This window comes from Boleophthalmus pectinirostris, unplaced genomic scaffold (genome assembly GCF_026225935.1).
Source record: "Boleophthalmus pectinirostris isolate CB_2022bp ecotype Guang Dong unplaced genomic scaffold, ASM2622593v1 HiC_scaffold_3, whole genome shotgun sequence".
NCBI classification, from domain to species: Eukaryota; Metazoa; Chordata; class Actinopteri; order Gobiiformes; family Gobiidae; genus Boleophthalmus; species Boleophthalmus pectinirostris.
In genome coordinates this window covers 39,953,930-40,095,366 of record NW_026571299.1, presented here as the reverse complement: position 1 = coordinate 40,095,366, position 141,437 = coordinate 39,953,930, and the positions used below count along the sequence as shown (strand labels likewise).

General features: G+C 38.5%; 12 protein-coding genes across 17 annotated transcripts in view; 4 read left to right on the top strand and 8 right to left on the bottom strand.

Annotated features, from left to right (window-relative positions):
- cdh27 (cadherin 27) overlaps window positions 1-13,812 on the bottom strand; it is a 15,703-nt gene extending 1,891 nt beyond the window's left edge. Inside the window, exons 1-12 of the mRNA XM_055160357.1 lie at window positions 13,801-13,812; window positions 12,799-12,834; window positions 6,631-6,753; window positions 6,405-6,554; window positions 6,094-6,235; window positions 5,857-6,023; window positions 5,228-5,359; window positions 4,607-4,789; window positions 1,347-1,654; window positions 774-916; window positions 471-695; window positions 59-280 (exon numbers count right to left, since the gene is read on the bottom strand). Of these exons, the coding sequence (XP_055016332.1) occupies window positions 59-280; window positions 471-695; window positions 774-916; window positions 1,347-1,654; window positions 4,607-4,789; window positions 5,228-5,359; window positions 5,857-6,023; window positions 6,094-6,235; window positions 6,405-6,554; window positions 6,631-6,753; window positions 12,799-12,834; window positions 13,801-13,812 (1,843 nt within the window). The remainder of the gene's footprint in view (window positions 1-58; window positions 281-470; window positions 696-773; window positions 917-1,346; window positions 1,655-4,606; window positions 4,790-5,227; window positions 5,360-5,856; window positions 6,024-6,093; window positions 6,236-6,404; window positions 6,555-6,630; window positions 6,754-12,798; window positions 12,835-13,800) is intronic.
- An 8,418-nt stretch (window positions 13,813-22,230) lies between these two features.
- On the top strand, window positions 22,231-26,548 carry LOC110171134 (ataxin-1-like). 2 transcript variants are annotated; one of them, XM_020936824.2, is made up of 4 exons: window positions 22,231-22,321; window positions 23,250-23,853; window positions 24,039-24,383; window positions 26,231-26,548. In XM_020936824.2, exons 2-4 carry the CDS (start codon window positions 23,320-23,322, stop codon window positions 26,543-26,545), a joined length of 1,194 nt encoding a protein of 397 aa, XP_020792483.1. In that variant the 5' UTR covers window positions 22,231-22,321; window positions 23,250-23,319; the 3' UTR covers window positions 26,546-26,548. The 2 variants fall into 2 exon arrangements, with proteins under 2 accessions (XP_020792483.1, XP_055016515.1); XM_055160540.1 differs by lacking the exon at window positions 22,231-22,321 and adding an exon at window positions 22,625-22,669.
- Window positions 26,549-27,365: 817 nt separating this feature from the next.
- Window positions 27,366-33,115, bottom strand: LOC110171163 (bone morphogenetic protein 7-like). The gene is made up of 7 exons (XM_020936850.2): window positions 32,722-33,115; window positions 30,379-30,568; window positions 29,254-29,402; window positions 28,288-28,488; window positions 28,015-28,088; window positions 27,806-27,916; window positions 27,366-27,696 (listed from the first exon to the last, which is right to left on the bottom strand). Exons 1-7 carry the CDS (start codon window positions 33,113-33,115, stop codon window positions 27,547-27,549), a joined length of 1,269 nt encoding a protein of 422 aa, XP_020792509.1. The 3' UTR covers window positions 27,366-27,546.
- Window positions 33,116-34,623: 1,508 nt separating this feature from the next.
- On the top strand, window positions 34,624-40,181 carry rae1 (ribonucleic acid export 1). 2 transcript variants are annotated; one of them, XM_055160395.1, is made up of 13 exons: window positions 34,673-34,757; window positions 35,106-35,222; window positions 35,400-35,504; window positions 35,670-35,762; window positions 35,869-35,955; window positions 36,032-36,118; window positions 36,192-36,263; window positions 37,001-37,108; window positions 37,424-37,530; window positions 37,642-37,717; window positions 37,790-37,984; window positions 39,054-39,139; window positions 39,804-40,181. In XM_055160395.1, coding segments are annotated over exons 2-13 (1,107 nt in total). In that variant the 5' UTR covers window positions 34,673-34,757; window positions 35,106-35,132; the 3' UTR covers window positions 39,805-40,181. The 2 variants fall into 2 exon arrangements, with proteins under 2 accessions (XP_020792530.1, XP_055016370.1); XM_020936871.2 differs by lacking the exon at window positions 39,804-40,181 and having other exon boundaries at window positions 34,624-34,757; window positions 39,054-39,143.
- A 1,026-nt stretch (window positions 40,182-41,207) lies between these two features.
- On the top strand, window positions 41,208-51,174 carry LOC110171168 (RNA-binding protein 38-like). Its single transcript, XM_020936857.2, has 4 exons — window positions 41,208-41,651; window positions 43,884-44,007; window positions 44,671-44,725; window positions 49,824-51,174. Exons 1-4 carry the CDS (start codon window positions 41,439-41,441, stop codon window positions 50,167-50,169), a joined length of 738 nt encoding a protein of 245 aa, XP_020792516.1. The 5' UTR covers window positions 41,208-41,438; the 3' UTR covers window positions 50,170-51,174.
- Window positions 51,175-68,254: 17,080 nt separating this feature from the next.
- tada3l (transcriptional adaptor 3 (NGG1 homolog, yeast)-like) lies at window positions 68,255-71,645 on the bottom strand. The gene is made up of 9 exons (XM_055160433.1): window positions 71,327-71,645; window positions 70,780-71,022; window positions 70,377-70,624; window positions 70,203-70,308; window positions 69,990-70,125; window positions 69,789-69,892; window positions 69,608-69,714; window positions 68,973-69,164; window positions 68,255-68,684 (listed from the first exon to the last, which is right to left on the bottom strand). The coding sequence occupies exons 2-9, from the start codon at window positions 70,987-70,989 to the stop codon at window positions 68,492-68,494; spliced, it is 1,296 nt and encodes a 431-aa protein (XP_055016408.1). The 5' UTR covers window positions 70,990-71,022; window positions 71,327-71,645; the 3' UTR covers window positions 68,255-68,491.
- A 57-nt stretch (window positions 71,646-71,702) lies between these two features.
- LOC110171161 (actin-related protein 2/3 complex subunit 4-like) lies at window positions 71,703-74,472 on the top strand. Its single transcript, XM_020936849.2, has 6 exons — window positions 71,703-71,862; window positions 72,553-72,671; window positions 72,976-73,087; window positions 73,177-73,272; window positions 73,373-73,543; window positions 73,982-74,472. The coding sequence occupies exons 1-6, from the start codon at window positions 71,860-71,862 to the stop codon at window positions 73,985-73,987; spliced, it is 507 nt and encodes a 168-aa protein (XP_020792508.1). The 5' UTR covers window positions 71,703-71,859; the 3' UTR covers window positions 73,988-74,472.
- Window positions 74,473-74,936: 464 nt separating this feature from the next.
- Window positions 74,937-84,315, bottom strand: LOC110171117 (6-phosphofructo-2-kinase/fructose-2,6-bisphosphatase 4-like). Of its 3 annotated transcripts, none has more exons than XM_055160430.1 (13): window positions 81,175-81,869; window positions 80,383-80,499; window positions 80,202-80,298; window positions 80,073-80,136; window positions 79,804-79,935; window positions 79,598-79,719; window positions 79,242-79,449; window positions 79,026-79,172; window positions 78,430-78,534; window positions 77,925-78,054; window positions 77,204-77,266; window positions 77,049-77,113; window positions 74,937-75,518 (listed from the first exon to the last, which is right to left on the bottom strand). In XM_055160430.1, exons 1-13 carry the CDS (start codon window positions 81,365-81,367, stop codon window positions 75,459-75,461), a joined length of 1,503 nt encoding a protein of 500 aa, XP_055016405.1. In that variant the 5' UTR covers window positions 81,368-81,869; the 3' UTR covers window positions 74,937-75,458. The 3 variants fall into 3 exon arrangements, with proteins under 3 accessions (XP_055016405.1, XP_055016407.1, XP_055016404.1); XM_055160432.1 differs by lacking the exons at window positions 74,937-75,518; window positions 81,175-81,869 and adding exons at window positions 75,527-76,399; window positions 84,156-84,315; XM_055160429.1 differs by lacking the exon at window positions 74,937-75,518 and adding an exon at window positions 75,527-76,399 and having other exon boundaries at window positions 81,175-81,646.
- A 6,100-nt stretch (window positions 84,316-90,415) lies between these two features.
- mapkapk3 (MAPK activated protein kinase 3) lies at window positions 90,416-100,555 on the bottom strand. Its single transcript, XM_020936878.2, has 10 exons — window positions 99,934-100,555; window positions 95,758-95,897; window positions 93,780-93,844; window positions 93,604-93,683; window positions 93,407-93,533; window positions 92,849-92,924; window positions 92,647-92,771; window positions 92,326-92,411; window positions 92,159-92,239; window positions 90,416-90,889 (listed from the first exon to the last, which is right to left on the bottom strand). The coding sequence occupies exons 1-10, from the start codon at window positions 100,222-100,224 to the stop codon at window positions 90,734-90,736; spliced, it is 1,227 nt and encodes a 408-aa protein (XP_020792537.2). The 5' UTR covers window positions 100,225-100,555; the 3' UTR covers window positions 90,416-90,733.
- Window positions 100,556-100,866: 311 nt separating this feature from the next.
- On the bottom strand, window positions 100,867-127,324 carry LOC110171135 (dynein axonemal heavy chain 1-like). Its single transcript, XM_055160068.1, is given in 80 exon segments — window positions 100,867-101,119; window positions 101,467-101,701; window positions 101,817-102,023; window positions 105,740-105,884; window positions 106,073-106,203; window positions 106,305-106,475; window positions 106,650-106,826; window positions 106,951-107,071; window positions 107,073-107,128; window positions 107,202-107,372; window positions 107,496-107,627; window positions 108,013-108,171; window positions 108,252-108,396; window positions 108,475-108,671; window positions 108,756-108,907; window positions 108,988-109,183; window positions 109,263-109,488; window positions 109,577-109,737; window positions 109,865-110,014; window positions 110,164-110,283; window positions 110,477-110,602; window positions 110,676-110,807; window positions 111,259-111,327; window positions 111,330-111,452; window positions 111,550-111,717; window positions 111,825-112,016; window positions 112,100-112,285; window positions 112,387-112,497; window positions 112,579-112,770; window positions 112,848-113,028; window positions 113,141-113,349; window positions 113,423-113,558; window positions 113,650-113,846; window positions 113,953-114,186; window positions 114,259-114,431; window positions 114,861-115,034; window positions 115,127-115,284; window positions 115,357-115,517; window positions 115,597-115,737; window positions 115,808-115,912; window positions 115,986-116,144; window positions 116,246-116,365; window positions 116,474-116,668; window positions 116,744-116,921; window positions 116,994-117,148; window positions 117,220-117,311; window positions 117,388-117,574; window positions 117,644-117,730; window positions 117,842-117,991; window positions 118,069-118,182; window positions 118,270-118,375; window positions 118,471-118,659; window positions 118,728-118,841; window positions 118,972-119,135; window positions 119,205-119,345; window positions 119,424-119,603; window positions 119,684-119,789; window positions 119,902-120,023; window positions 120,130-120,294; window positions 120,387-120,599; window positions 121,603-121,856; window positions 121,929-122,127; window positions 122,298-122,453; window positions 122,575-122,716; window positions 122,802-122,884; window positions 122,961-123,080; window positions 123,152-123,377; window positions 123,449-123,642; window positions 123,755-123,905; window positions 124,035-124,333; window positions 124,440-124,651; window positions 124,730-124,890; window positions 124,989-125,241; window positions 125,348-125,503; window positions 125,574-125,706; window positions 125,785-125,917; window positions 126,389-126,533; window positions 126,619-126,649; window positions 126,717-126,821; window positions 127,004-127,324. Coding segments are annotated over 79 exon segments (12,432 nt in total). The 5' UTR covers window positions 127,004-127,324; the 3' UTR covers window positions 100,867-100,997.
- Window positions 127,325-128,818: 1,494 nt separating this feature from the next.
- On the bottom strand, window positions 128,819-130,657 carry LOC110171193 (mitochondrial intermembrane space import and assembly protein 40-like). Of its 2 annotated transcripts, none has more exons than XM_055160977.1 (3): window positions 130,307-130,657; window positions 129,862-130,102; window positions 128,819-129,785 (listed from the first exon to the last, which is right to left on the bottom strand). In XM_055160977.1, exons 2-3 carry the CDS (start codon window positions 129,983-129,985, stop codon window positions 129,454-129,456), a joined length of 456 nt encoding a protein of 151 aa, XP_055016952.1. In that variant the 5' UTR covers window positions 129,986-130,102; window positions 130,307-130,657; the 3' UTR covers window positions 128,819-129,453. The 2 variants fall into 2 exon arrangements, with proteins under 2 accessions (XP_055016952.1, XP_020792545.1); XM_020936886.2 differs by having other exon boundaries at window positions 129,862-129,960; window positions 130,307-130,517.
- A 242-nt stretch (window positions 130,658-130,899) lies between these two features.
- On the bottom strand, window positions 130,900-135,654 carry LOC110171115 (protein transport protein Sec61 subunit alpha-like 1). Its single transcript, XM_020936803.2, has 12 exons — window positions 135,517-135,654; window positions 134,527-134,594; window positions 134,355-134,420; window positions 134,203-134,281; window positions 133,779-133,910; window positions 133,358-133,467; window positions 133,120-133,273; window positions 132,866-133,026; window positions 132,270-132,467; window positions 131,967-132,158; window positions 131,801-131,877; window positions 130,900-131,714 (listed from the first exon to the last, which is right to left on the bottom strand). The coding sequence occupies exons 1-12, from the start codon at window positions 135,521-135,523 to the stop codon at window positions 131,528-131,530; spliced, it is 1,431 nt and encodes a 476-aa protein (XP_020792462.1). The 5' UTR covers window positions 135,524-135,654; the 3' UTR covers window positions 130,900-131,527.
- Between the last annotated feature and the right edge of the window lie 5,783 nt (window positions 135,655-141,437).

Here is a 141,437-nt window from a genome sequence, read left to right as displayed (position 1 = left end):
CTCAAACTGATGACGGAGCAGACACCCATGACAAAAGATGAAATTGTGTGTCTCTTACCAAAGAGTAGCAGAATTGCAAAAAACACAAGGCCAACTGCCCCAGAAGATGTGGCGATGGTGCTTTCTCTACGTAATCGGCAGTTTGGTGCAAGAGAGCAGTCACAAACAATCACATTAAGGCTGTAGACACCGAACTCTCCTTGCATGTCCAAGACCTTCACATTGACTGTGTGTGAACCCACAAACACTCCAGACTCCTTCACCAGGCCAGCGGTGTAACCTGCACAAAAATAGAGGAACCTTCCTTAAATAAGGCCATTTACTGTTGTAGACATGTGTGCACATTGTTAATTAATTATTTAATGCTATTATATATTATCAACAATAACCTCATTAACAGCAATTTCCATTTCATTGATTCTGATTTCCACAATGAAAGGGGAGCTAATAAATTGGACTGCAGCTCTAACCATAAGAGGGGTTGAGTCTCCATTTGTCTTGTACATCTCCTAGCAGCTCAAATGTAAAAGGGCCTCCAAAGGGGTTCTCATCCAAGTCAAAAGCAGTAATGTTGGTTGTGGTGATGTCATCTGACACACATATGTCCACAAAGTCCACCGCCAACTGTGGTACATTGTCATTCTGGTCTGCTATATATATGTTCACCGTAGCAGTACCTGTCATCTGTGGCTCTCCTTACCAAACAAATACAATATGCATCATGTTATTTAATTATTTAGTAAATGAGTAAAATATGAAGGTATAAGTAGTACCATTGTCTACTGCATAAATAAACACTGTGTAGATGCCATTGACAACATGAGATGATTCACGATCAGCGACTTTAACAGTTATGATGTCACCTGTTTTGGGGTCTACCTTCACCCACCCAGCTGGATCATCACCAACTTTGTACCTGCACAAAGAAAAAAAACTGCCAAATTAAAAGTTTAGGGTAACATATTTTGTACATACAGTGTTAATCAAGAGCTGAATAACACCATAGCCATGGATAATAATTTACAAAATGTGGCCAGCTACTAACTCCAGCCACAAGGGGGCAGTACCAATTACACGTAAAAATATAATTTCATCATCCCACAGCTACTAAACAAACAGTTTTCGTCAGTGCGCTCCAGGGTTCCTGCCGCACCACCAGACCATCACTGCCTTGTTTTAGGATGTTTGGGAAAGCATTCTATGCAAACCCACCAATACACAGAAAAATCATGCAAACTTAACATGTGTTATGATGATGAGAGGATGAGGTAAAGCCCTGTTTGTGAACTGCTAAATGGTTTTATTACTGTTATAGGATTATGATCTGTATTATATATATGACTCACACAAAATCCCTTGGATGCATGGAGTCAGGGTCGTGTGCTGTCACATTTCCCACCCAGGTACCAACAGGTGAGTTCTCCTCCAAAATGACCTCTTTCACTGTCACTAGGAATGCAGGTGGATCATTCACATCTTCCACTTCAATGGTGACTTTTACAGTCTGAAAAGAATCTGCTTCTTCACCTCTGACCCGATCTACTGCCCATAAGCCAGAGACCACTTTCTCCTTTACTGTGCAGTGGAAAAATGGTGCTTCATTCTCCACCATGATGGTAAGGTCTTTTTTAGCCATCTCTTCATAGTCCAGTGGCTGAAATGAAAAGCATCATGTATCATGTATGTATTACTGACAAAAACCATAAAAGTATAATAAAATTAGAGCTGTCATGCGATAAAAAAAATTGAGAGATTAATTAATTATGATCTGTAATTAATTAATCTAATTAATCTCATTTTAATCTCACCTAAAAATTGCATTACATTATTGTGGCAGATCAAAAGACTAATATAGATTTAAAAAAAGTGACTTTATAAAGTCATTTATTGTTTAACAAATCTCTCCAATTTGGCTGTTGAGCCCAAGTCTCCATAAATAAGAAACTGTTGGTTGTAAAGTAGCAAAGACGAGGAAATCTGAACATAATAACTTTTGTCTACTTAAAGACAATAAAAAGTCCAGTCTTTCCTTAACCATATTAAAAATATTATTGATAAAGAAATATATATGAGATCACTGGTTTTAGTCCTGGTTTAGACCTGGTTTAGACCTACTTTAGTCCTAGTTTAGTCCTGGAATGGATTAATCCTGGTTTTAGTCCTGGTGTTAGTTCTGGTTTAGTCCTGGTTTAGACCTGGTTTAGTCCTGGTGTTAGTCCTGGTTTTAGTTCTGGTGTTAGTTCTGGTTTTAGTTCTGGTTTAGTCCTGGTTTAGACCTGGTTTTAGTTCTGGTTTTAGTTCTGGTTTAGACCTGGTTTAGTCCTGGTTTTAGTTCTGGTTTTAGTTCTGGTTTAGTCCTGGTTTAGTCCTGGTTTAGACCTGGTTTAGACCTGGTTTTAGTTCTGGTTTTAGTTCTGGTTTAGTCCTGGTTTAGTTCTGGTTTAGACCTGGTTTAGACCTGGTTTTAGTTCTGGTTTTAGTTCTGGTTTTAGTTCTGGTTTAGTCCTGGTTTAGACCTGGTTTAGACCTGGTTTTAGTTCTGGTTTTAGTTCTGGTTTAGTCCTGGTTTAGTCCTGGACTGGATTAGTCCTGGTTTTAGTCTTGGTGTTAGTTCTGGTTTAGAGGCTCACAGGAGGAAGCGCGGTTTACGCCGCGTACGCGAGAAAACACGATCCACACGCGGCTCACGGGAGCTCGTCGGTGTCTGCGCAGTAACTACGGAAGGAAACGTGGTCCGCGCGTTCTCAGGTTAATGACGATGATGAAGGTGTGTGTGTGTGTTTGTGTTTGTTGGTGTTTGTGTGTGTTTATGTGTGTTTATGTGTGTTTGTGTGTGTGTGTGTGTTTGTGTGCGTGTCCCCTCATGTGGCAGGTCACTATAGGACAGTAGTGCAGACATCATGAGTCTATGCAGGTTGTTTTCACCAGTGACATTTAAGTTGTAGGCGATATTATATTTGTTATTTTCTTTTATATTTCACGTCGGGAGAATAATTTCCAAGACACGAATGTGTTTTTCCCTGTGCACTGCTGACTCTGTTCTACTGGCTCTTCGACCTCGTCCATTGTGCGACTGACGGTCCAAACGTGAACATGCCGTTTACATCGCTGTTACTGCGCGCGTTTTGTGTGGCTTTCCGGCAATGAGTGGAATTACAGAAATAAAAAAATGTATAAATGTGTTTTGTGTGTGTGTGTTGTTGTCCCAACAACACATAAAAACAGGTTTTATAATAAAGAAACTCACATACAGAAACACTAAAGTTAGAGATTAAAAATGAGATTAACGCGATTAAAAAACATAACGTGCTAAATATGACTGTAATTAATTAATCGCAATTAACGCGATAATTTGACACCCCTAAATAAAATATCTAGCTTTAGTCTCAAAATACAAAAATAAAAGGAAAAATAATAAACAAAAACAGGACAAACAAGTAAAAAGGACCAACTTACGAAAGAAACAGACACAGTCAGCACACGGAGCAGTCAGTGATAGACTGGACTCATGCAAATACACAGGACACAACATAACAAGACAAACTGGACAGGACAAGACGAGCACCTTGAAACCCTCATACTAACCACAGGTTTAAAAGTTCAAAGCTGTTGGTTGCAAACTTTTTGACAGAATAAACATGTGTTTAAATATAACCATGAGTTATTAATGTCCTAGAATTTATAATTACAGTTTCAGTCCCATTTTAATGGTTTTGGGACGTAAAAGTAACTTTTTATTGTTTTTCACTTATTTTTTTAAGTGTACCAAACATAGATTAACCCTTTTAATGAGTTTGAAAATGACAATTTTTCAATTAAAATAATGGTCTTTACTAATTTTGATGAGAGATCATTTAGTATATTAGCAATTATATTTATGGAACTAATATCTTGCTTGTGCTATAGTCTATACACCTAAATACTACACACTCTTACTAAAGTCCATAGACCAAAGACACAAAGGACAAAACTGAACACACAGAAACAACAGTAAGAATAGATTTTATAGACAGCCACAGAAGCACTAGAAACCACAGTGTAAAAGACTTCTTTAGTGAAAACCTTCTGTAATGCTACAAAGCACAGATTTGAAAATGTAGTTTTTGGTTTTTTGTTTGTTTGTTTTTTTACCTAAATGATTGTGTAATATTTTACTGGTCCTACAGGACTGACTCCCTCACACTACATATCTAAAAGTATCATAGCATTCTTCAGCCAGTGTCTGGATGATGGTTAGATAAGTTTATAAATCTGATGAGTATTTTACGTTGTTTTCACAAAGTTTACTTTTTCAAACACTGTGAATTGAAAAAAACACACCATTGTAGATAGATGTCTGTATAATCCCTCAGGGTCATGGTATAGGGCCCATAGTAAAAGAAAGATATATTCTGTCAACTGGACAAAAGTTTTTGAGAGGAATTATTCTCAGTTCTTTGGTTCTTTTAAATACACTTTTCACAGAATACTTAATGTTAGTAATCTGCCAAGAATCTTTAAAGATACAGGTAATGATATAGTATGCAACAAAATTAGTGGGAGGAGCTGTAATGTCAGGCATGCACACACACATACACACACATACACACACATACACAGGACTTACAGTCAGCACTGTGAGAATGCCGTCATTAGTCTCTGGGTCTGTCTCCATTTTAAAGTGCTTGGCATCCTCTCCTCTGATTGTGTATTTGACTCTCCATGCAGGGCTGTTTGGGGTGTCCTTGTCTGTCACATGTATCCTGAGAGGGGATGTCCCAGTCTCACCTTCCTTTACTTTGCCACTTCCCTATAATGTTAACAGTTGGCAGTGAACTTATAAGAAAAAAAAATCATTGCAGAACACACCCTACGCTGCATTTCCATTCTGACAGACATATAGACAGGCAACATATAATTATAGTAAAGTGTTAAGGAGGTAAGAATTCAAAACCATACTCACTGCTTATATATTTAATCTAAAGAATCTGAGTTCTCACTGAGTCACAAAACCCTTACAAATTACACTTAAGACTGATCTGACTGGAGAAACAAATGTTGTATTTTAGAAACTTGGATTACTGAACAACTGAAGTAATAGTAAATAATTGAAATTCAGAGAGGCTTAAATAAATGGAATCTGAAAATGAAAATGAAAACTGTCTTGTGACTGAGAGGTTGTAATCCAACATGTGCACTGTTGAAAGCCCATAGACACAGGACTGGAGTAATCTCGGCTAACTGTTACCGTTTGGCCACTGATGATTGGCAGGTGGTTGTTTTCATCTTGGATGTTGATGACCACTGTGGCTGAACTGGACAGACTTATGACATCACCGTGGTCCTTGGCCTCTACTAACAGTGTAAACTTATCAGCCACCTTGGGTTATGTGCATGGACAAATATAGTTTTTATCAGTATGTGAACAAATTTAAACTCAAGGAATTATTCAATAAAAGGTGCACTTTGTAACTTTTCCCTGGTATGTTCCATTGCAGTATTGGATCTTATCGTTCTGGGGAGTAGCAGGTGATGCCACCACACCAAGTTTCAGGTCAGATCTGTGTAGAGGTAACTCAAGTGAAAGCAAAAATGCCTCCTTGTCTTGGAAGTTTTTGCGCAATGAATTGAATAAACTGAAAATATGTCCCACTGTGGATAATTTTAGGCAAAGCAACAATATCTTCATGGAGACAAGTCCAGGAAATTTACATAATGCACCTTTAAATTCATATGTAATTAGTCTGATATTCTTGAGACATATTGCACCAGTCAGTTTCTACATTTTCTTCATATATGCAACTATAGCTACAGGCAAGGCATGCCATATCTTGTTACCAGATAATATGCTTCTGGAAGGCATGAGAAAGTACTCGCCTCATAGTCCAAACATCCCTTGAATGAGATTTTGCCAATCTCCCTGTCAATAAAGAACTGTACGTTTTCAGTTTGTGGAGACATAGACTTGAGTTCGTAGTGAAATGCTGAATTGGGTGAGCCCCTCTGATCTCGGTCGTGGGCTAACACAGCCAGTAAGAAGGACCCTGGAAAATAACTGGTCATCATAAAACCACTCTGCACATGTAGCTTGTGGTGTGTGATTGTTTACATTACCTTGAGCTGTATCTTCTTGTATGGTTATTTCATATAAACTTTTTTGGAAAACAGGTGGATTGTCATTGATGTCAATTATTGTGATCTGAACACCTAATTTTGTATCTACAGAGAAGTCAGATTTTTTGGCCTCAAATTTCAGCTGTAGAAATAAGAATAAAATAATAGTCATAGATGTAACAAATAATATAATAATTATTTAGATGGATGCATATTTTTGGAGCAGAATTTATGTCCATGACATCAGTGTTTAAAGCATTAAAGCAATAGAATATTTATTTCAACTTTGACGTTAGTACTTTGTTCCCTACCGTCAGCAACTCCTTCTCCTCGAAGTCCACGGGTTTGTGCACATAGATCATGCCATTTTCCTTGTCAATGGAGAGGACCCCTTTGGGTTCCTCGTCCACTCCTTCTCCATAGAGATCAAAGTGAACCCGATAGGCTCTTTCAATGTCAATCTGTAATAAATCCAGCACACATCATTTATTTTCATTATAAAGAGTCATTAAACATGCTTGTATTAGTAGTGCTCACTTTTCCCAGCTCGTAGGGGAACGGCCCAGGGTGGCCCTCTTTTATAGAGAAGGAATCTATGATCCAAGTTCTTTTGTGACGACTCTGTAGCTGCAAACAAGCTGCCCCAGATAGAAAATAAACCTGAAAATGAAAATGACATTTTGTCTTAACAATGTCATCTGCGTCTAAGTATGCAAAGCAGTAGTTTCTGCCTTGACTCATCCCCTTGTCTGTGTATCTGACAGAAGTAGTTAAAAGTTATAGACTTGGCTATTAGTTTCAACATGTTTGTGCTCAGCCGACCAGTTACTAAAGACTTGAAGCACACGGGTGATATGTGTATGTTTTGGTACTATGCCACAACTCATAAATTAGTCCATGTATTTTACTCTAATCTCAGAGTTTATTGCTCAAAGCTCAACATCTGCTAAACAATCTGTATCTTTAACACTCTCAACTCATCAAAGTTCAGCATAGTACTTTCACTGTCTTATTGAAATTTATTCAAGGCCACCAATGAGGACTTGATGATAAATTATATATTATATGTTGTATTTTCTACCTAATTAAAATTAACAAAATTATTAATTGAATGACAGAGAGCATTATTTGAAATTGCATTTGTTCAGAGAAATATCTGTTGCATTGGTACTTACGGTAAAGATAAAGCGGAGCATGGTCGGATCTATTCAGTAATATGTGTGGTTGTCAAAAGTGTTTCTCGTATAACATAGGCTCAACCGTAGGCTCCACCTCCACCCACACACCCCCTTCCACTATTCACACTAATAACAGGGTGAACAGTGTGTCACAACTGAACCTATTACAGTAGTCTTCATATATATATACTGAGTAATATCAAGTTAAAACATTAAAACAGTGAAAGATGTTGAATTTCCATCTGAACTGAGATGGTAGTGAAATGTTGTACTTTTTCCACTATTAAGTTGTTGTTGTGTAATATGTATATGGTAGTGCTTGTTACATATCATACTTGTACAGTTCATGCGAAAAACACACCCTTTCATGTTAGATTGTTTGAAATGTTGACATTGTACTTGATTTCTTTAAAGCAGCATGTCATGCCTTTGTTGAAAGAGCATAGATCAAAATTACACATAAAAATGCAATGTTTACTCTAACAGAAGAAACTGGATGTGGACGTATCTAGTTTTACAGCCCAGGGAAGGTTCAAAGCCAAATTAAAGACTACGTGCACTGTGAGAGAATTTGCTCTTAGCTACATTATGATGCATAAGAATGCATTTTAATGGTAGTCACATGCACCAAACAGACTGGACCTTAACCACCAACTACTGTTTAACCTTTTTTTTTTATTAATATTTACATTCTTTACTCATTATTCTTACACAATCAAACCTTGTGCCAAGTCCAAAGTGATCCACTTCTGTTTAGAAACAAAATTTTGTCTTCTTGTTGTATAGAAACTTAGTGTTTTCTTCTAAAAAGACAACTTTGTTAAAAGCTAAATTGCTTATTTACCTAACATGCACTTCCATCTTCGTCAGAGGTGTCAGCTGACTGCTGTGACGTGTCTCTTATGAGCTGTTGTTTCTAGATGTGGTCAGTTTGATCACTGACTGATCACGCCTGCCATAGTGTGGTGGTCTCTCGAGCAATGAATCCCATGTGTGAGCCAAGATAAATTTTCCCTCATCTGTGTTGATGGTCTACACGCTTCCTGACTTCAGAGGCTATTGAAATCAGAAAGTGGGTCTGCTGACACTGACGAAGGAAGCGCTACCGTCAAAACATATCAGGTAAATAAGCTATTTAGCGTTTTACAAAGTTGTCTTATTAGAAGAAAACAAAGTTGTTTATCCACTTCTGAACAATAAAAATATTTCAAGTAGTGTGCAAAAAATACAACACAAATATTAAACATTTGTTTAATTATTATTTTGTGAACATTTTCTCAATTCAAATCAAATATAATACAGGTATGTACGTGTAGTAATGTTATAGTATGCAAAAAAAATCAGTTGTTGAAATAATAATTATTATTTAAATAATAATTAAACGTCTGACTTGCTCTAAGTCCTCTCTATCCATCTGAGTTTTTTATTGATACTGTACAGTTTTCTAAAATAATGTCCTAAAAACATGCTGCTGCTACAATTAAACTGTCAAGCTAAATATTTTATTTACATAGAATCAGCCCACACATTTTTACACAATGTGACCTATCAATTAGTGAAATGCATACAAAAATAAAGACACAACAGTTCAGGTGAGGGCAGACTTTTTTGGGTCCATTAGAGCTTGCTACTCTCTCCAGTGACTCACAGTGCTCTCTTTTCTGTGGGCTTGGTTCTCCTCTTTAGTGTCCCACTCTTCTCCTGCTCTTCATCATCAGAACCTTCTGTGGGCGAGTACGTCCTGTTGGCGTTCATGTTCTGGCTGTCCCCCGAGGACACAGAAGATGTGGAGGACATTCGGGACTTGGAATCGAGGTCCTCAAGCACATGCTGGAATAGCCCATTGCTGAAGACCTCTTCGTTGTTATTGTTGCCTTGTACTGATTAGAATTATATAATGATTAACAAATATATAACTGACTTTATATAATATGTGTGTCTAGTAGTTGACATACCTGGCATAGGCGCAGTAAGAACAGCTTCTTCACTTGAGCTAAAGAATACATCTAAGGCGTCTTGGTCAGAAATGTCGATCAGCTCCATCTGGTCAAGCAAGTCCACGTTAACTTCCATAGATGAGATGCTGCCAATCGGTGCTGCAAAATAATGGGAAACTGTTTGGCATTTCCCTGAATGTTTCCAAGTAACTAAAACTAATAAGACAACATCTTGATTCTAGGTATATGTTATGTTTATATTTTATTGATCACATTATGCAAAACAGAACACAAGCTGTTCTTGTGAGATAATTTCTTACCAACAAAACATTTTGCCCAAAAAGTTCATATATTAAAAGCAGGACAAAATACAACCACTACAATTTCACAGAGTTACCAAAATATAGTTGCAGACGCAGAGTATGGTATTGGGTGCTATTAGCCTGTAGAGGTCAGTCTCTACCAAAAGAGAGAGGGGCTCAGTGATCAGAGTGTTCACTCACCTACAGCAAACTGTTCCTATTGGTTTGAAAGCAATATGCTGCAAATATTTGTAAAATATTGTTGAAAGAATTATTTATATAACATTGTCTTAAAGATAAAAAAAGAGTTTAGCACGTTTGATATGAGAGTTAAGGCAATCTGTGTTGTCTGCAGATCTCCAAACTCACGTCTTTTGTAGTCTTTAATGCTCAGATGGGCTGATGACAGGTAAACATCCACATCATGTTGGAAGACCTCTTCAAAAAAACGCTGTCTCTCTCTAAGTTTGAGCTGTTGAGCTGCATCCATGTCTGACACCATCCTCTGACTGCGCTCTGTGTCTGCTGGAAGAGAACAGGCCAATTTAGACATACCTATATTATTATTTTGATATTATTATGCAGAAAGTACAATGAGTTTTATGCATGCATTGTTTTTGTTGGATAAGAAATTTGATGAGACAGCACTATTATTCAAGTGGTGTGTATGTGTGGTTGAGTAACAAGAGTTATATATTGCAATTAGTATATAACTACATTATACTTTGAATTAAGCCTAAATTATCATGATTGATGATGATCACATAACATTACAACATTTAACTCAAACATAGACACAGGGTTAACAAGGCGAGGAGAAAATTCAGTTTGTCACCTGGACAAAAGTTAGTTGAATTAATGAATTGTTATGCTAATTAGACCTCACTCCCTGTACAGGTCAATAGACCTAACTAACTAACAGAAACTGTAAACAAGTGGGTGTTAGTTTCAGTTAGTTAGCTCCTCCCTACAGACAGATATAAAGAAGTGTCCACCAGCGTCTGACCAGAACTGAAGAAGCAACTTGGATGAGCTGCAAAACGTCTTCAACCAAACTAACTTTTGTCCAGTTGACAAACAGAATTTTCTCCTTGCCATGGATTCTACCTGGACGACTGAGGGATTCTTCACACATGGTTAACAAGTTAAAATCTTTTCTTTCTATTGGACTCATGTGGATGATTAAGGAACTGCATAAGCATTAATAATACTATCACAATTAATATTATGACTCAAACTTAACTATAGATTTAATTGAATTCATGCTCTTCGCTCACGCTTTAATCACTGCTGATGCTATGGCCACTTTGACAACGTGCAGTCAGTTTACTATTTGCTAATCTCGTATAAGACATCACTCAATCCAATTTTCCCACTCATCAGCATGAATGAGATAATGGCTATGAATTACTGGAACAAAACACCACTTAGAATAAGGACTTAAAGAAGTTAGATAATACTGTTAAATGCAAATACATTGGAACACATGAACATTACACAGTTTACCCACACACATATAGGCTATATATTTGAAAATCTTTATCCTACAGCAATGCTTTTACCAGCAGAACTGAGCTAATTGGATAATGTCACCGAGCTGGGTCTACACTGGGAATAGCGTAGATTAAGAGAAGGAACAGAAGTCAGCGTGTCTAAAAATACACCTGCCTGTTGAAGAGCACAGACTCAGATGTTTACATTAGGTACATTCCTGGGATTCTCCGCTGCTAACTGATAAAATACATTTCTTCATCATAACCACTGTGTCCCATCACCACTAGATCAAATTTTAGTGTTGAAAAAAGCTGATTAAGGTTGTGCCTGCTCAGCAAAGAGCCTGGTGCTGTGTGTTTGACAGCCTTCCTCCTGGGCATAGGACGTTGTCAGAGAGGATTCAAAGGAGGAGAAGGGACAGGGAGTCAAGATGGGTTATCCTTTATTTTTCCTCATTATCCTTTTTTTTTAGCAGAGCTTATAGGCCATCACATGAGCTGGATTTATATACAAAAAATATATATAAAAAATTTGGTTGATCAATTCTTTATAGCTACCGTTTGTGTGATATGTAGTTAAATGAAATACTAAACTAGCTGAGGCTGATATCTGATATTTGGCTTGCTGCTGTGACCAATATTTAACTTTTAAAATCCATTGCAAGGCATGCAAATTTATCTTTTAACTTTTGTAAAGAATAATATCAACATTTATTTATTTGGGATATAAAATAATGTGTTAAAATGTTTACATTAATATTGTATTCTATTTCCATTTTACTCATTTGTCTTTAAAAAGACAATTCTGATGCAATGAGGGGAATGACGCAAGCACAGACTCATACCGATATTTGGAACATATATAATGCCCATACTAAACCTCTATTCACCTCATTCACCCACTGAATAAGGGATATAGTAGTTAATAAAAACAAGTAAAATATGCGTGGTGTGTGCATCTACTGTATGTGTGATGCAGCCTTGTTCTGTCACTATTATACAATCACAATATTGTCCACAGTCAGGAGGAGTGAAGGGTGCAGTGCTGACAGAGCAGCATGTCATCAAGTGTTAGAAGTCAGTGTCTTGGTGTGTTTTTAAGTAATAGGAGGCTGCTTTTGATTGTGATCATTTGCAAACACCAAAATAAGGCAAATATATAAAGGTCCAGATAGAGCGTCAAATAAAATAGTTGAAACAAAGTGCTTAACTGATTTTTTTATGCACTGTTAATGATGATTGATTGTAGTATTGATTGTTACCACTTAAAGCTTGGGGTCTGCAGAGCCAAAGGTTATCCAGTCATTGATTTGTCTTCCCTATCCAGTTCTGTTTCCATTAAAGAGTCTTCATCAATGCGGGTTTCCCTGCCCTCACAACCTCTGTTTAGTAACAACATCATCAAAGCCCCTGGTCACCAAACAGGACCAGACAGCTTGGGCAGGTGCAGTCATTTCATTATTTCATTTAACACACTAAACATAAAATCAAAACAGCTGAGAAAATATCTGCTTTTGCATTACTTGGTCTATTTGTGACATGACTCTTCCTATGAGAGGTCTGCCTAAATGGTGCAGACTACACGCATATTGTCACACCATCCTTGAATTAGGGCAATTAGGGTTGTACAGCAAAAAGGAAAAAAAAATACAATCCAATAAAAAAAAAAAAAGATTATATACACATACTGTAGACTGTAGTTAAAAAGCATCAGCCCTACCATGGATGAGATTAAATAATGAGATCTCAATCAAATGTAACTACTAAAAAATACCAATCCCTAAATGCAACATACAAGCAAATAAAAACATCCAATAAGAACAAAAGATGTCTATGTTGTACAGTGTAGAATTGACCTATAGCACCGATTTGAGCCAGTTCAGCCTTGAGAATGTAATGGTCATTGTTCAGATGAGAAAAGCAGATGGCCTTATAATGAGTAAAACAGACTGATAGAGACCGGACATGTCTGTGTGCCATTCTGCCCCCTCCCCACAGACTGTCAGACCCAGCCTCCTCTGTCCCGGGGCAAGCACAGAGAGAGTCCATTCACAGAGGCACAAAGACAAGATGTAAAAGATTGGGACTAATGCCAGTTTAAGGAAAGACTATGAATGAGACAGAGCCAGAATGCATCTAAATTTACCCTGAGATTAACAGGAAACAGGAATCTTGAACACATCAAAATCGGGGGAATTCCAGCACTTTTCATTATCAAATTTTGCCTGCTTATATGTAGGGATGGGTATTAGTGGCAAAAATTAGTAAAAACGAAGAATAACATCAACAACATTTCCTATCATGTGCAAAAAGATAACTCAGTTGGTAGAAGGTTTGAGTGTACAGACATAGAGAAAGTCTTAAAAGGAGGTACAGTGAAAATTTTCTTTTGTTTTAACTATAAGCAAAAAAAACAGCAAAGCCATTTTAGTATTAGTATTATTAACTTGATTTATATAGCACTTTTTAACAGAGTTACAAAGTGCTTTACGTACAGATAATTAAGCAGGCATAAGGCAAAGATTAAACAGTATAATACAGAATAAAAATAGCTGTGATAAATGCTTTTCCATATAAGTAAGTTTTTTGTGCCTACAGAGTACTTAAGTATCAACCATATACAGTAGATACCAGAACTTAACCAACTACATTTTTGCATAACTTCACTAGCCTACCGATGATATTTGAGAAGACATATTATGTAATACCATATTTTGAAGGTCTGCTCCCAGAAATGATCAGTATAGTAAGACAGCGGCACATTGATCTGTTGTGTAAATGCTACAGACAGTGTTACCCACAGCTCCATTAGCTCAACGGTCCCCTGGTGAAATCGTGAGCTCGAGGGGTCTGCTCTGTGACTGCGAAGGTCACCATTTTTAACTACTTTTCCAGAGAATCTCCTTTTAACAAATGTAAAATTCCAGAGTTCATAGTCTTTGGTAAATACAGTAAAGCAGGATTCTCATGAGAACCAGCGCAGTGATTAATATGGAGCTGAATGTTGGACTAATTTAGGGTATGCCAAGGCCTTTCCTGAGAATCGCTGTCCTTGTGTAAATGGATGAGATCACTCTTTTGAAAACAGCCCTGGTGGTGGTATTGAGGGAGGCGTCCAATCAGGTTTGAAATAAGAGACTCCCCCAAAGGCAGCATGAAGAACCATAGTAATGAGACAAGTGGAGACAAGTGCTCTGCTTTGTAAACTGTTTAAGAATGAAGTGAAATCATTTAGAAAAAATCATTTCACCTTGAAATGAAATCTCATCATTTTTTAATACTCAAAGGTTTTATCTTTAGTTTAACTACATTACAACAACAGCAAATGCAGGCCTATATTTGATTATGATCATGTCTAAATATTGATATTCAGTCTTCTTGCCTACCAAAAAATAAATAAAAATGAACAAAAATTGCTCCAGTTTTCCATTAATTCTGGTGTCTTTGTCTCTAATTAGGAAAGTTCTTAATTTGAAGTCGGACCCACAATGACAAACTTTTGCAAATTACAAAATATATTGTTGAGCTCATTCTCAAAACAGTCTCCTACAGCTCTAGTGAAACTGTGATGCAAAGATACGGAATGTAGTCACATTCATGCCATACTCCACCTTTACATACCACTCTACAACAACTCACCCTTATAACCCTATGTCAAGTCAAAGAGTCTTTCATCTTTGCACTGTTTTCTCCTTAGGACCTCTTGTATAGTTTAGCTGAAAGATATATTTGTATTACTATGTTTTTTTTTATTTTTACTTGTACATTTATATAGGCTAATTGTGTCTTATTTGACACCAGCCTATAATATTTGTGACTTATTATTTTTGCTTTTATTATATTTATATTTTTGCTCTTTTTTTGTATTTTAGTATGAGTTACTGTGTCCAATTTCCTTGTGGATCAATAAAGTTTGTCTAAATCTAAGTAAGTCTAATGTAAGGAGAGTCTATGACGGACTGTATGCTTTAAACCCATTCAAGTTGTGTATCAAATGGCCAAAGCTGCTGGCACCAAGCAACAGCGAGTGGCATGAGAGCTTTTACACTTGTTTGAGCTGAGGCGTGGAGAATAGACTGGCTGGCTCTTTTCAGCCTCTGTGCTACGGTTTGTCAGAGTTGAGATTTTATTTCACATGGACATGCTGCCAGCCGTAACATGAGAGAGGAGAGAGACTGGCGAGGCTTACGTTGTACTATAAATTGTATTTTAGTGGGCCAACAGAAATTTTTTTTTTAGAATTAAAGTAGAAATGAAAGTAAAGATGCAATTAGCTTTTTTCACTACTAAAATATGTATAGATATTCTAATAGCATGATCTACTGTTCCTAGTCATGGTGTTATTTTATTATTCTGAACCCAATTTTATTTTGTAATTTCTGTGTCCATGTATGTGTTTTGAGTTTTGCGTTTTGTCACATTGATTCTTCCTCTGTGTGTGCATATACACCCTGCGTTTTCTTCTGCCGTTTGCTGGTCCATTATCAGTGTCATGTCATTTAAGTTTCTATTTTGGATGTTTGTGTTTGTTTACTTCTGGTCTTAGTTAAAGTTTCCATTAAACAATTTTTCAAGTGTGGTCTTGCATTTTGGCTCTGTATGTCTCTTTAAAGCGTGACAGCAAACTAGGTCAATTTAAAACGCCCAAATTTCCAGTAGTCGCGGACATCACAAGAGACTGGCCTGATTAAAGGGGCGGAGTTTGAAGTGTGGATACTTGTTAAACCAATCATCCTGTTCTTGTACCTCCAGAATCCCGGGCGTCCTCCTCTCTCACTCTCTTCTTTTGGTCACAGGCATGGCAGTTCAGTTTCGTAGCTCTTTTTGAAACGTTTGAAATGCTAATCTATATAATATTACAGGGCAGGAAGAATATAAAAAAATATCTTCAGGTTACTCCAAATCTAACTCAAGTCTCAACGAAAGCTCACCAGTTTTCAGCACAAATTTCCCTACTGGAACAAAAGTGTATCTTAATAGCTTCAATTAATCAATCAATTAATTAGTTTCAATGAATATGAATAAAACCCTCTTTATAGGCTTGATACTGGCACAATCAAACAAACTCAGGTTCAGCCTTTTTAAAATTAAAATACATTTTATTTTGGAACTTCCACAATAAAATTCAGCTTGCAGGTAATGTGTTGTAGTAAGTTATATATCCAACACACTTTGATCTAGGTCGCAATATTGTCATGAATGATGTTATGAATAAGATTAAATTACTCCTGAGGCTCTTAACGAATGGAACATTTTCTGTATGGACAATGATTGTAGTGTATAAACTATGTCGTACAGAGACATTTAGCTTTCATATGAACATTAAAACAACCTCTCAGACATTTCAGACCCTACATAAGAGTATAATGGAGCGATTGAATCTCCCACACCGTGTGAACACAGCACAGGGGAGGGTCTCATTAGGTAGAAAGCCTATCTTGTTATTTTATCTTTGCTCCCAGCTCAAGATCGACCCCAGCCTTCTTCCAGCAGGCTGTTAACAGTTTTCAGCTCTTGTGGTAATTAATACTGTGTCTATGGCCTTGAGGAATGGCACTGTAATTGGGCAGATAATGAAGCTGCTAGTTAAAGCACACTGAAGATGTTTAAGCCTTCACTCTTAAAAGCGGCCCTCCATGTCTTTTTTTTTCAAAGGCCTCTAAATAGAAAATAGTCCGGGTTAAGTGAACAGACAGGTGGTGTGTCACTTTTATTTTAGGATTTCTCACAACTATAATGTTCACATCCAAAACATTGTGTCTGTAAAGTCAGTAAATTTGTGTACAAAATATTGAAAAAAAAAAAAAAAAAAAAAAAAAAACAGTAGTGATGAAACAAGATGAGATTTTAACATAATTCTTAATATATAAATTTCATGATTCAGTTTCCTCACTATATATTTTTTTTATATCATATTTTTGTATCCATTCTAGTACTGCTTTTTGGAGCTGAGAGATGTAACTCACCAACATGTAACTCTTTTTTGTCCAATCCAAATGTAAATACTTCATCATCTTAAAGTGTATTCAGTCAATAAAGAAAAAAAAAACATTTCCACCCACCCCTATTTTCTGAACAATCAATTGTCATACCACAATCCACAACTACTTAAATTGGAGAACTAAGACATTTATCCAATTAGAATTGTTGAAATTTGACACGTGTGATCAGCTTTACATGTCTTTACGGTATGGCAGCACAGAGCCTTCATCAGGTATCAGCCCCTCTTGCAGTTAGACTGCAACATCTGGCCCATCCACATCCAGTGGTCTATCCAGACGACCACTCTTTGGGTCATTTTCACAACAAGCAGTACCAGCGCTAGGCTCAGCAACAGATGGGGGTCGGTTGGGTTGAGGGCTAACAGCTGATCTGTATGAAATCATAAAGGGACTGACTCAATCCCCCTCCTGATTCTGAATATGGGTTTGTGTGTCTGTGGGACACCAGGGAGCAGCGTTTGATTGGATCGAGAAGCACAATCTCATTAGAGGCAGCAGATTTTTGTCTGGAGTTGTGCAGTGGCCCTAATCCAACAGAACGGGCTAAGAGCACTCGATATTAGGGGAGCATTAGTCAGCGCGATGATTCAACATTCCTGGGTTGGATTTGGGCTGGAACAGCACTTTTACATCCAGGAAGCATCCACACAACAACAGCTATTTAACCCACAACTAGACCGTCACTCTACAGTCATCACGGTTAGAGGCTCACATGGAAAAAATAAACAATGACACCGTTCTTGTGACAGTAATCTGAGTATAATGAGCATAGAATTTTGGTATGCAGGGATAATCCACTTGTGCTACTATGGGCCTGTGGGGAAGGTAAGAGGGTACATACTGGACAATAGGAAATTTGGCTATTAAATAAGCAAAATAATAGTGAAGCATTAACTCATATAACAAACTGTGTATAATGTGTTAATTCCATATTGAATAGCTACATCAACATATCAATACTTATAAAAGTAAATATATATATATTATAATGTGTAATTCATATCTATGGAGCAGATGTTTGTCAATAAAAAGGAGAGGTAGACATGGATTGTCTAAACTGATCAAAACCAATACATATAACTATTTGTGGCTTCCTTTAAAACACAAAAACATTTAACTAAGATGGTCAAAACATATAAAGACTTTATCAGTTGAAGCTATTTGAAAATAGGTTTCAGGGCCATCCAGCACATGAGTCAGGACTTAGTGGGTCAGTGTGAATGTGGAATTAAAGCTGGAAGCCATGCTAATGACCTACAAGTGTCACCTTGTAGTTTCAAAATACATCACAGAGAGAGCATGACCTAATACAAGAAATATTTGTTAACAGTACTTCAGCAAGTTTACAGTAGCCTATATTAAGTAAGATATACAAATCAGCATACTGTAGCTTTATAATAAAAGAACATTTCAATTAATGTTAAAATTAAAATGACAGCTATTAAAAGGCATAATTATTGTTTGTCTCTAGAGTATGTATAACTATTGTTCTATGTATATCTATTACTTAACACTTCTAGAGTCTAGAAGGATGTCAGCATTATAACATGGGCCAAGGATCAAGAATGCAAGAAATTCCATATAGTGAATCCATACATTCATATTCACACACAAACTTACACTTCTAGTTTGTTCAGTCAACATTTAAATTGCCTTGACAAAATATGTTAAAACTGTTAAAGGATCTATTGCTTGTAAATAGGGGCTTTACGATCTCAGTTCATACTCACTTGGCAGGCGTGTATTGGAGCTCATGTTGTCAGAAGGTCACAGGAAAATCAGATAATCAGTGAGTCAGACTGCGATGGTCATCTCTCCAGCTCTTCAGCACAGCCTCTCCAAACTGCTCCTCCAAGTGGCTCACTCAGCGGCTAACAAGGAGAGGAGAAGTTAGTGTCCAAGAGGAGCAGACTGTCTGACCAATGAGAAGGGGGACAGGGGAGGGGCTTATATAACTGTGCAGCACAAAACCTAGGAGAAGCAAACACATGGCTTTGTTATTTTTGTGGCATTACAAACTATGAGCGTGCCTTGAGTCAAATTTAGTTATGCAATTATTAAAAGCTTCCAAGATACTAAACTAATCTTAGTGCTTGAAATAACAGCTAAGGCATCTCAAAACAAATTCTGCATTCTTTTTAAGACATGTTAGAGACCTAAATAAGTAGCTCATACTGGGTGGGTACCAGTCATTACGCAAAAGATACTGTGCCACTGTTACTAAACTTAACCTGTTGTAACCCATATCTGAATTTTAAATGATGTTGTTGATTAAAAAAATGATTTAAGTCATGGGTACCTAATTTTTGTCCCCACGAGGAAGGCAGGTATCTGATACACCATACAGATCTTTGTCTCCACATTGTGATACACATTGTGCCTGTGTGTCATTAGGCAAGGTACTTCAATCACTTTACCCTGAATGGTGATGCATGTGAGAAGAGGTGGGTGGTTCCTTGATGCCAAGCCTTTTACATACCGTAGACACAATGTATAAACTAGAGGTGGATTTCTTTTGTGATTTCTTTTCGGCTAATGAACTCTCAAAACTTAAGTAGGCTAATTTATTTTCGGTTTTTGTAGGCTAAATAATAATAGTATGAAATAAATAATAGCCTTATTTATAACAGCATCGCTTCCAATCAGGAGAAAAACAACTCAAAGTTCAATTTGATTTTATCAGTTCTTGGTTCATCTTAATCAACTTTACTTTTTGAGTTCTGTGCTTTTTCCTCCCTCCATGGGGACATGGTTGTGTGGGAAAACAGTACAAAAATTAAAAGCTCGACACGACACAGGTCTATTCCTCTGATGCAAAAAAGAATCTCAATTACCGGACATTTGTATCGATTTATATTTTATAAAATATGGTAATATAATAGGCTAGTTGCTGAGTACGACAGCGTGTGCTCCTGATGGGTTTACTCATTATTTGCAAAGCAACTGAAACGCTCAGGGCGCCCTCTGGTGGTGGTAATACACAACTACCGCTACGTCGGTTTAACAGGAAGAGGCCAGTTGGGGTTTTAAGTTTTGGTAAAAATGTAGCAGCCTTTTTTAATTAAAGGATAGTTTTATTTTGTTGCATTTACACACACACCCTGCATATTTAGATTTTCTTCTCTCAAATAGAAAACACTCACCTAGTGATGTCATGTGGTAATAAAGGTCCACTGTGTTTTTAAGCTACATACACCTTCACCAGAGTCATTTGGATCATTTCAGCTCCGGAATTGCCAATCTACTAAACAAAAGGTAACCTTGAAAACTGTTGCTTCATGACATCTCTAGGTGGAACAGAGCATTTTGAGTTTTGGAGATGTATACAGACTAATAATGTAACGTTACTCAAACGTGTGAATGAAACAAAACACAATTCCACGAATGTTTTTGAGGAGGTAACAACATTATAACTTAGCATAAAGCTCACTGTAGTCAATTTTGTGTAATATAGGACCATTAAGTTAAGATTGTGTTTGTTTGTTTGTTTTCATGAAAAAATACTTTGGTGAGGAATTTATTATTGTTCCATCTAGCTACTTTACTGAGAGAGTGTCCGGCCTGCATGTTTCTATATGCACTGTATGGAATTAAACTTATCTTATCTAAAGCAGGAATTTTACCAGGAATAGTTGAGTTACAAAAACATCTATAAGAGAATTTAACATTCCAAAAGCAAAAGTAACATCTCCATGGAAACAAGCAAGTGGCAGAACCTCCACCTGAAAGGTCATTTATTTTATGTATTTATTTTATTTTGGTGGGCAGTGCATACTAATTAACATTTATGTTTTTAAGGCAACCTTTTTCCAAAATATATTCTTTCTTTCTAGTTCCTTGTAGTTTATTTTATTGTTTGTTTTATTGTTTTGTTTTGTGCAGTTGTGCAAAAGTGCAATTGTGGCCAACTGTGCAGTGCAAACTTAACCTGCTGTGAATGTGAATCCTGTGTGTTTTGTGTAGTACATAAGAGTCACCCACTGAGAGTGCGAGTGGGCAGAGGAAACACGAGATGACTCAAAGTGAGAAATCCTCTTCATAGACTCAGATGGGCTTCTCGGGGGTTTACCTGCTGAGGGCATAAAAAAAATCAAGTGACTACACAACAATAAGATGATAAGAAGTTCATGAGTTCAAATGTAAAAATACAAGAGACAACAGTTGAGACAGTTGAGAAAACAATATGCCCCAGGTCTCATAAGATATCTAAATTATCTGCATGAGGTTAATGTTGAACTGACCACTCTGAGCTACAGAAAGTTCTTACATGCAAATAGTTGAAACAAAACAAAAAAAATCTGATAGAGTTCCCCATAGTTAGCCATTTAAGTTACTGCTAATGAAATTACGTTTTAATGATATGAAGCAGCTTACTTTGCCTGGGAATCCTATGTTGGGATTCCCAATCAGAGATCATATGTTTTCTTTTTTATATTGTCAGATTAATAATGTGAGATACATTTCTATACAGTAGACAGATAAGGCCGTAGCTACAGTCACGCATATTTAATTCACACATCATCTGGGACAGTGGATGCTCGGTGGCCATGGTACTTATGGTCATTTCTGTATAACTTTTTACCCATACACAGGACACAAGGATAGTATACAATACTGGTTTGCTGTTAATCTTTAAAATGGTGGATTGAATTTGATTAGTTCTAAACCTAGTGGCATAGTTACCTTATATGTATATATCAGTAAGTAGAATTCTTCGGTTGAGTTTGCCTGCGTATTTAATAATGATGCATGTTTTTGTTTGTGTCCAGGCTGATCTTAAGTGTTTGCCACCCTCACTACACAAGGCAAAGCACCAGAGCCATCAGGCAGTTGTACTGTACGCCTACCATCATCTGAGGAGTGGCACGGCAGTCTCATTTCTAATTATACTCCCAACTGTGGTGAGCTATAGAGAGGAGGGATATGAGTGGAGGAAGGTGATTTGAAATGAAGGAGAGGCTGAGAGCCCAGCAGCCATCATATGAGGTGAACAAGTTCAGATGTGAGCGACTGGCAGATAGAAACAGAGAGGAAGAAAACAGAGCTGTGAGCTGTGTCTCAGAAAGGTTAACAGGACTGGCTGAGGAGAGTGGGAGTGCAAAATGTAAAAAGCGAGTAGGAGGAAAGAGAGAGAGAGAGAGGAGTGTCTACTGAGCCTGTCTGGATGTTCATTCTGCTTATTTCACCTGCAAACAGGGAACACAGGAACCAGACAGGTGTGCGGAGGAGCAGCTGTCTACAGGAACATGTCTGAAGATGTCTGAGTAGAAGAGACAAGAATGAATGGAGCAACCTGAATGTCTGCCAAAGTACTAGGTGAGAAATTACAAATGCTCTTGTTTTTCCAAGTAATTTAGTTTGCTCATGTAATAACACCACCATAGATAACACTAGACAAACTAGACGAGAATCATATGCAAAAGTCCTTCACATGCAGTATACATTTAGTTTGCATAACATGAGCATGTAGTTAACAGATGACCTCATAAGGTGACAAGCCAGACATATCTGATCATACTGACTAATGACAGAGACGGGTAACATTTGAATGAATTTCCATGGGTGTTATTATTAATAGAAAAGATGAAGTATTACCTTGAGAGTAAGCTCAGGAAGCTAGGCTCAGAATGGTGAGGTATATGGCAGCAAGAATCATCTCTCCAGGTAAGATGTGTATTTTAAGTAACTACTTTAGTCATTACATCACTTTATTATGTCTGCTGCATCTGATGAGTGTAAAATCTGGTAGCTATAAGAGTCGCTTATATTTAGCCCACTTTAGCATGATGAGTCTTGTGTAAGTCTCATGAGGAGGTCAGCAGAAAGGTGTCGCATCACTTATGTCCATCACTTATGTTCATCACTTATGTTCCAGAGGCCAGAATAACGGAATACATATGTAACCTATATAACTCTACACCCACACTTGTCATTTAGTTTTCCATATTCTTGCTTTGCTTCTCACATCATCAGTTGTACTGAGCTGTACTTTGTTACCATAGCAACACTTTATCTTAGCCCCATCAACATCATTGAAGGCCTTAATTTGTTGCATGTAGTGGAGCAAATGGTTCTACTGGCTACAACAGCCACATTATATGACTCTAACTGTGCACTCATGGCATGAGTGCACAGCTGGCTTGTGTAGGTGTATGGTCTCAGATGAAAGCAGTGCAACAATGTTGTGTTGCTTTTTGGGTTAGTGACCTGTAACATTCCGTAAAGCCTATCTTCTCATTTTCAGGGGAATTCAAACTTCAGCATTGCTGAAATCCTAAATGAGAGCAAACTGAGTCCAGTTGAGCGTCAGCGATATGAGCTTCTCTTTATACCCTCCTCTGTTGTCTGATAGAGACAGCCTTCCTCTGAAGAAGAGAGACCAGAGACCAGACTCACCTCCCCACAGTCCACAATGTGACAGTGCCATCTTTAAAGCCCCCTATCCATATAAAAGACACAGCAGCCCCTTCCAACCTGTCCCAAGACGGGTGCGGCCATTGCGCCATTCATGGACACACCACTCCGGCAGGATCAAACCACACGGCCGGTCAGCATTCACAGACTATCAACACTGGACAGAGCTGAACAATGTGCATTCTCTACAGTCATGGAGTCCATTTCACTTTGATAGGCTGCACTCTCACCTGTCTGGACCCTCCAAATATGTACAGCCCACACCTGTGTCTCTGCAGAATGCTCCACACTGGGAAAGGAAACTACAACACACAGACAAGGAGATTAATGGAAGGAATAATGGCCTGAACATGGGCAGAAGAGACATCACATCTAACTTATCTACACTGGAAAACATAAAACAAACATCATGGAGTTCAAGTGCACCTAAATATGTAAGTACAGTAAAAACAGCACTTAAAAAAAGAAACATTAACTTGTGTATTAAAGACTTGTTTTTGAGTGCAAGCAAATACAGCACTAGCCTTCACTTTTCACTTGTATTTTTTTACATACTGTATAAGCTTATCAGATTGTGTGTGTATGTGTGTAAGTTGACTATTTGCTTCTATGTCCTCAGTTTTACAAGCCAACAAAGCCACCTCCATACCCCATTCTCAAAGTTCCCTGTAGTGAAAACTTGACAGTGAGAAGTGTCCCTCCACAGCTCCCCGGTCAGGCCCCGTCCTGTGCTCTCAGCCCTCTGCCTTGGCTGCTGCCACATTTTGAAGCAGGCTCTTTGGTGGAGCTACAGGACGGACGTCTGCAGCGGGTGGAGAGTTTGCAGACAGAGGACTTCCTGCTGGGTGCTATGGCCTGTCCCGACCTACGCCTTAGCTGTTGCACCGTGCAGAGAATTTGCCCCTCAGAGCAGACTCCCTCAGTGTGCCGCCTGCTCCTCCTCCTGCACCAGCCGCTCTCTCAGGTGAGTAAACTGCACATCCTCATCCCTGTAATAATTGTTAAAAAAAAAACTATTTGTCTAAGTCTAAACTAAACTGAAGAGATACTCATAGGCCTGTATTACTATTAGGACATAGCATTCATTAAAGTCCCCTTCCTTGAACCTCCACCTTAACGTGGTGCATGGATTTGTGTGCCCGAATGACGCCGGGAGCTATGTTGTCGGGAGCTTCATGCTCCTGGTAGTGTCACCCAAGGCAAACAGATCCTGTGGGATGGGTCAGACTAAGAGCAGTTCAGAAGCCCCTATGATGAGCACCACACAAAGGCCAGTCATGTCGCCCAGTTAGCAGTACATGGGCTTCGTGGTGCTCTGGGAGTATGGGGTTTAGGACCCTTTGCTAAGAGCTGTCCGGCCCTGGTATGACCGGAGCAGGAGCTGTGTTTGCATTGCCCTCAGTAAGTCAGACCTGTTTTCAGTGCATGTTGGACTCTACCAGGGCTGCCCTTTGTCACCGGTTTTGTTCATTGTATTTATGGACAGAATTTCTGGTGGCTTGCCCTTTCAAGGTGGGCCATGAGTCCCTGCCTCAAGTGTAGGAATTCAAGTATCTCAGGATCTTGTTCACGAGTGAGGGGAAGATGGAGCATGAGATTGACAGGCAGATCTGTGCAGTGGCTGCAGTGATGCGGTTGCTGTATTGGACCGTTGTGGTGAAGAGGGGGCTGAGCCGAAAGGTAAATCTCTCAATTTACTGGTCGATCCATGTTCCTACCCTCACTTATGGTCATGAGCTTTTGGGTAATGACCAAAAGAACAATAGTGCGGATACAAGCGTATCTAGAACGAATCGTTTTAAAAGGAGCTTCGTTCCGGCTGCTATCGTACTTATGAATAAATTGTAATCTATTTATCTAAGATTGTGTGTTTTTAACATATTTAAGATTTATTTATTGTGATTTTAGACAAGCGTGATGGATGATTTTAATTGGTTGTTTATGGAACAAACCATTCTGCACTGGAGCACTGTAACACATTATTGTTACACTTTATTGTGATTTTATGTGTGTTTTGTGGATGAATGAAATGTGAAATGTGGAACCTGTCTCTTAAATCTGCAAAGCAAATTTACCTACGGGTACGAATAAAGCAACCTAACCTAAGGCTCTGGGGAAGACCCAGGACACGCTGGAGGGACTATGTCTCGCGGCTGGCCTGGGAACGCCTTAGGGTCCCCCCAGAGAAGCAGTCCAGGTTGAAGGAAGTCTGGGAGTCCCTGCTTAGACTGCTGCCCCCATGACACGGCTCCGGATAAGCGGAAGAAAATGGATGGATGGACCAGTGGTTTCAGTGAACAACAATAAGCCTAGTTAAAAAGTTAAAATACATTTTTACATTTTTGTGACCATACCAGCTTGTCAAAGCCTCATCCCGTCAGATCTTAGAAGCTAAGAAGGGCCGGGCCTGGTTAGTATTTGGATGGGAGACTACTGGGAAAATCAACCAAAACTGTTGTTGTGTTCTTAGGCAAGACACTTCACCCACATTGGCTTGTATGAAAGTGGTGTGTGCATGAGTGATGGTGGTGGTTGGAGGGCCCGATGTTGTTGATTCTGCCAGTCAGCACCAGCGCAGCTGTGGCTACAATAGTAGCTTACCATCACTGGGTCTGGAGTGAATGAATAATGCTGAATAATGCTCTGTAAAGCATTTTTGTGACAGATGTCGGTGAAAAGTGCTATATAAAATAAAGTAATTTTTTAGATTACATTTCAATAATTTGCTACAATTCAGCAAAGGATCCTATAAAGGATTATTTCAAAGTTCATTTGCACATTAAGTATAAGATCATTTGTACTCCCCTGCAGGAGTTGGTGGATGTACACTTGGAGTACCCTTTCTTTGTGCGGGGCCAGGGCTGGTCTTCATGTAGCCCCCAGAGGACAGCCCGTCTCTGTGGCCTGCAGTGTCGGCAGCTCTGTGTGGGGGATGTCTGCCTGGCCCTCACCCCCCTCTCAACTCCATGCCCCCCAGACTCAGCCTCCCAGGAGCCAGAGACCCCACCCGACTGGACAGACAGGTGTGAAAAAAGATTGCTTCCCCCAGGCCTCCAGGCACCACCCTCTGGGGAGAGCAGAAGACCTGAGGAGGGGCGCAAAAGGCACTCTTCAGCCCCCAACTGATCACCGGGCCCCAAAGACATCTGACAAATGTTTGTCAAATGAAAAACTTGCCATACAGTGTTTCCAAATGTCAGTGTGCAGCACATGCACATGTAGAAATCTTAGCACTTTATATCCATGCAATTGAAAGGTTGAACACAATCCATATAATATTGCTGAAGGAATGAAAATCAAGAAAGGTTGTGCCCCTATCGGCACAATCACTCGTACAATTTCTACACCAAATGGAATATACTGGAACTTAGTTTACCGGCTTATGATTAATAATATTTTTTGTAATCTAAAATCTACCTGTTTTCCTTTTTTTTTGCCAAGCTTGGTTTGTTGACAAACAAATCTACCTCCTCTTTTTTTTCCACGAACGGGGTGTACAAAAGGGGCAAATGTATTTGGAGGTGAAAATTATCCTGCTTGCAATCAGACTTTGATTTTGAAGCACTAACTGATGTCTATTCTAAGAGATACCAGAGTGAATGGCCTTGTAAACATCTATTGATTGAGAGAGCTTTACTTTGTATGCATTAATGCCTGAACCTCTTGTGCTGATCATCCCAGACTTAGAGATAATAAAGCAATCCCCTCAGGTTATGAAGCTTTTTCCATTATTCTCGTGTTCAAGCCCGCCAAACACACTTATCTTCAATCACACAATTTTAAAAAACTTTAATGAAGTGGCAAAACACCCAAAAAATAATGTTTGGAAAAAATATGCAAAATATAATTAGAAAAAGTAGTTTTATTAAACATGTCTATGTTCAGCCCACATGGCTGAACAGACCCCTGTACAGTTACAGTAATATACTGTATATTTGCTCTGTCGCTCTATTCCCACACATTATCATTTAGTGCATGGATTATCATTTTTTTATAGAAGTCTTTAGTCTTTTTAATGTACATATTCATGAGAAAAGAACAGTGTTTCTCTGGCCTCAAACTAAAACCTGCTAGATAAAAACTAGTTCTTCGCTTTGCTCATGTCTTGCAATGAATCTTTACTGGGGTCAGTGGCAGCCACACGCCCGAACCACCATGTTGCGATACTTCTTGAGGATGACATTTGAGCTGTCGTCAAAGTAGAGCACTGAGATGCCGTGCAGTTGGGTGGGTGCACAGCAAGGCTTGGGTACAGTCCCAGGGTTTATGAAGTGTACCTAGGGTTAGACAATTAAAACCTTAAATTAGTATGGCTTAATTGTAGTTCCTGTGTTAAATTGATGAACAGAGGAAAAAGATGATATTCCTATGATTCTGATGACTTACCAAAGTTTGTACAATAGCGTGATTTGTAGCATTCATGTAGGAGTTGAGAGGGAACGCGCATTCCCCATCACAGTAATATGCTGCATAGCCCTCTGGAGCAATGATCCAATCCTGACCCACACAAATAATTTGATAAGAAATTTGATTAGATAATTTGATTAGAAGTAAAGAAATTATCAATTAAAAATTGCGTCCTAAAAATCCCGTACCTGCCATCCCAGATCTCGGAAGCTGACATACAACTCATGTTTCTGACATCCATTTTTAGAGAAGCCAAGTGTTTCTGAAACAAGAACATTTTAACAACACTGTCACAATGCACACGAGGCAAGGTACATGTGAACAATGACTATTCAGTTTAGTTTCATTTAGTCACTCATGTGAGTCAGAAACCTCTGGAAATGAACTCACATTATTGTGACTACTCTTTTATGGATCATTGTTTCTTGAACATTTGAAGGTAAACTATTCTCAAAACTCACCTGTTGCGGCCTCCACTGCCTTCAGAGCGTCCTGGACTGTCCTCTGTGCTTTGTTGCGGTGAGAGTGGCGCCCCCTGTGGGCTGACCTGACATTTCGCAGGCGCACTTCGTTGGCTTTGAAGAATGCAACCATGAAGGGCTGTTTGTCCTGGGACCCACCACCAGTCACCAGCCCTGCCCGCCCCGGGCTTCTTCTGTGGCCTGCATCAGAACAGAGTGTGGCGTGAGACAGGAATCTCCACTGACCACAGGGGCCTTACAACAAACAAGTCTGGAGCATATTTTCATCCTTCCTAATATGACCGCAGTCACCACTATTGAAAATTAGAGCGAGAAAAACCTCTTGACCCATTCAAAGAACATGTGTGTTTTTTATTGTTGCTGCATTCATTTGTTATTTTATGGCCTGGAGACCTTGTAATGAAGGAAAAATATGTAAACTGACATGAATGAAAAAAATCATACCATATGAGTAGACTTTTCTGTACACATAAATGTACTAAAATGTGTGTATCCATTTATCAATAAAGGTATCAATCCTAACAACTAGACTCCACAGGATACGTATAATGAGTTGCTGGGATTCAGAAACACTTTTAATTTTTTTTGCTGTCTGTTAAGACAACTGTACAACAACTCACCCTTATGTAATAGATAATCCTATGTCATGTCAATCACAACCACCTCTTGTATTGTAGCTGAGATATATTTGGTATTACTACAGTTCTATATTTTTATTTTTACTTGCACATATACATTTAAATAATTATGCCTTATTTGATACCAATCTCTTGCTATTTTTGCTACTTAAATTGAATTTATTATTCCCATTTATATCTATACTCTTTGTTATTATAATATACTGTATTATGTGAGCTACTTTGCCCAAATAATTCCCCTTGTGAATCAATAGTTTGTCTATGTCTAAGTCATTTGTATTAGTACTTCACAATTGCCCCTACTGACCGTGGCTGTCCTCCAAGACCAGGTGAAGTCCCAGGTTGTGTTCAGGATTGAGTAGCCACAGGTTACTGGAGGCTGTTAGGTCAAAAACCATCCATCCATCTTCATTGGCCCATATCTCTCTCTGCTCCAGCAGCAATAGCTCTCTCTGGCTGTGGAAAATGAGAATTACAACAATTATCACAACCAACACTCACACTGAACTAGCAAAGTTTTAAATAACTCAGGAGATTCATGTCAGCTACAAGTGGTCACCTGACACCCCACTTTCTGCTCCCCCCTTTGTCAAAACATAAAAAATATTTAACCATTTTGAAGCAATTATTTTCATTCTTGCAAAATGAAAGGTATAAAAACATATGAATGTGTGTGGCATGTTTGGGAAGTGTCATGTGACTTAAAATATAGTTTAATAAACAATCCAAAATAATATGTCCATTATCTGTGTGGTCCCATAATGGCAACACTGTGGTCATGAGGGAAGTTTGTCTTTTATTTAGTTTTAAATTCATGAAATTTTAGTATCTGGGCCATTTAGCAGTGTTTGAATATGTCTTAAAAGTATGAAAGGCTGTTACTGTCCTGTCTATGAATGATAATAGACCATTTTTTACACCCTGCTCTCCATTTAAAATACTGTGAATAGCCATCGGTACTTAGCATTAAACTGGTTGAAGCATTGAACTAGTAATGTGCAATTAATCTTTATGGATTATTGCAGTATGTCATTAAGCATGCCATGATTCATAATCGCAGATGACATTTTCTGTTTTTGAAAGAAATGTTCAAAGATCCACAAATGTTGAGCCTTATTTTTATTTGTTGCAGATTGGCTCCACACAAACTGTAACAAAAGCCCTTAAAGTCATTTCACCTGACAGCTATCACGTTTTAGGGGTTGAATAATGATGCTACTTTTTGAAGCAGTTGTGAAAAAAATATTTCAGCTTATTTTGTTGTTTTGCCAAGGTATTGTGTACCCCACCCCAGGCCAAAAGATTCTGCTTCTCTAGCTGCGATAATATTTAGGCCGATATAAAATTATACCAGCGCAGTGTGTTAAGGATCTATATATGATAGTGTACAACTATGACCTTTCATGTGAAGTGGTGAGAATGTAATATGCACCTGTTTGTTAACTTGGGCAGGACTTGGTAGATGCTAACAATGAAAGTTTCATTTTCATGTTGTTCATGAATAAAATCCTTATAGACTCGGAATTCTGCAGCGGTGATGGCTTCTCCCTCTGGAATTCGGGACAAGTCAAATTTGAACTCTCTCTGAAGCTGCTGCTGGTAGTGACGATCGTTGTGTTCTACTGCAATGAGAAACAAAGTGGACACTTGATTAGATCTCATCATGATGATGGCAAAGACAAATGTTTAGTAATTAGTTATGTTTGTTCACCCCAAAGTTTGCAGTGAGTACAATCAGATGTTGCCTTCATGATCTGTGCCACAACTCGGAAGCAATGTGGCCAAGAAAAGAGAAAACTTTGATTGAACTAAACATTACTTAAGCATATTCGGGCGTACGTTCATGCCAGTGTGGGAGAGAGGAAACCCGCTCCTGGCTCCGTTTGGTTCCCTGTTTAAATTACACACATGTGCTGACCACAAGAAAAGGCCTGTTAAGGCACAGGCCGGAAAACCACAGCAGCCAGTGTACTTTTATAAACAGACTCATAGAACATATAGACGATCTCACAAATGCATGTGTGACTTAACTATAGTGGTGCCACCCACACCTCTGTAATCACTTTGCCAGGATCATTGCTTCAGGGCATTGACAGTAAAGTGAAGCAGCAGTTGCAATACACTCACTACCGAAATTGGCTATCAGAGCTATAAAAGTATCAAGATACTGTGGTCTAAATTTGTATCTTCTTTACATGTTATTGGTCAAATCCTAAAATGTATATGCATAATTGCTTAATAGCATGAGCTAGGCAAAGATAAATGATTTGCTGTGGAGCAAACCTGTCAATATATCCAACCTGCTTTATTTACATGTGGTACACGGGATTATACAAACCTACTTTGGGACTTTCAGGGATCATAATTTGGGATAAAAAATAACGCTGAATGAGAAAAGAGGAAAGACGAAAAGAAATTCTGCCAAAGTGTGCCAATTAAAAAATAGAACCACCTCTGGTCTAACATTTTAAGAGAACTTCCTACGATTTTGAGTTCACCCTTGAATGATTATTTCTCTGCTGGCACCCACAATGACATCACCATGACATCACCTTTCACCCTTTCTGACAGCTTACTATTGTTTTATATACAGTCACTTTCCAGCACCCACTCTGGAGTAAGTCTTCTAAAAACATCTCCAAACCAAAAACACACTATCGTTAGGAGTTCCACATTCTGAACCTTGCCAGTCATTTGTTTGACCGCAATTAAAGCCGGGAATGGAACCAGGAGTGTTTTTATGAACACTATAATTGCTTGTAAGGACTCGGCTTGTTTATGTTAGGGACCATTAGCTGCACTGATCAGACCTCAGATATGCAAACTTCCCTGTGGGAGGCGTTTCAACACTTCACATTGCTCCTGAGACAACCAGGCCACACAACCAGCATCCGCTATGCTGAAGTGGAACAGGAGGGTGGCATCACTCTACTACTCACATGAAAAAGTTTCACTAGAAATTAATTATGCTTTAATTATTAAAATCTTTAAGATACAACATGTTGTAGTCTGTTTTTAACCAGAGAAGATGGAAAATGTATAACATAACAAAAAGCCTGAATACACCAAATTTCAAAATACAGCATAGCTGTAGTTGCTATGCATCTGCACACAAGGAACATTTTGGTTAAGTGTTATCTAAATAAATAGTATCATCAATAGTCAAATATGCCCTTGATTAGAGAAACACGTGGGCAAATTTACTGATGTATTGTCAACAGGCTGATTAAAGGGAAAGTGAGGGAACCACCAGGGATGAGCACTGCAAGCAGTTGATCACAGATAAGATTGCTGATGGGATTACACAAGGACAAAAATTCTATCAACCATCTCTTTATTCTTAGAAAGCAGTACCAATAGAATAGCTTATTTTAAAAAGTTTAATCAAAACTTTACACATAGATTTGCTATTTGCTGTAGGCCTCAGCTATACCTATATGTTTCCCTTATGTATGTTCAAAACAGAAAGTTTTATGGCAATGACTCAAATAATTTGATTAATGTAAACAGTCTGGGAAAAGAAAAATCACACCATTATTCATAACCAAACCAGATCATCATATGGCCTCCAGTTATTATAATTTTGCCTGATAAAGTTTTGTTTTTGAATTGATAAAGTACAAAAATACCTTGATTGATTCATTTTAATCTAAGATTTTTTTTTTTTTTTCTTTTTAGAAATAATGACCTCAAATATGCTTTACAAAACGTTGTTTCACTGTTTTTACGGTTTCTGTCACCAAATGTTTGCACATCACACAGACATTGAACTCACCCGTATTGACAAAACTCATAACTGTGTCTGCCTCATCCAGAAAGTGGCTATCTTGTAGAGAGAGCGCTGGGGGAGCCAGGGTCGCTGCAGGTTTATTGTAATCGAGTCTGGTCGCGTGGAGGTCCGTGGAGATGGTATTATAGAGATCCAACATGAACATGGGCGCTGCGTTTTGTTTGGTGTGGACAAGGGGTCGAGGGCGGTGAGGTAAACCCAGGATGGAAAGGATCTCCCGCTGGATCTCTCGGCGCTCCTGGCTCCGTAGCCTCCTCTGGATGAAGCTGGAGTGCACTTCGTTGTCCAATGAAAAGTTGGAGAAACCTACATAGGAGGAAGACGCACAGTGGAGCCAAGAGAAGACGCAGAGGGCCACGGCATAAGCGTTTGACACCATTTCGGCACCAACTTTACGCACGGACCTAAGTTGTTTAAGTTTTTGCCTTGTAGCGCGTGTTCTATAACAACATTACCTACATAAAATACACTACTCGAAAATGACCCGTGTACGTTTCCTCAGAGCGCGGTACTGGATGCCTGCTGTTATCGTCGCTCCACTGAACGGCTGCATTTTTATTGAGGGTTTTGACAGAGGATGGGGGTGGGAGGGGCGCAAGGACAGGTCCAGGCTGAGTCAATTAAACGGATCAGTGTCCAATCATGAGGAGGGGACTTTGTGTTGATAATGTGAGAACTGGGTGTGGAATAAGTGTTTGTTTTGCATATGTGTCCCGCTCTGGTCGCCGTGCCCACCTAAAGTTGCAGTAAAAAATGTAGACTATAGAAAAGGCTTTCACGTATTAACTCATTTAGAAATACAGTACGTTAGTTTATGTCATGTTTAACTCTTACAATCAATGCCAAATATACTCTAGTTCGCTCTCGCTCCCACCCCATCTTTCTTAGCAGCCAGTTTAAACTGGAATAAAACACAGTGTTAAATGTTCAGCGGCTGGACAACATTACTGAAATGCAATTATAAGGACTGATTCAGAACTCCCTCCAGTATTGAAGATGATGTAGCATTGGACGGACGGCTTAATTCAGAGGGTGTGTTTTTGCATTTTTTGCCATCACCACTAAAATACAAGAGATATGATCACGCTATTCAGTGCACTTATGTGCATTTGACCATGTGCACACTTTACAATCATCTTATACGCTTAGGCAAAAATGATTACAACAGGCCTGAAGAAATATGAAATTTGGAATTTATCACCTGAAATTCAAGAGACACATTTATGACCATTCACGTAGACCTACTATTGATCGCTACACTTAGCAAAACCTGCAAGGAACCCGAGTTGCTTTTACCTGCCCATTGTATGTGCTGACTAAAACCTTATTTATCTATTTGTCTACAGCATTACTAACTGTGCATGCCTATTATGCATGCCCCACAATGATCAACAGAATTTATTGTGGCAGGCCAGGGCATCCCATTCAAACACCATTCAAAACCTGAAGCTTCACCACTATTTTAATTTCAAATTAGACACGGAGATAGGGGAATGCATGACAAAAGACACGAAGTAGCCTATTGTTTGTGTAGCAGACCTGTTACAAGCATTGACTGTATATGCTAAACTGAGTAATTTACCATATACACTTTACTGATAAATCCCTCACTGCCTTGAGCCTGGTTTTCCGATCGATCCACTGACCCAAAAAGAGATTACATCCTCACAAATGAAAGAAAGCTCCAGTTAGAAGTACACCATCACCTGTTCTACATATTTCACCAACTGCTTTCACATGACATTAACCTAAAACACGCATAACATTAAAATCAACATCAACGCGCCCTATTTTCGTGAAAGAGAAGAGTGTTTAATTTGCTTATGAAGCTCTTCAAGAAATAGAAAGAAAAGACGTTCACTCTCTTTCCTGCACTGCCCCCAGTGGCGAGTTTTGAACTCTACTGCCTACGTCATCCATCTGCGACACCTCGAAGAACAAGCGCCACATTTTGCTTCGTCAAAACATTTTCTGGGCATTTTTAAGCATATTTTATATTTCCTCATGGTTTTGATTTAGTGGTATGTATTTGTTGAAGAGGATTATGTTTATTTGTTTATGTACATATTGTTTAGCAATTGTACCGTTTACTGAGAGGCTATCACTGACATATTTAGCATTAGCTGAAATGTTATTTCACACTAAAGCCGCCAAATGAGCACTGGCTATGGTGTACTTGGGGCCTTTGTCATATTTTCGCATATATGTTTTTGTTTTTTAAATAGTTGATTATGAGTAGGAATATTTTAAATTCAGTTAAGATTTAGCTTAAGTTCCTTTCTAAGCTGAATTAGCATCAACGGCTGTAAACTAAAATATTCATGTAAATCGATATGTTCATATTTCGTGATGACTTACTTGCTTTACAGGCACGCGTGAGGAACTGTTGATGCACCATGAGTTTATTTGGGACAAACACCGGCTTTGGAACCGGGGGGACAGGGGTCTTTGGCAGCACAACGACAGACAGTCACAACCCTATGAAGGTAGTACCATCGGTCGGTTTAATTTGTTATAAAACTGCTAATGTATCACTAAAGTTTCTCCTTCAGTTATCAAAATAAAAGCATGGTACAATGGAACGTTATCTTACTACTTTTACTTTTTACTTTTATGTACTTGTAATTGCTTTTCCAAGCATGTATTTTTAAACTTTGTTACAGGATGTAGAAGTGTCTTCTCCTCCTGATGACAGCATCAGTTGCCTGGCCTTTAGTCCTCCTACTTTGCCTGGGAACTTCCTTATTGGAGGATCTTGGGCTAATGATGTGAGTCTTTTAGTCCTCTTATACAATTGTAGAATATTTGTCTTGCTGGATTAAAATACATATGCCAATCAAACTTTTACAAAAGAAATTCTTAATCATATCAAATGCTTGAGAATGAGAAAGCTTAATACTTTTTATCTGATTAAAAAAAATAAAAATTCTCAGGTCCGCTGCTGGGAGGTACAGGACAATGGCCAAACAGTCCCTAAAGCCCAACAGATGCACACAGGACCTGTGCTGGATGCCTGTTGGAGTGATGTGAGTATTGTAGTGTAGTAACTGTGCTGCTTATACCTGTTGATAAATTATACTATTAATAATAATATGCTTTCTTTTTTTTCTGTTTTGTTTTTGTTGAATGAAGGATGGTAGTAAAGTATTTACAGCCTCATGTGATAAGACAGCCAAAATGTGGGATCTTAACAGCAATCAAGCCATGCAGATTGCACAGGTTCAGTAGGAGCATAAGACTGATCATAAGAAATAAAGAATATTTTTGTAACTTGTTACCTTTTGTGTGCTTACAGCATGATGGTCCCATCAAAGCTATTCACTGGATTAAAGCTCCCAACTATAGTTGTGTAATGACTGGCAGTTGGGACAAAACACTGAAGGTACATTTGCAGACTTTCTTCTAACATTGAACATCAATATAAAATTGACCAGCTATTATCTTTTTCTCTTCAGTTCTGGGACACACGTTCCCCCAATCCCATGATGTCATTGCAGATGCCAGAGAGATGTTACTGTGCAGATGTTGTAAGTATTTTATGTATTTGAATTCCACATTTTGGAGTAATGCAATTATTAACATATTATTTGAACTGATAAAGTATCTTCAATTATTGGCTGATATCAAGCAATACCAGAAAAGAAATTTGAACTAGATATTTCCTTAAAATCAGAACAGATTTTGTATTCTTAAAGAACTGTGGCACAGATACAATTTTAAATAAAAGTTCAAACAAAATGAGTTGTAAAAATCAACCAGTAGATCCAGTAAAAATGTGGGAATCATGGTATTATAATTTATGTTAAAGTACATACATACATAATACTGGATAAAGGGCCTTTTACTATAACAGGTCTTTAACATATAAATGTTCTACTTTAGACCAAGCTCAACATTAGCTTCTAAAGAAGACGTGGTCTTCTTGCACCTGCATGTAGACTGGGACAAGAGTTTGACAGATTTTGGGACCAAGACAATTAGAATTTAAGCACTGTCAACAAAGCAAACAGGAATTTGAATCTATAAAAAATATATTTTGGTTATTTTCCTTTTTTTTTTTTTTTCTTACATAATTCGTGATTCATCTTGCATCATATTTAAATTCTCTAGTATTGTATCTACAGTGTAAACATAATTAAATAATCATAATTGTATGATAAGGTATGTCCAAATTCTTGACTGTTAGTGTAACCACAAGTCACATGCAATCATTAAGAAACAACAAAACAAGTTTTGTTTTTAAACTGCTTTTCCTTTGCTTTAGGTGTATCCCATGGCAGTGGTGGCTACAGCTGAAAGAGGCCTCATTGTCTACCATCTGGAGAACCAGCCGTCTGAGTTTCGTCGCATTGATTCTCCTCTTAAACATCAGGTACTACTAACACACATTATTTTCTTTTAAAATTTTGATATAAAAGAATGAGAACTTTGCACATCAGTTACTTGAGATGGGTGCGTTGGAGGACAGAGAGCAGCCCAAATTTTGAACTGATGACATTGAAATTAAAAGAAATTATAATTTATGTTTGTGAACGATGTGTTAATGCAAGACAACTATACACCCACAATGTAACAGGACCTACCAAAGCTATTGCCTTCACACAGCACTGATTTTCCCTGAGTTTTAAAAGAACACTTGCCTGGAAAATGGTTGAAATGAAATACCAGTGGCTGTGTTTCCTTCTAGCATCGCTGTGTGGCCATTTTTAAAGACAAGCAGAACAAGCCAACAGGATTTGCTCTAGGAAGTATTGAAGGAAGAGTGGCCATTCACTACATTAACCCTCCAAACCCGTAAGCTTTAAATTTCTTATTGAATATCAATGTTTTCTGTGTTTACAAAGTTACCAAAAATATTTTATTTGAAATGCGCAGCATAATATTATTTTGTATTTTCTCTTTTAGAGCTAAAGACAACTTTACTTTCAAGTGCCATCGGTCCAATGGGACCAATACAACCACTCCACAAGATATTTACGCTGTATGTTTTCTCAAAATGGATGTGATATGTTTGTATCCACAGCATCTTGTACATATTAATTTGCTTGTGCAGGTTAATGCCATCTCCTTCCACCCTGTGCACGGCACTCTGGCCACTGTGGGTTCAGATGGACGCTTCAGTTTCTGGGACAAAGACGCTCGCACAAAGTTGAAGACATCAGAGCAGCTTGACCAGCCCATCACTGCATGCTGCTTTAACCACAATGGGAACATCTTTGCATATGCCTCCAGTTATGACTGGTCCAAGGTACAGGATTCAAATATATTAATTGCCGTTTAAGATGTGCTTTATATTCGGGAAATTAATAGTTGTTAGCCATACAAGTGCCACAGAGAATGAGAAATTTGTACATAAAAAAACAGGATTAAACACAGCACAGAATCTTATTTCTAAATGCTAGCTAATGCTACATTTAAGGCGACAGTGATTAGAGCAATCATTCACCACCCCAAATGTTGCAGAATCGAGTTCCACTCTTAAGTTCTTCACCAAAGTAGACACGGGTGCACCCCCACGTTTCACATTCGGGTTATTGGTGATGGTAGGAAATGCCGATGGTGCACACTGGCAGCCTGGCGTCCGTCACCGGTACTCTAGCCCGGGCAGCTGTAGATACAGAAATACCTTAGAGTGTAAACAGAATGAATAATGACTACAGTCTAGAGCTTTCTACAGGATTTTAAGAGCCATTGGAGCTAATTCATTACAAGTCTAAGGCATCATTATTATTATTATCTTTAGTAGTAGTAATCGTAGTCGTAGTAACAATAAAATTATTAAACAATAAAACTGTTATAGGTTTTTAAACAAGCTACAATCTATCCTAATGTAAAAAGATAGAGTTGTTTTGTATCAGTCACGTACATTTCAGTCATTTCTGTTCTAAATCATCACATTGTAATCCATAAGGCCCCAGATACCCTTCACCAGTACTAAAATTAGCCTCACTTTAGCAGTTAAGCATTAATACTGCAAGCTGCCATTGTTTATGACTTGATACAAATGGCTTCTATTATCACTGTGCAAGTATACACACATTTCAGGACACCAAAGCCCTGGAGGCCACATTATTCTAAGTTATACTACAGGGAATTTCAAGGCTAACTTGAACAAGTAAGCCTGCCTGTTTAACACGTAATATTGGACCTTTTAAGATCAGATTGGAAAGAATTCATATAAGCAACAAAAACTTCTTTTTTTCATTCTTAGAATAGTACACCTGAGAGAAAAAGAAAGCTTGTGCCTGAATGTGACTTCTTTATTAATAATCTTTTAAACCTCTACACCCTGTTCTAATGGCACCTAATTGTTCTAGGGCCATGAGTACTACAACCCTCAAAAGAAGAACTATATCTTCTTAAGGAATGCTGCTGAGGAGTTGAAACCTCGAAACAAGAAATGGTGAGAGAAGGGCAGCCACACTTCCTAAACCTGGAGACAGAGGTCACTGGAAGAGGCTGCCCTACTTCCTCAAAGTCCTGAGACTCATGCTGAGCCTCATGTGGTGCTCCTGGCACACATGTGGCAAGACAGAATAGTGACTTGAATCAGATTTTAGCGCTGCTATTTAGGTTAGTCGTTTTGCTGTGAATGCTACACTAGGGTGGAATTGATACAATTTAGTTTAGTTTTTGGGTGTGAAACTGCAGAATGTGCCTCTGACTGACTTAAGTACACAATTATGTCAGTAGGCACTTTAATCATTGCAATAGATTTATACAGACGTATAATGATCTTGCCTTAATAAACATTGGTGTGATTTTATTTTTGAAATGTTGTTCATACCTTTTAAAAAGAACATTTTACATTGTTTTATTTATTTATTTATTTCATAATATTTATGGAAATTCTAGATTAAAACTTGTAAAGCAAGCTATAAACAATTACCATCTTACAATATTATTTATTTCTTCTAATGGCAAATAGGCTATAATTTATAATAGTGACAATATACTTGTGCTTAGATTTTTTTTTCCTTTTTTTTTTCTTCTGTGCACATATGATTTGAAATAAATCTAAAATGTAAAAACAATTCTTGTGACTGACTGCTTGCTCCTGTCTTTAGATTCGTCGTGCCAAGTCACATCTCTTGTGAAGAATTGCGGAAGACCTGCTGCTTTATTGTTTGTATACGCCCCAGACACACTCCTTCCATTCAGCAAATGCACGGACCAATGCTGGGGTGCTGGGTACAGTGCATGGACCAATCAAAGGGCGCTACCCTGCTTGGTGTTGATAACAGATGTGTAACAGTTTGTCTCTGGTCATCACAAAAGGGGGAGATACTGTTGCTCATGTCAATGTTTCTGCATTATATTTTGTGGTCATCTTATTTTTTACTGTTATCCAAAGACTTTTCTTATCATAGGCTGTTTATGATTTAGCTCTTAAATGGATCTGGATGTCAAATAAATAAGTGCATTCACTGTAAGCCCAAAAAGTATGTTGAACAAGTTTGATTGAGTTTTTGTTTTGTTTTTTTTACTGGCCAGCAGGTGGAGCTCTACGAATTATGTATAAAGCGTAGGAAACGCCGGGCAATGCCGTTTAAGGGGTCAAATAAGATCAAAGCTGAATTCTCTTCCTGGGTTGGCATATATTGGACAAAAAAGGTGGGAACTGAGAATTCATCAGCAGGATATGAATGAGGTGCAGAGGGCCGCTACAAAGGCTTCATGTGTGAAAAGTGAAGCAGTTCATGAAGAAGACGTGTGAATTAAATGCCTTTTATTGAGGTCATTAGAGTGTCACCTCACCGTTAAACTCGTCCCTGATACTTGGTAATGAGAGACCAGGCATTGGGGGTTAAGATGCAGTAACTAATAACGTTTGTATCACTTCAAGATTCTTATTTTGAAATGGAACATAGGCCTTTATGTGTTCACATGCAAGTCCACTTGCCAGAAAGTACCCATATTTGTGGGGAAATACCTCTGCTTTCCATAGTGCTTAAACTTAGAGCAAACTGTCTTTCAGGCATTTTAAAGGCACTGACTTTTGATACTGGTCCATTCATTTCCAGGGTACCCACAAATGAGTCATAATACTATAGAGCTAATTGAAATCATGCTTGTTGGTTTTAACTAAATTGTTTATTTAAATTGGCTCAACTTATGGTTTGTGTTCACTCAAACAATGGCCTGTCCGGACCATAGACTGTCCTGGACCTATGAATAGTGAAATGTACAGGTCAATAAGCTGTTGCTTATATTAAGGTAATCTAATCTTCAAACCCATACAATGGTCATCATTAATATAGTACAAAGGCCTGTGTGGCAGTGTCGGGCTCTTTACCCTTCATCATAGTCTCCTTTGTGCTTGGACTAAACTAAAGGACAAAAGCAGGTGCAGTTGGACATGGACAGTGTGACTGAGGAGGGCGGGGCCAGAGGCTGTGGCGGTGTCCGGATTGGTCAAGAGTTTTGTGTGGGCGGGGCCACAGCTCCAGCAGATAAAACATCCCCGGCACATTTCAGCGTGACAACAGCGAACAAGCGGCCGGGGGGTTATCGTGTAATCCAAAGACTTCTAAACTCCGTAGTAGACACGGGTGTGAGCTGCACTCCATAATCTTACGGCACAAGGTGAAACAAAGCTGCCGTACAGGTCCTTTCTGATGTTGGGACGTTATTGACGTTATCGCGCACTTGTTTGAGTGTTTGTGCGGCGCGTGTGCTGTGGTGTTGTGAACGGCGGACCAATGCTTCTGCATCAGTACATGAACGGAGCCCTGGAAGTCATGCCTCCCACACCGCTCCACAAAGACACGCGTTTGACCAAAATCTTCGTCGGTGGACTGCCGTACCACACGAACGACGCTTCCCTCAGAAAATACTTCGAAGCATTTGGAGAGATTGACGAGGCGGTCGTTATAACCGACAGACAGACGGGCAAATCGAGAGGATATGGATTTGTAAGTAAAGTTGGCCTCCTTTTTTAGTTTGCTGTGTCATCATGTGTCTAATTCTGTCAGCGCCAAAATGAACAACCCCTAAGCGTGTCTGAAAACCCTCGAGTTTTCTTTTGTGGTCTTCTCCTTGTACATGTACACCTATTGTTCAACAAGATGCCTATGGTTACCCACTGGGGCATGTTAATTCATTGTAGAGCATCCCAGGTCCCCCTTTTTCGCCTGACTGACTGCTTTTTTGTTTAATCTAATGGGGATGAAGGATCTCACGAGTTGATGGGTAACTAAGACGATTATATTTCCACATATGTCCCATGCCCCCCTTTTTAACCCCTCTATCGCCCCTGGCTTATAGCTCGTCCGGATAAGTGCCTGCGTGCTTGCTTTATATGGTTACTTTGTAGGAGTTGGGAGGGTGACCTTGTACACTCTGCTCTCCATTGTCAAGGACTGCAGAAGTTGTTTGTATGAAGTGCAAGATTTACAAGAACTTGGCTGGTTTGAAAGAAATTCCCACCAACAATGAGTCTTTATGAACTTCCTTTGATATCAACGCGGAAAATATTCAACAAATTATGACAGCATTTACTTCTATTGTGGTAGTTTTTGGAAATGTTTGGTTGCCGTTTTTTATTTGTGCAGTGACCCTTGCTTATCCACACTACAGCTGGATTACTACAACCTGTCCCTAACCTCCAGATGCTCGATCATTGCCCGTAATGGGAGATAAAGACCTATTTCATTCACACAAAGAACAGAAGGAACTACAGAAATGCAAATATTTACCAGAAGTTTGGAAAGGCAGTCACAATGTCCTGTCAAACCAAAGAAGGAATGGAAAATGTGCATGTTTTCTCGTAACAGCAAGACTTTAAGGCAATTGCCTGTTGACACATAAACTCTATAACGCTCGGTTAGTGTTACAGGTTTAACAGGCTCGCACTGCTCTGTGGGTGATGCCATGGGGTGAACACAAGCCTCCATGTGGTAACCTGCTGAAGTCAAAGAAACAGCAGAGGTGCTTTTTAAAAATGTACTTCAGAGATGGATTAGCAACCCCCCACCCCCCACAGCAGTGCACCTCTCTGAGTAAACACGAGCTCACAGGCCAGCACTGTCAAGAAGACTGTTTTTGAATGTTCTCTTTGAAGGGACACAATGTAACTTTTCTGGTGAAGGGAGGGAACAGCATCTCCATGGAGTTGTTTTATGTACAATTTTTCACAGTATGGCATTAAACATTTTCTACCAGGAAAAAAAAATGCAAAGTATTTTAAGTAGTCTTGTATCATATTCACAGGTGTAAAGATGTTTTTAATGAAAGTTTAAGTGGGATGATCAATGATGACATTTTCTGGCATCAGTTAATGTGAAAATTGTGGCGTTAACCCTGGGGACAGGGTCAGTTGTTATAATTGGTGTTCAATTGTTTACATTAATCAGGATCAAAAGTGTCATTTGTTAGATAATCACATTCTTTTTTTGAGTTCAACATTCAACATTTCTAGTTTTTCTGAATAAGATGGATATGGCATAAACCTGCTCCTGACTTTACACTCCTTGGTCATTGTCAGTTGCTGCTGTACTGCAGGAGTAACTTACAGAGGTGACTCTGACTCTGAACCCTCTGAGTTGGCAGAACCAGACAAAACAGACTAAACAGTCTAATGCCAGGAGGGAGAGAGGAGGGGTGTTGTGATGGCAATCCCCTTAATATTTACTCCTAATTGGATAAGCTCTTCTCAGATCCATATTTCAGCAACTTTGCCCAGTGGCAGCCTGTCCTTCATTTTGGAAATCTCATTATGTTGTTTGGCTTTTTAATCATTGCATCAACAGAAATAGAGACTGTAATATTTTGTGATTATTCACATGAACGTAGGATCTTAATTTGTGATGCTGATGCTGGAAAAATAGCTGGGTCAGATATTGGTCCAAATATCGAGCCACCAAATATTCTTGTTGGATATATAAATTGATCTAATAAGACTATTTATTAAGTAACAACTACATAAGTATACATATCTCTGAAACAACTACAGAATATATAATACATTTTCTGCATATTTTATTGTAAATGTTTTTAGTCTCTGCACTGGCATCGGTTGGTATCAGGTATCAACAGATACTTTGTGTCTATGGTATCGAAATTGATATTAGAACTGAAAAAGCTGGATCACTGCATCCCTAATCTTAATTATTATTAATTAACCAATTCTTTGTCTGGGTGTGAAGGTGACAATGACAGAAAGTGCAGCAGCGGAAAGAGCCTGTAAAGACCCAAACCCAATCATCGATGGAAGGAAAGCCAATGTGAACCTGGCCTACCTGGGAGCCAAACCTCGCAGCATGCAGCCCGGTAAGAGCTTGGCCCAAATTCTTAAAGTTTTCTAAATGATAAGTAGACCTAACTATGGTGTTTAATCAGTGTTGGCAGCTTACAATTTTATCAAATGTCAATGAATCTTAAATGTGTCACTGTACCAATGAAACTGTTTTTGTTTTATTTTTTAATATGAACTTAAATAGATATATAGATGATATTCTTCAGAAAGACCCTAATCAGACAACTTGTAATAGCTATTCCCTTTTGAATCAATCTGTTAGTTTCTGCAGATTTACAATAGTTGACAATGTTCCATTAACTTGTCATGTATTTATTGTTTTGGTTAATTTAAGTCTACATACATTAAATTAATTATGGAATAATGCCCATAGAATATATTCAGTATGCATAACATTTACAATCAAATCAAAAAATGAAATGAGTCTATGACAGGGTGTAGGCTGAAGCTAAACCTTATTATACCAACCCCTCTTGACATTGTGTAAAAGGATATTGTGGTCCCCATGTCCACAGTTGTACAGTCAGTGTGTGTGTGTTGGTGTGCGTGTTCAGCCTCCTCAAACTGTTGTTGGACTCCACACAGACTTGGCCTGTTTTCTGTTGCCCTTCTGTGCATTGTTCTGTGGTCCGCCTCTGTACATGCAAATGTCTGACAGACTGCCTCCTGTCTTCCAGGCTTATCCATCGGAGTGCAGCCCCTTCACCCCGCTCTCATCCAGAGGCCGTACGGGTAAGTGAGCTCCACCAGTGCTACACCTCCTCCTTTTTCTCCCTCTTTCTTTTCCCTGATGCCATGAGGACAAGCGTTTTCTCTGACAAACAGGGCCTTTGGACAGTACATGTCAGTTTCTGTGCCTGTGTGCAACTCCAGCACTACTCCATTAGCATATTTGAGCCGGTAGGGCCTGGAGATGGTTCACATATCTATGGTAATGGGAAGGATTCCAGGGGTGAAAGTCAGACTCACTTGTTAGCTTCTGTCAGGCACGCTCGCCTCATGCACCTGCCCCAACCGCTCTGTCACTGAGCAGCCTTCGTCCAAACGACTGTGTTGTGGAAACCAATACTGCAGCGTCTTGTAGTCACGGACCACTGACAGTAAAGTGTATTTAAGTGTGCTAAAGACTCCTCTACAGGTCTCACATGCCCCCCTGCTGCTACAATAAACGGCTTTTCACATTTGATACAGTCAGTGCCAGACCCATTTAAGGACAAGTCCAGACAGCAATCGCTTTGGCCCGTAAATTATTACACTACTTCTCCATGTTATAAAGCAGTTACTTGGATCCAAGCAGAAATTATTAGCCAAACATTTAATTTTGTCCTCTGTAGCAGTCACAAAATGTTTACTCTCTGTCGACTTGTCTTTGGGAATAGTCTTTTTGTCAATTATTAATAGAAATGATCACAGGACAATTTTGGGAAATCCCAGAACCGCCCAAACGAGAGCTGTGGTGATAAGAGAGTTACTAAACCTTAAAGCTGGATACACCAGTGTACAGTAAAAGAGTAAGACTCTCTTATGTGCGAGGATGGTTCAATGGGGACATGTCCATTCGTGTTCCAGTCACTGAATAGTCCCCCGGTGTCTGTGCTGGGTCTGTAGTGTCAGTGAGCGGCTGGCAGTAGAGCTCCTTTGAGATGTGGAATACAGTGGTGCTTTGAGCATGTGTCTGACAGGTGTGGGCTCATATTACCGCCTTTTACACCCTCTTAATCTCCCATGACCCACACCCCAGAGACACAGGCCTGCCCACGCACACAGCACCTGTCGGCTGGACTCGAGAGGCGGGTGACAGGCGCAGACCTCCCTGAGACGTACAAGTAGCATTTCTTTGTGCCTCTGACAGAGCCCTTGATAACATATGGCTCGAGTACACGAGAGGACGTGACAGAGCTGCAGCAGGCGGACTGGTCCAAGCACATGTGTCCGCACACTGCACATGTGGGCTCTGATTCATTTGGGAGACTTTTTTGAATAGTATTAATAATGGACATAAATCTATTTTATTGGACATTTTCTATTGACAAATGAGGTGGATCATGAGAGAAAGGGCCATTATTGTTCCAATTATCTTTGTTTATCTTGCATTTTTATTGACACAGCTATTGAGCATGGTCCTCATAAATTATGCCATGTTTCTGCTCTTATTTTATTACTTTTTATAAAGAGTTCTAGTTTTCTTTTTTAATGATGTAATAATTTGTTCTTTAGACATTTTCTTTAGACTTGCTTTACCTGATTTTGTCCTATTGGAGGACTGTCACTATAGGACATGGAGACAGAAAGCTGACACCTTTGAGGAGGAGTGGGGGGTTGAAAGCAGATTTGGGGGGAGGCGGATCTGGGGGGACTAATGCTTAATGAGGCAGGGGTGCTCCCTAGGAAACACACCTACAGGTGTCAAACAAACACCTTTTTTCTTTCTTGCGTTCAAAGATGGCTCCAAACAAAGGGATAAACGGCTCATACAAGTTTTTAGGTGTGACTCTCGTCCTTCTGTTTCACACCAGTGGAGTCACCAGATGAAGGCCATTTTGTCACCACTTTGGAACATGTAACACCTGGGAGTCGTATCTGTGGGCTGGTGTCATTAGTTCTTTTTAGATCCACATAGTGGAGTGTTAAGTGTTTCTAATGCACAGTGGCATCCTGTCATCCTGCACAGACGGTCAGCACAAAAGCAGCTGACCGCTGGCTTCACCCGTCATCCACTTTTCTCTCAGACTGGCATTTTGCATCTCCGGGACTTAGATATGGGGACTCTGGTCCAAATGACAGTTTGACATTGCCCTTTTACTGTAAAGGGCATAAAAAAGACAACTGTGATTTTAAAGGTATTCAAATAATTGTCCAAAGTGACAGAGTATTTAACAAAAATTCACATGTCATATCTTCTTACATAATCCCAGAACTGTACCATCTGATCTGTTAATGCCATCCAGTGTTGTGTATACACTACAGTGACTGAGATGGAGTAGTTTGTTGTTTCCAGAAAACATATCACCTAAATGTAATGGCAACAATTATAATTATTTTTTATTAGATTTATTCATTAATTTATTTATTTTTTTGTATTATTCACTGGCTTCCATTTTCTATTGCACTTACTCTAAACTTGACTATTTGATCTGAATAGTGCACAGTGAACTGCCCAAGGCTAAAGTGTAGAGTAGGCCATCTCATTATACACATTGTGAGTGAAGGCGCATATGCCCAGCAGCATCAATGTATGTCCATCTCTGAAGGCTGGCGTCACACTGAATGCCTCTTTGTATGGGCTCAATGGCACAGTCAGGGCACAGTGTAGATGGGATCCGTGCGTGGGGGGTTGACTTCATTTTGCCTATGTCTCCACTGCCACTGTAACCTCCTGTAGTGTTTAGGCCACTGACTCCTTCCTCTTTCAATCGTCCAGATCCCTGTGTGAAACAGTCCCTTTTTGTATCATTAGTGAAACAGTGATACGAGTTGGAAATTTTTTTTATTTTTATTTTTTCAAATTAATTATCAGTTAGAGAGAAAACAAAACATATATTTTTTTCACCACTGTAACAAAGTATGAAGATGGAATACTGTCCTGGAAACTGAAATCACTATAGATGGTTAAGAACGTAATCATTGTTCTAAACCTTAATTTTTGGCCCTGCTTTACCAATTCCTCCATAATTCCTCATTTCAAATCTACAAACATGTCATTCCGATTTGGCTGCTGCCCCTGTCTGCTTGAGTGACAGTAGGTGTAGTTTTGCTGATGGTAATCCCAGCTCTTATCCTGTGTTTGCAAAGATGACCTCCCAGTGGCTCCAGTGAGGTCCTGAAGACACTCTAGCCTCCTCCTCTTCCTCCTCCTCCTCTTGTCCAGCAGCAGTGTCCAGGTGCAGAGGGCTTGAGAGTGCCGTGAGGTGCAGTGGTGTGCTGTGGCAGACTGGAGTGCCTCTCTATCTCTCCCTTGTTTGTGGTGTGAAGAGGCTGTGCTGATTGCAGTCCTGACTCTTTCTCCCTTTTGTGGCATGGTTTGGGGTTTGCAGTGGTAACCGGTGTGTGTTGGAGAAGGCAGGGGGAGGGAGGGAGGGGGGGTGATGGACCAGGCCGGGCAGGGGGGAGCGAGGCGTGTGGGGTCGGGGGGCATTGGAAAAGGTGGGCTGTGTGTGATGACAAGCCTTTTCCATGCATGCTTTTGCTGTGCTGCTGACTCACGGGTAGGACTGGGTGATATGGCAAAACAATCCACACTAATCAAAAAGCTCTTGCAGTATTCTGGTGTTCAATACTTACAAATGTTAAAAGCCAGCTTCCACTCTTTTCTGTCTGCGGAGGGAGAATGCATCACAGGGACATACACAGATTGCTAACTTTGATTGCTTCTAAACATGGATCCCCTCGAAAATGGGCTATCCAAAATAAACAAATTATCATGATCAATATTATTCACAATCAGTATGACATCGATAAAGCTGAAAATTTGAGTAGAACTTGTTTTTATTATTGCAGTCATTGTATCTGGCTGCTATTGTGTTATTACTAAATGTTGTTGCTTGTCTCTATTAAATAATTAAAATTGTATAATAAATGCAAGATGGATAAGTTTAATGCCATACTGTCAAAAAGTTCTAGGCAAAGCAATAACAAGCAGGTGGTGTACTTCCCACCAGAAAAGTTACATGGTGCACCTTTAAATACCCTTAACAAAAGTGTAAATGATATTCATGATCCCATTGTGTATATATCACCCAATCTTACTCAGCCGCCTCTTTTCACTGATATGATTTTCTTATGAACTTTCAGTTAATTTACATAAAGTCCAGTTTAGAGAAAAGCTGTATCAGTGCTAAGAGCTGCACTATGGTCAGTGACGTGAAGTTTGGATTTAAGTTGTGTATGTGTGTGTGTGTGTGTGTGTGTGTTTTTTTTTTTCCATGTATTTCTTTACAAACTGCTTGCTCAGGCAGTACAACAATGGTGTCAAACGTAGCTGTGTAATTATAAATACAGGAGCAAAAACCTGAACATAAAATTGAATTGTATGAATCTTTTTGTAGAGCGTGACCAGCCTGAACATGTTACAATCAGACAGTCTAAAGCAGACAGCCACACTTCAGTAAAAATAGCCTCCAAAAGCAGAGACAAAGCAGTCCCCAGACTCGGTCGTTCTAATCAGCTCCATGTGACCCGCGAGACCCGCCGCCCAGCCCTGATGAGCTCCCAGGCCACCACTCTGACCTCCTGCGGCTAACAACTGCTCCAGTGATAGTCCGCCGCACAGTTCCTTTTTTAACAGAGCGAACTGTGAGATTGTGTGTGTTTGAGAAAGCCAGTGAAGAGCAGCAGCTGTTAAAATACGGGATGTCTGCGTTTGAAAACCTGCCAGTAACGGCTGACACTATCACCCCCCTCCTCCCCCTCTCTTTCTACCCGCACCCCGTCGTTTATCCCAGGAGGCCCTACCTAACAGGTTGGGTGGGTTTGCCTAACCGACATACGGGCTGAGTCACCTTGGTCATACATTTGCCTTCAGTTCAGTTGTTTTATTTCTCTAGTTAGGTTCTAAAGTATGAATGCTGCAGAAAATGTTTACATTGAAACAAGATATCGGTAGCAAAGCACTGAAGTTGTTAGGGGCACGTTTTATATTGAGTTAAAAGTGAAGAGTCCCATATGTCATTACTAGCAGTGTTAGTGTGTCATGTAGTTTAGAGGAACATGTGCGGACTGTGTACATTCAGAGTGTCTGCACTCTGGGCCTTAGGGAGCTCTATGTAAACAATAGAATACAGAGGCATTGGATGTGCCCCCTTTGTAACCTTCTGTTTGCTCTGTCGCTCAGGTTGGCTCCACCGTACATCTATCCTCAGACCTTTGTGCAGCCCAGCCTGGTGCTGCCCACTCAGATCTCCACCTCCGTCAGCACCAGCCCTTACCTGGACTACAGCGCGGCATACTCCCAGTATGCCCAGGCTGCCTTCGAGCAGCAGTACCCCTACGCTGCCTCTCCTGCTGCTGGTTACCTAGGTTACAGCTATGCCACCAGCCCCACAGCCACAGCCGCTGGTCCAGCGGCTGCCACCACGGCTCCGCCCACCGTCCACCCCAACCTGCCCTCGGCCAGCGGCCCCGCCACAGCCTTCTTATACGCTCCCCAGCAGCACATCCAGCCGGACCGGATGCAGTGATGCTCTGTGGTTGTCACGGATTCAGGGAAAAATACAAACAGTTGGACTTTTGCACTAGATCCAAATGGGCCATGTGCTCATGGCTTCAAGGGCAGAGAGTTACGAGGACTGTTCCAGGTTCAATTTGGGAAGCTTTTTACATAGAGTATGTCACTGCTTCAAAGTGCTTCCAAAGGCTGACTTCACTCTTTTATCATTATTATATTATTAATAATTATTTTTGTCGTTTCTTCTTATTGTATCTGTCATTGTCTAAGTGTATGCTATCCTTGTTTCGCTCAATCAGAGGACATGTTTTGGACATGACCAACCTGGAGTCAGTGCTGCTTCAGGACTGACTGTTGGCTCTCAGTGCCCCCAGCACACAGTGTGACCGGAGCTGTGGCACATGCACTCTGAAAAGTCTGTGTTTTTTTTGACTGAGGTCCAAGAAAAGCTGATTTTCATCAAAGTAAAGAAGCCTTAAGACAACTGTTTTTTAGCCATAGACAACTGTTTTATTAAACACCCCAAGGCGAAGCAAAAATATGGATGATATGTGGATAATCAGTCTATGGCCAACAAAAAGCAGGAATGTGGTGCCCACGATGGAAGAGCTGGCACTATAGTATAGTTCACTTCCTTATACTTTATACTTGTCCTTCAAAGATTGTCTTTCTTTTTTCTTTTTTATTTCAAAGGGACATTCATGTACAGCATTTTCAAATTACTTCATTTATACAGAACATTTACAATATTTATATGTAGGTATTTATAAGAGGTACTAAGTTAAAGTAGTTTTATGGTAACTGTGACTCGTTGTGGCACTGATGTCGACTTTCTGCAGATTCACTGTTGTTGAATTCATTGTTCAGTCAAAATGCCATTAGCTCTGATGTACAGCAACTACACTAGTTGCTTATTTGTGGATGGTTGCATCAGAAATCGTAGATATTTTCAATAAATTGCCTTTTACAGTTTCTACAAAAAGCAATAAAAATTAATAAAATACAAATTTTTACTTAACTGTACTTGTCATTTATTGTTGCAGCATTGTAAATATACAAAAAAAAACTAGTCCTATAAATGGGCAAGTATGAATTAACCTGATTGATTCACCTGAAGTATTTTACCATTCTTTTTTTTAGTATGAACTCAAATGTGTAGTCCATAAACTTCACTCATCAGTATTTTCAAAATATTGATTCTAGGATTAGTAGTAGTAATAGTAGTAGTTTATATTTGGGTTATATTTAGTGAATAAATGCAGCCAAAACATGCATTTGCTGTTTGCGGGCTTGACAGCATGTCACTGAACTAGAAATCTGCTGACAATGTACTGATGCAATATCTCAAAACATGTCATAGATCCACTTTTACAAAACCTTTGGAAATCACATGCTCCAGCTGTGACAAGAACATCGTTATCCAAACACACACCTTACATGTAGGTCAAAACCTCTTTCATTGTTCAAATTCCAACACTAGTTATCAGCGTTGTCAGTAGAGTGAACTGCACCGTCACTGTTTTCAAAACAACATTAAACGACTGTTGTTGGGACTACACTGAAAGGAGAGTGTGTTTCTTATCACACCCTGGAGATCCTGTGTGGTGGGGGTAAGCAGAAGGGGAACAGGAGGCCCAGACTTTATCAAACCACAACACCATTGCCACCTGCCACTGCCACTGCCGCTGCGTGACTACTGCGAACATTATATTCACTCATATTCACTGTTTGTTGGCCTTTTTGAGGTCATTTACTGTGTCATTTACAAGATTTTTCATTATTTCCATTTTTTATTTCCATTTTTCCCTTAACCCAGAACTGAAAAACAACAACTTAATACAGCTTAATAATATAAACCAACATAAAAAAGTACCCAAGTATAAACACTTAATATACAGTATAAGGGAAAAAAAATTAGCAATGTTCAGTCTATTACAGACAGATGTAACAATATGTACCCTACTACAGTTTCCCTTATAATTTGCTTTAGTGCATATGCCATGTGATTTAAACATATTAGTTAAACTTGTATTTCCTCAAACGAGCTCGGTAGCTTCCCCTGCAGTGTCTCTACATGTTTGGGCTTAACTCAGCTCATTTGAAAGATGTGTCACTTGTAAACCTCACTGTGCCCTAAAGAACAAAACATAGCCAAGGTTAGTAGAAACAACAACACATCCATTATGGCTTTTGTACTCTTGTTTGACAAAAGATCCTGTAATTTATCCATCCACAGATGATTTACAATATGGCACCATTTTCAATAGGCTTTCCTGGACCACTTTGTTTCAGGTGAAATCCATTTAGGCTATGTTTACAATGGAATCACTGTGTTTTTTGTTTCCATCTTTTAATAGCTTGAATTCATCTTCTCTAGTAAAAATGGCAAGTATACCAAAGAATGCCAAGGGGGGAAGGGGCTGCCAAATTTCTGCCAGGTACACCAATTATAATTCTAACCACCACAAGTCCATAAGGTTTACTGTCCTTCCATCATTCAATGGGGCAGTCATAGTGCAGCTACCAGGAGGAAAATGCACACAGACACGTCAATGGCAATGCAAACTCCATTCAAAACAGAAGCTGGTCAAGGAATTGAACATGACCTCAAGAACTGGAGCAAACAGCCCAGAGAAATGGGTTAAATGCAGTGGATAACATTTTCATAGTTATTATGCATGGGATGCATGGGATTTTCAGAAAATGTAAACTTTCAACTAGATTTTTTACATGTTTTGTCATGTTTTGTCTGTTGGGGAATGTTGTTCTACTGTAAGGTGTGACTTTAGCAACATCTTGTTTTAAATGATAATCCAATGACGGCACGAAGACAAGCTGTAGACAAGAGACTGGCAGCAGTGATGACAAGTTGCTCTCAAATCGCTGAATCATGACACGAAGTGTGAAACTCTGTAGTGCTGGACAGAACTGATGTCCTTGCTGTTTATTTCAGGCTCTGCTCATCTTTTCTGTCACTTTATCTTTCACTATCACACCCCTCTGCCCCTCCTGTCCCCCTGCCCCCCCCCCCCCCCTGCCCCAGCAGCTCTGTTCCCACTCACACCTTTATTGACTCAAACTTATCAGCTTGTCATTTACTCCCAACGTTAGACAAAGCTTCCTTCACTCCCAAGTTCTATGCTAAAAAAAACAGACACCTTTTCACACCCTCTCCACCTATTGGTCAGCCTCTGAGTGACAGGCAATTTTAACCAATCACAGTGTATTGAGAGCTCTTAAGAAGAAGCACATTGCTAAAGTTGCTTCTTTAAAGTAATATAAAGATACAAATGTGGTCATATCACCCACTCTTTAATTCAACAGCTTTGTATGAAGAGGTAAATATGATAAAGTAATTCATGTATAAATTGCACAAATAACTTTTTTAGCTTGAACAAATTGTGGTGGACCTATATCGTTTCCACTGTGTTATCTTCCTCATTAGAGGTAAATACACAAGGCACTTTCATTTTCATTTGGTTGGTGTATAGACAACAATACAACGGTGGTAAAAAAAACAAACAAACAAACAGAATTCTATTTTTCAGCCAGGGAAATGAAGCCCCTCTGAGAACATAACATGTACAGAAAAGAACATGCAAAGTCCACACTGGTCCTGGCAGAGGAGAGTGTCAGTTTGTTGAACGAGGTCACCCTGCCTGGCCGCCCCTGTGCTCCTGAGTCACCTCCAGGTCGTACTTTCACATGCACATACAAAGTGGATCTCACTCCCCAAACAATTCTCACTGCACTATGCAAACCTGACGTCAAGGGATTCCTCAGAAGAGTCCCACCTTAACCGAGCACAGTACTTATATCACAGCTTATAGAAATACTACACAGATAACAGCATTATTTCAGTAGTTGGCTTCTGTTGTAGGGATTTTATAGACTATTATTTATTGGTTTTATTGCTGTCAAAATCCAACAAAAAGGGAAAAAAAGAATTGATAGTTTTCCCCAATCTGTGGCAGTAGTACATTTTTCATTGTTGTTGTTTACAGACGAGCAAAAACAAGTCAGACTGACAACATTGCACTCATACCGCAGGTCTAGAATGCAGATAAAATTTGATAGGGTATAAATAAACTGTGCACGTAAATAGAAATACGGAAACAATGGATTCAAAACAATTACCGTGAAACAAACTCTGCGTCATTATTTGATTCACCTAATTTTATATCTGCAAAATGTCCACCAACGTGTATAATTACTCATATTTCTTTAATCTAATATCAAGTAATTACTGCCACATCACCAAATGGAAATGTTATATCAAAAAGTATACAGTGTTACAGCAAATGATGAACCTGAAAATCATACTCATCCAATGTTGGTCATGCTCGAAGTTTGAAGTCTTATGACTGAGTAAAGCCACTTCCACTTGACTGTCCCCGCTGCTCTGCTCTCTGTCAGCATCACAGTGTCAGATAACTCTCACTATATTTACCATGGTTCTTAAAGCAAATAGCAAATCTCTGTCCCCCATCCCCCCAGGGCCCTGTAATACACAACTGCCACTCTGATAACATGGATTTGTCTTAGCAAAGTTATACTCACAATGAACAAGACCCAGTCCCACAGAGCATGACATAACACATATAATGGCTCTGACCTTTCAGGTATAACTGACATGGATAAGAAAGTGTCAAGAGTAGCTCAACTGCCAAATTGATTGTACAAGTTGCAGAACCTGAAATATTTCTAAAATTCAGCCGATCTGACCAGTATGTCAAGTCAAATACAAGTCATATTTTTTTGTGTGTAAACCTTTCTTCTCTGTTGACAACATTAGGGACTTCTGTCTGATGTTTTTGTTAAAATTGAGCTATATTCTTGTACCGAATACCTTCTACACTAAAGATTTTGGGGTTGGGTGCATATTTAGGTTTATATGAGCAGAGCACTTTTACACTATACTATACAACTCAAAGGTCAGTGTTATTATTGTTATTATTAAAGTCCCAGAAATTCAAACCCAAATATCTCAACATTATCCAGAACACAGACAAAACATTACCTAATTGTAAACAAAAACATACAAAATTATGGAGTGGAGGAAACTGGAGGGAAAAGTGAAGTGGAACACAATGCAATTTCAATGGCAAAACCGGGATTATCTTCAGAATATCACAAAATATAAAAAATCCTTAGAAATTTGACAAATGAAAACCACTCAGACACATCAGTGATATCAGAACCTGGTTAAAAAAAATTACAATTGTGTTTTGTTGTTTTGTTGATATAATCTTCACAGAAAAGTTAAGACCACTACAGTTCATTTGTGTCTACAGTGTCACTACAGTGTCACTTCATCTACAGATATAGTACACATTTCATCATAAATTTTACTTTTTAATTATTACTTTTTCCATTCTTCTTAACAGAGAAACCAAATAATTAATACGTATACCTTGGAAATTCTAATTATTTATTTTTTTGTTATAGAATTTTTAACGTTTTGATGACATAGGATTTTAAATGACCTACAGGGGATGAAAGTGTCTGAATTTGTGAGACAATATTTGAATGCTAGTTAGGGGTGTAACGATATGAAAGTCTCACGATACGATATCGTCACTGTATGAACCTCACGGTACGATATTTATTACGAAATTATGGGAAAGCTCACGATATGGTGGGGAGGCTCACGATTAGGGATGTAACAATATCCAAATCTCTCTGTACAATATTTTCACGATATACATCTCACGGTACGATATTTATTACAATATTATGTGGAGGCTGCAAACAAAACTGTTAATATGCTACTTTTTTTCTCTTAAAATGCCTTGGCAAGACTTAAAGCAAAGAACTAAGACTTAAAAGTGCTTAGAACTGTTATTTCTTCTTGTAGTCTACATTGAAACGGAGCAAAGGATCAAGCTCAATGTACTCTGTCTTTTTTTAGCTATTGCTGCACCATGATCCACGATATTATTATGAAAACTCTGACGATACAATATCATGATATTTCGGTTATTGTTGCATCCCTAATGCTAATGCAATGCCCACGGATATATAAGGTTTAGTATAATCAGGACTCTGCTCTGTGTCCCATCTGACAGTCTACATGGCTCCCTCACACCTACAGCGTCGCCCACTTCTTCTGCACTGGTGAGAGTGACACAAGCCAGACACGAAACACTAAAATACTTGGAGACACTTAATGCTCTTATCCTTCACATGGGTGGAAATGTCCCACTCAAACTAAATCTTGTGGCTTGCATGACATTCAGGTTAGACAGTCTGGAGCTTATTATTAATGTATTTTAATTTTAATTTGATAAAACTTAAAGCACTACTCTGTTAGAAGTTCTGTTACTCTGTTATTATACTTAATGTGAGCTTTATTTTCAAAGTCTGAGCAGACGGAGCTGACTGGGTTGGAACTACAACAGGTTAGCTGATTTTCTGCACTTAAAAAAAGTACCTCAAACATAAAATTACAATCACAAACTAGCCAGCATTAGCCAAACGTTTTTCACTTTTGCCTTGTTGTTGAGAATCAAACACCTAAACAGGACCATGAACGCTCATATTGATCACAGCTTCTTGAAAATGTGTTGTTTAAATTGATTTTGTATTTTTTCTTGAGCTTTCAGATTATCTAAAAACTTTTTTGGTAGTTTTTATTGCTAATGTGTGCATTGTGTCACCATGGTAACTAACATTCGGCCATAGAAATACTTTGAAATACACCTCCAGCATGATGTCGCTGCAAAGTTAGGATGACCAAATGTGCCTTTTTACTCAGGACAGTCTCAGTTTTGAGCCCCGTGTTCCATGTCTCAGCAGATTTATCCAAAACCATTGATTTGTCCCGGTGTTTCATACAAGAAATGCTCTAGCTGTCCATATTTTTGACCAATCTGACACCTGCCAACAGTAAAGGGGGCAATAATTTATCATTTGTTTCGCTAGAATACAGAACAGAGTGCTTGAAAATGACCATAAGGCAAAAAAATAAAAATAAAAATGCACCGAAAGAAGTTCCTCCGATTCTATATTGACCCACAAGTGAGTTGAGAATGGTCAATGTCACGCAATCTTTTCACAATTTTATTTAGACTAACCATCCCAACCCAGGTGTGTCCCAGTTTAGAATTTAAAAAATCTGGTCACACTATGTAAAGTATCAAAACCTAGATCAGAGCACACACACAATCTTCCCAAATAATAAAGTAACACTGATGGAAACTGGACATGACAAACCTTAAGCCATAATGTTCATAAAGTCATATTATTGGTGGCTCAGTTTCTTTTGTAATTGTGTGAAGGTTTTCAAAAGTCACTGTTAACAGGCAGCGGCTGGGGGTGTGAAGACTGTAATTATTTGGCGAGACGGAGCTAAGGAGACGCACGGCCAGCTGGAGCAGGTAGCCCTGGTGATGCTGAAGTGCCGAACAGAGACTATGAGGACATCTGTTGAAAAACCTGCCTGCTCTCATCTACTGCATAGCTGCGTTTGGGTGTGTTCATCAATGCGCTCGTCATTAGCTGATCAACTTGATTTAATGTGATCCCAGTTAGGTGTGCCGGCTCATATCAAATGCAAAAATAACTTAAGCGAAAACGTGTCAGCCAGTCGACAGCAAGCAGTAGATCAAGTGCCACTTTTTGTCACAGTCTGGGCTGTTCAAATGAAGCATGCCAAGAGTGGGATGGAAACCTACATCAAGTTTTCTGAATAGCAACAAGGCTAAACGGGCTGTAAGCTGCTTCAGTGGTTCTTGTCAAGCTCTATATTTTGGTAAACCCTAAAATGAATGATGTCAGTAGCTCAGCTGGAGGAGCATTTGTCTACTGATTCAAAGGTTGGCGATTCAAATCCCACTTCCACACATGAATACTGCAGTTGTGTCGTTTGGCAAAACACTTAACCCACCTTGCGCCTAGTGTCTGGTGTGTGAATGTGTGACTGATTCCTTGATCTAAATCACTCTGAGTGCCTTGAAGGTGGAAAAGCGCTATATAAAAATGTGACCATTTATCATGATGTTGTTCAGCAATACATACTGAAAAAAATGTCTCAGAGGGGTTGCTCAAATTACAAAAACTAATTTGACAACAATAACATGACTTTTTTACATTTCTCTGACCAGCATGTTGCATCTTACAAAGGTCACTTGATTGTGGCTGATGTGAGACCTGCATGTTTTAATCAGGTTGAGGAAACATGACTTTATTATAATCTGTGGTGAGGCTCGTCCCTCTGGAATTCTCCTCCCCAAAACTTTTGGAGGGAAAATTCTAATGTAACAGGACACAGGACAGATCCAGGAGCAGAGGACACACAGTGTGGAGCAGGAGGATTATTAGAGCTGATCTGGAGGTAAATCTTTTCAAAGATTTTATTTGCTTCTCTGGACTAGAATGTCGTCATTGTTAAAACATGTTTGTGGTGTTTTATTTGAAATTAGAGTTAATGTAAGGACTTTTTCCATGAAAGAAATTATATTTGACTGTCCGTCTACAGGAGTGTGACAGTTGTACTCAGATGTGAATGTGTTTGTTCCAGAGTCGTCTACAAACACAGAGTGACGTCCAGAGCTCTGCTGGAGCTGTGGGGAAGTTCATGAATGTTACAGCTGATGTTTCAGGAAAAAGGAAGATGTTTGAGAACCAACAAAACACAGAGCACAGATGAACAAAGTAACTCACTCAACTAAAATTATTTTAAAAGAATTTTTCAAAATGAACTTCCTATTGAAACAGTTATTGTTTTTCTACAGGGTGATGTGGCACTAGGAGACTTTATACCAGATGCCCTCCCTGTTACTGCGTTTAGAGGAAGAAAAGCAGCACACGGTGAGTTTTGTTTCTGCAGATACACTTCTAATGTTCTTGTGATTCTGTTCTGGTCCATTATAGGCACTTTAAATGTATTTAAACATGTACAACAGAGTAGATCATCAGAATGTAATCGTGTTATTCCTGTGTCCACAGGCAGAGACCAGAGCTTCTTCACTGGAATAAATCTTCACTCTGTCCAGCTCCAAACTGTGTGTCTCTGTACTTGTGTGTCTCTGTGTGTTTGATTCTGTTAAGACAATACAGAACTGTGGAAAACTAAAGACTGTTTTTGTATTATTTTACAAATTTAGATCAATTAAATTAAATTATACAGACTTATACATTTCACGATAAGGTAACATAAGATAAAGATGCATATTCAGCATGATTTGATCAAATTTCATCAACATGAAAAAGTGACATTCATGTTCTGAGAAAAATATGTGTAGAGAGGATCGAAATAAGTTTCAAAGTCTAAACATAATTTTATTGCATGCAACCGCTTTCCAGAACTTTTTTACACAAATCCAGTGACCTTTTTTTTTCAGTGTGGTTTCAGAAAATCTTCAAACTTTATGTAATTCAGGTTTTTGCTATGTAAGTCCCTAAAATTCAACACTGATGATCTGGGGGTTTCTGGTCCCGGACTGTGGCTCTTAGAGGTCCAAAAATTGACCCTCTTCCTTTTATTTTATATTAATGGGGAACCACTGTGAGCTTTTGTGTCCTTGACCTTAAAACTATTTATTGATTAGTAATCTCACATGATCCCACAATTCTTCGTTTCACTTAATCATTCCAGACATCACTATCACTATTTCTTTATCTTGGAAAATCCATAATAGATGATGGTTGGTCCTCCTGTCCCAATTAGCCACTTAAGATTAATAGCCAATGTGTGTGAATTGTCTTGCTCAGGGACACAACAACAGTATGTTCCTAGGTAATGTTTCAACCACAGTTTCTTTTAGATTTAGCCAAACTTTATTAATCTACAATGGAAATTATTTGGACACAGTAGCTCATACATTACAATATAACCTTTAATATCAGAAAAAGGTTGTATCAAGTTGAACCGTTTTTGTTGATTTGGATTTCTTTTTGTAAGATTTTCACATGCAGAATGATTACTGGTCCTACTGTTTCTCCATTAAGCTGTGAGTTTGTGGCTCCCCGATGATCACTGAAAATAAATAAACCTATTGTTTTGTAAGCAAATCCAATATTGGTCTTAGCCTCCTGTTTCCCCTGTTCACTTCACCCACCAGGCTAAACCAGTCTGGCAGCGTTGGCATGCACACACAAATCTCACATCAGAGCGGTTTGTTCTGTGTCATTGTGCATGTGAGCAGCTAATGTAGCATGGGTAACACTAGACAGGGAGGCTTCAGGAGTAGGCGAGGATCAGGGAGCTGTGGCCAGAACTACTGTAGATGTGAGGGTCATGAGAGGTCAGGGCTGCGTGTCAATCTCACCAGCTGTAGACATTAGATCAGTGTTTCCCTATAGGGCTATGGGGAACTAACAGATTTTAAAAAAAAGTTTGACTGAATAGTATTTGAATAAAAATTATATTTGTTCTAAATTTCACATCTTTAATAATGTTTTGGAGGATTTTGGGGCATCATTATCAATTACAACAACTAAATATGACAGTAAGAAATTACATTATACCACTAAAAGGAAACAGATTTATTTACCTAGGACCTGTCTCTGTTTTAAAACTTCCCCAGATATCGAATTTGCATTTATCAACAGCTCTACATTATATTTCTGTGCCATATTCTACCCAAATCAGACAATAAAGACTTACGTTTCCAGGATACACCCGTCATGTACTCACACTGACATCAAATAAATCACAAAATCAAAAAGTTCCTGTGTCAAAATTTCAGGAAAACCAACAAAATATTAGACTATTATGACTGTGAGCTGAAAAAACATACTGTGACATTAAGATATTGTTACTCATCTAGACAGCTGCTGCTACACACTAGACAACATCTTTTTTTTTTTTTGTTTGTTTGTTTTTTTGTTTGTTGATGAACTTTGAATTAATAGATTGATTTCAGTGTATCCCCAATCCACTCTCTTGTGGACATATGCTTACGTTTCTCTGCTTCTGTGTGGGTTCCTCAGATGTAAAGTAGTTGTCTGCTGGTTCGGTGCCAGTTTTCTTATCTCATCATAACATGCTTATATTAACCAGAAGAGTGTCCAGCTAGACCGCAGACGCAGCAGTCACTGAGGGGGGATGGGGTGCAACAGGTTGAGTTTTGTAGAGGGGCCCTGTGCTGACAGCCAGAGACAGCTGAACTTCCTGCCTCTGTGGGACCAGTATAACCACAAACTGACAATATGGAGACTGCCCTGTGGTGCTAACTTGTCTGAACACCTATAAAACATTGCTTTTCTTCAATTATTTCTTCTTTACCTTATGTATGTGTTCTGATTGCTAATTAAAACACAATAGGGCAATAGTTACATTCTCACATACACCATGATGGATGGTACAACAAGATTAGAAAGTGCAAGACCTGCCGTAAACCTTCTGTCCCTAGTTTGCCCTATGCACTTTGAGATGTCAGTGCCAACAGATGACAGCATTAGTCAAAAAAGCAATTATGGAGCATGGTAAACCCACATATGGCTACATCTAAATCACAGTGCTATACACCCTTAAAATACTATGTCATCAGAATGTTCAAAAGTCCAGAATGGAGGTAAAACAAAGGAGACTGATCAATTAAAACGCTAATGGTCTTTGTAGTCCTCAAAAAAAAAAAAAAAAAAAAGCAACAAAAATAAACAACAATCTTGAATTTACAGGGTAGAAATATCTGCTTTCCTATTACAAAGAAGGAAAAATTAAATGTATTATTTATTTAAGGGTTGCCTCATGAGGTGATTGATTCAGCTCTTTTTCAGGGGGTCTACGTTCTAGAATTGAAATTGCATGTTTACAGATTTTTATAGGGTCCTATAGGTGAGACAGTTGTTCATACGGACGACTTAAGGGGCTTTTGAGAGGCTGCTGATGTAATAGTGGGCGGTTACTTGAGCAGCAGTGGAGACAGGAATAAATCACATTCAACACTCCCAATGATGACACACAGCTGTTGGATTGTTAATATGTCTTGAGAAGAACCAGGGAGTTTGTCTTTCTGGCACTACTGAGCCCCATCTTTGAAACTTATCTAGTCATGTGCTTTTTCCTTTGCAAGAAAGTTGTCTAGATTTCTTTAACTGTAAAGATGAAAACATCCTAGTGGCTGTGATAAGGTATGGACTAGAAGAGTGGTTCCCAGCCTTTCCCAGCAACCCCTATTTTACCTGTGGACACATCAGCAACTCTAACATCCTTCTACCTGATAAGCTACTGTACAGTAACGAATAATAATTGTCTTGTTAATAAATATGTTATAGCATAGTAATGATTATAAAGTACTACATAAAATTAGGATTGCAATGCCTTCATCTATTTTGGACCCCTTTTCGAAGATCCCTTGGTTGGGAATGACTAGAATAGAGAGTAGTACGTAAGTGATGAATAAACGTATTACAAAACTGTGGAACTGAACTTATACTCAGCTTCAAAATATTACCATTAAACAAAGTTGACACGAACTACTTGCAATTTGTAATACAATACATCAAGAGGTGGAGGTTAAATCCTAAACCAAACAGTCTAATATGAATGCATGCAGACAGCTGTGTCTCTATGGAGTTATAGCAACAGCATCTGTCAGACTTGAAGACAACTGCCTGCGGCTCTAGAGGAAAGTACAAAACACACACGCTCTCCTCTTATCAAAATCATACTAAAGATATGATGTGCGCCAAGTGCTGTCTATATAAAGTCTGGAGTCTTTTGAACAATCAGACCAAAAGTGTGTGCAAAACCATGTGTCAAACCTTTAGACAATTAACCTCAAACTGCCTCCAATGATCCAAGACATCTCCTTTTAGCAGAGGGCCAAGTGTGGAGCCTATAATTCTATTTGCCAAAAGCTCTTACTAAAACTGAGAAGAGATTATCAAATTAGGCAAAAAGAGGCATCTTCAAACAAGCTGTAGATTTGTTCCCAGATATAAATTCAAATGCAAAATCCATCTTTGGGATATTCTTGGATCAGGGAGGTTGGGGCTTATATATCTCAATGGAATATACAAAGGAACTCCCCTCATATTTTTTTATTGCACTGTTTCTCTTGGTAGTTCCCTTGGACTTCTCCTATTTTAGTATGTTCATCCCAACATTATTTAGATAGAGAGATAGAGAGATCGCTAGAAAGCAAGAGAGAGAGAGTGGTTGCTAAGCTCCCTCAAAACATAGTGTGATGTACTCCATCCTAAGGGGGCTGCAAAGGATTGTCCAGGCGGATCCACTCTCAACTCTTTATAAGGACTGGAGAAAAAAGGCCTGCTCACTCTATATTTAGCCTCACTTTATTCAGACTATAGTTTTCTCTCTCTCTCTCTTTCTCCGTGCTCTGCTGCTGCTGTTGTTAGGGGTCTCTCAACAGAACCATGTGGGCGGTCGTCCAGCTCTTCAGTACAGTGAGGGGAGAATGATAATGATCTGGCGATAGTAAGAGCAGAGGAAATATGAGAGAAAAAGTGAGAAGTACTGAGCGAGTGTCATTGAACAGCAATTTTGCTAAAAGCTTAGTTGACTAAAATGTTACTGACGCATTGATGATACACTAATATAAGCCTACAATTAAACAATGGTAGTGAATTTGTAAAATATATTGATAGACACAATAGCCAGGTGAATGGTAAGTAATAGTTATAACAGCATTTACTTTTTTAATGGGCCCATATTACACTATTTTCTGCTCTATGTTATAATCTTGTTTCCTCATCAAAAACATATTTGGAGTTTTATTTTGTTTCATTCACACATGTTTAACACACAAATCCTGCTTATTTAGGTGTTTTTTTCTCTCAAACAGAAAACACCTTGTGATGTCATGTGGTAATACAGGAAGAGCTTTGCTGTATTTTTAAATTCCATACACCTTCACAAGAATTATTTGGATAATTTCAGACCTAGAATTTCCCATTTCTACTAAACAAAAGGCCAAATGTAGCTGTTAACATGAAAACTACCATTACATGACATCACAAGGTGGAACAGAGCATTTTGAGCTTTGGAGATGTAGACCAGGGGTGTCCAAACTTTTTTCATCAAGGGCCACATATCTAAACACAGATAAAGCAGAGGGCCGATTGAGGGCCGTAGAGTGGAGCTCAGTACAGTGAATAAATGAAATTTGTGCATGTTTAACACATTAGAATGAACCATCAGTCTTTATTCACGCAAGATTAAAATCACACACTAAATATTAAATATTAGCTTTATCAAGATAGATTTTCAGAAAACGTGCAGTATAAAAAGTATTTTTATTTGATGACAGGTAATTTGGGCCATTTCACCTGGAAGTCTGAGGGCCAAGAAAAAATTGTCTGAGGGCCGCATTTGGCCCCTGAGCCATAGTTTGGACATGCCTGATGTAGACAGACTGATAATAAAGGGTTTCTCAAATATGTGTGAATGAAGCAAAACACAAGTTACTGAGGAAGTAACAACATTATAACATGACTTAAAGCTCACAAGAGTCAATTTTGCTAATAATAATAATAATAATAATAATAATAATAATAATATAATAATTTGTCATATTTACATTCAAAAATTTGACTGAAACTATTGTTATAATTCAGTGTGATCACACTGCATGTTGATGTGATGCATTATTATCAACAAAGGCAATTTCTGCTGTCATTCAAATATTGCTTTTTGTCACTTGAAACATCCAGGTATAGATGCTGTCAGTAACACATATTGAAGTGTGAGTGTGTGTGCTGAAGTAAATATAGACAATAAACAATCATAGTAAAACTAAGCCACTGACACAATAACCCAAAAGCAGAATTAAAACACAAAAACTATTCTAAAGTTACAATGTTGTTTAAAAAGCATGAGCTGCAATAAATAAACAGCAGAATGAAACACTTTAGTAGTTAGTTTGCTCCTGTAATGAGTCATAGAAGTTAATTCAACCATGTAATACAGCTTATTGTATAACCAAAAAATAAAACATCTCCCAGTGGTGAAAAGAAAAAGTACAGATCATAAATACTGACCCCCCAAAAAATATTGCCTAATTATTTGTAAGATGTAAAAGACAACAAAGTCTCCTTCTGTCCCACTAACCTCTGTGTCTGTGTCTCTTTTACATTTACAGTAATATGCACATATTTAAAAGCTCGGCATAGATGTTCTAATTGTGCTATCAATCCTTATCTCCAAAGTCAAACATATTTCACAAGAGCCTTGACCTCTGCGTCCATATTTACAGCCAATCACACACTTCATTCTTATCCACCTTTTCGGCCTCTCCATCTTATCTGTCCAGTGAATATCACGTGATTCAACAAAGTGTCCAAAGACAGTTCACAGGATAGTGCTACTGCTACCAGGGCAGCCCAGCTAAACAAATGTGCCAAACCTTGATTTTATTATTGGGGAAAAGGTGAGATGCTATATCCTGTGTGTTCTAATGCAAAAAATACAGTTTCTGTTCATACAGTGTGGTTTTCAAACAGCTTTAGTCACTAGTTTTACCTACAAATATGGACATTGTGACTTTAAATATGGCAAAATAACAATCGGAGAAACAAAGTATGACATAATAAACATTGTGGATGAATGAGATTGTTCGTATCTAGTGTTACTAGAACATCTCTGCCTTTCCTTTCTGTCATTTGTGTATAAAAGTTAAGTCTGTAATGCTGTAGACTGTTGTAAACCAATTTCTGTATTACCACTGAATGTATATCTTATCACAAAGGCCTGAAGACACAAAAAGGGATCTGCAGAAACATGTGGTGACCTTGGTAGTGAGCAGACAGGTGAGGTGGGCAGAAAAAAAAGCATGTTGATTTGCATAGGAGCTGCAGAGTTGGGAAGTAGCACAAGAAGAGCTTCAACTGCCATGCAAATGAGAAGCAAATGGGATTCAAAGAGTCCAGACCAGGGACGGATTACAGCAGGGTTTTATGTACAAAACCTTGGTCCTTTTTGTTTAAGGAAACAATGGTGGTAAAAATATTGTACATAATTTTTCACAGAAATTATCTTTAAAAAATTACTATATTCAGGTTTTTATTTCCTTTTGACTATTATTTTCTTAGTTTAATTACTTCAAATTTCAACAGAATGTATTATTGAAAATTGCTAGTTAGAAATTCCAACTGGCTTATAGGCAGGCTGCTTTATGCTGTATGTTATGTCAGTGTGGTTTTCAAAGTGACAACAGCACTGTTAGGACAAACCATGACATCAGAAGAGGACACAGCCCTGAGGACAAAGGCTCCCTGTGAGAATGGAGTGACTAGGCGTGGTCTGGGAGGACAGAGGATCTTCTCAGCAGCTGTCCCAACCTCTGGACATTTCAGAACCACAAAGGCAATGGACTGGATGTAAAATTTAGATTTTTAATTTCATAAACTTGACCCATCTGTGTGCCCAGGTATGAGGTAAACAATAGACAATCATAGGCTATATGATTGATGTATTTTTAATTACAAAAAAAGATGGCAAAGTTGTTTATGTGATAATTTAGTGGTTTGGTTCTCAAGATGATATCCAATCAGAAAGCAGAATGAGCCTCACATTTGTCTCTTATTTGGGTTCCAGCTGGTTTACAACTAAAATGACCTAAACACCAGCACCAACAGCCAGTCTTGAATCAGTGCTAGTGCAGCCTCTGCAGCTCAGTGAGTGAATTCTGGCAGGTCTGAGCATTCACACACCAGGGTCTGTCCATGTACTGAGAATGAGAAAAACTTGTATTTCTCTATGCACTGGCAACCACAAGGTCCATTTGTGATAGTAGTATCTTTTTAAACCTGCTATATACATTATTTTCATATTTTATTGCTTTAGATTTTTGTTTTTATTTGTGTTTTGTTTTGTTATTTTCCATTTCCACCCCTTAAATGTACACAAAAGTGCCATGTGCATCTAAAGCATGAAGGCTGACAGAACACAATATTGTGAAGACCCTCCAGCTGAGGAACGCAGCGTGGAGGTGGAGTAGGAGGAGAACCGGAGCTCATACAAAACCGACAAAACAAAGAGCCAATGGAGAGAGAGGTTTGTGCAGTGTGTTCTCGTGTAAACACGTTTCTGTCAGCGCATGGCCTGCCTACACCATGGTAGTCCCGTATTCTGAATCATCTGTCCCTTGCATGTGGCGTGACAGGAGACAAAGATACACAGTGAGACAGATTCCCCAAAGGTGAGACAAAACCAACCACAGAATTCTTACCTGACCTTCATCTCCTTTTTAAAATATGCTGTGTAGAATGGTATGACATCCCGTGGACTCAGCCTACTGAATGGCATTTATTGAAATGCAGAAAAAGTAACCTACTTTAAAAAGACGTACTATAATAGAGATGATCACCGCATCCTTGAAGTTGAATTGTCAAGAGCCCTGGAGACACCTGGACCATAGACCTGCTCAGAGGATCAGTCTCCAGCGCTTAACGGGATGTGCAAACAGATGATGAGCATCACTGAACATGTATGAGATAAGTGCATACAAAACCCACCTGCCCTGAGTGTAGCTACAGAGACAACAAACCCAACAAAGGCGAGTCTGCTGCTCCCAGCCTGGAGGGGCCACCGCTGCGCCAGTCCATTCAGCAACCGTTTACCTGTGAGCAGTATTCAATAGGTCTGCGCTATTAAAAGCTTTTATACACAAGGTAGTCCATTATTTGTGTGCATGTTTAATCTGGTGATATGGGGTTTTCTGTCTGACAGGAGGAGGCCTGAACAACACCACATGAATGAATATGGGTCACTAATGCAACGCAACAGAAGCTGAACATACAGACCTAGTTGTAGCGGTCTATGACCACGTGTTACCATGTCCAGAGATTCTCTCTCCAGTAAACAGCCTATTAATCTAAAAAAATAAAAATAAATTAAAATTAAAAAAGTATAATATTTATAAAGTAGGCCTTACTGATTTACATATTGTGGAAACTAAAATAGTGCACACAATGTTTATATAGAGGATCTTTATCAGGCTTAAGATATGCTGCCCTCTAGTTGTGAATTGACGCCACAACAAAACTACAATCGAGCTTCTGAAATATGACAAAACATTAAGAGAACTAAAGACAGATACTAAAAACAAAATAAAAAAAATAAATCCAATGATGAAGGGTGCACTGTTTAGTCTTATTTATATAAGGTTGGATGAAAGCAGAAACTACTCTAACAAAAAACAAAAGACAGTCTTTATTTATTAAACGGCATATCTTTCATGACAAACTTACAATGAGAAAAACATAATCATACAACAAATAAAGCAAATAGAAAAGGAAAATACAACCAGGTATCCGCTTGTGGACATCACTAATGAGCTCTGTTTACTGATCATAAAACCACCTTTAATCATTAGTCTCTTGTTCTGTTCATCATGGAATCAAGTCACCGCTGAATGTTGAGATTTTTATCCATCAAGTAATTTCAAGATGCTTTCTCGCTCCTTCAGTGCCTTCCAGGCTTGGTCTTTCTCCTTCTTACTTGGAGTGCGTTTCTTTTGCCGAGCTGCCATAATTCGTCGAAATGCCTCCATGACCTCATTGTCCGCTACTCTTACTCGCTGCCTCAGCTCCTGTTTGCGCATCTCCTCCTTTGCTAACCTAGAATTAAAAAATAAAGAGGAATATAATTACCATCTTTACTTTAAGTTCTGATGTGTCAAATTTGTTCATAGCATCACACAAAATTGAGAAAGCACATAGAGGCTGTTCATGTTAATAAATCTGAGATTACTGCATGGGAACGTTTACTTTCATCCTGTAGTCAAAGTCTTCTTTTTCTTTTAAAACTAACACAAACAACCCATCAGTCACCAACTGTGCCCAAGAGTACCACTGTTTTTTAATGAAAACCTTGCGTTTGAACACACAGCTGACAGCAGTACTTACCGAAGCAGCTCCTGTTTGCGCGCTCTGTTGTGAGCGCTCAAAGCCTTAAGCTCAGTCTGTCTCTTCTGGAGCTCAGCCAGGACCTCATCCTCAGAGTCTCCTGCAGGACCCGGTCTCTCCTCCGAGTCCAGCAGCCCCTGGGCCACCAGCTCCTCTTTGATCCTGGCCTCCAGTGAACGTGTGTGGGGCACACTGCACACAACCACAATACTTTTGTTTCTCGACATAAAAACATCACAGGTTGAGCGGTCAGATCCACTGACCCACAGGTTGGCTGGTGTGATTCCAGCTCCCACAGATGAATGCTGCCGTTGTGTCCTTGGGCAAGACACTTAACCCACCTTGCCCACAGTGTCTGCGTACACTGGTGTGTGAATGTGTGTGTGAATGGGTGAGTGGTTCCTTGTTGTAAAGTGCTTTGAGTGCCTTGAAGGTGGAAAAGCGCTATAGAAAAATGTGACCATTTACCATTTCAATTTCCATTATTGCTCAGCAGTGGTGGATTCTCATCATATGATTTAAGAAACCTTTTGTTAACAGACTAAAGATTTTCACATCCTAGATTGTGCAGGAGTATCTTTTTTAATTAAGACAAACTGCATATTTATTAACATTATAATTTTATTTGAGCTCACCTGAAAGCTTTTCCTTGACTCCGAGGAGAAGTTCCAGCCCCATCATTAGCATCTTTGCCAGTAATGTCTGGGATGGGAGAATCCTCCATAGGGGATATAATGTTCTCCTAAAATAATCACAGGCTTGTTTGATTATGTTTTTCAAAATATGGTTTATTAGAAGTGCATTTTATGACGTTACCTCAACGAGCGCCTGGAGAAGACGCTGTGTCAGAGGGCCAAAAGGACAGCCGTCTTCTGGGGATTCATGCTGAGATTCTGACTTTTTTAGCAGCGAGTCAACATCTAAATGAATCAATAAGAAAAAAAAATAGGCTAGACTAGTCAATAACACACAACTGAAATTATAACATTTTTGTCAGTCACTGTAAATTTCTTTTACCCTTTGCATCAAGCTCAGACAATGGTCCTCCCATCATATTTTTCTTTTTGTCATTGGCTCGTGCTCCTTCTCTCTGCTCCTCCAACAGATCCTCCTGAGCCCATCGCTGAGAATAGTGTTTTCCTAGTGCAGGAATCTAAACAGAAAAATTCACACTGCTAAAGTAAAACAAAAAGTGAGAATTAATAAGATCATTGTGTATTTCTGCCTTACTTTGAAATACTCTGCCTCGTCCTCTGGCGGTTTTAAAAGTTCTTCCAGCAGTCGGATCTCTTCATTTGTTATATCAGCACAATAAGGCTCCACTGATGCCCAGAATCTATAAATAATGGTTTGATCATTGGAAGTCACTTTTAAGTAAACAAACCCTGAATGAGCATGGTGTACCTGTTAGGGGCATCATTTTTTGGTACACGAGGAATATCCTGTGGCTCTTCTGTGAACTCATACTCTTGAACCTTGGGCTGGATGTTTTTAGACTTGGGTCGACCTGGTCCAGGACCTGGTGCATGACTTCCTTTGCTATCCAACTTCTGCTTCTTTGGTTTATGGCGAGATGTGGCAGCAGGATCTGGGTCTTTACCACTCTTTAGAAACCGCTTGTCTCCTTTTTTGTCCTGCCAGTCTGTGAGGATCTGCAATACAGTGAGACAATATCAAAACCACAATTGTGAATACAGGGCTTTTTCTGTAAATAGTTAATGTATGTGAGAGTAGACAATTGTATTTGTAAATGTGCACAACTAACTTAGAAGGACCAAAATTATGGAGTAGATTTTAATAATCCTACCTGTCTTTGTTCTTCCAGAGCTCGGAGGCGACGGCTGGCTGAGGACAGGAGAGTCTCCAGCTCCAGCTGCAGAGTGTCCAGTTCTTCAATTCCGATACCATCATCCTCTGAGCGGCCAAGCACAGCCGTGTAGCGAGGACACACCTTCACGTGCTCCACTGGCTTGAAGTCATAGTACTTCAATGGGGGGCAGTCCTTGAGTTCACTCATGATGCAGACAGGCAGGAAAAGGATGAGCAACACCTATGTGATTTTAATGGGACAAAGGTAAAATAATAGTCAATAATGTTAATGTGAAATGATGAACCTATGACCACACACCCACATTCACGCACGCACGTAAATTCACGTACACGCCATTACTGCAGTGAGGGGCCACTCGGCCCCAAACCGCAACAAAGGCTTCTTATTCTTACAAAGGTCGCTATAACCTAGCCACAATTAAAGTATTGTTTATTTGCAAACCATATTCGATATGACAATTATAAACTAAGTAGTAAAAGGGAAAATAATGTATTTTAAAAATGTTAAGGAGAAACGATTTTACCGTCAGTGGATGGCGTCCATGATGGAATAAACCATTCCTCTCATGAAGGGGTCAAGTATTTGTTTAAAGAGGTAATTCGTTCAAATATATAAATGAAAAGACAAACGACATAAAAATACAATAAAGCACAAACATAACTATTCAAAACTATAATTTAAAAAAAATTACAAATATACAAGAAGAATATCACTTTACATGGTACAACCGGAACAAACCATTACGCTATGCATTGCTGAAAAGATAAGCAAGACTTTTGCTTTTCAGTCTTACTAACTACACAATCACTTGCACGGTGTCTTTTCATGTACTTTTTTCCATAAATGGATGATGATGTGGTCTATTTGCTGATATAGAACAATAGCCCTTGTTTTGTACGCCGGGTACAATGTATGGGCGGAGTGGCAATTGAAATAGAAGGCAAATCGCTTCTTCAGACGAGTTCGTGAATACTAACAAACGCACCCGCGATGTAGGATTTACGGAAGAGGAGTCCCAGGCGTGGCAGTAGAACTTCCGTCTTCTACAGCTGCAAAATGGTAATGTATATGCACTAACTGCTCCCTTTTTCTATTCTTTATAGTTATACAGATCTTTTACAGCTCACTGTAAATGCAGAACAGCACCGTGTTGCTGCTCGGGAGGTTTTCGATAGGTGAGGTTGAGCCGTGATTGACATCACTGACTGAGCTTGCGAAGGAGCTCTCTGATGTTAGAATTGTTGTTCAGTTACTGTTTATGGAAGCATCTGCACAGCTTTTCTTGATACATTTTAGCAGTGATGCTCAGACACGTCTTAACATCTTTTGTTCATATTCAGATAAGCAAGGGATGATGTCTGCAATTTATTCAATCATTTGTGTATTTGTTATACATTTGTAAACCCGTGTGCTGTAACCATGCTATAAACTGAAATGACACACGCGTTAAGTTGATCATCATGCACAGAGATCGCTGTAAAAAAACAAAACAAAAAAATCTTAGAAAGATAAATGAGAGTAACTTGCCTTATGTGGTCATTTACAAATTACAAATTAAAATATTTTAGAAAAATATCCAAACAAATGAATATAAATATAAATATAAATATATATATATATACATATATATATATATATATATATATATATATATATATATATATATATATATATATATATATATATGTGTGTGTGTGTGTTCTAAAAGTTCAAACACATGGACACTATTGACTGTTGTGTTTTGTGCAGACTGCGACTCTGCGTCCATACTTGAATGCTGTGAGGGCCACTCTGCAGGCAGCCCTTTGCTTGGAGAACTTCTCTTCTCAGGTGGTGGAGCGTCACAACAAGCCCGAAGTAGAAGTCAGGTATGCCTCTCTAAGTATGCTCTTGTAGACCCTGTGGTTCGAGGCTGTTTGTAGAATGGCCTTGATGCATGTACAGACCTGTCCAAACTTGTGCAAGGAGTTTTAAAATATGATCCAGGTATGGGCAGGATACAGCGAGCAGATGTCATCACAGCACACAAAAAACTCCATCTAATTTTACCTATAGTTAAAATTTTATTGTATATTATATCGGCATCAGTGAAGAAAGACAGAAGCTCTTCATTTTAGTTAAATTATCTTGTAACACCTGATACTATTATTTCTTTTTTTGTTCTGACAATAGAAGCAGCAAGGAACTTTTACTCCAACCTGTAGTGATCAGCCGTAATGATAAGGAGAAGGTTCTTATAGAAGGATCCATCAATTCTGTCCGTGTCAGCATCGCTGTCAAACAGGTAACTACATCTAGGCCCATACTATGTAAACTGCTTAATATCAGTGTAATATTTTCGCAATCTAACAATTATTCTGCCCCATCTGTTAGGCTGATGAGATTGAGAAAATCCTTTGCCATAAATTCATGCGCTTCATGATGATGAGAGCAGAAAACTTTTTTATTCTTCGGAGGAAGCCAGTTGAGGTAATGTGTGAGGAAGTGAAATCTATTGCGCAAAAATAATTAATAAACAGTTACAAATAATTTATTTATAATTAGTTGTACCTCTTTTTTTTACTTTCAGGGGTATGACATCAGCTTTTTGATCACCAACTTCCACACGGAGCAGATGTACAAGCACAAGTTGGTGGACTTTGTCATTCACTTTATGGAGGAGATTGACAAGGAGATCAGTGAGATGAAACTGTCGGTCAATGCTCGAGCTCGTATTGTTGCAGAGGAATTCCTAAAGAATGTAAGATATTGTTTTTCTAATATTTTATTAAAAAACAAAGAATGACCTGTACTTTTGGTTGTTACTGTTGATACTCTTAATATCACAAAAAGAAAAAGTAGCTGCAGAGACAGTGCTTTCTCCTGATTTGTGGCACTAGGCAAAAACAAATATTTTTGATTTGGTTAATATTTTTTATATTTTGAAAAATATGCACACTTTTTATTTATGAAATAACACAATGTGCACTACAGGGCAGAGCTGTAGAAGGTCCGCAATCCATCACTGGAACAGATCTGGACATGAAATCTGATCAGAATGCTGTGCAAAGCCTGTTCACTTTGTTCCTTTTTTCATAGGAACAAAATTAATGTGGCGTTTTTCTTTGAGTGGTACTTTTGTCTAACTGACTGTACTATAAGTTTCATTAACCATAAAACTTTTGTCTGTTTCCCTCAGTTCTGAAGTTGCCGTTTTCAAATGAATCTACCTTATCTGTAGGATGTACAAGGGGCCAAATCTACAAAGGAATGGAGAAGTGCAATGGACAAGGGCCAATCGGTCAGGATATGAGAGGAAAACTACTCACCTGGCAATCCCAAAATTAGTTTAAATCTCCAGCAGTTTCCTGTACTCATGAATATCACTGACTGTATATAATGAAATCTTTAGTTGTTTCATTTTCTGCTACTTAGAACAAATCCCCAAATCAAAGGCGGGTCCTTAAAAGTATTAAAGTTGATAGTCATGTTTACAGGGTTGTTGGGGCTGTGTACATTGAAAATAGCCAGGTTTTTGTATTTTGTCTATTTTGCCATTATTGTCTTATTTCAAGTATGTCAACATGAAAGAATATGTGCAGTTATTGTCAAAGAACATTTCTGCTATCTGGTAAAAACATGTAAGAGATTTATGATTGAAAATAAAAGTCAAGTGTTTATATATATATATATATATATATATATATATATATATATATGTATTTTGACTGTAAGAATTGAATCACTTTCTCTTAGGTCTGTGGAAACCATGCACAAATATCCACAAGAAAATGTTTTGTATACAAAGCTGCTTCAGCCTTTCGCAGCAGAGGAAATGAGGAAATACTGCAAGTCTTTTTTTACTACTTCTCAGTTTCTGAGGTTTATAAAGTATTTTTTGTTGAAAGTTATTCACAAAGATTGTTACAGTATTAACAGGAAGGCTGAGCTAGTTATTTAATGTATTCACAGAACAGTTATGTTGCTGTCTTGCAAAAAATCTTAGCTTGGATTATACTAGTATATGTTTACAGTTAGCAAAATTTGTGGTGTGGTTGTGTAAATATAACACAATGAGGTCATCATTTTAAATATTTTAAACATGAAGAACGTCCGTATTTATCATACTATTAATGTATGTAATGGGAAGTGAATTGTATAAAAATAACATCTTTATTGTGCAGTGCAGATACAGTGTACATGGGTTTACCATTAATCATTTAAATTCATTCACAAACAATGACAATGGAATTTAGTCTAATAAAATACACATGTAAAACTAAGTCACTGTTAAAAATGCAGTGATAATGATTGGTTGAATCACAATACACTGTTTTAAAAGCAGGTCAGACCTCGAAATTGCAGTCACAGTTAATTAACATGTGGCAGTAAAGTGACACGTATAATTTTAAACTCCAGAGAGTAGCTTAAAGCCTTGTGTCTACAAAGACAAGTTATGGATATTTTAATCTTTGCTGAGCACCACAACAAGTAGTATATAAATATCAACACTGAGGATCTAACACTGCTACTGTGCAGGGCTCTCCTAAAACAACCTACAACTTCAATATAGAAGATGCAAAGGTGGAGGAGGCACATCAGTAGACTTGACCACAATGGGGAGGCAGTGCAGAGAAAATGACAAATGTCCAGTGCAGAGAAGCAGACTGGTGGCATCAGAAGTGAGGAGGGACGGTCTGCAGTGCGTCCTCCGTTGTACGGTGGATGTTCACATTCTACAAAGAAAGCCACATGTTTATTTTATGCTCTTCATGTGCGTAACTATAGAGGTATAGAAAAATCCTAGAAATATAGTGGCATTTACATGAACCACCAAATTTGCTTTTGTGGGTTAGACAAGTACACAGTTGTATTATGGCAGATGTCAGAGATGGTGGGTGTTCATAAATGAAGTGCACTGTTCCACCTCATGAATGAGGGTACTTTACTGCTTCATAGTGCTCATACATGCAGGAGGCATACAGAAGACACCAATATCTCAGCCCGTCAACAATAACCATAATAAAGTGATACTGTTTATAACTAGACAAAAACGTGGACGAGGAATCACGATTATATCACTGGTTGACTGTTATTTATTTAGACCAACACAAACATGTATTTTGACTAGTGATAGTATTAAGAGCTTCATATACAGACTTGCACTTGACGAGATGTGCTCAAAATGACATGTTGTGCAAGGTCGAAAAATGAACATTACGGAAATAAAAATGAACAAACAGGCGTTACATGTGAGTTTAGATTATGAGAACCTCAGTGGGAGCATATACAAATTTTAGCAAGAAAAAGACATTTCATTTTCATCAACTTCATTATCTATATTATCTTTGAGGTTTCAGGGATAAAACTACACTTGACACAAAAACTGTGTCACTACTTGATTAAAAAAATCAACTGGATTCCAGTCAGCTACAGTCATCATCACAGCTTTAGTAAGAAAATCAGTGTTCACAGTCGTCGCTCAGTCTGGCAGGTGCATTGTGCGTCTGATTGCTTTAGTGAGTGTTTTGGGGGAAGTGGGGGGTGAGGTACGGCCTCATTGATGAGCTGGTACTGTTAGCAAAGCCTCCTCTGACAGCCGCCATACTTCTACGTTCTGTTTGACATAATAAAGACACATCACACAATTACACACAGCACAGGATGAGCCAGTCTCTGGAGAAGAAAACGTTTAAACATGGACATTTTTTATAACATTTTGTTTTTCAGAACATCACTTGTGTCACCAATTATGAAGACCACAGGACTTTACTATGAAGCTGGTTGAAGTGGTGCTGGATAAGCTTCTCTTATACAAACAGGCTAACCCAGACATGAGGATAAATTGTAGTACAAAGCTGACTCACAATTTGGTCAGTCAATCCCAGAGGCGGGGTCAGTGCAACTTGACCAATTAGAACAATGGAGAGGGGAGGAGCTGTGTCTTTTACACAAGAACACACTACACTCTCTCTTTGCACACTGGCCACTTGTTCAGCTCATGGCATCAGCTCTGATTGGTCAAAGTCTTCTTATCTTATTTGGGAACTTAACCTGGTCTGGAGCAGGTTATAAGTTCAGGGCATGTTGCCAAAGAGATCTACCCCAATAGAAAGAAATCCAGCTTCAAAATAACCCTCGCTAACCCTTTAATCCATATTCAGATACGTAGTACAGGCCTTAGGTTAAACACTGTTACTAAATAAAACAAAGCATGTTCTATTGGGTTTATTTAACCAAAATGTATGTGCAGTTCTTTGACCTACCTCTGGTTTCTCTCTATATGTGTCAACAGCGTCCACATTTAAGCAGATAGATTCAACTTTACAACCTAAAAAGGTATTTACAAGGTCATTATGTGTAAAGGTAGTAAGAAAGGTAGAGCACCACTCAAAATAATAGTGCTGAATAACATTCCTACCGTAGGCCACTGGAGTCAGCTTGAGCACAGTATGCAATGAGCACTTGAGGTATGGCAGTTCTTCTGTAGAAACAATCATTAATAGCTTTAGAAACACTAACAATACATGTACAAAATTCAAATAAAATAAAAATGGAGTAAGCTTTATGACCAGTAAACACACATCAGGCACACATAAAAATGAGTATGCATGTTGTGAGTAGCCTGATTCATCAGCCGGTTTTACTTTGTTTCACTTCGTACAAACTGTCTGACCTCGCAGAATTAATTCGCTCGACAGTAGGAGGGTACTTTTTATCATTTAACCAATCGCTGCTATTTGGTAGTCACATATGTAATGCGCCGCTAAAGGGGCTAACTGGTATATTAAGCTTTTCCCAAATCTCGTAGGAAGAAGGGCAATAAAGTCTTTACCCTTGATGAAATTCATCAAACATTCTCTTTATTCTGGCTTTAAATCCTCGATCACAGGAATCTTTGATAACACAGAATATATGGCTCTTCGCTGACTAGCTGGTGCCCGAACTTGCACTTCTGGGGTTTTTGCGAACCATCTATTGTATTTTGATTCCTGACCTAGTCGCTGGAGAGAAATGAAATTGAGCGGAGGCACTAGGTGGCGCCAGCCTGGCTAGTGTAAGAGAGGGAGTACAGAAGTATGACATATAAGCATTCCAAGTTATTTTATAGGGGTAACAATCTGAGAATCAATATAGGGCACCTGCAGTTTTGTCCAGGAAATAGGCCAAAAGGCAGCGCATCACAGCCTGGTGACAGATAACCAGAACGTTCTCCTGCCTCTCCAGCTCCATAATAACTGGCTCCAACCGCTGCACTAGGTCTTCATAAGACTAAATACAAACAAAACACCAATACGTTTACTAAAACACAAATGAAAGGAAACCAACAAAAGTCCAAAACCAAAATACCACTGCATGAACACCACTGCTCTGTGTGAGTGCGTGAGTGAGTGCGTGAGTGAGTGACTTATCATCCATGTGTGTGTAAAATGTATTAAGCCTTGGAACAGTCCAGAGGGAAATCTGCCAATAAACCCCAGTATTGAGTTCAAAATCTCAAAAGCCTGATGCTCATAGCAGAATGTAAGTGTCCAGTGTCCATCCTGAGACATTTTTGGTGATTATTTTCTCAAAGCATATCATACACACAGAAACCCGAGCAGTACAACAGTGGTGTTTGTGAGAACGAATAATCTCAGTACTCACCTCTCCCTTTGGGTAGCGATAGCGGTACTTGTCCTGGTCTCTCAGAGCAAACTCCAGAGGGTAGTTCTCTTGGATTTCTTCATACATTAATTCTTCACATACACCCTAAAATCACATCACACTTGTGTTGAACATGCATAGTTTTTACATTTTATTTTATGTTCAAACCAGACAGTTGCTTTAACATAATTAAATCTGAATAAAAGACTGTATATATAAATGGACATAGCTAACTGCCAGGTTCCAAATAGGAAATGTTCATGGAGGCACTTCAGGCTCCATTAACTTGTTTGTTTCCAGTTGACTGAGAAATTGTCGCCCCTTTCTCTGTAAATGCTGCAGAAAGCCTCATCATTTTTTTCACTGTTTTGTCCGTTAATAAATTCTTATTCCTAATATGGAACTCTGCTCCAAATTCACTCCTATAACCACTAGAATCGTGATCTTAATTTCACTGAAGCCGAACGCTATTGGTGACGTCACACTCGCTTAATCCACTGCTTTGTACAGTCCATGGTGTAAATATAGGTAAAAGATACATAGCATAATAATTTATCTCATCATAAAAGTGGTAGAAAAGATGGCTGCCCACTCACTGCATCAATTTCATTTAGGACTTTCCACTGTTCATACGGTACATTCAGCGCCTCTGCAGTCTGGATGGTTCTCTTCATTTGACTGGTCCACACCTTCAGGTCGCTGATGCCCTGGGTCTGGATGAAGTGGCTTAACTTCTTCGCAAACTTCAAGAAACAAGCACAATCAATCTCAGGCAATAAAATACTTATAGTGGTTTGTTGACTGGTGCATACCTCTTTGCCTCTGGGAGTGAGGCCTGAATCTCCTCCAATGCGCCCCTTAACGTTGAGCTCACTCTCACCATGGCGACACAGGTAAATGGAGCGAGGTGTGATGTGTATGTTCATGAGGTAGTACACGATACGGCTCTGGATGTGGTCCAAGACGCGGTTCACCAGATAACGCTGACCAACGTCAAAGATTTTAATGTAGGAGAGGTCCCTGGGAGGCCATCACATAGTTAATCACCAGGGGTTATTTAAATCTCTATGCATCTGGGTAGGTATTTGTTAGGAATTTATTTAATCCCATTGTTATATTCTTATGTTAGGATTAAAAAAATATATATACGGTATTTGTTTATCCTCACCTGTCCAATACTTCATCCAGTGTTTCATATGAGTTTTCATAGCATTTAATTCTCTTCATAAAATCTTCCACTGCATCATCTGAGTTACAGTTGGTGTAATCTGGACTACCAAGTTTGACTTGCTAAATCAAGAATTAGAAACACAAAATAATTAGAAAGACACATAAAATTAACGCACTACATATCCACAGTACATAGACACTCACGACAATGTTCTCTTGTATGACGTCTGGATCTTCACATACAGACTCCACAAAGAACACTTTAAACCCATTCTGCTCAGCAAACTGGAGAATGGTATCCCTTCTTTCCCTAGTGGTATTTGTTGCATCAAAAACCTGGTAAATTAAAAAAAAATCAAAGTAAAAAAATAAATAAAAAATAATATATATATATATATATATATATATATATATACATATATAAGCAATTGTGCAGTTTTTATTTGTCATTTGAGCACATAAACCATACTTACAGCGACTTGTCCTCCACTTGTAAGATACTGCCTAACATCATTCAAAGCAGCTGATGCACATTGTCTACAGTGAAAAAAATATATAATTAAAATAAGGGGAAAGACACTGGGCTGAATCTGCAGTCTTACCTTCGTATCCTTAAACCCTCCTCATTGTCTGGACGAAAAAACTCAAAGGATTTATAGATCTTTACAAAATCTCTCCTGTATTGCCCGACATTGAATTCTGTGCACATAAATATACATATAACAAACAAACACACAATAATAGAACAGTCCATACACAGTAATGTCTATTGTAAAGACATACCTCTCGTGGGCACTCCAATCCAGTTGAGATAGCGAGTCAGCTTCTTGGAGATGTAGGTCTTCCCTCTGGCAGGGAGACCCACAGTTACAATCAGAGTGGGGCAGTTGGTCATGCATACTGAAATGAAAGAAAAGTAAATGGCCATTGGTTATTCATTTGGTTACATGGGCTGCCATCGAACAAACTGTTCAAGGTGTTTATGTATTATGTTCAAAAGAGATGAGTCTGTCACACTTGCAAAACCTATAGGCCTATTATTTCTACTTCAGTCATAACAGCAAACTATCCATAACAGTGGTGGCTGAAACTAAAAGTCACTTAAAGTTTAAATAAACTTGTTCTATTCGGATCAGTAGAAATTATGGCTTTAATGCATTATCAAAGAGTGCAATTTACAGCGCCATTATTATTAGTCTAAAAAGTGTTCAAATAGAGGATCTTAATGATGAAGTTATGTCGCTGGGCATGATGAGGGGGTACCAATGCCCTCTGCTGCTCTGATGATACAGCTGCTTTGATGGAGAGCAGTGAACATCATGTGAAATCTTACGCAACAGTGTGAACCAGATGGCTGCAGAACGACGCATTTAGAAACCGCGAACTCAAATGTTTTCTTTGGCGGAATAAAATGCACTGGTTTCTCTAGCTGCTGTAGCTTAAAGCACGCAAAAATTCCAAACAAAACCGGAAGAAAAGGGTCGGTTGACATAAACTCCAGAAAAGCGACGCCAATCTATAGCGAACAATGTTGTGCTAATCCTGCTATTAGAGAGGCCACGTCGCCATACGCACCCCTTCTTTGAGAAATGTGATTTTCGGGAAGGCCATTTTTACAGGGCATCCAAATTTTCTTCAGTGGGTTTTGGGTAAGTTCCCGCGGGTTTGACGGTGCTTTGTCATCCATTGCTTCTTGCGATGTCAGACAGTCAGCGGGAGCACGGGCCCTTTTCCCGTGATGCTGCTCTGAAGGTGACCGGTGTTTCATCCACGGAGCGGGGATCACGGATGGATGGTGACAGACGGAGGGGGGAACACGAGTGCGCCAGGACGCTTCGTTTGCTTCTCGAGTCACGTGATCCAGTCTGGCCACCCTGTCGCAAAAGAAGATCCGCCGTACTGACGAGAGTAAAGACGCAATTTCAGTGTATGCGCCATCCACGCGTACATCCACTCTGATAGATGTCGTAGGTCAGCTTTATGTATTAAATCCGTGTGATACAAATGGGCTCTGATCGCAAGACAATGAAGAGTAGATAGATAGTATTTGTTTGACATTTTCTGTACACTTGGGGGCAGCATTTCCATCCAGATCGCCTCTGCACTGCGCCTGGCCTACGTTTTCTCTGGATGGCTTCTGAACATGAACCAACACTCATAAACAGCACAAGAAGTGTGTAAAACAAACATGTAACATCACATCGTCTGCTCGGATAGGCCGGTTAGAGCATCTGGCCAACTTGAAGTCTTGAACCAACTTTATTGATCATTACTGAGCACAGTAGCATAATAAACACAAAGAAGATAAATGAAAAGTGTCAAATAAGGTAGGCTACAACAAACATAGATTTCGGTACAAAGTGTAAAGTAAAACATAAGTAATTATACCATATAGGCCTATGGCTATATTTATATAATAAACAGATAAGGAATGGTAGTGCTAAAATGAAAATAACTGCTTGTTGCTTGCATTCTTTCTTTTCTTTTTTTTTTTAAGTATTGAATTTACAACTGAACTTAGATTGCCAGTGCCTAAACCTCTGTAAATGCTACATAGCCTACAGGTTGTCTCAGTAAAGGGACAGGCCATTCAGATTTCTCTCACTGAGCTGCAGAGGCTCCACTAGCCCTGACTGATGCTGTAGGTAGTGAGAATTGAGTTCAGAGAGAGTCTTTTAGGTTTTAAGCATTGAAACTGGCAACTCAAATGATTGTGTTCTGACTGAATAATCGTAAAAAGAACAAAACACCAAATTATTACAAATAGGACATTAAAATTTTTTTGCAATTAACAATAAATCAGCACTGGATTTATTATAATTAAAACTTTTATTTGATTTGAACATGTCCACTTTGTGTCTGAGGACATTGGTCAAGTTTATGAAATTTTAAATCAAAATCTTACATACAGTTCCTTAAAAATGATAGGCCTACTTTAACTAAAACTTATACTGTGTAACTTCTCTGATGGAAGGTCTGACTCCTTCTTGCCTCTATGGTTATTGCTTTGCCTGTAATGCTTCATATGGCATAAACCGTATTAATCTCCATGGAAACTGGACAAGTCAGATCTGCGGAGAGCAGGCTACGGTCAAAGTAAGCATGTTTATATGGTATTGGGATAGATGTACATTTAGAAAGATAAAACATCTGTGACTGAATTGATCAAGAATATAAGATTAATTCCAGGAAAAGAAATAGCTCGGTATTTTTACAGAAGCAGGTGATGGACCCTCCAGCAGAAGAGTGCACCGTATATCTTCAGTAGCTGACGCTGTACTTTTCCCCCACTTTTGCCCATAAGATGGCAGTATAAGGCAACTTGCTATATTTCTACAAGGAAATAAAATCTGTGACATTGTCTATGCCTATTTGTACCCTTCGATAATGTTGTTACAATTAAACCAGTCAGGAAACGCGGGTCAGCTGAAAGCATCAATGGAACTTGATTGATTTGAGCCGAATAATTATGACTCACTATGGAGTCTACATGGAGCAACAGGCCATGTGACCCACATAAGACAAGATACTCCATTCTAATTAAGTAGGCTCTGTCTCAAAGTCCCTTACTGCATGTGGCACATTATTTATAACAGACTCACTAAGTCCACAAATACTTGGCACTCCCACAGCCTACATGACTATACATGAGTATAGGCCTATAATATAATAGTCTATAAGATTGATAATGAATTATCTGTGTGATTTATTCATCTTAATTAAAATTATTTATTGCTAGGTAATGTTTTTTTTGTTTGTTTGTTTGTTTTTTTTTATTTGATTGATTTGTTTGACTTGTTTTATTGTTTTAGTAAGAATACATTTGGCATTCATTTCTTTCTTTGGAAACTAAAATGTCTAAGGCCTATATAAAAAGTGGATTTGGATTTTAATTCAAAAGCATCATATGGAATTTAAGTCTATAACTCTAAACGCTATACAGTAGACGCTTCTTCTGTATGGGGCATGAGGAGAAATTTTGTAGTGTCCAACATGAATAGGAAGTCCAGGACTCCTCCTCCTCAGCTGCTGTCAGCCTGAGTGCAGCTAGCCTTTAGCATCCACTAGTCTGCCTGACTTCTGAGCTAGTTAAAGTCATATACCTTACAACATGCTAATAACACTGAAATACAGTAGGTTCACAAGCACAAGGGACCACGCGAGTAATGGGGACACGTGCACGTCCGAATGCCACATGACAAACATGAGGATGCGCTACAGCATTTATGACACCAGACCAAATCAGCGGTCTGCGGTGACATTAGAAGAACATGCATGCACGCCTTAAGACATTTCCTCAAAAGCACTTCCCAAATTTTGATGAGATGACAGGCATACGCGTTTCTATGATTTAATACAGCTGCCTCTATTGCGTCCTGAGGTGGGTACAGTGAAAAGCTGCGCTGATAAGGAGAAGTAGGGGAAAGGTCTCATGGCACCTAATCACGTCGTGTTGTTTACGTCCTCGAGAATCTCTAGCCACGTAAATCTACCGTTGTGTAGCGATGCACACATCACGGTGGTCTGTTTAAATGTGCCATCATGTGTGCTCCTACCTGCTGGGCTCTGGATGTGTGCGCTCTTGGCCCGGCTGGTGCAGCCTCTCATCATGGGCGCTTGTCTGATGGAGCGCGCGGCTGGTGCTGGAGTGCGGGCTACGTGCGTCCCGTGCTGATGCTCTTACGCACACCCAATGCCCGTGGATGGAACTAACTGCCCTTTTCCCCAAGCCCACCTCCACCTGCCTACCCCCGAACCCTCCCACTGCCCTCCCACTGTCTGCAGCTGGAGGTCCCCTCTCTCTGCCCTGCCCCAGTCACTGAGCTCCCATGACAAGACTGAGGGCTAAATTTAGGTCTTTTACGTGCATATAGGCACTGTATAGCCTGACACCCTGCAAACTCATAGCAAGACTGCTTAAGTTAATTTACTTATTGTTTTGTTCAACAGACTTTAAGCAAAGTCCTAAAAAAACGGCCACTACATGGATATATGGTACAGACCAAAACAATACTATAAGCAGGCATTACAGAACTTGCAAAACATGTTTTGGTCTGGATGGCTATCCTGTTGTATCAGAATCTTGTTGCATCATCGGTTACTGTTAATGCTTGCACAAGTTTGCATCACCTGGGATCAGGGCCATCCCAGTTGCATATTGGCCATACCAATAGTTTAATAGTCACCAAGACAGTGAGTTTTTCCTCTTATCTGCTTTAGTTTTCAGTAGGTTTCTATAGCATCATCAGACATTGAAGCATTACTTTATTTTACATAGCTATTGAAAAATAATCATCTTCATCCATTCATCTTTGAAATGGAAATTGTCAAGCCAGTGGCACATAAAAAGTCCATCTGCCAACAGCAGCTTTACTCCTTTATTTACTCCAAATATCTAGGCTGGATTTGAAATGTGATTTCCCTCGGTTCATAACACATTACCTGTTGAGAGTAATCTAACTTCAAAGGCAAAGCCTAGTGTTGGCTTCACGAAGGGGCCAGCATTTTATTTTTATTCTAGAGGTTCAAAAGCAATTGTCTTAATTTGTGGTGGATTTAGCCAAGCGTTTTAGGGAAAATTAGCCGGAAGTAACAGGACAAGTGTCATACAAACAGATGATCTTGAGTAAAATACTGCTCTGAAAAATCCCAGTGCAACTCTGTTGTCTCTCCCACCTGAGCCTGCAGCCACACAGGCCCCCAGCTACATGTGCTGCTCACTCTCACCAGAACACACCAGTCAGACTGGTATCACCCTGCTCCAGGCACTGCTTTATTTTGTCCACATTTGTGTTTATAACTATAAGAAAAGATACAGTTATTACAGTTACTTATTTATTTGGTCATTCATTTTGTTTCTGTATTTACATTGTGGATTATTAGTGTAGGTAACAATACAAAACTAGAAAACAAAATGTACTGAAATACTAACTGTTATGAAGTGGAACACATCTGGTCTCCGCCGTCTTATATGTTATTGTAGAGTCGCATGCTGTGTTCATAGAGCATTTTAAAGTGTCTTTAGACAAAATGGGTGCTGGAGAGAGCAGTGTCATCGGTAAAGACACTAAAGAGAGAAGTAAATGTAAACTATTCCAAAACTGTTAACTAATAATGACCATTTTGTGTACTGATGATTTCTGTTTACCTACCAGATGCAGCTGGTGTATTGCAGTTGCAGCATGTCAAATTTACCTGTACGGTGGAGTTAGCGGAGGTCAGTGAGAAGACTGGTGGTCCTGTGGCTGGACACACACTGGAGGACACACAGCCTTCAGTAGAGAGTGTAGTGATGCCTGGAGGTATTGAAGAGAGGTGACTGTTACTGTTCTGTACTGAGATAATGGCAGAAGTCTGTTTATCAAATACAGTATATATCAACTCTACTATATTTTGATATCAGAATTCACAAATGCGGCCTCTATCCAATAATTTGTGTTACTGACAAAGTCCAATATCATGCTCTACAAATCCACACCACATGTATAGTTTTTAAATACTTTCATATATGACCACGGTTACCTCTGAAGTTTGCAGAGAAGCACATCTGTCTGTCTCTGCATGACTAGTTAGAGTGACAGGTGAGTGCTGCCCTGGATAGACAAAGAAAAATTTACATTTTTAGTTCATCTTAGATTCATATAGACTATGAGAGAACAGACAAAGACTCAACCAGAACTAAACCATAACAAAATAAGTACTATGTCTTGACCTGTATCAAACCAAGAGTTAACAAGATAAAGCTGTTATCTATACTAAACCCAGACTAAACCAGGTCTAAACAAAGGCTAGTTCTGAACCAGGAATGAGAAATAGTGAAATCTGGACTACATCTGCAAATCTGCAACTGAATATGCAGTGTATGTTACCTGAGAAGAGGAAAGCCAGAGTTAGGACCACGTACAGCATCATGTCTCACCTGTGTGTTATGCAGGAGGCAGTGGTGCATCCTTTTATAGCCAGTAGGACAAAGGATGCAGTTCAGAGTGTGACAAATGCTATGTTTAGATGTATAAAAAACAAACAAACCCAAAGCCCAAACTGACTAGATTATTAACCCCTCACAATTCCAGCCTACTTTCCCTAAAATGTCAAACTAACTGAATCTGTTGGAGCACTTTGGAGCACAGACAAATGGCTAGATTCTTTGTGAAGCTGAGGTTTTGTAGTTTGTACCTCTGCCTTCTGATCTCATTTTAAGTGGGAACAAGCTCTAGACAAAAGAAAGTCAGATTTCAAATTGTGCCAGAATTATGTGAGGTAAATATAAGAATAGGTCTTGGTGTCTCTGGTATGTTTTTTATTTTTTTATTTGTGGGTTTGGAGTACAAACTAATCCAGATTCTTCTCTGAATGGTTGATTTGACTGAAAATAAGTGGGTTACAGATTTCCAATAATGTTTTACATGCCCATGAGATTGATAGTTCCTTTTTACCAGAAGCTGGACAAACAGAAATTTATTAAGATAAGGTACAAGGGCCCGTGTCAGCCCCCTCAGAACAAAATATAACTTTTCTGTTGGGGGCTTCACCATCAGCTTGTCTCCATGAAGCGATGTTGTTAATTGTCTCATTTGGCATTTAAACTAGCTATCTAATCTACTGTCTAATCTATCTTGTATAAACAAACAAACAAACAAACAAACAAATAAAATATATGCATACATCCTGGTTCCTTGTCTCACTCAGTTTGTTTGTTTTTAGTAAGATTTCACTTCCAAATAGAATTGTTCTTTGTGGCTGGTTGTGTCAAGAACGGAAATAGTGAAAAAATTTGACAAACTTGAAAACACAATTCTTCATTTGCGTTTTCAATAACAGTTGATGATTTTGTGCATGTGTTGCCTTCTCAACACTTGACCTTTAACCTTTTAAATGAAATTGTGTCCATTTCAAACCCAACAATGTTTGCTACTTACTAAAAAGGAGTTGTCAGACAGGAAACATGACACAAATGCCAAATGGTTAAGATGTTAGTAATGTCAAATATTCAGTCTAACGTGACTTACTTTTAAAGAATCCTTAACTACAATCACGATCACTTGATCGACTATTCTGCATTTGTACTCTTCAGTTAAGGACATTTTATTCTTGACCCACTACTTCAGCAGCTTAACTTTGAAGACCATGTGATCTGAAGTGGGCCAAAGGTACTGGCTTTATAATCTAACCATAATAATGTTGACCTTTCAAGCGTCAGATGCCAGCTTCCAAAAATGATTCCACTGTCTATATTTATAGCCAGCTCTTGAGCCTAAGCAACAATACAATGTAAGTCACTACAGTGAAGTGCTAAACACACTGTTAAAAAGTACCAATTACATACTTATGCAGACTTCAGATGGAATATGGAAATGCACGTGTGACTCTAAACCAAAGCCTATTGTTTCCTGGGTTAAACATGCAAACAAGAGCTTTCATAACATCCCCTATCGTGCTGAAATGTCTAAACATATGCAAGAAAAGACTTGCCAAGACTATAATAAAATGATCATTACACTGTTGGATTTCTAATTGAAATGAGTTATTATTCTTTATCTATAATGAGATTTACTACTTCTGGCTTTCCATTACTGATTTTAATACCCTCTATGCCACCAAAGCCATTCAATATGCTTATTTCTTAGTTATATTACATCTTGCCTGAATTTGTTTCTAAACATAAAATAATTTAAGAACCATATTTCAGTATTTCTTGATCTATATTATAATGTCCTCATCACAGACATGGAGTTGTGTTTTGTTTCAATCACATGTTTAACACACAAACCCTGCATCTTTAGGTTGAGTTCTTCTCTCAAACAGAAAACACTCTTCCCTCCTTGTGATGTCATGTGGTAATACAGGTTCTCCACTCTGTGAATCACTGGGATCATTTCAGACCTGTAATTGCAATTGTAATTCAAACATTTATGAATGAAACTTAACACAACTCCAGGTATGTTTTTGAGGAAGTAACAGCATTATAACATGGCTTAAAGCTTACAAGCAGTGTTGGGAAGGTTACTTTTAGAATGTAATTCCCTACAGATTACATATTACACACCCCAAAATGTAATTTGTAACGTAATCCATTAAATTACTTAAAGTGAGTAACGTAATCTGATTACTTTGGATTACTTGATATTGTCATGTTTTTTTAAACGACATGAATGTACCAACCACATCCTCAAAATTCTTGTTTGTTGTCTTCAAATTGTCTGAGCCCAAGTCTCCATGAATAAGCAACTGTTTGCTGTAGAGAAACAAAGACCACGAGATCTTAATATAAGAGGTTTTGTCTGTTAAAAGACAGTAACAAGATCAGTCTTTCCTTCACCAGATTAAAAAATATTATTGATAGAGAAATTATATGAGATCACCTTAAATTATGTCAACCTACTGTTAGGTGTCATGTTGTTTAGACCTGGTTTAGTCCTGGTTTAGTCCTGATTTTTAGACCTGGTCTAGACCAGGTCTTTAGTTCTGGTTTAGTCGTGGTTTAGTCCTAGTTTAAACCTGGTTCAGTCCTGCTTTTAGTCCTGGTGTTAGTCCTGGTTTAGTCCTGGTGTTAGTTCTGGTTTAGAGGCGCACAGGAGGAAGCGCGGTTTACGCGAGAAAACACGTTCCACACGCGGCGCACGAGACGGCGGTGTCCGCGCTGTAACTACGGAAGGAGACGTGGTCCGCGCGTTCTCAGGTTGATGACGATGATGAAGGTGTTTGTGTGTGTTTGTGTTTGTGTGTGTTGGTGTTTGTGTGTGTTTGTGTGTGTGTGTGTCCTCATGTGGCAGGTCACTTTAGGACAGTAGTGCAGATATTATGAGTCTATGCAGGTTGTTTTCACCAGGGCCAGTAGCTCCTGTTTCACATTTAAGTTGTAGGCGATTTTATATTTGTTTTTTTATATATATCTCACATCGGGAGAAGAATTTCCAAGACACAAATGCGTTTTTACCAATGCACTGCTGCTTCCACTGTGTGACTGACACCGCCAACTTTAACATGACGTTTCCATCGCTATTATTGCCACGTTCTGTTTGGGTTTCCGGAGTGGAATTACCGAAATAAAAAAATAAATAAATGGGATGTAGCACAAAATGTGAAAACAGGAAAATACCGCCTTGTAATCCACTTATTTCAGCAAAGTAACTGTAATCCAATTACCACTCATTGAAACAGTAACTGTAACGGAATACAGTTACTCATAATTTGTACTCTGATTACGTAACGGCGGTACATGTAATCCGTTACTCCCCAACACTGCTTACCAGAGTAAATTTTATATAATATAGGATCTTTAAAGTAACTAATAACATTCAAAATTGTGGAATATTCATATTTTATGTTAATAACCAGTAAGCATTTTATTTATAAAAGCTGAGTAAATGCAGTTGTGTCACTACACAAGAACAGTTCAAGTTCTCATTGGTCACATTTTTCTATAGCGCTTTTCCACCTTCAAGGCACTCAAAGCACTTTACAACAAGGAACCACTCACACATTCACACCAGTGTACACAGACACTGTGGGCAAGGTGGGTTAAGTGTCTTGCCCAAGGACACAACGACAACATTCATCTGTGGGAGCTGGAATCACACCAGCCAACCTGTGGGTCAGTGGATCTGACCGCTCAACCTGTGATGTTTATGTCAAGAGTGGGATCTGAACTACCAACCTTCAGATCAGTGGGCGAATGCTCTACCAACTGAGCTACTGCCGCCCCATGTACCATTAAAGCCCATAGCAGTTAGTGTTGGAGATAAGTGTTAAACCATCTTGCCTGCTACTCTGAACTGAAATAGAAGGAAGTAACAAGCAAAAGATTGCACATAAATTAACTTGACGCAAGTTTAATGATAAAGGCAATCAACAGAAAATATTAAGACAATACAATCAGTTTTTCAAAGTCCACATTTTTGCCTGTGTCAAATTTACACAATATATGGATACAAAATAACTTCACACAGCCTTTGTACTCGACACAGTATCACAACACCCAAACAACACGCATACAACGTACAAACAGCAAGAAATTAAAATACATAAAATATACATAAAAATATTGTAAATTCATATTATTCAATTAAAGCCTACACTACACACATGTCCATTGAATCCTCTGCAGCAGGGCTTTAGGTTCACACAATTTTGTCTATTGACTCTGACAAACAGTGGAGCCGCCCTTTCCACCTGCAGCTGCTTTTTTACGCCTCTTGTTTAACAGTGGGTTGCTTGATGTATCCAAATCCTTAATTTTCACCTGGTCATAGTCCACACGCATTGTCGCCAAAGCACTGGTCATTTCCTCCTGTAGGGTAGAAGCATATCGTTTTGTTATTTCTCATACATTAAAATCAATCACAAACATAAAAGAATTGGATTTTTTATATAACAGCTACAGTATTTGCAACAAAAGTCATGTACAATAGCTATATATTTCCTCATTTGAACAAAGTCAAACTTTTGCAAGCAGGATGTGAAATGTATGACTTTCTCAACTTTTCATTGCTAAACGGAGAAAAGCTAGCCTAAACTATTGTGTCAACCTCTTGAAATCATATCAAATGTAACAAGTGAAGGAATGTCCTTTCCTATTCACTTTTTCAGTAGCGAGTCAATATAGGAGGTGTTTGCTGATGGAGACTTTTGGTAACCGCTCTAAGGAATTCACACAGCAGTGACTTGTGATGACATCTTTACAGTGTTGTGTAAACCCAATCTGTGTTGGAAGCACAGGCACTGTGGGTTCATGTCTGGGTTCTGTTTTTGAACTTGGCTCCCCCTAGTGGCTGGTAAGAATACTACACCAAGTAAAGTAGAGCTTTAATAGTATAATGCTTCAGTTCTTTTTCAGATGTGCAAGGTAAGGTATAAGTATTCTTTATTGTTACACATAGACAAAAAGTAATTCTTGGGCAGACACAAGCATAAAGGAAAGAAAATAAATACACTAACATGGCACGGGCACATGGTAGTTAAACGGTAATTAAAAGAACCACCTATTACTTTTGGTGGATTCTTCCCTTCCCCTTAGACACTCACACAAAAATATAAAATGTAGACTCAGAAGATGCACATTAGACCACAGCAGAGAGTCAGTTTCAGTTTTAAATCGGACTTGGAATACTTTTTTGATTCTCATAGGAAATTATCCACTTGTTGCAGTTCCAAAAAACTGAGCTGATGTGCTAATAGTCCTTGATTAGTGGTTCTCAAACTGTGGTACCTAGATCTGGTGGCCAAATATTTCCTTTTCCTTTAGGTGATACTGTGTGAGATGTGTAAAATCCATAGTGCAGGGTAGTTTGAGAAGGAGCCAAAGGGAGCTATCTCAAAGATCTGAAGCCATAAACTGTCATGAGACAGCTGCCTCTGATGAACTTGGAAGCTGCTAGAACAGTTTGAAAAACCTAACTATAGTGGAGGAGAGTGCCATCATTTGGATGTTTGCTTGAACTCCATTTGATTGGAGATTGGATTTACTTCCAAACTAGAACGAATTAAAGTAAATGTATCTGAGAGTAAGAAAAAACTGTAATGCCAACAGATGTCCAGCAGGTGTCAGACATGCACTAACCTTAACGTCTTCCCACAACTCCTTCTCTTCAGTCAGGACTCTGGTGGTGTGGAGTGGAGTGGATGGGACCACCATGGACTGCTGCATGTAATATGTACACATACATACATAATGTTAAGAAATGTTGGTACAGAAATACACAGAGGAAGAGGAGGTCTAACGCTCACATTGATCCAAGGATGGTTCATGAACTGCGTGATGGTCATTCTCTCATTGGGGTCGGTTTTCAGAAGCTGGTTGATCAAGTCTTTTGCTGCTTGGAAAACACAGAAAAGTGGTAGTAATACACTTAATTAATGTATGTGTACTTTATAGTATTATATTATAGTATATTATTATAGTATTTTCATATTTGTACTTTTAGCAGTCAAACTAAATTAGTACATATACTGTTGCTGTAACATTGTTATCCCAACTCCTTTGGAAAATCTTATTATCAAACCATGTTAACTGTAATTTGTATGTTTTGATGTAATGTGTCCTCTCACCCTCTTGGGACACCTCGGCCCACTCTGGGTTTGGAAACTCATACTGGCCCATCCTGATGCGTCTCTTCATCCCAGGAGAAATCGCTTGGCCTGTGTTGGAGTAAAATGGTGGGAAGCCACAGAGACTGGAAAATAAATGGATTTGAAATTAACAACACAAACAAGAACAAATGCAAAATGCATTAGCACAGAGTTTACTCACAGGATGTACATAATGACGCCCAATGACCACATGTCACAGGATTTGTCATACTTCTCTGGACCTAAAACCTCTGGAGCTTATCAGTCAAAATAGAGACACAGTTATTAACAAAGCCCACACCTCTTAGATTTACAAATTAATGACAGGTTTTCATGTTTTCTAATACTTTGTTTGGAGAGATGTTACATGTGGTAAATATTGACCGTGGTATGACACCAGACAAGAGGCCATTTGTGGAGAAAAAAATGTATGATTGAAAATGGAGGAATTCCTCAAACTGCATTACACAAAATATCCTACAAAATGCAAAGTCAATTTACAAGCAATGAACAGAATTTTGAAACAGTTTAAATAATCATTTGTTTAAAGCCTTGTTTACAGTATGGTTGCTACATATTTTATCTGTTGAAACTAGGAAGAAAAATTATAAACCTCTCAAAAATGGTCAAATTAGAAATAACTCAGTAGGATTTTAGCCAATTAATAAATATAATGATAATTACATTTTAGTGACATGGTTGGTCTACCTGTCATGTGCACTTTAACTACTCCACTTACCGACATAGTACGGCGTATAACATGGCGTCTGTAGGGGATTGTGTAGTGTTGTTTCTTTAGCAAACCCAAAGTCGGTTAGTTTTAGAACTCCATCCTTTTCCTTACGTGTGTATAAGAGATTTTCTGGCTGTAGAACAAATAGGATATAATAATAATTGATCCATAAACTATCAAAGCTAAATCCATCTTATATTTACTTTGATGTCCCTATGAGCAATGTTAATGCCGTGTAAATAGTTGATTGCTGTGCCAATGTCCCTCATGATTTCAGATGCCTCTGGGAAACAAGGAAACATGGTCACTGTCTTAAATCAAAATTCCAAAATACAGGAAACATTTTAGAGCTGAATTGAATGTATTTACATGTCCTCACCTTTCTCTGTGAAGGCCTGGTCTCCTCTGGCCTGGATTCTAGTGAACAGCTCTCCCCCTTCCATACTGCAACACACACATTGACACAACATTACTGTGTTTGTTTGGTGAATTTGTGAATTATTGTCTAAAGGTTTGGATGACAATGATCTAAAAGCAGGGGTTCTTAACCTTTTCAATCTTGGAGCCCGACTTTTTCTGAACAAGGTAACCTGGGGCCCTATCTCAGAGTAAATGCATTACATTGAACTGATTGTGCGGTTCCCAAGGAGGTGGTCCCAGTCCTACTTTGTGCCCCGGCCCTATGGTTAAGAATCACTGATCTAAAGAATGTGGAAGCAGAGCTATTTGGGAGAAATCTACATTCTACACACATACAGATAAGCACAGAGACCTCTGTAAGTAAGAAATTGTTATTATCTTCTTATTAGATCTTACTATAGACCCTTTAAAAAAATGTAAACCAAAACATTCTAAATATCGGAATGGAGGCGGCTGGAGGCAAAAGTGAAGTGGGAACATAATGTGATTTCAATGGGAAAACTGGAATTGACCAAATTATGAAAAAGGGAAGAGGGAGATTTGGCAAATGAAAGCCACTGAAATACATGTGAGTGATATCAGAGCCTGTTTTAAAAACACTTACAGCAGTGTTTTAGTTTGTTAAATTTTTTGTGAAGCTCAAATACTATTTTGAGTTTTTTCCATCATTCTTAACAGACAAGCAAAGTAACTAATATTTGTACCTTGTAAATTCAAAACTGTTGTTTATTTTTTGTTATAATGTTGTAAAACATCAGCATTTAGATCTGTTCATGACATGACGTGACATTCTGTTCAATTCTCAAACAGACGTTTGGAGCCCCCTGGCGGTTGTTTAAAAGAATGTAGTCTTTACATTAAAAATGTTTGGAAGAATAAAAACAGTGACAGTTACTACACTTGGAACTCACTGATCTGTTTACATACGAAAATGGACTGTAAACGAGCTTTTGACACAAGAGCTGGCTAATAAATGAGCTGTTATGAGCTTCAAGAAGCAGCAATAAGAACATGGATAAAAGTCAAATGAGGTTAATTTGTCTTCTAATAATTTATTTTATTAGATTGTTTTTTTCAGACCAAGGTTGTTTTCATACTGCTAGTGAGCAATTTGAACTGTCAGGTATGAAAACAAACTAAACCTTGGTCTGAAAAAATAATCAAATAAAAAAGCAGCATGCATAAGACTAAATTCTCTTGTTATTTACATTTGTCATCATTAATATTGGCACAAGTACAAGTTTTGGGAACCTCTGACCTACTTTAATGTAACATTGTCGACTCATATTTTCCAACAGAGTGTGTTTCAGTTTTAAAGAGTGCCTCCCACTCGTTACTTTCACAACTGTTTTCAAACATCCTCTCTCAGGCAGTCCTTCTGGTGGTTAATGCATTTAAGTCTCTAGTCAGGAAGTGGCCTAGTGATTACACATTACATTAAATAGAGCCACCCTATGTCACAATAATGTTGACTCAATTCAAATATTTCATGAATAAAAACAGTTTGTGACATTATGGTTCAATATAATATTATCACTGTGAAATAATGACTATATAAGGCTGGATACTATGAACACACTGCATTTTAGTTATGAATGACTAATTCGTACTTTATGGTATCAACTTTTTTCAAAAGCGCTTTATGTATGTATGTATTTAGGGTGTTAATGGCACTGCACTGCTACCAATGTCCTTTCATAGTTACACATATACAGTAGATTTGTGAAGGCTGTTATTGTGTTTTTAGTTTGTGGTTTGTTTTTTTTTTTAGTTTTTTTTTTTTTTTTTTTTAGAAAAGCTATAATATAAAGAAGCAGTTGTTACACAACTAAAACAAAATATCATCTACAGTGTATGCTAAAAGCTGCTAAAAATAGGGTCACTTCATTCACTGTCCCTTTTTTCAGCCCGCTGTGTTCCTCTGACTATGAGCTTACCACTCCATGATGATGAGCAGGCACTTCTTCCCATGGTGCATGTTTTCGTACAGACCCAGGATGCGCACAATGTATGGACCTCCTGACACTCGGCAGTGAAGCTCCACCTCACGCCTGGCTTTGGGGCTATCATATAAAATCTGAGGAGAGACAGGGAAAACAGACATAAGAATTACAATACAGATGCAAATGTATTTACACTTAAATACATCTCTGCTCACATAATGTATATGACACTGACCAACCAACTCTAATGACTCCAATTACTTAGTTATTCCCATATTAAGTTGTTTCTCATCCGACATCGCAAAGTTCCTGAATATTACAGCGTGGATCATTTTTATTGTGTTTTTGAAAAAGAAAAAAAAAGTTACATTAAAAACTGACATCGATCAATATTAGGAAAAATATTTTTTGCCATACTGCCCAGCTCTATACAGGGACATCTAGGAAAGAGCAGGTCACATGAGCCGCAGCAGGTGGCAGGTCCTGACATAGGGTTCCTCATCCGTCACACTGTATTTTGGGACATGACAGCTATGATGAAGTGATCTGCAGAGTTCAAGGCCTGACTGACTCACTCCCTATGACAGAGTCTATCTGGAGGCGACAATATCAGCAGCACAAAGAAGTAAAACATTTCTCAGAAGAGAGATTTCTCTTCTTTTTATATAGCATCAGTACTACAACATTTTGAATTAGTCTGATTAAGAGCCTGTTAGCGAGAAAATCATCACGAGAACGCAGCACAGGTTCAACTTTGACTTTTACAGTTTTATGACCCTTATTGAAGCAAACAGTGTAAGCTACAATAAAATATTTATCTATATTCCATTAATAAGTATGGACCTGCTAGATTAACCAAACTAAATTTTCTTGACCTGATCTGACCATAAAACAATGGTTCCAAATTACACAGCCAAGCAAAACATTCATTACATAGAATAAATAAATTATCTCACCAGTGACTTTTTTATATCCAAATTATCTTATTAACCAGTGCTCATTGATACAGTCAAGACAATGTAAACAGCAAGTTGTTCTCTTTGGTGGTCATTAAAAAAAGCTAATTTAAGCACAAACACAGAATTTGTGCTTGAATTAATGTTATTCAAAAGAGTGGCATATGTATGTATTGAATATATCGTTTGTGTCTGTGATGCATTTGTGGATTTAAACTTTTTTATATATATATTAAATTAGTCTCAGAAGGTTTAGTGCTCACAAGGAACAGGAAAAAGTATAATCCTCAGATTACACCTTCAACACTTCACTGGCTATATTTCCTGGCTGCACTCATGTGCCTGTATATGTCACTGCTATTATTATTATTATGCCTCATGGTTGCACTGTCTTGTCTTGTGATCTTGTTAAAATAATGTACAGTGGCAGTATAGGTTTTATTGGGATTTATGGTGGTACCAAAACAAAATTACAGTTTATTTTGTTTGTTTAATTATGTTCCCATTAGATAGGTCTACTAATATTTTATAGTACTACAATAAAATAGCATTTCAGGATACAGGTTTTTTTTTTTTTTATCAAGTCAGTCTTACCACTTACAGCAGAAGAAGTAATTTTGCTGCCTATTATATTAACATTTAAAACAACTGAACTACAACCAAACACGTTATGTTATTATGCAACCATACATATACACAAAATAGATCAAAATGATTCCACACATGAAGATTTCCCTTATATATTGACAGTGCAATGATCAGATTATGTCATACAACTTTGAATAGGGACTAAGACTACAACAATGCAACCACATGAGCAATAAAGGTTAATGAGCAACACTCACTACAGTCTTTAACCTTATGAACCATTCACGTTAGGCCCAAAGAATTCAATATAATTTGGGTTTTGTTTAAAGGTCACACAAACATGAGTTGCTCTGTGTTTCCACAATTAAATGAGGCCAGTAAATGTGATGAATTCTGTTGGCTGTGCTGAGTCTGAATGAGTTCTAATCTATATTATCCCATAAATGAGTGCTCATTGACCAGACACATAAGAGTCATGTAGGACTGTGGATGTGAGATTAGCACTGTTGTAGTTGGAGAAGCCCTTCCTGTGTTAAGCTTGGGCATTAGATATGAAGCTTTGTCCATCGCTACACTCAACAGCACATAACATTTAATACACTGGAGACTCAGAAATCTTTATTCTCTAAAAGTAAACATTACGTATAAAGATGTAATGCTCAGTCAAATGTATAATAACTACATACACAACATATTCATATTAAATAGCACTTTTAATACAGTCTAAATTGCATCACAATCAGACAGAGTGGTCCGGTAACTCCTATTTGAAATGATTCTTTGTAACACACTGGCACTGCAAGTGAATGGTCATACCTTTTTGTTGATCATATTATGGTTGGCTGCCATAATACTGGTAGCAGCAAGACACATGAATATTTTATACTGATATTTACATTTGTAATTACCTAACAAACAGAAAACTCAAAATGTTACTCCCCATCTCATCTGTCACTTCACTTGTGTGATTGTTTACAAATATCAATAATTAAGTCATGAACTGCCAGTCTGAACTTCATCTTCAGTTATTAGTTAATTATGTATGTATTTTCTATAGAGGGAGAGAAGCAGCAATGTTTCCATCTCCTAAACACAGATAGCTTTTTGAAATATAACACTTTTTAACTCTCACTGATCATTAATACTGTTTTGGAGCATACAAAGAGTGAATGAAGTGTGTCTCTCAGGAGTAACACAAATCCCAGTTAAAGAAGCCTGGTGAGAGTAAGTGAATTACATTCAAGCATGGCTCCCTTCCAGCTTTTCTGCAAAGTGAATTAAAGCCATACGCCTCGCTTACATTAGCCGCTTAGAGAAACACTTAATTCAACTGTGTCAGACCACTGTGCTCAGTCTGGTCCACATCAAAGTCTTGGTGCCATTATCTATGTCTATTGATCCCAAAATCCAAGAATAAAAGTACACCTCAAGTGATTTTTTTGTAGTTTTCAATTTGCTTGATTTTCTTTCTGCTAGAAGCTCTCAACAGGTAAAGTTATCCCAGTTCAAATGTTTATAAGTAGCTGTGTGACCTTAAAAGACCAGTTTACAGACTCTGAATATGAATATTAGATTACAGTTGGTCTAATATTTTATGACTGAAAATCCATACAGAATGAAGAGATATCAAACCAGTGGGCTGTATGGCTAGTATTGGGGAAAAAAGACTTTGTAAAATGTGAAAGGCGAACATTCGGTTTTCACACCAGCTTTCCGCTTCCAGTGTTCATTTTAAGGTGGGAGGAGTGGCTGAGATAATGTTACTTGAGTCATTTTTCAACTTTTGTGAAGTTTCCTCTGTCTTTAGTTTCAGTCTACATCTCTGGTGCAGTTGGTCCATTTGTAAGCCTGCTGCTGTCCGCTCTGGCAGATAGATTATTGTAAACCACTAAATCTAAGTCAGGCAGACCAGTGGTGTCAGATGAGCTTGGTGCAGACTCGATGCTAAGTGCCTAAGAGTCCAGTGAAGTTCAGTAAAAGTGACAGCATATGGAACAATGGTGACACACTTCTGATTCAAGCTTGGGCCATGCTCCTGGCCTCATGTACAACACATGTAGAGCGCATGAGCTCAGTGGGGGGCGTGAACAGTCTGTGTACAAAAGCTATAGCAACATACTGACATCATGCAGACTTCAGTGAGCAATCAAACTAATACTGTTCCAGAATTGATTGTGCCTGTGAAAGCTACACAGCTCTTTTTCGGATTAAAGATAGTCTCCGTGAATTTGAAAGTTTTCAGTTTGCATTAAAGGAAATAAAACAGTCACACAATGGCATATATTTATGTGGTGGTTATTTGACACAATTGTTATTTTTTGCTATTTATTAATAAGAACTACTCTTACTGTGTAATTTGTGAAATAGGATATTAGTAGTAATGTTGAAGTTTGTCTAAATTTAGGAAAGGCTAATATCATGATCTTGTTTCCAGTGCGCTAAATCTAATAAAAGAAAACAAATAACATAGGCTGTAATGTGTACTACCACTCAGACACTGCCTGACTCCAAATAAGTAAAGATCAGAAACAAAAGACTTGAACGCAACAGGATAGCCCTCAAGACGCAAGAATTCTTGAGTCTTTTCGTTGTTAAAGAAAGTAAAATGATTTGTGAAGTGCCTTACTTTCAGTGCGCACTTCTGTCCTGTTTTCTTGTTGTAACACTCCAGGACCTTCCCGTTGATGCCCAGGCCCAGGACATGAGTGGACAAAGTGTAATCGTCCGTGACCGCGTTGCGCTTTATTTCCACTTTGGGATGAGCGGGCATCGGGAAGTGCGCGCCCTCCGCGTTCGCCGCGTCTCTTCTGTTCTGTTCTGCTGGCTGCTCTTTAGAGCTGTCTTCTTTACAGTCCGCTTGAGTCTCGGCTTTTGCTTCTTGTGAAGGCTTCTGTTTTTCATTTCCATTCTGCAACATATTTCCACCGGTTCTGACGAAACCAGCCGTAAGATACTCGCGGGAAGAAAGTGCTAATAAATTCAACAGCAGCGATGGCTCCGTTGGCACAGATAAAAATACTGACGGGAATCAGCTGTCCCGGCTCCGCAGTTCAGGACCAAGCGTTCAAATAACCAGTGACTACTTCATTACCTGTTTTTGTCTGTTCCTTAACTCTTTACACAGTGAAAGACAGCCACATCCCTCACAAATATGTCTAAACCCATTTAAACTCTGAAAGACTTTGGTGTTTCTAAGTTAGTTCCGCTGTTTGATAGACCTGTCTCTGCTTCACATGGCCAAAGTCTGCCTCTGCTGAAGCGCCACCCTCTGAAACTTCTTAACTGGACATAGGTGACCGCCTTAAAGGAGCCGAGCGATTTCTGTGAAATACATCTAAATCCTTGGTAATGTTAGGCTAATTAAACTACATAATGTGAATATATGAACCAATATGCTTTTTTGCTAAATACTTTTGATTTAATCTTTACCATGATATTCTGGTTGTTTCGATCATAGTCTAATTTTTTTATGTTGGGATATAATGTGCTTTTTTATTTAGCAAATGTGTAGGGCACGTTTTTATTTGTTTTGTGACTTTTGTGTGTAGAAGGGTTATGATAAACCCAACCAGTTTCTATAATGTTGTAATATCCACAACTTGGCTACCTGTACCCAAGCGTCAACTTATATCATCCTACTTATATCCAATGGATAACACTTTACTGAATATTTTCAATGTAACTTTCATTTTAATAATCTAAAGCACAGATGAGGGCCACTCCTTGTTTGATCCAGTGCCCCTGAGTCTGGTCAGTAGGCAGTTCCACAGCCATCACATAGTTAGTAGAATGTCCTGTTGTAGACAGAGTTCCTAAGGCAAATACAGAAGAACAGTTAAGAACAAAAGTGATAATATTTTTAAACACAATTTCATTCACTGAATCACTTTAACCTTCATGAGGTGTTGGTGTTGAGGGTGGAAAATACATAGCTGCACTTTGAGCTTAGTGAAATTGGACACTGACTGAAGTCTATTTTGAGTGAGTTATAAAACCAGCAAAGAAGATATGCACAAACACATAACGTGAGCACAGCCAGCTCTTTAAACACAGTGAAAAACAATAAGGGTAATGTATGCATTTTGTAATTTCCATCTTACATTCTTTTGTTGCATAACTAAAGGTTTAACTCTCATTATTGCGATTTGTTTGTACACACCAGCACGTGTGAGGGTCTTGTAGATGGGGCACACATAGATGCCTGATATTGGTGGGTTCCGATTAGGCGTAGGAATGAGCCAGATGACGGCCATTTCAGTGTAGAGCTCTTTGGGCCTGGACTGTGCGAGCCGACCTTCCCTATTATCCCAGCGAGCTCCCTCCAGGAATAGTCCATGGATATAACAGCCTGTGTCTGGCTTCTCCTTTATCTCTGACACAGATTTAGTTATTACCTATGGGACAAGACATTACAAAAGGGAACAGAAGCTTTCATCAACAGAAAACAAAATGCTATTAAGGTGTGTTGTTAGTACAGTGTTATCTTATATGCATTCATTTAGTTTTCACCTCAAAATCAAATCCAATTATGTCAATAGAGGTGCTCGAACGCCGGGCATAATTCTGGAGGGTTCCAGTGAGAAAGGCCTGGGGGAAGAAGAATCCACTAATCCAGAAGACAGGGGGGATGCCTCTGGAGATCCACCTCTGCAGGAAACTGGTCCTTTGAAGCAGGTCTATCACCCATGAAGCCAAAGGTTTCAGAGATGGGTAGGCCTAAATAGAAAGCTATGCATTACTATAAAGCAAAGCATACAATCACCCAAAAAATATATCGAATAGAGTAGGCTATGCCAAAAAAAAGAAACACAGCCTAAATGTCCACAATTTGTTTGTTTAGCAATCATATTCACATTTATTCACAGTTTTTTTTTTTTTTATCACTTTATTTATTATATTTGACAGGTTTGTAAACATAACAAGAAAATAAAAAAAGAGGAGAAATAATGACAATGGAAGGAAATAAAACAGAAACAGAAGCCTAGGTGACATTGATTATTCTACTTTTGCATATATGATGTCCATTTTTCCCATTTCTTCTTCATTTGTGCCTCTTGCAACCTCAGTCTATAAGTTATCTTTTCCATTAGATATATGTCCTTTATTGTAGATGTCCACTGATCCTTTGAAGGCACAGACGTTGTGCCCCAGTTCCTGGTTATTGATTTTTTGGCCGCTAATGACATGACTTTGAAAAGATATATATCGCCTTGGTGAATAATGTTTTCTGAGAAGTTGCATAGATAGACCAGTTCAGGCGACAAAGGGACAGGATATCCCAGCACCTGCCCCAGTACATCACAAACCATCTCCCAAAATACAGTAATATTTGCACAATTCCAAAATATATGAGAATGGTCTACATTAATCTCTCCACATTTCCGCCAACACATTTGATGTATCCTTAACTGCTTACTCTTTAATTTAGGTGTAATAATGAATCGAATCAGGTTCTTCCAGGCAAACTCCCTCCATGTTCGAGAGCAGGTGGTGGTGTGGTGATGCCGCCACATGTTTAACCAATCTTTATCTCCAATTTTTATGTTCAATTCTTTTTCCCAATTCCCCTTCACTATTAGAGTTGTGTTCTTATTGTTTTTAGTTAGGGCTTTATATAATGCTGAAATTATTCTAAGATTACCATCTTTATAGGCTTTAGTTATTGTTTGAATGACATCACTCTCTTCCATGGAGGGGTTCCCCTGTATTTCCCTTCTATGATAGTCTCTCATTTGAAGGTACCTGAAGAAATCATGTTTTCCAAGTTGATATTGCTTTGTGAAGTTCTGAAAGCTCTCCAGCTGCCCATTTTTCTCCAATACACACCAGGCAGTCATCCCTTTTGTTGTCCAGTATTTATAATTTTTGTCATATTTGGCTGGCATGAACTGACTATCATATGCCATCCATTTTAATTTTTTTGCATGGTTTTGAATCTTGTGCTTTCTAAGTATTTTGAACCATATAGTTAATGTATGATTTGTTATGGGATCTAGGTATAATTCATATTCTTCATATAACTCTTTATCTCCAATCATATTCTGAATTGGACCCTCCAGACTACTATTTTCAATATCCTTCCATTTTCCACTGTAATATGGATTACACCAGCAGTGCAGGTATCTTAATTGTGAGGCATAATAATATTCTTCCAACTTGGGTAAGCCCATCCCACCCTTTTCTTTGGGCAGCTGGAGAGTCTCATATCGCACTCTGGGTCTCTTGTTGTCCCAAATGAACCTAGAAACAATCTTATTCCAAATTGTGAATTGTGTATTAGTGACCCGTACTGGTAGAGCTTGGAATAAAAATAAAAACCTGGGCAAGATGTTCATTTTTACAATATCAATTCTAGAGCTAAAGTCTAAAGGAAGGGTAGACCATCTTTCAATATCTTTCTGTATTCTTTCCTGTACTTGTGAATAATTCTTAGAATTTACTTCTAGAAAATCTGTTGTTATTTCAACCCCTAAATATTTAATGGATTGCATTTTCCAGTTAAATTTCAAGTTTTTTTTTATATTCTGGGAGGGAACATAATTGAATTTTAAAATTTGATTTTGAAAATTTGAGTTTTTATATTTATTTTATAGCCAGACAAATATTCAAATGTGTCTAATAGGGTCATCAGTTCTGGGAGAGATTGATCCGGTTGTTCGAGGTAAGCAATGACATCGTCAGCAAAAAGTCCAATTTTATGTTCAACTCCATTTATTGTGACTCCTTTAATTTCAGGGTTTTGCCTTACCGCCTGTGCCAGGGGTTCGATAACGATAGCAAACAGGGATGGAGAGAGCCCACATCCCTGTCTTGTTGACCTTTCCAACTGGATTTTTCCTGTCATATTTCCATTTATTTTAATTCTTGCTGTAGGTTGAGAATATAATGTTTTTATAATGTCTACAGATTTGGTATTGAAGCCCATTCTTTCCAGAGTCAAGTACAGAAAATTCCAATTGAGTCAAAGGCCTTCTCCGCGTCTATGCTCAATAGGAGAAATTAGAGCTAAATTTCTTTAGAATTGGAAAACACATTGAAACATGCTTTTCTTCATAAAGAAATGTTTTCTGGCTTGAGTGCTAAGGAGCAGCAAAACTCTCCGCGTCATGATAATGCACTGGGTCAGCAGTATTGTTCATTTTCTTTCTGTATATGCTAACTCAACAAGTTAATGTTTTGTCAAGATGTAGTATGCTCTGATTTTGAGTTTAGAGGGTCCTTCTGACAGTTGTCTCAACTTGAATCCTCTCAATATGACGAAATAGTGGCTTGTTCTCTCGGATCTCTCGTGCTTCTTTTAAGGACACGCATGGAACCTTCAGAAAAAACCCACTGACTTTGCTCTCTCCGTTATATGTTCTCCTTGTCATGTGTCTGCCGTCTCTGTATGAACCCTGTCTGGTCTTCATCAATTAGATCAGACAGAAATGTGTTTAATCTTTTGGATATTATAGATGTATATATTTTATAGTCTATGTTTAACACTGAAATAGGTCTATAATTAGCACAGGTTTGTTTGTTTTTGCCTGGTTTTAAAATAACTGATATTATTGCTTCTGACCATGAAGCTGGTAATTTATTTTCTTTTAGTGTCCAATTTAATGAATTATGTAAGATCGGTATCAGTTCATTTTTAAATACTTTGTACCATTCAGCTGGGAAACCGTCACTACCAGGTGATTTACTCTTCTTTAGGGAGCCTATGGCGCCAAGTATTTCTTCTCTTGTGATCTCTGCTGTTAACGTGTTATTTTGACTTAAACCAATTGATGGGAGATCCATTTGTTGAAGAAAATTTCTCTTACTTTCTCTTGTTTGTTTTCTTGAAACTTTCGTTCCATGTCTTGTCTAAGAGATGATATTTCCTGTTTCAGTTCATCTTTAGCCGCAGTTAGTTCTGCTCGAAGCTTTGTGTCAAGATTTTGGATTTGATTGCTGATCCTTGCTAGCCCGTCTAACATTAGCGTTGACTGGCTTTGCTCCGCTACGTTAGCGTTGCTAGCCACCACCTCGTTAGCTTCGCTAGCTCCAACTTCGCTAGCCTCCTGGTCACTCTCATCTTGTTCGGCCACTTCCGACATGTCTCTCTTTGTTCTTCGGCCTCTACGTGTGTTACCTCCTCTCATCTCGAAATTATCATCGGATTTTTATTTCGAGTTAAGATTTTGTGGAGTTCTAGTTCACCGATGTGCAGAGCTCAAATTATCCGTCTGTCTCTTCCGCCATCTTCCGGACTCGAGTCCGAGCACATATGTGATTGACTTCCACATTTGTTTATTAAGTATATAATAACCCCATCTCTTTTTCGGGGGGGCCACAAATACATCATCAAACTAGATTTCACATTCTGAAATTCTATTAATTCCAGCTTTCCATTGATAGTACATGAGTATGCACTTGTTTTTACATTTTCTTTCATTTATGACTCCTACCTTGGCCTTCCACATTTCAGGCACTGCATTGTTGAAGAGGCTGTTGGCCATAAGCTCCAGTTCTGATGACATCACCACTAAACCCTTTAGGGCCTTCACTATATCTCTGAGGCTCCTCGAGATGACGTCCAGCAGCTTGTTATATCTGACAGAGCAAAGTTTTAATGACAATGTGATATATATGACTACAGACCTTTGCTATTCAACAGCCAAGATGTATAAGATGGGATTTGTAAAAATGTACTAGGTGTGTTTGTGCAATGACTCCAGGAAGAGTAACGGCTAATGGAGTTTAAATAAATTAAAAAACTTTTTTATTTGTACATAGTTTACCTAATGACTTCCTGGATGAGCACTGTGTTCATGGACTCTTCATACAGAACAGGGTACTTGGCCATGACCTCTTTCACATTGAAGGCTGGAGGAATCTTTTCCATAATACCAGTCGCAATGTCCTCTACAATCTGAGTAACACAGAATATAACATACTCAGAGCTGACTCACAATAACAGCATACACCTTTGTCAGTGTTCTTCCATCTTGTTATGTAATAGTTTCTTTATACCTCTTCAAGGCTTTTGCCACCAGCAGAAGAAGCTCGAGGCTCGAGCTGAACAACTGTCCCCAAGAGGGTAAAGGTTTCATTTTGGGCGAAGCTGATGTTGGCATTGTCATGAAGACCAAATATTTCAGGAGTGTCATTGATTGGTAGCCCACTGATGTATGCTAAGTAGCCCTGTGATTAGAAAGCATGGACAATGTAGCATATATCACATGGCTGCACTTACAAAATAGTTAGTTTTAGTTTTTACACTTGTACATTATGCTGACACTAAGAATAAACTTACAGAATCAGTTCCTTTTTTGAATCACAAAAAGGAAACTGACACATTTAATATCCTGAGCCTACCTTAACGTCCAGACTTGTGTCAATCTGTCGATACACTCCAGAAGGAGAGTAGCTATGATTGACCTCAAGCACAGCCGGGCAATAGAAATCCTCCAGAATACTGAGCAGACAGCGCCGGTCCCAGTCATCTGTCACCCTGCCCCCATAATTGATCTCCCCAGCAGTGTACTTCAACACCTGGAGAGGTCAGACCAAAACAGGACAAGATAAATACAAGAGAGTTACTTTGCAGACACTGTTGAAATATTTTTGCCTGAATAAAAACAATAACTTAAAAATACCAACAGCATTTGTTTCTTACCTTGTAAGGAATGTTACGATACTCATCCAGAAACATCTTTAGCTGGCTGATGCAAATATTCAAGTCTCCATCTGTGAACTCATAGGGAATATTGAATCCAAGTGCACCAAACCTTCTTCTCCAATGCAATCCCATGAAACAAAGACAGAGAGAGAAGCAACGGCTTGAAGACATTAATCTGTAAGGAACAAGGAAGAGAAACTTCTATTTGGTCCTGTAACAATTAAAACAGAATAAAATTTCAGTTGAACCTTGGTAGAGGAGTTGATAAAGTCATTTGTGAGCTTTAGATAAGTTCTCTGAAGGTTAGCTTTGATTCCCCTCGGGGGCTCAATGGTCATCTTGGACCCATTTTGGAGAATAGAGACAGGAAACTTGTTGCTTGGAAGACTTGTAAGCCACAAACGGAAGTCCTTGTGTACCTATTTAAAATTAGACATTGGGAAGACTGGTGATTTCTGTGTAAAGTATGTCTGAAACAAAGCTTTGTCCTTTCAATGAGCCTGTCTAGTAGATGTGAGGGTTACTGTTGTTTAAAGCCTGACCTTTCCAGGGTCGATATGTTCAATCAGTCTCTCTAGTGCAGGCATCCAGCTGGGAGCCAAGTGACAGTTCTGGAAGAAGACCCAATGTCCTTTCATCATGGCAGCGTGCATCATGATCTCAGCCCGGGGGCCCTGGAAACAGCACCACAGCCCACATAAGCACCATATGCATACACCAGAAAACAAATGAGCTACATTATAGTCTGAAGTGTTAGAAGAAACAGTTCACATTACATAAACGAACATAACACACCGCTGATGAGAAAGAGTCTGTGAACGCCATCGGTCAATTGTTCACAGGATGATAAATAATAATATTGTAATGCCTCATGTGTGACCATGTAAAAGTAATGTAATATGCCTTAAAAGTAGTATGCTGGTAGTGAAATACCTATAAGGTGCCTTAGTCTTGTAAAAATGAGCACAGCATAAATCAAAAATGTGCAAGTTATGATTTTTTTAGCACATAAGAAGAGTTAAAATGAACCTATTAAAGATAAAGGGTAAATCATGAGACCTGGCCTTGGCCTAGAGAGATAGCGCTCATCTTCTTGGAGAACTGCATGACATCAGCAAACTTGTACAGGTCTGCTGCAGGGTCAGTACCAGGTGACAGGACAAAGATGAGAGGAGTCGTGTGGGAAGAATCTTTGAAGACCTCAGATAAATCAGATGTCTAAAGAACAAAACATATTTTAGAACCAGAGATGTTTTATCATTTATACTATAATTATAACTTTTAGTTAGTTTTGGTACCTGAGGTTCTATGAATTGCTGACCCAGTTTAGCTGCCACAAAGTCTTGAAAACCCTGAATAAGACAATCGGCCCTCAAACAGCGCAACACTAAAAGCTTCTGAAATGAGTCCAAATTTGTGTCCCAATCGCCAGGTAATGGCTCCCTGATGGTATAAAAAAAATATTAATCAAGTAATTAAATTTCATACACATGCTTTGTATAACATTATGAAGTTAGTAACCTGTGTGGTTGGTTGCTGTCAAAAATCATCTTGAATCCTTGTAGGTGTTGTGAGAAACTCTCTGCCAGATTTATGAAGTTCGGTAGAGTACTGAGGCCCAGGATGTCCTGCCAGGTCCGCTCTGATAACCAGCTCACTGCAGGATTTTGAAGCTCTTTTGTTGGCATTGCTCCAGATAACAGAAGCCGCCATTCAATCTGCCATATTAGCACCATAAAAGAGTAAAAAAAAAGTTCTGAAAATATAGTTTATATGACTATATAGGTAGAAGAGGCACTTGCCATATTAATTTTTTTCCTATTCATCAGTATGCGTGCACACAGAAGGAAGGCAAACATAAGTTTGTGCTTCTCAAACAAGCTGCGACACACATTGGTGTACAGGCTGAATGTGAAATATTCATTTATGTTGGCAATTCTTTGCTCTAAAATATCTGAAGAAAAAATAAAACAAGTCATGGAAACACATTTTTCTTGTTAATTTGTGCAAAGCAGATTTAAGTATAATTTCTACCTGCTTTCTTAGAGTTTGCAATGGCTGACACAAAGATGCCAAGGAACCACTCCAAAGAATACTGATACATTGGATCCACGCTGGAGAGGTCAGAAACACAGAAGAAGAGAAGCTGGGTCCGTACTGCCACAGGAACATACTCCAGACGTGTTGCATCAATTTCACGTTCAGTTTTTTCAGCAGATGTCACTTTGTCCTTTCATGAACAAAAAAAATGATTAGAACAATTTATGTGTCTATTATGTATTAATAGATATTTAGTTATTTTATCTGACCTTAATTTCCCCCGCTTTGACTTTGGAAGCTGCTAAAACTTGAATTAGTTCCTCATTGTCCACAGGGTTTCCTTCTGTAGAACTGAGTCGCAGAAGAATCTCATCCTCAATCTCTTTTAGTTCCTGTTTCATTTGGGCATTACTAATAATGAGCTGATTTTTTGTTTCTTCTAAGTCTGCACACTCTTTAGCCACAACTTGAGCAAGCAGCTGGTCCTGAAGTCCACTGGTTGGAGCATAAAATGCATATAGTACTTTAAATATATGGTAAGTGTTTTCTTAATCTTAGAGAGATCAGTAAAATGTAAAGATACCTTGGAGATAAGGTGAAATTTATCAGTGTAACTTTGGTGGAGACTTCTGGTGAGTAGTGTGGATTTGGGAGCTTGGTGGTAATATACATTCTGAAGTTTTCATGATATGGGATTACTGAATCACCAATCTTGAGCATTGTGCTGCCTGACTGCTTAAAGGTCTGCAGAAAAATACAGAAGGTCAAGGCAAAACTTAAGCATATTAATATCACAGCAGGATACAAAAACTCATAAACAGTACTATATGGACAATTTTCTTGTTAGTAAATGGTGATTGTGGTTCTATACCTGCTTTAACAAAACAGGTTCCAATGCAGGATCAAGTTCCTCCCCCACGTTCTCCAAGAGGGCAGGTTTGCCGAAACGTATGGCATTCTCTAGGCTGCGCAGAAAGTCTTGGTCAGTAAGCTTCACAACCTCAAGTCCATTTTCTTGCTCCTGTATGACAAAGAAAACAGGGCATGCAAAGGATCAAATATACACAAACTGTAATATAGTCAGAAGCAATGTAATGCAAGTCCCCACTCTGTAACAACTGGCATATTTATTAAATAATCTGTTATTGTACATTTTACATGCACACTCACCATGTTTTTAATCCATTTATTGGCTTGTCCTTGAGGATCAATGAAAAGAGCCCAGCGCAAAGAATACTGGGAAATCACACCATTCTCTGCTGAAAGGTTATCCTTTGGCAATCCTGCAATCTGAATTTAGCATAAAAAATAATATGGGAAATTATTGCTGATTTAAATAATGTTAACTAAGACAGAGCCACCACTCTAAGTTTCAATCAACCCAGCTGTCGTCCGCCTTAATTTTAATTCATACAATAGTCATTGCATTTTATTGTTGTGGCACTGTCTTTGTTAGTGAAATCTATCTTATGCTTGTACTGACCTGCCATGAGCGAATATTCACTGGATCTCCAAGTGTGTTGATCAAGTTGGGTTCTCTAGTGTGGGGAACATTTAACTCCTTGAAACAATGAAGCCACTCCTCAGCCATAGCAGCCCTATACTCCCCCTACTCAACATCACCACATTTTTTGTTATAAGAATGATGACAATGCCAAATGCAAACGCAAATCAGCACTTACAGTAAATGGTCCCAAGTATGCTACATAACCAGCAGACAGAAGAACATCTCCTGTCACATTATTGATCATGTCATCCAAATTTTGTACAGTTTCCTTCCAGCGTACCTTCTCATCAGCAAGTCCTCCTGTGAGCTAAAAACAAACAAAAAATACATTCATAAAGACATCTAAGACATGTAATCACTGTCCCATATTTTATTATTGGTATTGCTAAACAAGCCAATAAAATGGAAAATAGCATACACATACAGCTGGCACATACCATGGTACAGAGTCTGTATAGACAGCACTAAGATCTAAATGTTGAATGAACTTATTAATATTTCTAAAAATGTACTAACACCTAACACTTGTTTGTTTTAGTTTATTTATTGGGACATGGATAGTGCACAATATATATTAACCTTAACAGGAGAGATTGTACCATTGTACCAGGTTGTAGCATCAGTGCTAATTTCCACCTGTAGTCCCTGGGTAGGTTAATTGCTATCAGCTATCGACTATTCTTCTTGGAGACCTATGTTTAATGTTTAATGACTTTTGTAGCATGTTTAATGATAAAATGTTTACTACTTTTAATTACCTTATCTGCACGAACTCTCCGTTTTTCACATAGGTCATACTGATTCTCCAGTTCATTTTTCCTTGCTATATACAGGCCTCATACTTTGCCTGTAAAGCGGCAATTCCACCCTCAACGGCTGCCAGCTTTGCTTTGGAATCATCTAGCATTTGTTGGGTCATAGCTAAGTCTTCCCTGGCCTCCTGAAGCGCTTGCTATATAAAATAACACAGAATGGCCAAATCACATTATTTCAGAAGACAGACAATTGTATTTCAGAAAAAATCTGATCTTAAACACTGTTGTTTTTACCCTTTTAGGCTCAACCGCCTTTGCTGCGAAATTATATGTATACATTGCCCTTGTCCACTGGCAAATGGATGTACAGGCTTTGGACACTTTGGCAATAGCAGCTGGTTGAAATTCCTCATTGTCCATGTAGGGCTGGATCAGCTGGATCACAGTATCTGGAATGTTGTCCTGTGAAAAGGCAAAAACATGTACACACAGCCCTGAAGCTACTAGAACAGTGGCATAAAGAATAAATAAACAAATTAATATACGTTTACTTATAATATCATTTCTACCTTATCATAGTTGAACAGGCCCTCCAAAAATTTACCAGGGTCTTTCAGCAGACCCTTTCCTGGTTCCCAGTAGTCATCCACCTTCGTACCTGGCTTCTCTCCAGGTACCTTCTTAGGTTTAATACCCTTCATAATACACACTGCCTCTATGACCAACTTTACACCAGGAGGTGGTCGCTGTAAAGCTCGCACCTATCAAACACAACCACAAGTATTAAAAGATAATGACACCACAACAAATCTAACACACAAGAAATCTATATAAAGAATCTCACCTCAGTAACATCATTTTTGTTGAGTGACTTTAGGCTTGTGAGTGCATCCTCCAGTGCAGGTAAAGCCTCATCCAAGTCTCTCTGTGCATCAGTTGCAATGGCCTCTGCTATTTGTGCTTTTTTCTTGGCTTTAGATTCATCTTCTTGCACTGATTTACGTGTTTCCTCAGCAATGATTGTATCTTTCTAAAAAGAAAAGGACAAACGTGTTTTTTTTTTTATATATATATATATATATATATATATAAATAACTAAATGTTGCTTTTTATTTTTATTTTTTTCTTACTTTTATTGTCTCCATAGTGACCTCAGTATCCTGAGCAGCCTCCTCCAAACTTGGCCTCATTTTTACCAACTCTTCCTGCATCTTTTTCACATCGTCTGCAGTGCTGAGAAGCTATAATGGAGATTTTGAGTTAACATAAATACCACATAATCAAATAGTAAAAGGATTATAATTAAGGTGCTAACAGCTTACTTTGTCCAGACCAGTTTTCATGCGCAGTCGTGCACTACTTAATTGATTTTTTTTATGTGAAGTGAGGTTTGAGAAAATATTGAGCAATTCCAAATAGCTTTTTGGTGTTACATAATTGTATCGTGAAAGCTCAGCCTTGAATTGTTCACACTTCTTGGCTACCATTTGGTGGATCTTCACACACATAAGAGTCTATATATAAAGGTACAGGAGAAGTCAATACAAGCTTCTTTGTATATGATACTATGATGTAAATTGTAACTTCAAGCCATTTTACCAATTCCTCTAAGAGCTTCATCACTGGCTTCAAGGTCGGACATCTCATTCAGAAAAGTAGAAGCCACAGCTTGAAGAGCATCCTCCGGCCAGGCACTGAACCAATCAATAGTGCAGCAGGTAACCAGTGAAGGGAACTGCCTCAGACGTGCACGAAATACCTCCCCTATAGGACTATAAAAGTACGAAAAATACACTAGATGACATACATAGTGTTGAAACTAAGATGGAATCAAAAGACACTGAGGCAGTGTGCACATAACTAAAAATAATAGTTATTGCTTACCTCATGCACAGAACTGTATGAATATTGCTCCGGACCTTCTTGAGGTATGCAGCCATAAGATTAGCCTTAGTTGGCTGCTGACCCAGCTCTAAAACTGCTGGCTTCATTGTAGTAAGTATCAGTTCCTCCTCATCATTAGCATACAGATTGGGAACATCCCCAGAGTTTAAGATGTTATTGATATCTTCCAGGAAAGACTCACTTTTTATCTGAATAGTTAAAAAAGGTTTTCAGTATTTTAAGTTTTTTTTTATTATTATTAAAAATGATTATGACACTTACCTGTGTATCTACAAAGAGGAAAGTGATTGACTGGTTTTGAAGGCCAGCCTTCAGCATAATACCTTTCAGGTCTTCTCTCCATTCTGATAGACCATAGTTTTTGGACAGTTCAATCTGAAAACACTCATAGTTAGACCTGATAATGAAGAAAACAACATCAGTCAAATAGGGATACATAGTGTAAAGCTTTAACAACTTAGGTTATACAAAATGAGGCAATGATTTACATATAGGAGGCCAGTTTGGTCAAAGACTGGCGGCCGCTGCCACCTACACCCAGCAAAAGAGCATTGCCTAAAGGCTGGCGCAGGATACGGCTGATACGACACACATGTTCTATAGCATCCATGAAAAGCACTAGTTTCATTTTTGTTTTGCTGCTTTGATTATAGTCTTCCATGTACTCTACGATGACCTCTACTAACTGAAAAATATATTTTAAAAAAACAGAAGACATTTTTTTATGAATAATATGTTAATAAATGCTAATATTTGTATAAACTGGTCTTCCTCTCTTCTAAAATACCAACCTCATCCTTGTTGTCAATTAAGGCATACATTTTATTGTCAGGTCCAGAACCCATGAAGTCTCCAAATAAAACTGGCTGACATGTTAAAACTTCTTCTTCAACCTTGCACCCAAATTCTTGGATACAGTCTTTCAGGAGTGCGTTAAACCATTCTCTGTCCTCAACACAGACAAGGCGGTCCTGAAAAACCCGACAGCTTTCATGGTACCACAACTGGAGCAACTGTGATTTCTCCTACAATTAAAAAAACAAAAATTACAAAATAAACAGTTATTGCATATTACACATGCATATTTTTGTCACTACCTCAATTGTATCAGCATTAGCCATGAGCATGCCCTGGAAAACCTTGGACAGGTCTCTGAGGTTGAAAGTATAATGAGATTTGGCTGGAGTTGGAAGAAGCTGAGAAGTTATCGTAGAGTAGACTCGAATAGTGGCATCAACAAGAGTCTCATTCAGTGACTGGATAGCTGGCACTGAGGAAAAGAGGTGGCAAACATTTATACCCCACACTTGCAATATGGTGACCTAATCCCACAAACTCACAATATATAAACTTGAATTTCCCCTGGCATCAATAAAATATCTCTCTCTATATATATGTTTTTTTATATCGAACAATCTCAGTTTTCACATGTGTCATTAAGGAGAAATAAAATGGATTAACATAAATTATATAGATTTTTAATCACTGCCATTTACATTTCACATTTTACACATTTCTTCCTACACAGTCTGAACCCTGCTCCAAACTGCATGATTTGAGTGGTGGCAATGCCACTGAATTTATTTGCATGGAATACAAAGAGTTGATCAGGCAAGCCAGTCTTATATAATTTCTGTTATATGGTTAATATTTGTAAAAGATTCAAATATTAATTTTGTTAAAGTGTAAAAGGTCTTACCCATCCAGGTGCCTAGAATGGAGGTAAAAATGTGCTTCTTGCTGGTATCATCCATTTCAGTAAAAGACAAGAAGTTGAAGTGCCGAGAGAATCGTGGTGTGATGGGATTTCGTCCTCCACCAGGAGGCCCCATGGCACAGGCAAAATTTATATCTACCAAGTGTCTAAAGGTGCCTGTAAATGGATACAGTGTTCCAGTTTAAATGCTGCAGAAAGTGAATCAGTCATTTGGTAATATCACAGAGTGTAAAACATGTGCAGGGTACCTATCTGCTTCCTGTCATACCAGCCCCCATGATCCATCCACTGTCGCAGAAGCTCAATAGGTGGTTGAGCACCATATGTTTCTAACATTGGCATGTTAAGGTCATCAATGAAGAATATGAAATACTTTCCCTTTGGAGGCCCAAACACATTTTTCCGCCTGACAGACAACACATGTGAAGTTCACATTCAATATAAGGCCCAGAGTGGACTAAAATATACAAATACAAACCTTTTAACTAGTTTATTGTCTATGTAATCTTGAGTCTGGTTCGCTGAAGTGCGAGCAGAGAACATGAGAAAGTGGGAAATGTAGTCTGATGACATGTTTTTGAGTAGTTTATCTGACAGAGTGAGGGTCTTCCCAGTTCCAGTTGGACCAAAACACAGAACCTAGTAGACACAAATCAAATATCAATCCCTTATAAATCATTAAACAAAACAGTTTTAATTTAAAAAAAATAACACCTACCGGTTTCTTATTATTCAATAGCATGTCAAGCAGGAAAGTCATTCTCATTGTATCAGGGGTGGGCACAACAATGTCGGCATACTTGGTTTCTGCTGTAATGACAAAATTTGGTGAATCTTTCATCCAGCTGATCCACTGTACCTAGACAAAATGAAAAGATGAAGTTGTAACGTTGTATCCACAAATGCAACATTTTAAGAAACAACTTTACTTTGCTTTTTTTTGGATCATCATCATCATCCTCAAAGTTACTTATTCCACCATCGTTGAGTTTGTAGTCGTAAACCAAACCGCCAGCTGGAAAACATAACTCAATCTGGAAGTGGAATATTAACATAATGAGCATATTATTTGTTTATTACATATCATATTTTTCAATAATGTCATACATTCTCTTCTGCCATTTTCTCTCTTAGCCAGTTACTGAAGTGCTGACAGCTTGTTGCATCTCCTGTGGCTCCAACACTTCACACCAGAGAGAAGAAAAACCAGGGCTCAATCACTTCTTTTAGGCGCTTCACTTTATGCTGAGGTAGTGGTCGTTCATTCTTTTGTAATAACACATTAAAACATTAGTAGTTTGTAGACACATCAATGATAACAATGACAAATAATGCAAAGGTAACTAGTTAACTGTAAATCATCTTACCTCTTTATGATTAAAAGGGTCAAAAAAGCAATCCATAAGTTTAAGAAGACTGCATGTCAGATTGCTGTCAAGAGATGTGATAACCTCTTTAACATGTCCACGAACGAACCTTAATGAGTCCTGGAAGAAACATACAGTTAACTTTACAAATTAGGAGAATTGCACAAAAAGCTAATTTAGCATGCTGGACAAATGATCAGAATATAAAAAATATTTGCTAAATGTAACCTTGAGGAATCTGGAGAAGAGGGAATTAAGCTGGTCTGAGTGAGGTTTTAAAGCATCAGGGATCTGCTTCAGCCAGCATTCTGTAAAAGGAGTTAGGCCCAGAATACTAGGTTCCAGGTAGACCATTCCACAGCGGGACACTGTAGCTGGGGAAGCCACAGCCAAGTCCTGCACCTCAAACATCATGGTCATCACCTGTAGAAAAGTTAGAGAGTCATTTCAAAATTCTTCTGCACAAGACAGAATATTGAAACCTGCATTTGTCCTTACATCTGTGATCTTGATAATCTCCCCTGAGCTTAGGCACAGTTTTTTGTTATCATCCAGTACTGTGTTCATGTTCTCAATCCACACAGCATCCACAGGACCGTCAAACATGTACCACTTCTTCACTTGGTCCATGGATGATGCCCCTTCACGAACAAGAGCTGAAAGGATTCCATCTGTCCTAAAATGTGAGACAAATCAAAATATTTTTTCCCTGAACTTTTATAGGGGTAATTTCCTGTTTTTATTTTACCATTCCTGTGTGAGTAGGTCATATTCTCCATAAAGCTGTCCCATAGTGATAGATTTGGGATTGAGAACATATGCCTGAACAGCTTCGTACTGTCCACCACTCACTGAGGGCTTGCCTTTTAGAGCTGTTATGGCTGCAGCTAGTATCTCATAACACTGACAAAAGAACAAATGACATGTTGTACGCAAAATCTTTACAATTCATTTAAAAATGTGACAACACTTACCCTTGTTTTACCGGATCCAGGAGGTCCCACAAGCATAAGGCCATGTCTCACCACTGTAGTTTCATAAAGCTGAATACATTTATGAATAAACCCTACAAAAAAATCAGTGGTTTATTAACAGTGTTCTGTAAACATCTGAATTATGATTCCCTTTGTTAAAACACAGACCATCAACATCTTTCAAGTTCCTCTCAACACAAACACTGCGCATGGATTGCTCCAGTGTTCCATAACTGATTGGCTCCTGTTTTGTCTTGGGGAACAGATCAGACACAATCCCACTGAACAGTTTCAAGTCATCTTGAAGAAACTTTGGCACATTGACGTCATTAATGGCTCGCAGACAAATTAACTCCTTCAGGAAAAATAAAAATAAAAATACAATGGTGGACTAAGGAATTGAAACAGAAGCCAAATGACCTACTTCATTCATCTCAGGATGTTCTCTCTTGAGGTTTCCAGCTGCCGAAATCACAGATTTTACAGCTCTCATACCGAAGTCATAATGATCCTACAAAGACCCAACACAACGTTATTAAAATTAATATTGCAATAAAAATGATGATTTGATCAATGACTTATCAATAGTATTAAACTGCTAATTAAATAATAAAGTTCATACCTGTGAGCTAAGCTGTTCAGAGGATAGCTTAAAAGTAGATGTTATTTTCTTTGAAAGGATTTTGGCATCACTAAAGCCAAATGAGTATAAAGAAATTTCAGCAATCATAGCATAGTTGGGCACCATCATAGCCACAGGACGAAACAGAGCCTAGGAATATATGGTGTATGTTATAATAACACATATTATACATGTTAGAGTGGTATAAGAAACTCAGTATACTGTACCTTAAGATTGTCAGGCAGTTCTGTGCGGCCAGCATATCCAGGATTCATTGTAATAAACACAGCGCAGGAGGGAACAAGTGTGATTTCAGTCCCCTCAAATTCAAAGCTTTTAACCTGAAATCAGTTATTACTTCATTACCTATATCTATTTATTTAGACATAGCTATTACAAGGCCTATATTGATTAGAAAACAGTCTTACTCTTTGCTGTTGAGCCTTTTGTATAGTGGTAATTTGTTGTGCCACTACAGAAAGCACTTCCACATCTATACGATTAAATTCATCAAAGCATGCCCAAGCGCCAGAGCTACAAGTCAGGAAATAAAAACAATAAACAGTATTAATTTAGCTACTTAAGTGTACTGTGCTTAGTAATATTTTTAGTATTAGGCTGTGTTTAACCTGGCTAGTCCTTTAAAGAATTTCCCCATGGCCTTGAAGTCGAGCTGATCTGAACAGTTGAACACCACAGTCTGGATTGCTAGGGCCTTTCCAAGATCTTTGGTGGTCTCGGTCTTTCCTGTACCAGCTGGGCCCGCAGGAGCCCCTCCAAATTTCAAATGAAGAGCCCCTGTTAGCGTTAGGTAACATCTAGGACAAAATTATAGAACAAAGTAAGGATTTGTTTTGTTGGAAAAAGTGTAAAATCTGACCCTCACCTGTCTGTCAGTGGGGTGATAACCAGCCGACCAGAGTTACCAAGATATTCATATCCATACAAAAACTCTGCATTTACCACACGGACATACAAGTCATCTCTTGCCCAGTAGTATCTATATATAATACAATAGTAAACATGATACAATATACAATAATAATCAATCAATAATAAAACATTTTTTTGTAATTTCTCTTACAACAAATTCAAAGAAATAAAAGCTCTCACAGATTTTCTTTGCCCACCTGAGCTGGCTGATCCATTCAAAGTCATTAATATTTGAAAGCTTTTGCTGGACCAGTTCAGCAGCAACATCTTTTGCATGGACTTCTATGACAATGAGGGCAGACAGAACAGCCCTTTGCATTCTGGACAAATTTCCTCTGACCAGTTTGACTAAGTTACCCAACTATAAAGAGAGACTGTCAATGAAGTAATGAAGTGTCATCAGAATATTGCATATGCTACTATTACACACCTGTGTTTGCAGTTGAGGATAAAGATGATTAGCCAAGTCTCCTTTCTCTATAGCTTCCGATACCTCGGCAGTCCAGAATACTTGGCATCCAGCAATCACCACCTGACCAGGCCATGACAAAACCCACTTCTCCCGAGGTTGCTAAAATTACAAAAAGTGTTTTTATACAAACCATGTCAACAACAGTCGTATTACTTTTCTACAAATAGTGTGACAAACCTCATAGTAGACTTTTAATGATCGGTCAATATTATCTTTTACTGTAGCTTTCATTGACTTCTCTACATTTCTGAGCCAGTCTTCCACATCACCAGTAGGCTGTACAGACTGGAAAAGCTTCACTTCCTCTCCTTCTCCAGAGTACATGTCAGTGATTTGTAAGTCAGGCTGAAATTTTAGCTGGAAAAATACAAAAATTGATGGGATATTTTTCTCAAGCTTTATAGTAAAATTGTTATCAAAAAGTTCAATCATCGAACCCGTGCAATGTTCTCAAAGCATTTGCGTAAATGTGGCTGAACAGCTGTGGGATCTTTGGTCTGGGACAAAATTTCAAGCAACTCATCGTCTGATAGGAAGTAAAACCTGAAAAAAAAATTACTTTAGTAATACATAATAAAATATTATGTGGAACAATTGGGCACACAGTTCACTTTGACACAGTATAAAATAAAGGTTACAAGAAAAAGGCAGATACCTTGGAAAAGAACGTCTCTTTGTCTCCAAGTACTCACTGAGACCTTTCTGTACTTGTTCTAAGAGTGAGTTGGACGTCTTCAGAGTAGACAATAAACGGGCATCTGGACACAACTCAATTATCTACAAAACATACCAGTAATCTGAGTGTACATTGTGTGTATTGTCTAGGAGTCAAAATTGACGCTGTAGTTCATTCTGAATTTGTAAAACAGATATGAGTTATAACCTTGCGATTATTGTTAGCTTTTCTCATCACTGTTGTCCACATTTTTTCCATTTGTTGGTATTGCCCTGCTTCATTGGGCAGTTGTTGGTTAATATCTGGGGAGCTGAAAATGGGCTCAAGGTAAAGCAAAGAACGCTGGCATGTCAGCCATTCCTCTAGCACATCCTACAAAGACCAGAAGAGGGTAGCACCGCACAATTAGAAACAGAGGTGGCAATGCAGTTAGATTTGATGTACAATGTGATCTATAGTTGTACTTGAGTCATTTTCAGTTTACTCTCCCAGTTGGCTATGCGACTTTCAAAGTATTTTTTAAATGGTGAGAGTGACATGCTCTGGGTCATGACAATGTGGTCATCTAGCAATTGGGAAGCTTCCTCTGGACTTTTGAGAATGTAGGTTCCAGTGTTCTTGTATGGCAGCACATCAACGACTAAAGCTGACCATTCAGCTTTCATTTTATTAAGTGCCTAAAAAGAATGAGAGCAAGAATGAATTGTTGTGTTTGAAAAAAGTTATTAAATAACAGTTAGAATGAAATCCTTTAACCCTTCCAGTGTTTTACATAACCGCGCATAACTTTTTATCATAAAAGATAGAGACTTTTGTTTAGTGCTGAGTCAGAGGATGTTCCTCAGGCTCCTCCAGATTCCCCTGTGCCATTCACTTCAGGTGTCTCCCCAGCTTCATCAGTGTCTACAACCCCAACCACCCGTCCAGAACCATCAACACCTTCAACACCTATGATCTCCTCTGAGAGCAGAAGGAGGGGCAGGGATGGAGGGCATGGAAGATCCAGATCTCCACTCCTCAGTACTTCATCTCGATCACTACACTTACTAACCACCACACCAGGAAGACCGCAGCAGGCAAGGATCATATGGGAGGCTGTCATGTGTGCACTGCTGACAAACACGGGGGAAGAGGCAGTGTACTGCATGGAAATGCAAGGCCTGTGATGTGGCACTATGCCTGGTGCCTGATAGGAACTGCTTCCATGATTGGCACTAGGGAAGGACTTGGACGAGTGCACTTTTTTTGGTTTTGAGGGCAAAAATGACATTTTTAGAATACCTACAAACTTGATATTTTGCACTTTTGTAGCTAAGACCCTAAACTAAGTATTTATTATGTCTAAAAAGTTGTTTATACATGTTTGCTGTGTGTTTTGAATAAAGGAGTGTGAATATCATTTTCCTTTTTTTTCCCCTTTGTATTTCTAGTTCTATAGCTTTTATTACAGCCATATGACACAACTACAGCATTCAGATTGTGAAAGAACAGGTTGTACCGAAAAAAGGATGTATAGCACTTCATTAGGGGATAAAAGGGGGAGTGTCAATAGCAAAATTAGGAAAAAAAATCCAGGCGAGGACAAATGTACCAAAAATGCCCTTAGGTCTGGAAGGGTTAAATGTGAGATTATCAAAACAATGTATTACTCATGTTGTTTCTAAAAACTACAGTATGTACCTGTTCAATGGTGTATTCCTTTCCTGCCACCTCAGCCACCTGTGCTATTTCAGCTCCATAGTTTTGCAAACCAAGCTCAAGGCAGCGTGAGAAAGTCAGATTGGCTTGGAATTGCATCTTCATGTGAATATGCTCTGAAAGCATCTCCCAGTGGCGACTTCTCATTCCAGGGTTGTTAAGTCCTTGAATTAGTGGAATGTAAGGCCGGAATTCCTCAATTTTTCTCTGAATAAAAGCTGCCACCATATGACATCCTGTTGCACAGAAGAAAGAAAATTTCATATCTGCTTTCATATTCATTTTGGCATTTCCTTTCACGTTCTTGCCTGGATTATCTTTAAACTGTTTGACACATTTCTGCATGATCTTGTAAGCCTCTGTGACATTGCTCTCAAGCTGTTCAGAGTCAATAGACGACAGTGGGTCATTGAGCCAGCTCTCATGCCAGTGTAACCAGTTGGAGGTGGTTGTCCATAGGTCCTCATAAGGCTGAAATTCCCCAACTAAATTATGCAGACGATCATACTAGAAGACACAAGTGCTTGGTTAAAAGAGAAATATGATGAAAGAAAATAGAAGGGTGAGTTGTAATGTTTTCCTTGACAGGCTGATAAACTTTCTTGCATACATTATTTAACATCTTCTTCCCCAGCAACAACTTAGGTTTTGAAAATGTGTAAATAAATTGTCCTTACATTTGTCAAAGGCAGCTGAAGCAGACGTTCTCTCCTGTTGTAGATTTGGGCCATAGCCTGACAGTCCTCCAGGTCCTTCTTTGTACGTTTCACCTTACTGGCCAACTCATGTGCATGGTTCATGTCTGCAAAACCTGCAAAACCAGCAACCAGCATCTGCATTCACAGAAAATATCAGTTACTGGACTAATGTGTATAGCAGTTTAAGAAGCATAGTTTGGGAGAGTGAAAAAATCTAATAATTCTAAAAAATTATAATTTGTCTTGTCTAACATACTTGTAAAGAGTCAATCTGTTCCTCAAAGTTGTTCTGTTCACTTTGTTGAATTTTGTGGAAACGTTCCTCATCCTCCTTGTGTTTTACAGTTGTTTTTTCTATCTGTCTGAAAATCTTTTGAGGCCATCCAATAGCAGCCCACCTGTATACACATTTAATGGTTTTATTGTTGGGAAAATTATGTTAATTGCAGACCGTGGTTGAAGGGGTAAAAACATTTTTCTCACTTCTTACTGAAATCATCCTTTGGTATAAGGTAAAAGAAATCTTCCAAGACATCATATTCTGCAAGTGTCTTTTTAAGTCGCTCCTGTTTAAAGAGATAACCATTACAGCAAGTTTTTACCTCTAAAACATATGAATGTATATGTTACGCATTTAAGTACTTTATAAACTCTTAGCTGTTCAGGAATTTGCTTCATCCACTCTCTCTTTTCAGATAGTTCCTCAACTGTATTTGGTTTTTCACAAAGTTTTCTGTCTATGATCATGCACTCGTCACAAGCCTAGAAAGAGTGCAATTCAGAATGGACATAGTCTATATATTCATAGTATTTTAGAAATAAAACCCACGTACATCGTCAATCTGCTTACGAAGTCTTTGAGCAAACTGGTCCTGCAATGACTTAGCCAAAGCTTTTCTTTTATTGCACAATGCGAGTCGAACAGTCTCTACCTGGACAGTGAATGGGCCAATGTTGATAAAGAGGGGTAGTGTTTGTTCAAGTCTCTCTTTTTCTTTCAAATGTTGTTCCACTTCTTTTTTCACCACTTGGGATGTCAACTCTGTCTGTGTACTAGATCTGAATTCAAAATATAGACAAAACATTCAACTTTTAGTGGTAAATGTTAATTAACATTACCATACACTTACTTAAGCAGTGTTTCAATGTCTTGGTTATATAGTTCCAAATATTTGACGTATTCGGCTGCATAGGCTCTCAAAGGAATGGCCGCCTGCGAAAGAGCCACTTGTATCTCCCTTCGTTGCTTGATTACTTCAGGTTCCCGCATATTCACAGACTCAAGTAAACTATCTTCCCCAAAGAAGAGATTTTTCATCACCAACTGTCACACAAAAGACAAAAGAAATCAAAACTAGTGAGACTAGTTGGAAACTACACTATATCATGAAATTAAGATACATCCTGGTATGGCTTATTCTCAACTTCATTCATACCCTTTCAACTTGTGGAACATTCTGTGCTGCCACAATGCCTTTATCAAACAGCTTTACAATTGATGAGGGAAAACTCTCAAGAGGAGTGCTATAATGAACTCCAGTCTGGTCCAGAACCAAGTCCAGTAGGAACAAGGTGTGTTTCTTTGATCTAGGGAAGAAATTGAAAACTAAATAATTATAGCATGCACAAATATGTGCACAAAATTCTTAATACAATAAATTCATAATGAACATTGCTGTATGACTACAAATATAGGCATATTGATCATCTGCCTACTTGTAAGGGCTAGTAATGAGGTCTTCTCCCCAGACCAGATCTTCACAACAAGTCAGAGTACTATAACAGGCATCCATAATTTGTTGAGTAAGACTGGCCAAAGAGTTTTGCACAAGATAGCGCAGGGCATCTTGCATTTTGTAGCGCACCACATTCATCAATTTCATCAACTTGGACATCTTATACATTTCCCAAGAGGACTGATTCACATTGTAAGTGCCTTTCCCGATCTCTAATAAGGGAGACCGAATGGCATTGCTCACTGTTGATATCCATGTTTGTCGAAGATAAGAGTTCACCTGTGAATGAAGAAATTATTTGTGATACTTGTCTTGGCATAGTTTCATAACTGTTGCAAAGTACTTTCTTGGTTCTACACCAACTGTACCGATATTGTCATCATACCTGAATGTGCAAATGCGATTGTGAGGTTTCAAAGTCTTTTAGTCGAAGTGATTCCCTCTCGGAAATATTAAACAGCTGCATGTTTGCCACTTTGTCACACTCACACCATATTTTAGATAATAGAAACAGCACCTTTGGTTGTGTGAGTAGGGAGCAGAAGGCAATCTTGGCACATGTTTCCTTATAAGAAAAAAGAGGAGCTGGAAAAATCTCTAAGAAAGTAAAGAAAAAATAATAATTTTATCACATAGTCGGTATAGAATCACAAATATCAAAGAGTGATGATGCACCTTTTTTAGGAACCAGTGGTTGTTCTTTCTTTGGAATAATAATTTGTGAAAACAGCTGCCCTGATTGACTCATTACTACATTGTCAAATATAATTTTGTTCATAGTCCTGCTATAGTCTAGGCATATCTCCTCCTCCAGGTGCTTTACATAGTCATCCAAACTGAACACATTAAATATCCATTACAAAACATATCTCTCATTACAACACTAAAGCACATTCACATATGAATCACATCCAAATTATGTGCTGTGACTTACCGTTTCTGTCTGAGATTAGGAGTTGTGAGAGCTTTTTTTTTGATCCTCTGGAGACAGCTGCTATCAAGCGATGTTCCTTCACAAATGGGCATGCAGTCAACAGATAGATTATAAAGCACAAGCGCTTCTGCGTTGTCCCTTAAATGCAGAGCATTCTTGATGCGCTGCACAAAGATGCGTGGATCCTCTGCTTTGAATAACAGTCGAATTCTAGGTACCCAGTATCTACTTCCTGTAACGTATGGCTTTTCCCCTGTGCAGTCCGTAAACAAGAAAGAGAAACAAAAGAGATCAGAAGAAACAGAACACAGTAAAACATATAAAAACATATAGTACATATATCAAGTCATGAAATGTACCAGTCAGTGGTGTCTTCTTTTGTTGTTCACTAAGGCTAGAATTTCCACTTAATTCTTTTAGATGAACCTTTTCAACAAGGTACAAAGATGTTTCCTTATTGTAGTCAAGAACCCCAACCAAATGCCAGATGTGTTCCTGGGTAAGGGGACCTGAATCTGTAATAAAACAGGTAAGTGTCCTTAAATAACATTTTTAATAAACAGTGGTATAAAAAACATTACATACCAAATGCAATTTTGACTTCAGCTGGCAGGAGGGCTTTGGCTGGAATAGGCTTTCGATCACTTGATCCTTCAGTAATACCCAGAGAAAGCCAGTCTTCTGGGGTCCGACAGTCAAAATCTTCATTGTCAAATATCTAAGAAAAAAGATACAATAGCACCAATACAAATTTTCTCTATTTACTGTATGCTAAATGTTGGAGGTTAAAACTTACCTCCAGTGGAAGATAGGGTGACACACAGGAGTCATTGCTACTGCCCTGATACTTTGGCAAAAGACTGTTAGTGTCGATGCCATTTGCTTCCAGCAGATCTTCAAGGTTTAACTGTGAGTACTCCCTCCTGAGTCTATTAATTAAAATACATAAACCAAGAGAACAACTGTTGTTAAGCCTGTCTTACCTTACCGTGAAAGATGTAGATAGTCATTTTTGTCACAATCACCCACCTCTATTTCATTTTATTAGTATGTCGACATAAACAATTAAAGATAATGGACAATATTTAAAATCACTGAGGTTGGGAGGAATAATGCAATATTAATACTTCATAGCTGATGTCATCAACATTCCCTGGGGGTGTGATGTAAACTGTAAGCATTGCTCTAACAGAGGCTTGTTAGGCTTTAATCTGAGCAGTACTTTAACACAGTCTGACAATAAGGAAATGATTTAGCTAAAACTACAATAGGAGAGCAGAGTTTGCTAAAGTGTGCATTGTATCACCATGGTAACCTCTTAACATTCCATCAGTACAGATACATGTAGAACACCCCTAACAACATGTCACTGCAAAGTATTAATAATGCCAAAGACAAACCTTTCTATCTCTAATTTCCTTGGGATTTTTCCAGAAAAAGTTTGGTATGGAAGCTGAACTTTGGGCAGGTCTCCACCAGAGCAGAAGTAAGAGGTCTTTGCTTGCTGGGATGTGGATTTGTCATTAACCTTTTTTGATTTACTCCCTAGAGACAAACCATTTTCAGAGTTAACTCAACAAGAGTACCAGTACAATGTAGGCAAGTCACGTATGTAATTCATGTTTTGCACCTTTTATTGTATTGATTGACTGACCTTCATCCTGAAAACAGAAGTACAGACGTTATCATCAACGATACAACAAGAATAATAAAATGCCAGAGCTTTACCTGAAATACAAACGGGGATATGCTTGTAGTATACAGGCCAGTCTGTTCAAATATAGGATATCTGAGCTTAGAGGAACTTTTGGGAGGTTCTGGTCCCATTGCCATCTATTGGACAAAAAGTCAACAAAGAGTGAACGTACAAAATATTAGCGCTGTATTTAAACACGCTAAAGTGGCGATAACCATTTGTTAGTTCAAGTTAGCATTAGTAATTATTTATTGTCAAACTTGATAGAACAACGTAACTAACGTAAATAACTTAGATCTTTTTTCAAGTCCCCCCTTACCTTCGCTTAATTAGTTCATCAACTAGCTATCTTCAAAGTTGAATACTTTTCTTCGACCGAAACAAAATCTCAGTTTCCAAACACTGCGCTAGTGCGGCTGCCATGGAGACGCTAAAGGCCCGTTCAGACCAAAGCGTGAAAGCGTCCACTTTCTATGTAAAGTCTATGTGGACGCGCGACTAGAGCGTCCTGCGTTTTTGCGGCGCGTTTTCGGCGTCAGCGCGGCGCGAATCTGGCGTCGACGCGGCGCGTCTTGAGCGTTTTGGCGTCAGCGGCCAAGACGCGCGTCCAAAGCGTCAGCGTCAAGAAGTTGAAAATGCTGAACTTTTCGCGTCAGACGCGCCGCGTCAACCAATCAGGGACGAGTATCCAGTGACACTGCGACGTTATTATCAGGAAGCAAGACCCGAGAACCAGAACGAGAACCACCAACATGAGCGGAGCATAAATATATACGCCACAATCACCGAGCCGATCGCGAGGACTACACCAGGACTGGACCAGGACTAAACCAGAACTCGACCGGGACTAAACAAGGACTAGACCGGGACTAAACAAGGACTAGACCGGGAGTAGACCGAGACTAGACCGGGACTAGACCGTGATAAGACCAGGACTAGACCGGTATTCGACCAGGACTAGACCGGGACTGATTCAGTGTCATTAGCGGAGTATAAATATATATACGCCCCAGTCGTTGACCCGATCTCCTCCGCTGATGTTTTATGTTTATGATATTGTTTCGGGAAAAGACCAGTTATGGAGAGGAAACAAGCCCAGCAAAAATACTAGAAAATCGTGAGTAGTACTTAAATAATTACCCTCAGTGTTTCTCATCATTTAAGGCTGAAGGCTACTTGTATTTGCTATCATTAAGCAGTAGACTGAAGCTTTTAAAAAATCTTGAACTTCTGAAGAAAGCAGCATCTGAGTCAGTGGCACCTTCTGAGTCTAAAGTGAATAGACGTGGGTTGAGGAAAAAATGCCTAACAGCTGTCTTCTCTCAGAATCCTCAGCTGATGATGTTAATAGGCATAATGTATCACTTTTCTTCACAATCTTCTGTGTGGATGCTTTTCTCTTACATGTGTTCTTCACTATTTTGCACTGCCTCCTTAAAAAACAAAAGGTGACAAGAAAACTCAGAGAATGTAATTTTTTTTTTTTTTTACAATTTAACCCAAATGATGATACCAATGCCATTGTGTTTCTATTTACAGGACAATCTGTTATTGTACTGCGTCTTCTTTACAACTGCCCTGAGTTCAACTCCCGCCTGGACTGGAGAAACATGAGTTTGCATGGATTTCTTCATTCATTCTGAATGGTTGTCCCTCACGGTACAGATGCAATACATTTTTGGCCTCAACACATGGGAGCTGTTTCCCCTCCTCCATAAAATAAATGAAGGCAGTCTTCAGATGCATGTAGGCAGCAGTTATAAATGTGTTTCACAGATCCTAGTATTTATGTTACATCTTGATGCAAAGGGCCAGTCTTTCACAGGTTTTTAGGTTAATGTATATTGCTCTACTACTTACTGAATGATAATCCTGAGACTTCCCAAAGTTCCTCAGAGGACACACTATTGAGTTGTTTGTAGGTCTATTTTCTGAGCATACTCATTGTGACAACAGTAGATGTGTGTCAGCACCTCAGAGAAAAATAGATTTCACATAAACTGTGTGAAAAAATAGACTATTGCCATGCACACTTTGTTTTACTGTTAAGTGTGATAAAGTACCTTTGTTACAGTATAACGTCCAGAAATGAGTTTACTGTAACAATATTATAATAAAGATTCTGAAACCACAATTACATTAAATGTTTAGTTCCTTTGGTTACTCTGTTTGTTCATATTGTTCATATTTAACATCTTGGAATTTTAAAAAAGCATTATAAGGCATGCTAGGTGACCACAATTTAGAAAAGGAGCAAAAGTTCCAACAGTATAGCAGCAGATTGTCATGTTAAAACAAAGCATAATTCAAAACAACATATCAAACAAAACATATCTTGTCAAGAAATTGTGTTGGTCTCTCAAACAGTTGCAGCATGTGTAGAACAATATTGCGGTTTACAATGAACAAAATGTAAACGCATGATCTACATATATAATGGTTTAATACTAAATATCCAAGAAAATATGTCTTCTTTAAAGTTTTATAAAATGATATACATGTCTACAGTTATAAAACAATAAATGAATTATTTCAAATAAAAATAGCCCCCATTACAAAAACATGTACTGTATATTGACTCAGTGCAATTAAATTACTTATTCTTGATGCAAGTGCTCATCAAGATAAAATACAGTAATTATTACATTCTCAATAAAGTCCGTTGATGGCCATGGGAAATATTTTCATTGTCAAGTCTCAAGAACTGTCAGCAAGCCAGCAAGCCATCCCTAAAGAAGTGTAGCCAGAGAGTACAAAGTTTCAGTAACCTTATGTAGCCCTCTGACTGTCTGTTGGCAAAGAGCTGTCAGTTACAAGGCCAGTATCAGAAGCTGAAGAGTTCAGGTAGGACTCCTGATCAGGGACATCTACAGTTTGAGGTGGTGTTTCTTTCTCTTCCTCCTGGGGATAAAGCTCAGGATACTTCTTCATACACTCCTGCATGTTACGAAAGTGGTCAATGCATTCAGATCCCTTCACTTCTTCTTTACTGTAATGGAAGCATGAAAAGGCTTCTTTGAACTGGGAGCCACAAGGTCCACTGGCCATCCCACCCAGACAAGGGCAGTTCCAGTTGATGTCCCCATTGGGCAGAATAAGGCCTAGAGAAAAATGGCAACAAAACATTTACAGTAAGAGCTGAAATAGTACAAACACAAGTAATGTTTTGAAATGTACCTTGTTCTTCGTAAGGATCGTTGGGGTCATCAGCAACCAGTTCAGCATTACTTGGTGACTCATGCTCTTCCTTGGTCACAAAAATGATGCGGTCTTTGCCTTCCATGCAACAAAAATGCAGCATTGTTTTTACCAGTAGCCTGCTAGTGGATAAACGCTTGAGGGCGCACTTACATTCAACTCTCTCCTCAGATAACCTGTTGTAACTATATTATAGATCCACGGTCATAACATGTGGCCACTATTATGATCAAAACAACAAAAACAAAACAAAAAAACAAACAAACAAACAAACAAAAAAAACTACAAAATAAAAATTCTCGTAACTTGTGATTCAATCACTCAAAGACCTACAACCTGTATTTGGCATGATGGCTGCTATGCTACATGACATTGCCATACATAATGTCACGAAATAAATGATTTAAAAGTAATTAAGCCTTACCTTTTTGCCTACAGTACGACATGTCTGTAGCTGTCGATTTGTTTTCAACGTCTACTTCAGTAAGTTTGTTTTACACAAGTCCTTAATGAAACTAATTTAAGTTCCCGGCGTCCGACGCGACTATCTTTTTTGGACTCCGATCAGGGCGCATGTCTCAAGGCGCATAACAATGACATCACTACCACCTCCCCCTTCTGTCTGTCCATGAAACTACAAATTAATATTATCCATTAAAAAAACTGCCGCTGAAATCTTCAAGATTTTCTTTCCATTTAACACGCCAACATACATAAATATTTTGGAACCCTAACATCTAGCTCCAAAACCCTATCTTAAAGATAGAATTGTTTGTTTACAAGTTAGATCATTAAAAATACGCCTTGCACCGTAACAAAATGAAAGTAAATATGATTAGATTCAACATAGAAGAAACAGCAATTCCAATGCAATAGAGCCTTAGCCTCACTGAACTGTCACAATTGTGATATGTGATGACGTTAGTGATGAATGTGTTGATCCATGTCAAAGAAATTCTTTGAAATGTGTATCTATCTAGAGTTGAAATAATAAAAAATACAATGCAATGCCAGAGGTGTATTGGAAAATCCTGTTTTAATAACAATAATATTTTGTTACATAAAGTAAAAACCAATATGACAGCCCATTCTGTCCCTACCAAACCCACCCTGACCCGGCAGTTTGTGCAGCAATTCATTTTAAGTAAGATGACATAAAGTATCTTTTGGGAGCCAGCTACACAAGGACAACCCCAGTGCCCCCCATATGATCAAGGGATATAAACAGTCTGTATTAAAATATCACAATAAAGAAATGAAGGTTGGCTGGTCCAGTGGATACATTTTTTCCGCTCCCTAAAAAATTCACAATGCTTGAAATCGGTATTTATTTTCTGAGCATTCCATAAACAATTAGCTTTGAATAATGTCTGTGGAAATGTTTTGTTCCTGCTCTGGGCATTCTTCAGCAAATATAGGCAGCAAACATTTATTACAAGTACAGGTAAAAAAGAAAGTTTGATTAACGATACTTTTCTAAACCTTTGAGATACCAATCTGGTTACCTCAGCACTGTCATGAGACAAAGTCTGAAATAAAATAGTGGGAGGAAAAACACACTGGCCCAGCTGATGCATGTTGACTGTATGCACTATAATAATGCTAAATAGGACTTTAGGGGTGTTGCGCCTTGTGTCTACTGTATTTAGAATAGCAAGGCACCCATGCTGCCAACTTCACTCTGCTCTTTTACAAAGATTTCAAAGTATTGATAAATTATGGTAACGGCCAAAAGGATTCCTGTTCCTGAACCAATGGCACCCAAAAAGTCAGCCATGACAGAGAGTCCTCCTATACAGAGACCACCAAAAGCTGCTGCTGTTGGGATGTACCTGGAGGAGGTAGCAATTGTTCAATTAGTATAATAGACTTTACACTATACAGGTTAATTCAGTTGCCAAAAGCTCTGAAACATTACCTGTTAAGCTCATGGACCATAGAGGTTTCTCTGTGTCCCCTCATTACCATCTGCTGTTCCTTCAGCTGCTTTGCCACCTGAGTTACAAAAATATATACACATGATTAATGATGAAGACAACAACTGCAGTTTAACATAAAAAAAAACCCCTAAAAAAAACCCTCACATCTTTGGCAGAGGATCCTGATACTTCAATCCATGTTTTGGAGAAAAATGCACAAGAGCCCAGCATAAAAACTATGTAGATAACAGCATGAACAGGATCATCTAGAACAGAGCCAAAAGACTCTGGAGGAGAAAGGTAGTAGCAAAGGCCCCCCACTGGGTAAGCACGAGCTGGTCCACCACTAGAGGTATCCTATAAAGACATGTCAATGTTAAAATTAATCATTAATTATTAATGAATTAATTAATCATTGCATTTATATAGTGCCTTTCAAGATACCCAAGTCCAATAATCAGTACTTACAGACCAGGTTCCCAGGAGATTGACCAAGAAGTTTCCACTGAAGCGTGTTGACAACATCTGGGAAATGACATACAAATTTGAGACTAGAGCAGATTGCAGAATGATGGGAATGTTGGAGGTGTAGAAAAGTTTGATGGGGTAGGTGTTGTACTGGCCACGATAACGTGCAGACTTTATGGGCAAGTCCACTCTGAAGCCCTGAAAAAACAAGAAAAATATATTTTTGATTTGGTTAAAAATGCATTCTAAAGAGAAGTCTTGTACTGTATGCAGCATTCAAACCCTACTGTTTTAAAACAGAGCTATAATTAGTTTCAAAACATGCTAATCATCAATATATGCTTGAGATGCAAAAGGAGTGAACCCATAATATTAAAAGATATACATTTTGCATCATTAATGCAAATTATACTTTATAAATATTAATAATCCGTTGGCACAAAACAATGTCTTCCTCCCCTCAACACCTCAATGACGTTCAAGCATCTGACTTAAGACGACAGGTTTAATAACATAAAACAAGATTCAGAATTTGTTTTGTAAAAAAGACAATTCCAGGTCCAGACTTTTTTTCTGCAATGAGAATATCATCTTACTTGGAAGTATATGACCACTGCAAAAACAAAGACAGTGGCGATGAGATTCATGAGGTTGGGCAGGTTCTGTCTGTAGAAGGCTTCTCTCAGCGCACGCACTTTGTCTGTGCGTGTAGCCAGCAAGTGGAATAAGGCAATGATGGCTCCCTCGAACTCAGTACCTTGAATGAATGAATGAATGAATGAATAAGATTTTATTTTTTTACATTTAACCTTTCATTTAAGTATGAATGTATTAATTTCAGCTCCTTTACCTCTGCCGGTGTTGACGGTCGTAGGGCTAAAAGCTTTCCAAACAATAGTTTCACAGATGTTAGTTGCAATGAAGAGAGAAATACCAGAGCCAAGACCATAACCTTTCTGCAACAGCTCATCCAGTAGCAGAACAATAAGACCAGCAACAAAAAGCTAATTTGAAGAGAAAGAATTTACATCAGCTAAGATGCACCAAACATTTTGACTGAATTTACAAATCTATACTGCTTTACCTACCTGGATGATGATCAATAAGCAAATGCCAGCTCCCATCTCTGAAGGATCACCATACATGCCAGTCATCACATAAACAATAGCTTGTCCAATAGTAATGATCATACCAAACACTAAAAAAAACAAAAAAAAACAAACATTAGACATTACTACCTACTAATCACAATTGTAATAACGCATTTGGGGCATATATTTAATAAGAGTATCTTCATCGATCTATGTACAGTTGCTTGCAACTGTATTTTTATTTGTTCTTCTCTAACTTGACAGTCACATCTCCACAAGCTGAGAAATACAATCCATAGAACAGTAATCACTGTATAATTATAGGAATACAAATAAATATAGTCAAATTTAGTATCTGGTAAAACTGAAGGTAATAAAGACTATGAATGAAAATCTTGAAAAGAAAAAAAAAACCTACGTTTTTGTGCTCCGTTGAACAGCGCTCTGTCTTTTGGAGTGTCCCCAACTTCAATGATCTTGGCCCCAGCCAAAAGCTGCATGATGAGGCCCGATGTGACAATGGGTGAGATACCCAGCTCCATCAGTGTACCTGAGCACATTTTGGAATCAACAGGTATTCTCTTCCTTTCAAATGATCAAAAATGCTACTTACAAACCAAAACTTCAGAATAATTCATATTTTAAAAGATAGTATTTTGTTCTAATTTTTATATGTTAGGCTCCAGTAAGGGAAATCAGATGTTGACCTTTGACATAACATGTTTTCTGCTAAGCTTATCTGAAGGAATTGAGATAACTATGTGCAAGTATATGTCTTTTTCAGAACGTGATAAAACCTTGTCTTCACAATAGGATATTTAATATTAACATTATTTCAGTACCTCTGTTGGAAGCCAGAATTACTCTCATCCAGTAGAATGGATCTGCAGAGTCTGATGACATAATGCCAAAAAGTGGAATCTGAAATCAATTGGATATTTCAGTAACTAAGAGCACATCTACATGAACCCAAAGATTAGTTAAAAACACAAACCTGGCAGCACACTAAAAAAATGAATAGTGTGATGGCTGTCCATAGCACCTTTTCTCTAAACTGAATCTGAAAACAAGGAAGAAAAAAATATCTAATTAGTTGTATGGATTAAAGACAAATCAAATGAAATGGTTTGCAAATAAAATGCTATGCAATGTATCATTAAGTATACCTTTCTTTCAGGTTTCTGGATTTCTGGTAATACAGCACAGAATGGCTTGATTACCTCTAAAAATTTTACTGCAAAAAAAAAAAGAAAGAAAAACAACACATTACTACAATATAATCATTCAGTGCAGCTACACATACTTTGACAATGGTAGGTATCCAATAAATATAATCATGTGCATTTCTAAAAGTCCCAAGGGAAGATTTTAATGAAAAAAGTAATACCCTGAATAATTAAAAATTTTAACTGAAATCAGCTTCAATCGCCTCGCACCGAGCTGCAAAATCTTGCCCTTAGGCCTTATATTTGACGTGTCTTTTTACCCCTCCATCTGTTCTTTCAGCCTGCTTCATACCTGGTAACAAGTCATAAAGTCAGCACCTAAAACAGGCTTATTATTTTGCAGGCTTATTGTTTGTACCTAAAAAGAATCGAAATACAGATTAACTCACTTCGCTGACAGATACCAAGTCGAACACGATAAGCGGTATCTGTTACTTGTGTAAATCAGTGTTATTGACAGTGACAGCATAAAAGGAACCAAATATAGTCTGCAGATGACTTTGCATCTCAACTATACGATGGAGTCTGAATTGCAGGTGAATATTCTGATGATCAAGAACACATTTAACCACTGTAAATATCAAGAGCCATCGTTATTTCATTCAGCGAGAGCAAGCGAGTGTTAGCATCAAGGTAACTCTCAAAGAAAAAAAGAAAAGGAGCCTAAAACGGGAGAGCAAACAGCACATTTACAATTACAGAATAACTCGTGCAAAATTTAGCACAGTTAAATGTAGAGCTAAAGCGAATGAGGTTGAGTTTTTAACTTCAACACACCGGTAGCAACCATGGATCTGGTAGCAACCCATTAGCACAATCCTGCACAGGGTTAGCCAATTAGCCAACCATTATATTCTTTTATTTTACGTAAACGTGGAATGTTTTAACCTGTGAGGGGAATAACCATACACTTTAAAAAGAGGTACATACTTCCCATTTTGTCCTAAAGCTGATTCCTGTCCTGTGAGTGTAGTTTTAACGATGAGTAAAGTCAATGTGGCTCCATTCAGCAGCCGCTGCGGAGAAGAAGAAAGAGCGAGCGTAGAGAGACACGTCACCAGACCGAGCAGCTAACACACGTCACTCCTCCAGGACCCTCCACAAAACCATCCCCAAAACAACAAAGGATATGCTGAGTAAATATGGAAAAAACATCATACATTTATAATAAATTGATTTGCTTTTGAAATTTGGTTTAGTTTATAGCAAACAATGATACTATACTCCTTTGCGGTAGGTGGCGCTCTAGATCAGAGGAGTTATCAGAGGTGGAAAAAAATAAAGGCAAATCACTGCTTAACTACTTAAAATGAACCTTAAATCTAACAGTTTAACTAATAAGCAATTACATACTACTACTACTACTACTACTACTACTACTACTACTACTACTACTACTACTAAATAATAATAATAATAATAATAATATTATTATTATTATTATTATTAACAACAACAACATACTGTAAGTACAGTAAAACTAAACTCTGGAGTAAACTAAGTGGTAATGACTGTGGTTTTGTGTTTATGTGTGTAGTAGTACATGCCCCATTGATTAGTGTGAGTAGTTGAATTGCGGCACAGGTGGATGAGAGTCATACTCCAGAGCAGACTTTATTGAATATTGAGAGGCACAGGGAAATAATATTTACTGAATAATTTTTCAAATTAAAGGCACTTTTTGAGGTTAGATTTGATAGTTTAAAAAACACTTAGATATTGTCATTGGTGGGTAGTTACAGCTTATAAAAACTCACCAATAATGTCACCAAAACAAAGTGTGTTGTTTATGCACATTTATAAATGAGGTGAATATATCTTATGGCTATATTGTATAAACATTGTCCTCTATGAATAAACTGGCCTCTATCCTTTCAGATAGAAAATCCAGGAGCAGGGCTTGGTTTGGGGCTCTGAGGGCCCAGAGGCCCAGAACTACCTCTGAGAGGAAGCTCAAAAGACATCATCACATTCTGTGTCCTTTTGGAGTTTATTGTCTCTGCTCCTTTAACTGTAACTTATTGGTGGTTTACCTAACAGTAGGAATAGAAAAGACAACAGATAAAATACTGTGTAAAATATAATATTCAACTATGCAGTACAGATCTTACATGAATAACATATATTTGTGCAGTAAAAAGTGTTATATCTGATAAGAAAACTGTATTTTGCAAAAACAAATTTTTGAATGGTATAGACAGCTGTCCTGCACTGATGCTAAATGGTGTTTTGGAGGCCTGGCAGACTCCATGCAGAGGGAAGATGTATTCACCTCCACCAACAGAGAACAGAGTCAGCTAAGCCCTTACCTCTCCCAGCTGGTGAAGCTCAAAGACCATCTCTACACTGGATCTCAGTGCCTGCATCCCACCACAGCACTCAGCAAGGAAATCTGGGCAATCTGTCTATAGCAAAGAGCTTTTCATCAATTATTATTATAGGCACATTATGCACACATGAGGGTCTGAATTTTTCACACCTTGCAAGAGCATTCACAGGACGCGCAACATGCACTGGGGCAGTTTACAGCTGTGAAGTGTCTAGGATGAAGATCAGTTCCACCAAATCTGTGGCTATGGTTCTCGACCAGAAAAAGGTGACTTGCCCTTGGTGGGTCGTGAGTCTCTGCCTCAAGTGTTGAAATTCAAGTATCTCAGGGTCTTGTTCACGAGTGAGGGGAGGATGGAGCATGAGATTGACAGGTGGATCAGTGCAGCGGCTGTAGTGATGCGGTCGCTGTATCGGACCGTTGTGGTGAAGAGGGAGCTGAGCTGAAAGGCAAAGCTCTGGATTTACCGGTCAATCTATGTTCCTACCCTCACCTATGGTCATAAAATTTTGTTCTGACTTAAATAAATACAAGAAGGAGGAAGAGGATAAAATTATTTGTGACATTGTCCACAATAAGTCCAGCAGATTTCTCAGAAGAAGATCAAATTAGTAGCCTCTTTACAAAATAATTTAGATGATCTTTATAAACATCAAGTTGAAGGTGCCTTCGTAAGATCTCGACTAAAATGGTTAGAAAAGGTTGAAAGTAATTCTTCCTATTTCTTTAAATTAGAAAAACATCGTTAAACGTTGATGGCCAAGTAATTTCAGACCCCCCAAAATCACAAAATCGGTTAGTTCTTTTTACAGTTAGCTATATGCTTCCAATGAGGTACCTGGAAGACCTGACTTGTTTCTAATTTCTAAATAATATTGATTCTCAACCAATTCAACCTTCTGATCATGACATATGTGCTTCCCCTGTTTCTGCGAATGAAATACCTCTGTGAGCAAACTGAAAAATAATAAATCGCATGGCTCAAATGGACTAACGGGGAGTTCTATAAACAGTTTAGTGAACAAATTGCTCCCTTTTTAACTAAAATATTTTCAGAAAGTCTTGACCAGGGCACACTTCCTCCAGCATTAAACCAATTGGTGATTACCCTGAAACCTAAAACAGACATTCTTAACATTGATAATTGCCATCCTATTTGTCTATTAAATAATGATTACCAAATCTTTGCCTGAGTTTTTGCTCGACGTTTAAAATCTGTATTAGACTCTATCATTGGAGAAACACAATCTGGTTTCATGCAAAACAGATGCATTTCAAATAGCATTCGGCTTGTTCTTGATATCTTACATTATTCTCATTTAATACCTGATGAAAATTGTATCCTCTTCTTAGACTTTTACACAGCCTTTGATTCTGTAAGTCACAATTTTATCTTCAACTCCCTTCACAAATTTGGTTTTGGACCCTTCTTCTGGAACGCAATAAAAATTATTATGAAACAATGCCAACTGTTCAAGGTTGTATGGAGGATTTTTTTTTTTGTTTTTTTTGTTTCAAGTTGTCAATGATAGCATTATAGAGGTGCAGTAGCCTTGTAATTATGATGACCAAAAAAAAGAGAATAAAAATTCATCAACTCTGGACGTGGTGGGGCCAGCTAAACATTTGCCAATAGATAACGACACGGCCTCGTTATCTGTTAGCTGACAGGCTATCAATCAAACTCCCTACGTTTCTAGCGTAACTGACCTGCCTGCGCGCCGCCGGTACGTGGTTTACGTACGCCTGTCACGCAGTCCACAGACGCAAGACGCACAGACGCGCTGTTTACTCCACCAATGCAACAGTTCTTAGCGGCTTTTTTTGACCTATATCTTCCTCGCAGTTAGCACAAAGTTTGTTGCAATGGCAGACAAGAATCCAGGAGCAGTTAGCCGCAAAAGAAAGTCCGTTTTTGAGGTCGCTGAAAGAAGAAGACAAGGGGAAAAGCAGCGAAGCCAAACTAAGGTGATTCTTGTAGATTCATTCCAGCGATGGCGCGACTGAAGCAGACGCAGGGTCTAAAGACTGACGCATTGGTCGCCAAATTACTCCTGGACAGGTAACTTCTGCTTATTATGAAAACGTACTTTATTTCCAAGAGCTAGTCAAACGTTTTTCAGGACACGAAAGCGATATCCTATGTCTGAAAACGTAATTTTCAAGGCAAAGAAAGAGTCCGCTTGCTGCTGCGTGTTGTAGCTAGTTCATTCGCACTGAATCTCCGCGCAACCTTCTCTGCTCCCCTTTCCTACTCCTGTCCCCGCTGCCCGTTCCGCTCTTCCCCCTTCTCCTCACTTCTACGGGCACGGAATCTCCGCGCACCGCTCCCCTCTCCTCTCTCCTCTCTCCTCTCTCCCTGCTCCGCTCTTCTCCCTGCTCCTCACTTCTCGTCCGCGAACGAAATGTCCGCACACCCGCTCCCCCCGCTCCTCACTTCTCCGCCTTGCCTAACCAACACTGTAGTTAGTTGTTTACAAGTCATGTGCAGCTCACCGGCTGTAAACAAACCTGTTTCTGGCGTAGTGAGGAGGCGGGAGAAGGCGTTTCTACGTAGGGAGCTGTAGGGGAGGGGGGGTGGTTTCACGCATGCGCAACATTTGAAAAAGGACAAACAGTCGCTGGATTTCTCGTTCCTTGGAAAATCCTCTATACAACCTTTCAGTAAAATTAAAAAGTGGTACTTCTCCTCGTTTCAACGTTAATAGAGGTATATGGCAGGGTTGTCCAATTTTGCCATATCTATCTATCTATCTATCATATCTATCTATCCTGTTAGCAGCCCATATCCTTGTCGACTACATAACTTTGAACCAATTAGAAGGTATTTATGTTTTCAGCAAAGAAATTTTGATAAGTCAGTTAGCTGATGACACCACTCTGTTTTGAGAGACAGTAGCCAAATTTCTTGTGCCTTAAACCCAATCTTTCTCTAATGTTTCAGGACAACATAAAAAATGTGAGCTTTTTCCAGTCAATTGTGCTTTAAATTTGTGAAATTCCAGTTAAAAACAATGTAACATATTTAGCTTTATTATTTCTAAAAATTAAATGGAGAGAACTTTAATAAACTTCAGTCCATTAATTGATAAGACCAAAAACCATTGTAATTTATGGTTTCAAAGAGGCTTAGGTTTAAAAGGCATTACTGTCTAAGGCAGAGGGGATTTCTTCACTCACTTATTCTGCACTATCCTTGTATGAGGACAATCAGACACTTAAATCAATGGACAAAATTTTATATAATTTTATATGGAAAAACCATATACATTATTTTAAAAAATCAGTCTTATCCTCCTCCTATGAAAATGGAGGACTGAAATTTCTTGATTTTACAACTCTAAATAATACGTTTAAACTAAATTGGATTAGTAAGTACATTTTTATTTATATAGCACATTTCACAGACATATGTCACAAAGACGCTTTACAGAGCATTATTCCATCACTCCATAACCACTCGTGATATGCTACTATTGTAGCCACAGCTGCCCTGGGGCAGACTGACTGGCTGCCAAGTGGCGCCATCGGTCCCTCTGATCGCCACCCACACTCATGCACACTCCACATTCATACTAGGCAATGTAGGTGAAGTGTCTTGCCTAAGGACAAAACAACTGTTTTTGTGACTGGCACACCACTGTGGCATTTGATTTTCCCAGTGGTCTCCCATCCAAGTACTAACCAGGCCCGGCCTTGCTTAGCTTCTGAAATCTGGCAGGATCAAGCCGGTATGGCCATGCTTAAATCGTATATTAAAAATCCAGCCTCCATTTGAATAAAAATTAGGACAGATATATAAGATGAAGGATGTCTCCTTTAAACTTATGCACAAAATTTATCTTACTAATACATTTATGCTAAAATATATTAAAACAATTGACTCTAACTACACTTTTTGTAAAAAAACAAAACAAAACAAAAAAAAACATCCAGAAACAATAAGTAATCTTTTTTGGAAATGCACTATTACCAAAACTTTTTGGAAAGACTGCTTAAAATTTAATCATATTAACCCTAGCTTTTCATTAAAATTCTTATTTTGTTATACATGAAAAGAATTTAGACTCAAATTTTAAAAAGGCAATTAACTTATTTATTATATTTGGACATTTTTTTATTCACAAATGTAAATTCTCTTATACTTCTTTGTAGTGATGGGCAAATTAGTCGGAGCTCCGGAGCATGTCTCGTTCTTTTCTGAAACAAATCTCTCTGAAGCACTGCCTCGGAGCTCGTCTCGCAGCAGCCGCTCACGTGACCAAAGTGTGGAAGTGTCGGCCCCTCCCCCTACTGCTTCGCTCTGGGTGTCAATCGCTTCAGTGTATTGAAGCGTTTCATTGGCTCGACGAATGTTCCGCTCTGTGATTGGTTCAGAGTGCTTCAGCGTGTTCAGCGCACTTCCGTGGTTTGACGAGCGCTAAACTGCTACAGTATAAAAGATGCACCAATATTTCTTAAAAATGTTGAGTAGTGACGAGTATTGTGTGACGTTAGTGGTGATTTTGGTGACTTTTGGCAT

Coding starts and splice junctions, on each gene's coding strand:
- LOC110171193 (XM_055160977.1), bottom strand. CDS start 129,985: ATGCTGCATTTTTGTTGCATGGAAGGCAAAGACCGCATCATTTTTGTG. Junction 129,786..129,861: donor CGATCCTTACGAAGAACAAG/GTACATTTCAAA, acceptor ATTTTTCTCTAG/GCCTTATTCTGCCCAATGGG.
- LOC110171117 (XM_055160430.1), bottom strand. CDS start 81,367: ATGAAACACCGGTCACCTTCAGAGCAGCATCACGGGAAAAGGGCCCGT. Junction 78,535..79,025: donor TCCTAAATGAAATTGATGCA/GTGAGTGGGCAG, acceptor ATGTGATTTTAG/GGTGTATGTGAAGAATTAAT. Junction 77,114..77,203: donor GCTGACTCCAGTGGCCTACG/GTAGGAATGTTA, acceptor ATACCTTTTTAG/GTTGTAAAGTTGAATCTATC.
- mapkapk3 (XM_020936878.2), bottom strand. CDS start 100,224: ATGTTGCAGAATGGAAATGAAAAACAGAAGCCTTCACAAGAAGCAAAA. Junction 93,684..93,779: donor CCAGGCCTTCACAGAGAAAG/GTGAGGACATGT, acceptor CTTGTTTCCCAG/AGGCATCTGAAATCATGAGG. Junction 92,772..92,848: donor GGCGTCATTATGTACATCCT/GTGAGTAAACTC, acceptor TTTATTTTCCAG/TCTCTGTGGCTTCCCACCAT.
- rae1 (XM_020936871.2), top strand. CDS start 35,133: ATGAGTTTATTTGGGACAAACACCGGCTTTGGAACCGGGGGGACAGGG. Junction 35,505..35,669: donor GAGGATCTTGGGCTAATGAT/GTGAGTCTTTTA, acceptor AAAAATTCTCAG/GTCCGCTGCTGGGAGGTACA. Junction 37,718..37,789: donor CTCCACAAGATATTTACGCT/GTATGTTTTCTC, acceptor TTGCTTGTGCAG/GTTAATGCCATCTCCTTCCA.
- LOC110171163 (XM_020936850.2), bottom strand. CDS start 33,115: ATGGTGTCAAACGCTTATGCCGTGGCCCTCTGCGTCTTCTCTTGGCTC. Junction 28,489..29,253: donor GGTCTTGGAGGACAGCCACG/GTCAGTAGGGGC, acceptor GTTCTGATGCAG/GCCACAGAAGAAGCCCGGGG. Junction 27,697..27,805: donor ACGCTATTGTACAAACTTTG/GTAAGTCATCAG, acceptor GTCTAACCCTAG/GTACACTTCATAAACCCTGG.
- LOC110171134 (XM_020936824.2), top strand. CDS start 23,320: ATGAGCTTCTCTTTATACCCTCCTCTGTTGTCTGATAGAGACAGCCTT. Junction 23,854..24,038: donor GTTCAAGTGCACCTAAATAT/GTAAGTACAGTA, acceptor CTATGTCCTCAG/TTTTACAAGCCAACAAAGCC. Junction 24,384..26,230: donor TGCACCAGCCGCTCTCTCAG/GTGAGTAAACTG, acceptor ACTCCCCTGCAG/GAGTTGGTGGATGTACACTT.
- LOC110171115 (XM_020936803.2), bottom strand. Junction 134,421..134,526: donor TCCAGAAACCTGAAAGAAAG/GTATACTTAATG, acceptor CCTTGTTTTCAG/ATTCAGTTTAGAGAAAAGGT. Junction 133,468..133,778: donor GTTCAACGGAGCACAAAAAC/GTAGGTTTTTTT, acceptor TGTTTTTTTTAG/TGTTTGGTATGATCATTACT.
- LOC110171161 (XM_020936849.2), top strand. Junction 72,672..72,975: donor AAGCCCGAAGTAGAAGTCAG/GTATGCCTCTCT, acceptor TTCTGACAATAG/AAGCAGCAAGGAACTTTTAC. Junction 73,273..73,372: donor TTCGGAGGAAGCCAGTTGAG/GTAATGTGTGAG, acceptor TTTTACTTTCAG/GGGTATGACATCAGCTTTTT.
- LOC110171168 (XM_020936857.2), top strand. CDS start 41,439: ATGCTTCTGCATCAGTACATGAACGGAGCCCTGGAAGTCATGCCTCCC. Junction 41,652..43,883: donor AATCGAGAGGATATGGATTT/GTAAGTAAAGTT, acceptor CTGGGTGTGAAG/GTGACAATGACAGAAAGTGC. Junction 44,008..44,670: donor ACCTCGCAGCATGCAGCCCG/GTAAGAGCTTGG, acceptor CCTGTCTTCCAG/GCTTATCCATCGGAGTGCAG.
- tada3l (XM_055160433.1), bottom strand. CDS start 70,989: ATGAGTGAACTCAAGGACTGCCCCCCATTGAAGTACTATGACTTCAAG. Junction 70,625..70,779: donor CTCTGGAAGAACAAAGACAG/GTAGGATTATTA, acceptor ACTGTATTGCAG/ATCCTCACAGACTGGCAGGA. Junction 69,165..69,607: donor AGTCAAGGAAAAGCTTTCAG/GTGAGCTCAAAT, acceptor GGTTGTGTGCAG/TGTGCCCCACACACGTTCAC.